This window comes from Pezoporus occidentalis, unplaced genomic scaffold, assembly GCF_034315485.1.
Source record: "Pezoporus occidentalis ecotype Australia unplaced genomic scaffold, CSIRO_AGI_Poc_V1 ctg20, whole genome shotgun sequence".
Taxonomy (NCBI): Eukaryota; Metazoa; Chordata; class Aves; order Psittaciformes; family Psittacidae; genus Pezoporus; species Pezoporus occidentalis.
The window spans coordinates 5,269,029-5,390,924 of NW_026913856.1; the positions used below are offsets into that span (position 1 = coordinate 5,269,029).

The 121,896-nt window shown below is 40.8% G+C and overlaps 6 protein-coding genes and 1 long non-coding RNA gene across 9 annotated transcripts in view; 4 read left to right on the plus strand and 3 right to left on the minus strand.

The window, feature by feature from the left end:
• The window catches only part of CMC2 (C-X9-C motif containing 2), a 15,308-nt gene extending 1,175 nt beyond the window's left edge, over nucleotides 1–14,133 (minus strand). Inside the window, exons 1-4 of one of the 2 annotated variants that reach the window (XM_062618297.1) lie at nucleotides 13,297–13,319; nucleotides 10,157–10,203; nucleotides 7,155–7,292; nucleotides 1,138–1,209 (exon numbers count right to left, since the gene is read on the minus strand). In XM_062618297.1, the coding sequence (XP_062474281.1) occupies nucleotides 1,138–1,209; nucleotides 7,155–7,235 (153 nt within the window). In that variant the 5' untranslated portion in view covers nucleotides 7,236–7,292; nucleotides 10,157–10,203; nucleotides 13,297–13,319. Of the gene's footprint in view, nucleotides 1–1,137; nucleotides 1,210–7,154; nucleotides 7,293–10,156; nucleotides 10,204–13,296; nucleotides 13,320–14,030 lie in introns of those variants that run through there. The other variant, XM_062618298.1, reaches the window with a different exon arrangement.
• A 281-nt stretch (nucleotides 14,134–14,414) lies between these two features.
• Nucleotides 14,415–23,002, plus strand: CENPN (centromere protein N). Its single transcript, XM_062618299.1, has 11 exons — nucleotides 14,415–14,487; nucleotides 14,682–14,871; nucleotides 15,988–16,033; nucleotides 16,607–16,663; nucleotides 17,070–17,149; nucleotides 18,628–18,804; nucleotides 19,576–19,677; nucleotides 21,866–21,923; nucleotides 22,181–22,290; nucleotides 22,391–22,514; nucleotides 22,806–23,002. The coding sequence occupies exons 1-11, from the start codon at nucleotides 14,483–14,485 to the stop codon at nucleotides 22,919–22,921; spliced, it is 1,065 nt and encodes a 354-aa protein (XP_062474283.1). The 5' UTR covers nucleotides 14,415–14,482; the 3' UTR covers nucleotides 22,922–23,002.
• A 2,447-nt stretch (nucleotides 23,003–25,449) lies between these two features.
• On the plus strand, nucleotides 25,450–35,265 carry ATMIN (ATM interactor). Of its 2 annotated transcripts, XM_062618301.1 has the most exons (5): nucleotides 25,450–25,708; nucleotides 30,818–30,943; nucleotides 31,913–32,112; nucleotides 33,078–33,420; nucleotides 33,679–35,265. In XM_062618301.1, exons 1-5 carry the CDS (start codon nucleotides 25,475–25,477, stop codon nucleotides 34,903–34,905), a joined length of 2,130 nt encoding a protein of 709 aa, XP_062474285.1. In that variant the 5' UTR covers nucleotides 25,450–25,474; the 3' UTR covers nucleotides 34,906–35,265. The 2 variants fall into 2 exon arrangements, with proteins under 2 accessions (XP_062474285.1, XP_062474284.1); XM_062618300.1 differs by having other exon boundaries at nucleotides 33,078–35,265.
• Nucleotides 35,266–36,121: 856 nt separating this feature from the next.
• LOC134163455 (uncharacterized) lies at nucleotides 36,122–40,565 on the plus strand. Its single transcript, XR_009964741.1, has 2 exons — nucleotides 36,122–37,429; nucleotides 38,841–40,565. It is a non-coding gene; the product is annotated as an uncharacterized LOC134163455 (long non-coding RNA).
• An 11,117-nt stretch (nucleotides 40,566–51,682) lies between these two features.
• Nucleotides 51,683–60,557, plus strand: PPP1R3E (protein phosphatase 1 regulatory subunit 3E). Its single transcript, XM_062618302.1, has one exon. The coding sequence runs from the start codon at nucleotides 52,890–52,892 to the stop codon at nucleotides 53,844–53,846; it is 957 nt and encodes a 318-aa protein (XP_062474286.1). The 5' UTR covers nucleotides 51,683–52,889; the 3' UTR covers nucleotides 53,847–60,557.
• Nucleotides 60,558–69,830: 9,273 nt separating this feature from the next.
• GCSH (glycine cleavage system protein H) lies at nucleotides 69,831–77,029 on the minus strand. The gene is made up of 5 exons (XM_062618306.1): nucleotides 76,874–77,029; nucleotides 73,401–73,480; nucleotides 72,178–72,241; nucleotides 70,522–70,653; nucleotides 69,831–69,960 (listed from the first exon to the last, which is right to left on the minus strand). The coding sequence occupies exons 1-5, from the start codon at nucleotides 76,995–76,997 to the stop codon at nucleotides 69,863–69,865; spliced, it is 498 nt and encodes a 165-aa protein (XP_062474290.1). The 5' UTR covers nucleotides 76,998–77,029; the 3' UTR covers nucleotides 69,831–69,862.
• Nucleotides 77,030–77,163: 134 nt separating this feature from the next.
• Nucleotides 77,164–119,414, minus strand: PKD1L3 (polycystin 1 like 3, transient receptor potential channel interacting). Its single transcript, XM_062618218.1, has 44 exons — nucleotides 119,348–119,414; nucleotides 117,738–118,148; nucleotides 117,019–117,183; nucleotides 113,933–114,118; nucleotides 113,054–113,164; nucleotides 112,486–112,633; nucleotides 110,601–110,830; nucleotides 109,557–109,961; nucleotides 108,395–108,493; nucleotides 107,629–107,678; nucleotides 106,389–106,506; nucleotides 105,577–105,784; nucleotides 104,740–104,860; nucleotides 104,349–104,490; nucleotides 103,432–103,632; nucleotides 103,033–103,178; nucleotides 102,345–102,539; nucleotides 101,372–101,497; nucleotides 99,825–100,007; nucleotides 98,630–98,754; nucleotides 97,639–97,765; nucleotides 96,362–96,496; nucleotides 95,455–95,680; nucleotides 94,844–95,037; nucleotides 94,180–94,410; nucleotides 93,855–93,956; nucleotides 93,502–93,680; nucleotides 93,009–93,155; nucleotides 92,302–92,501; nucleotides 91,955–92,181; nucleotides 91,211–91,424; nucleotides 89,743–89,971; nucleotides 89,012–89,243; nucleotides 88,481–88,577; nucleotides 86,899–87,039; nucleotides 86,063–86,248; nucleotides 84,897–85,224; nucleotides 84,304–84,437; nucleotides 83,296–83,423; nucleotides 82,774–82,934; nucleotides 81,011–81,221; nucleotides 79,611–79,712; nucleotides 78,400–78,531; nucleotides 77,164–77,519 (listed from the first exon to the last, which is right to left on the minus strand). Exons 1-44 carry the CDS (start codon nucleotides 119,412–119,414, stop codon nucleotides 77,394–77,396), a joined length of 7,626 nt encoding a protein of 2,541 aa, XP_062474202.1. The 3' UTR covers nucleotides 77,164–77,393.
• Nucleotides 119,415–121,896: the final 2,482 nt, after the last annotated feature.

The following is a 121,896-nucleotide window of genomic DNA, read 5'->3' on the forward strand; positions in this document are numbered from 1 at the left end:
AGGAGATTAACTCTGGAAATGATTTGCAATTTTTCACCCATTATATTGATTGGTTTTTAACTGAAATAATGGCTTGAAACATTACTTAACATTAAAACAATGGTTAACTTTTTCCCATGCCAATACTTAATTTTTTAATAACCCATCCATGTTTTTTACATAGAATGAGAACAATGCATATTTAAAAGCTACAGCTGTACCTATTCTAAACTTATAAACAGCCTTTCAGGCACTTCCTACTAATTGCAAATCAATTTATATTTTAAGAAGATAGACAAATATAGGCGACATCAAGAACTCCTTTTAATGTGAAGACTTCAATGGAACAATGAAAAATAAGATTACATGGAAAGAAACTTATTTTCCAGATCTGTACTACAGGGGAAATAAAAAGGTAATTTCATCTGCTTGTGCCAAATAAGTCCTGTAGACTGACAGAGGGAAAAGAGGGGCCCAAACTGTTCTGGCTGTCATGTACTTGAAGTTTCCCTTTTTAGATACAATTGTGAAATTTATGTCAAAATCAGTTGAAGTTACAATTTGAAGTTAAAAGGTGTGTGAAAAGTTAATTTATGTGTTTTGTCACGTAGGCAGGACAACCATGAATACAAAAACCAGTTGATAATCTTCTGAAAATGTGCCCATTAGCCAGTGAATCTGCTTAAACTCATAAAGTCTTCCATTCCTTTGTATCTGTAGACGTAGTACAGCAATAAGTAGGTATTAAGCAGCAATATTTTCATTTAGAGCCCAACTCAGCAACTCATCAGGTAGTTTCAGTCAGTATAACTGACTTCAGTAACAAGTGTTATTTATGCAGAAGGGACCACTATTGCTTTATATTCTGTTCTGTGCAAATACTACTACTAAAAAAATAAAATTCAGAAGCAGCCTGTAAAGTGCCAGTTAAAATGCGTGTTTGCCTATTTTTGCATATGCAAAACCAGACCATGCCATTTGTTAAAGCCAGATTTTACCTGACAAATTTATCAGAGACAGTTTAAATTTAGTCTCTGATGCCCACTCCAGTATGCGCTTACATTTATTGATTGTACTACTTAGTAAAAATCAACTCTACGTCTACACCATGGATTTTGGTTTTTTATTAAGCATTTAACTGGTAGATGTGTTTCTTACCTCTTTCTTTAAGCACTTCCGCATCTCACGGTCGATATCATTGCAGTGGCCAAAAAATTTCAAAATGTTGTGCTGGTAAGTTAGGGAGAGAAAAAAAAGACCCAAACATTTACAATTCAATGTAAATGAAGAGATGAAATGTAAATGAAGAGTTTAGAGCTCTGAAGCTCTAAATTTCTTAGAAATCACATTTTCTCCTTTTGTAAAAAGTGATGCTTTGTCACTTCAGTAACTAGAAGTTGGAGGTACTCCTGAACCTCATGTGAGTCACCCCCACACTGCTGAAAGTTGAAGGTACCATGCTGTACAATCAGACTAAAACAGGATACCTAAGCTGAAGCTAGGAAGCCTAAATGTTGAACATACATTTTATTGATCTAGGAATCAGTCTTAGAACTTTTGCTCACACTAACTTGAGTAATATAAAAAAGAAATATTCTGAACTCCAGTCTGTGATACAGAAACATCTGTATCTACAGGCATCCTGGAGGCAGTGTCCTCTGTGCTTTAGTTTTCATTATTTCTTCATGACCTAAAGAAGCAAGGGACTTGATGCTCCATCATCCCAACCACACAGAGAATGTAGTGTTGGTCCAGAAGATGCAGGTACTAGGCTTAAATGACTGAAATGTTAAAACTAGTATTAAAAATGGGGGATTAAATTTCTCCAAATCTTAAGGTTAATAAATAAGATGCATTGACCATCTTTCTGACACAGTTCAACTGTAGGCCTTATGCATACTTAAGTGTTACTTAGTTTCTGAAAAACTGCAGGCATATCCTCATGAAGATATTCCACCCTAACTTGATATCCACCATAAAAATCTGTCCTCTTCGCCAGGATTTCCTGGAGCAATTTTGTATTACCAGCCATCAAATCACCCTCAGAATGCAGTCTTCCAAAAGGAATACTTTCTCAGAGTGATGCTTGCTACCATGCCACAGTGTGTCATAGCAGAATCTGGTAGCAGAGCCATTCATCCAAGCAATTCAGAAGACCTGACGGAGTGGAGGTTTTAGTAGGTATTTGCAGCTACACAATCAATAGAGAATCAGCCAATCTTTTAGAGAGCTAATGAATCTGGGGGAGTGGGAGGAAAGGCCATGAAGAACAAAACAGATGAGAATGAAGTTGCTTCGGTATTTAGGAGGGAAACATATGCACATCTAGATGGATTTACACAAGCAATACAGGAACACTCTTAAGAATTCAAACAGTGGACAAGATTTCATCAAATAGAACACGATTGAAAGTAGGATCTGGTTAGTAAAGATTATGACAAACACTTAACTGTAGCAGTGCTATAATTAGCTTGTTTATACCTCTCTGCTGTATAAATGGCATCAGATGACACTCTGAAGCAGTTGCGTGTGATAAATGGTTGCTTTACTGCAAGCTGATCTTGCTTTTACAGCATTTTCATTTTATCTAATATAGATTTCATTTTGTATTCTGTTGCCCTACCTGCACATTACATTTTAAGGTGAATGTCTGTATTTCAAATTAACTCCTCTCTTATTAGTGCATACAGTGAGTGGAATATATGTTCTGGAATATATGTTTTGGAATCTGTGTTTTGGAGTTTGAGATCCTCAGGACTGTGAGAAGGGCATGCAGCAAGTTCACTGCCCTGGACTTCGAGAGAGCAGAGAACCTGCTGGATAAAGTTCCATGAGATAAAGCCCTAGAGGCAAGGGGGCCTAAGACTGTTGGTTGATGTTCAAGGATCACCTGCTCCAACCTCAGGACTGTTGCATCCTGAGTAGAAGGGAATGCAGCAGGAGGGCCAGGAGGCCTCCATGGATAGATAAGGAACTGCTAAGAAAACTCAGAAGGAAAAAAGCTTATAGAAGGTGGAAGGGAGGACAGGCAGCCTGGGAAGAATATAGGGACATTGTCTGAGAAGCTAGGGACCAGGTCAGAAAAGCTCAGTTAGAATTGAGTCTGGCCAGGGATGTCACAGATAACAGGAAAGGCTTCTATAGGTATGTAGCAAACAAAAGACAGACTAGGAATAACGTGGGTTCTCTCCACAAGGAAAACGGAGAACTGCCTATCCTAGATTTGGAGAAGCCTGAGGTTCTCAATGACTTCTTTGCCTCAGTCTTCACTGGCAAATGCTCTGACCACACCACCCAAGTCCTGGAAGGCAGATGCAGACACTACGAGAATGAAGACCATAGATCCACTGTAGGAGAGAATCAGGTTCGAGACCATCTTAGGAACCTGAACGTACACAAGTCCATGGGACCTGATGAAATCCATCCGTGGGTCCTGAAGGAGCTGGCGAATGAAGTTGCTAAGCCACTGGCCATCATATTTGAAAAATCATGGCGGTCAGGTGAAGTTTCCAACTTCACTCACAAACTTGAGCCAAAGGTTATGATAATGGGGATCTCTGTAGTATCGCTTCTGTTCATTGAGAGCTTTCACTGCCCTTTCCAGTATTGCTGCCAGATTACTCTCCACCCTGGGGGAAGGTTTGCTCTGTCCACCTGACATACCTACAGATGGGATATATAAATAGGAAGTCAGTTCTGAGTAAGATCCCAATGACTGGAAAAAGGGAAATATAACCCCCATTTTCAAGAAGGGGAAAATGGATGACCTAGGGAACTACAGACCAGTCAGTCTCACCTCTGTGCATGGCAAAATCTTGGAGCAGATTCTCCTGGAAGGCATGCTAAGGAACATGAAAAACAACAAGATGGTTGGTGTCAGCCAGCATGGCTTCACTAAGGGGAAATCATAGAATAGTTACGGTTGGAAAGGACCTTAAGATCATCCAGTTCCAACCCCCCTGCCATGGGCAGGGACACCTCACACTAAACCATGCCACCCAAGGCTTCTTCCAACCTGGCCTTGAACACTGCCAGGGATGGAGCATTCACAACCTCCCTGGGCAACCCATTCCAGTGCCTCACCACCCTTAGAAGTAAAGAACTTCCTCCTTATATCCAATCTAAACTTCCCCTCTTGAAGTTTGAACCCATTAAATCCTGCCTGACCAATTTGGTGACCTTCTATGATGGGGCTACAGAACTGATGGACAGGGGCAGAGCAGCTGATATCATCTACCTGGACTTGTGCAAAGCATTCAACACTGTCCCACACAACATCCTTGCCTCTAAATTGGAGAGACATCAATTTGATAGGTGGACTACTCGGTGGACTACAGACCAGGGAACTACAGACCAGCCAGTATCACCTCTGTGCCTGGCAAAATCTTGGAGCATTCTCTTGAAAAGCAAGCTAATGCACATGAAAAACAGCGAGGTGGTTTGTGACAGCCAGCATGGCTTCACTAAGGGGAAATCCTGCCAGACCAATTTGGTGGCCTTCAGAATGGAGCCCCAGTGGGGCTACAGAACTGATAGATGGGGTAGAGCAGTTGACATCATCTACCTGGACTTGTGCAAAGCGACTTGTCCCGCATGACATCCTTGTCTCTAAATTGGTGAGACATCAATTTGATGGATGGACCACTCGGTGGATAAAGAACTGGCTGGATGGCCGCACACAAAGAGTTGTGGTCAATGGCTCAATGTCCAGCTGGAGACCAGTAACGAGTGGTGTCCCTCAGGGATCGGGGTTGGGACTGGTCTTGTTCAACATCTTTGTCACTGACATGGACAGTGGGATTGAGTGTGCCCTCAGCAAGTTTGCCAATGACACCAAGCTGTGTGGTTTGGTTGATACCCTGGAGGGAAGGAATGCCATGCAGAGGGACCTTGACACGCTTGTGAGGTGGGCTGATGCCAACCTCATGAAGTTTAACCATGCCAAGTGCAAGGTCCTGACCCTGGGTCAAAGCAAGTCCAGGCACAGCTACAGGTTGAGCGGAGAAGTGATTCAGAGCAGCCCTGCAAAGAAGGACTTGGGGGTGTTGAGGTGAGCTACAAGGAAGAAGTTCTTTACTGTGAGGGTGGTGAGGCACTGGTACAGGTTGCCCAAGTAAGTTGTGAATGCTCCATCCCTGGCAGTGTTCAAGGCCTGGTTGGATGGGGCTTGGAGTAACCTGGTCTAGTGTAAGGTATTCCTGCTTATGGCAGGGTGGGTGGAACTAGATGATCATAAGGTCCTTTCCAACCCAAACCATTCTATGATTCTATGCTTATTTAGCCATATTCCTAAACTGTCAACTTTTTGGCTGAGATTACAAGGAAAAAAGAATAAGTTTCTCAAAAATAATTATTATGCCAATACAGTGATATGATTGCAAGACAATAAGTATTTCTTTCACTATCCACCTATACAAATAAGTCTCTTTAAAGCATGCACTTCATACAAGAGAGAATTATTAAACCAAACAAAGAAATCAAAATAAGGACATCAAATAGGAATCCCATCAACCTGTCCTCAGTAGATGCAAAACTTGATATAATGGGCAGGTTCTAGATTAGAAATAAATCAAACTGACTGTTATGAAAATGCACACACAGGACACCCAATTAAAATAATAAAGCTTTTTGTCTCTCAGGAATATTAATTTAAATTGCAGATGAAACTTTTTAGGACATGCTGGCATTATAACAGAATAGGTTGCAGTCACTGAACTAATTACGTTCACTGACTTCAGATTTCAGTGACTTCAATTTTAAAAGAATATTTCAGTACATTCCCCTTGAATTTTAAACAAAAAGGTATCGCTTCCTTTCTAGTGAGTGTGAAAGAAGCCATTTTCACTCTTTCTGTTCTGAGACTGCTAGCACAAAGACCCTCTTATAGTTGAGCATAAGACTGACAAATGTAATTCCTCTTCATGTAAAGATTAACCTCAAACAAGACCAAAAGAATACAATCCTGCGTATGACTCTGTTATTGCTGGTCCTAGTCCAGCAATTTGACTTCAGAAGTTAAATTAGCAGTAGATGCCTTTGAATCACTTGCTGCCAAGGAATTCAGATACACCATTTAGTTCTAGTGCCCTGTCAAACTCAAGGCAGACTAATAAGCTACATTATATAAAACACCTATACTTGCATATTAGCATTCCTTGTTAAAAAACAAACAAACAACAGTCATCATTAGTATATGAATATTTCTAGATTTTCTAGTCAAAACATAGCAAGGCCAGCTATGTATGTACCAAAAAGCAAGACAAATCTGAGTGTATTTTCTTTCCTGATTGGGTTTGTTTCACAATTATGAAAAATTAATGACAATATTTTAATTTTATATTCCCTATAGAGGTTTTAGTTTCCTTGTAACTGATAGTCATTTTAGTTGGCAATCCTTTTAATCTACAGTAGTTAATGCAAAAAAAAAAACAAAAAGAGGAAAAAAGATAGTCTGTGCAGTCTCTCAAATTACGTAAACCATTTTCAGGCAAATTGAAATTTTAGAACTCAGAGGAAAAGTTAACTCATACACTTAATACAGCTGGCTTTGCTACATCTAGAGGTTTACTACAGAGCAAATTAGAAAAAAGGCTTTTAAATAAGTGAAATGAAGATTCCATCTTTGTCTTCTTGAAGCAATAAGGAGCCTTGAGAAGCCTGAAGACAATTTGGCATTTTACATCCTTGGGTAGGTGCTTATTACGAAGATGTAAGTCAAACAGTAATTCTCATTTAGCTCTCCAAGCACTGAATATAAGGCATTGCTGCATGTCCAGATCCCCATTAATGTATCTGCTTATAAACAGATTGAAGCATCTGCCCAGTGGACAGCTGAAATACGGAAATATTGCAGCATACAAAATGAGGCCATTTCAAGTTGGTGTATTATTGTTTTCTGAGAGGCACAGAGAACTGAAAGGTGCAGAAGTGATTTCATTTCTTAAGATAGACTTGTCAAGCTGTAGCACAGGGAATTTTAAGGCATGTTTTATTTCCCACAGAAATCACTACCAAAATTTTACACACAGTTGTCAGTGAAAACATACTAGCTATACTTCATGGCTGTTCTGCCTAGAGGAGGTTTTTCTGTCTATGATCATATAATATTCTCACTAATTTATCTGACACTCATTTCCCCAACCCACCCACTCTTCGCTCTGCTTAAAACTCCTTACCTCCTTATGACACTTCTTGAGCAGACTGATAACTAGGTTACATTCCTCAGTGTGCAGATGAGGAGACAGGTCTGGATGCATCTTTAGTGAGGGATAATTTTAGTAGCACAAAGACAAGAGTCTGAGGAAAACTTCCACCTGCCAACATTAAAATATGAAGTATAACCAGAAAGTCTGAGTTAACTGCTTAGAGTATTGTCACACAGCTATTTTAACAAAATATATTTTAGATCAAGACGCAGCTTAATACGTATGATTTCTACTACACAGTTTAAAGTAATTAAAACCAGCACATGCCTGCTCTTCTACACAGCCCAAATGTTAGCAGTTAACTGGAAGATTACATTCCTTGCTATTATGAACATAAGCATGCATTTGGGATTTCAATTTTTAAGGGACTGCCTAGTATCATTAATCTTTCTTGAGCTTCCTTTTCACTTTCCTGAGTTGTCTTCTTTATAGTTTAAAAAAGAAAAAAAGCTAAACTTAGGTAATTTTCTTTCTCCCTTCTGCAAGGGTGGATCAGGACAGGAAGCACAATAGCATGTCATTGCAGCACTCTAAGAACTGGCATCTTTTTAATTATCTATGAACTTTTTGAAAATCCTGACACAAAGCTTTGAAGATGCTTTTAAAAACAGCACTTAATCACTCAGTCAAAACAGTAATGATTTGTTAAAAGTTATGCCCATCTGGAATGTCCCTTCTTGCAGCTTCACACTGTTCCCTCTTGCCCTTTCACCATGTTCCTCTGGAAAACATCTGGATCTGCCTTCTGCATGAACTCCCTACACCTTCAGGCTGTGGAAGACAGCATTTAGGTTTGCCCTGAGTCTTCTCATTTGAACACTAAAGAAGCCTACCTCCCATAACCTTGCTGCATAGGCCAGCTCTTCCACCCTCCTGAGCCTCTTCGTTTCCTCTTTGCTAGACTCGGCTTTTTACCACTTCTGTCAGACTGTGGGACCAAAATGTGAACAAAGTATTTCAGATGTATCTTCAAGACTACCAAGGAGAAGGAATAATAGTAACTCCCTGCCGGCTACAGTTCTAACACAGCCCAGTGTGCCGTTAGCCTTTGTTGCCACAAGGGTGCACTGCTAAACCGTGTTCTAAATTCATGTCAACCACAACCCTTTTCTGCAGTCCTCTGCAGGGTTCCGTGGGTTTGAGCAAACTTCATTCTAGAAGTACATTTTTATGTTACCTCGCATGTGAACAAAACGAAAACCCAAGTAATTTTAATTTCGAAGATCTTCTGTTGAAACGGATGAAAGCATTGTATAAAAGTGGCTGAAATGACACTTTTGTTGTGGAAGATCACCAGAGAGGGAAGAAGAAAATGCCAGTTCATACCAGAACAAATGGACTCATCCTGACAAAATTCTACTTGTATTATCCATATGGCCACTGAATTAAAAAGATGCCTTTTGTTTACTTAACAATTTTTTACTATCTTCCCCACCCCCTCCCCGGAGATCACCTTTCTAGCTACAGTACATCAGGCAAACACCACTACAAATTACACTAAGCAGCCACCACTGGTTTAACATTCCAGCTAGATGTAGCTAGTGGTCAGATTTTACAGTTGCAGAATCCCAATACTGAGCTGCAGTGCTGGCAGCTCTGCTCTACACTGTTATTCCTTAATATTAATTAATTAATTAATATAAATTAACTTAAATACTTAGAGTATTTAAGTAGCCTATTTGGCTTGAGGAGGTATGTTCCCTAATTTACCCAGTGTTTCCTATCGTGTTCAGCTTAACAAGAGTTACATTCCCACAAGCAAACTAAATTTTAAAAACCCAAACAGATTTAAAAGCCTCTTGACACCCATGAGAATATGTTCCACATGGTGCTGCAAAAACATGTAGTAAATTCTTTCAATCCTCCCCCTTATTATCTGGGAGTCTAATATTACACTACATATACTCTTAGTACAGATGAAGTTGGAAACAAGTACAAGTTGCTTAAGCATTCTGTCCAACAAATTAGCAAATGAACCTCTAGAAGTATGACAGCAGGAGCACGATAGTAACAGGAAAGTGATTAAGAACCCTACTGTGTTATTGCCACCAGCTTTTGATTGCATGCCACACAAAGTCAATGTGTTTTAAATTTATCAGTGGATTTTTTTGATAGCAGTAGTGTTAGCATTTCCTTGAGAGGGTGACCTGCTCAGGGACTGTGCATTACTTTAACGTGTATGAACCCGGATGATTATTAAATCTCTCCATCATTAAGCCTCCAACTGCTGTTCTAACACTGTCATCTGAGCTGGCTATCTCGGAAGGAGAAAACAAGACCAGTGCCATAGTGAAATAGGTAGCATGCACATCAGCAGAGGCCAGAAAGTCAGAGGGAGCATTTCAATGAAAGATTTACTATTTCTAAACTAAGATTAGTAATCACTGCCATTATTTACAGAATTACTCTCACATAGAGTGCATGAAAGCTATCAATGCCACAAATAGACAGGTGACAGTGCATTTCATCAATTAAGAGCCTTCTAACAATTCAAATTAGTTTTTCCAATGGCACATCTTGCAGGACAGATGCTACAAATCAGAGGTGCTGTCACACTAGTTCTTAGATCAGTACTCCTGAAATTAAGTTTCAGATAGCATTCAATATTAAACTCTTTCAGCCACCAGATATGGCACTCAGTTCATGTAGGCACCAAAGGAGTAAAGTAACAAAAGATCTTACAGTGGTCATGGAAGGTTTAACTGAAGCCTCTTAAGTACTTTGAAGTTCATGACTGAACAGTGTTATCAGTGCTCAGTATTATATTTACGTTTAGGAGTTTCATATTGGTGATCAATGAATGATCAGAAAAGGCTAAAATATTTTTGCTGGAGGGGACTGACTCTGACAGATGAATGAGTTTCAAGAGTAACAAAAACATGTATGAAAACAAGATGGCATAAGCTATTGTTTCCTTAATTTCTTTTCAACAGTGTTCTAGTCTAAAATGAAGACAGCAGTTGCCATCTTACCAGAATTTAAGTCCACATGGATGGAATTTTGGTAGCTCATAAAGAGCCTAAGTATGAAAAAGCTTGGGGGGAAAGAGATGTGACACACACCCCCCCCCCCAAAAAAAAAACAAACAAACAAAACACTAGGAATAAGCAATACGTATTACTCTGATAAAACTACTAACAGAAATTCTGGATAAAGAACTCCATTACAGTATCACAGTATCACAGTATGCTAGAGATTGGAAGGGACCTCGAAAGATCATCTAGTCCAATCCCCCTGCCGGAGCAGGAACACCTAGATAATGTTACACAGGAATGTGTCCAGGCGGGTTTTGAATGTCTCCAGGGAAGGAGACTCCACAACCTCCCTGGGCAGCCTGTTCCAGTGTTCCGTCACCCTCACTGAGAAGAAGTTTCTTCTCCAGTTTAAGTGGAACCTCTTGTGTTCCAGTTTGTACCCATTACCCCTTGTCCTATCGTTGTTTGCCACTGAGTAGAGCCTGGCTCCATCCTCGTGACACTCCCCCTTTATATATTTATAGACACTTATAAGGTCACCCCTCAGTCTCGTCTTCTAAAAACTACAGAGAACCAGCTCCCTCAGTCTTTCCTCATAAGGGAGATGCTCCACTCCCTTAATCATCTTAGTTGCCCTGTGCTGGACTCTCTCCAGCAGCTCCCCGTCCTTCTTGAACTGAGGGGCCCAGAACTGGACACAATATTCCAGATGGGGTCTCACCAGGGCAGAGTAGAGGGGAAGGAGGACCTCTCTCGACCTACTAACCACCGCCCTTCTAATACACCCCAGGATGCCATTGGCCTTCTTAGCCACAAGGGCACAGTGTTGGCTCATGGTCATCCTGTCGTCCACTAGGACCCCCAGGTCCCTCTCCCCTACACTGCTCTCTAGCAGGTCGTTCCCCAACCTATACTGGAACCCGGGGTTGTTCCTGCCCAGATGCAGGACTCTACGCTTTCCCTTGTTATATTTCATCAAGTTACTCCCTGCCCAACTCTCCAGCCTGTCCAGGTCTCGCTGGATGGCAGCACAGCCTTCTGGCGTGTCAGCCACTCCTCCCAGCTTAGTGTCATCAGCAAACTTGCTGATAGTACACTCAATTCCCTCATCTAAATCGTTGATGAATATATTAAATAATACCGGTCCCAGTACTGACCCTTGAGGCACTCCACTAGTTACAGGCCTCCAACTAGACTCAGCCCCATAGACTACAACTCTCTGGCTTCTCTCCTTCAGCCAGTTCGCAGTCCACCTCACTACCTGATCATCCAGTCCACACTTCCTCAATTTAGCCGTGAGGATGCTGTGGGAGACTGTGTCAAATGCTTTGCTGAAGTCAAGGTAGACCACATCCACCGCTCTGCCATCATCCATCCACCGTGTTATTTCCTCATAAAAGGCTAAGAGATTGGTCAAACATGATTTCCCCCTGGTGAAGCCATGTTGACTGCCCCTCATAACCCTCTTATCCTTGATATGCCTTAAGATGGCACCAAGGACAAGGTGTTCCATCACTTTCCCAGGGATGGAGGTGAGGCTGACCGGTCTATAGTTACCCGGGTCCTCCTTCTTGCCCTTTTTGAAGACTGGAGTGACATTTGCTTTCCTCCAGTCCTCAGGCACCTCTCCCGTTTCCCAAGACTTGGTAAAGATGATGGCGAGTGGTTGCTTTAGTCTCACTGATCAACCTCATGCTTAATATTTCCATGTCTGGGGGACAACAATGAAAGAAAGGTTTAAATATAGATAACTGCTTTTCTAAGATGCTTTTTCCATATGGCATTACAGGAGACTTTAAAAAAAAAATAAAAAAAATATTTTTTAACAAAGTTTTGCTAAATTTCCCATTTTAAAAGCTGCCCATAAAACTCTGGGTTGCTGGTTTGGGTTTTTTTTTCCCTAAGTTTCAAATGTCCATGGTAAAAAAAAAAAAAAAAAACAAAAAAAAAACCCATCAGATGAATTCACATATTGCTTAGGAAAAAAATGACTTCTTAAACCAAAATGAAAATCTTTGTTTACTAACCCTGAAGATCAAAAAATTGCATCAGAGCATGTCCATTGCTAGTAACGAAGCTTCTCACCCAAAATCAGAGCTTCCTTTGCACATCATTACAGAACACACACATTTGCTTCAACCACTCAAGTAATAGCAGGAGGTGGCAGCATCATCACCCAAAGGAGACCACGTCTAGCTCTCCACATTAGTAGCCACTCTACTAACAATGTGTAACATTTACTTTCACACTTCACTGTCCAACCTGAGTAACACGAGGTATTTGAAGTTTTAAGCTCTTATTTACATAGTATGTTCCGTCTGGCTTTGGAGAAAAATACTTTTGATCTAAACAGCTCTTTGTTTATTCAAATCATTAGTGGTTTCTGTAGGATTATACAAAGTTTTGGCATAAAAAAGGATTCAGCTCCACCCCTAAGTTGGTTGGTGTCACCTAAAGGTAACATCACTTCAGCAGAATTATCTTTCATATGCAGTTTATAAATATTCTTGATAGTAACATCTTAGAATGCTCAGATCATTTCAGTGAAATGAGAAGTCACAGCTGAGGAACGCAATTTCAAAAAACTAGGGAACTCTAAAGTAAAGACTCTGCTTCTAGCTTTCAGTAACATGGATAATGTCTCCCCGACCAGGATATTAATGCATGCAGCTGTCCTTAAGGTTGTGATTAGGCACATCAAGAAAGACCCTCAACTTTCCACCGCTTTCAAGAAACTTAGAAATTCACCTTAATAAACCAAGTTTAGCTAAATCTTTTAAAAATTTTTCATAACCCCTTGAGTATCAGTCTACAAAACTGTGCAGTAGTTTTTCAATATTACATATGACAATGGAAAACAATTTAGATAAATGTATGTGTGTTATGAAGACTTGTAAACAGTAATGATATGCAAAAGGGGGTAAATTATGCCCACTTTAAAATGTTTTCTATTAGTAGATTGCATTTACTTTCCCTGAACCTAAAGAATAATTAAAAAAACAAAACCCAGAACTTTAATACGATTCATATCAATTTTAATTTTGTACATGACCACTTTCTGCCAACAATTCAACATCCCTTACAGGAGCTGAATGAGTGCTTACCTGCTACTTGTAGCTCATAAAACTACATCATACCTGATTTTACACTTTGCAAAGCAAGTCAAGAAGGTGTTATGACTAAAGCAAGCTGAAGGGCAACTTGAATATCAAGTAAGTTCTATTTCTGGCTAAAATAAATGATCAAGGGAAGTACAGTAAGCCATTTTTGCCTCCTGGCAGTTATTTAAGGTTGTATTCGTACAACAACCATCTGCATAGAGATCAAAAGGATCATGCTCCCCAGTTGGAAAAGCCAGTGTCTCCTTCCTTGAGCAGACCCTGGAGGAAGGCACATGGCACTTTGGCAGAAGCCAGTGTACTGCTAGCGTAACACAGCTCTGCTATCAAGTGAAAGGAGCTGCTGCACCTACAGTGTTCTCAACAGTTATGGCAGAAGCAGAGATGCCCGCTTAAGAGCCCTCACTGTCTTCAGTCTGTAGTTTCTCACTGTGATGGGATATGCACACACAGAGGGAAAAGCAAGCTTATGACGGCTGCAATACAGCCTCATGTTCCCACTTAGAACGGCCCTCTTGAAAGCCCTGCTCGAGCCCTAAAGGAGGACGGGAGCAGAGGGTCCCAGAAGCCGGCCCCAAGCTGAAGCAGGGCACGTCACGGTTCCCCACAGCCGGGTGCGTGGACGGCGGGGAGGTGAGTGGGGATGGAGCTTCCCCACATACTCATTCCTCTTTTCCTTTAGGCCTCGAAAAGAACAACACTGCCCGATCGGGTCCGGCCAAAGCCTCCCTCTCAGCCACCCTCACACTTACTCCAGTCCTCAGCGGACGAGCGCACCCAGGCACCGCCACAGACGCGCCGTCCGCCCAGCGCCAGGCCGAGGCACGGCTGACAGCGACAGACCCAACCGGAAACCAGCTCACAGCACCGGGCAGACGGGAGAACAGCCCTCACAGCGCCGGCGCGGGGCGGAGCGGGGCGGAGCGGGGCGGGGCGGGGGATGAGCTGCCTTGTTATTGGTCCGCTCCGTCACCATGCGCAGTCCGATTGGGAGCTTCGAAAAGTGGGCGGTGCCCGGCAATTGGCGGGCTCCCGGCGGCCGGTTGCCTCAAGTACGGCCGCTGCCTCCGCCGCGGTACGTGGTGCTCCCCTCCGTTACGCCGGTCCTTTCGTGTCTGTGCGGGCTGCCTGAGCTATTCCGGACGGGCAGTAACGGGTGAGTGCCAGCGCCCCATCCCCCTCCAGAAGCTCACACCAGGCATCAATGAGGTAAACGTCTGAGGACGTGGGGAAAAGTTACTATAGGAAGCTGTTTAACTTGCTGTTGGCGTCTGCCGAAAGCTGGTAGTGCTGCGCCTAAGGCTGATGCCAACGTTCTGCTAGTCGTGTTAGGTACAGCTTTGTATATCTTAACTACGGGAGGGAGCCTGCCTCCGACTTGGTTCTCACCTTTCACGCTTCAGCTTTCCAGGTGGCTTTGTCATGGATGAAACTGTTGCCGAGTATATCCGAGCAACTGTACAAAAAATCCCACGAAAAGAAATCAAGACAATTCTACAGGAATGGGGCTTTCTGTCTGAGAAGCAGCTGCAAACCATAAACTTCGGTCAGATAAAGAAGCGCATCGCTTACGATATTTTTCAGCTGTGTGAGGTAATCCTCTCCTCTGGCAGCTGCTTCTCAGTAACGTACAGGACACACATTGAAGCACTGTCAGAACCAAATTCTTATGAATAAATGATTTTGTTTGGTCTTGACATAGCATCAAATTTCAGTCTGTAGTATGAAAAATGTAAAACTGAGCTGGGGATGCCATCAGTTTTGTCTGTGATAGGACTGCAGGATTAACCTTCCTGCATAGGGAAGTACATGTTATGAGCTCCAAGTTGCACGAGCTAGAGAAAAGCTCTGTGTTGTAAGCCTTTAAAAAATGAGTACGTGTCTAAATTCTAATATAAAGGCACTGATTGCTATCAAGTCATTACACAGAGCTAATTTAAATCTAGCATGGGTAATAATAGCACTAGTATATGTATTCTATAGGAACTTTGGAAACATGTTTGGCCAGAGTTATGTCTGTTCTGTGTCCTGTGAGCAAAAAAAGCTTTCTTCTATCTGACTTACCTACTCCTGATTTTGGTGTACCAGGAATCTTTGTATGTGTCTTCATATATAGAATCATAACCTAGATAGATATAGTTATTGTTGTTATCTTGCATTCTGTACCTTTTTGTATCATTTGCTCTGAATTTCATACGCAAAGGTTAGTCATGTGGAGTTGAGCTCAAATGGCAGGCAAGAAATTGTTGACTTGTTCTTGTAAGATAGCAAATGTAATATTTTAAAATGGCATTTGTTTCGGACACTGACCTGTAATAAGTGGTTAAGTTTCTTAAGAAACTGTAAAGGTTACATAAGGAGAAACAAATCATGTTAGAATACCAGACAGTGGAATACTAATCAGTGTTGTATCATGTCATGAAGACCTGCTCTTTTTAGTTTCTAAGAGCTTGTTCATTATAGCATAAGGGCAACATTGTTGCTGCCTCTGCAGAGGAACACTTGAACCTTGATGAAATAGCTTTCTTTATTGATTTCTCGAGAATGTTGTGTTCATATTGGGACCGGCTGTGGTGTCTTTGAGCAGAATGTACATGCCAAGGACATCAGTGCAGTGTCATTTGAATTTCCAGTACTGAGAATTTTCACTTACTAAACATTATGATGGAATGTTCTGGACCTGCAGTTGACTATTACTCTTCTTTCTAGGAAATACCTGGAAGCATAAAGGAAGCAGCTGTCCTAGACATGATCTGTAAGTTAAAAACACAAAAAAAAGATTGAAAATACCATCTTTGTATTTTTTCTGAATAAGTTGGTAACACCCTTAATTGTGTAGCAATTGCCCCAGAGAGGTACAGATTAATTTGCTGCAGATCGCATTTTAGATGTATCTTACTGGATCTGACCTTTTCTAGAAAGAATAATAAAATCTAAAACTGAAAATCAACAAAAGGACATTTGCTTCTTCTGAGGTATAAATAGATGTAGACTGTGGTAAGCCACATATCAGTCTATACTTCTTAGTTTGAGTTTTGACTGAGTTTTGGTAGTTATAGGTAAGATTTTTCTTTAAACACTGAACCTCAGGGATACCTTTTATTAGTCACTTAACTGAATTACAACAGATCTCCCCATCTTGTTTAATAAAAAAAATTTTGCATTTATATTTGCTATGCGTAGTAATTTTAAGAATGCTGAATAAATTATATTGCATTATCTGAACTATTTTTTTTAACAACCTGGTCATAAGTACTGTAAAATTATTGTTCCTTTAATTACCATTTGGTAATACACTATGTTATTGAACAATTCCCATTTTTCTTAGACACCCATGCCTATGCACATAAGAGAACATGGAAAGTATACAAGCTTCTCACAACAGGTAAGATGTCTTTCCGTGCTGTAATCTCACAGTTCTTGGCAACTTACTGCACTGCTACCCCATACCATACATTTTAAACCCAAGTATAGTCCACTGGGTTTTTTCAGTAGATATCTTCAACATTTAACTATAGTCTAGCGTGGATTTTTCAATTGACATGTATTCTAAAAATATTAAATATATATTCTATTAAATTCTCAAGCAATTATTAGAAGTTAGGATCTACTAATTATATAATAAACTTTATAGAGCAATACAGGGGCTCAAATTTAATACACAGATTTTTGTATAAGGCTATGCAACTTAAGCTTTTTCTGCTTATTTTATATCAGGAAAGCTAAAGACATGTCTGACCTAGCTCTTGTAAACACAAGTCTTGTTTCTTTTTTTCCTTTTTCTTGTGTAGTAGAGAAAGAAACGATGTATTTTGACAGAAGAGATTTCGAAAAGAAATTTAAAAGAAAACTTCGTTCAGCCTTGGGAAAGGTAAGAATAAATTCATTCTAAATGTGTTACACAGCTCTATTGTCAATAGATTGTTTTCATAACTTTAGCAAAGTATTTTGTGGGTTGGTTTGGGGGTATTTTTCTTCGTCTGCATCAAGAATTAATTGAACTAATCATTTAGGAATGGTAGGAACTGCATGTGAAATAGACAGTAGTTTCTTATCTTTATCTAAAGTTCCTGCAACTCTACAATTATGCTGGAGTGAAATAAAATGTAAAATTGTTTTAAAATATGACTGGCCTTGGGAAAGGTGGCACGTTTACGTTTTCCATCAAATCTTTGCCCTGAGTGTACATGTTGCCTAGGTGAGCTAATATTGCTTTGTCCCATTACCCAGTAACAACAATTGTAGCACAGTTATATGTTTCTTTTTAGTTCTTGTTTTGAAATAATTTTTGATGGCTATGAGAACTAGGCCCTGGCATTTAATTACATTATAATGGCTGGAAGGTCACTGTCAATAACAAGGAGCAATTTCTAGACTACAGAAATGAGTCGAAAGCAGATACTATCACTTCACTTTTTTACTAAGCAATGCGCAGAAGCGTTTTCTTGCTTTAGCTCACCAACTTCACTTAAGTAAGGTAACAGAAATTGCCTCTGGCTAGTTGCTGTGTCACTGCTTGACACACGAAGGATTCCCACTCTCACCAGTAGAGGGCAACAAATACAATTCAGAGTAACATATAAGCAGCAGTTCATACAGCTGTAGTACAATCAAGTTTTGCAATATTTTATGTTAAACGTTAAATATTTAAAATGCACAAAAACTTTGAGAAGTTATTTTGGTTCAGTAATATGAGCAGTTTATGAATTAGCTGGACTAAAAGCTTGGCTACATGTATCTCAGTCAAAGGGAGAGTTAGTTGATCGGGCATTTTAAGGATATTTTCCCACTCTTTTAACTCGCTGAGATTGAGTCAAGGTAAGAAGTAACCAAGGAGTGAATCTACAAAAACAGGAAAGGGAATCTTATTCAAATTCCTGATTGTGCACTCTTAAGCAGTGATAAACATTACATACAGGTCTAAAAATTACAAGCTGATCAAAAGTTTGGTTTCTCAAGAATTAGACATAATGAAAATACTGCCATTAGCCCTCCATCTAAATAGACACCTTTTTCTTGTGATGTCATTTTCCCTACAGAAATCAAGGTTTTTATAATAAGCTATTTCTATTTTTTCCCTTCAGAAGAAAGTGTGTATCAACAGGAAGGAAAGTCATATTAAGAGTCTGAAATAGCTCTTTTTTGTTCTGTATTTTTTCCTCCCTGTTTTGTGAGGTAATTGTTCTTTGGTAATTTGATTAAGTACAATCCTCACCACACTAGTGTGATTTGTTTCTTATTCAAGCAATGGTGTACTAAATTATGATTGGGTCGTGTGAATACAGGGTTAAATCTTTACAGACTGTACCTGACTGTACTGGTAAATCAAAGCTTTTCTTTCTGTGTTAGGTGACCATCAACTTTAGAGAGTATGAGGATAATGCAATCTGGATTAGGATTGCCTGGGGATCACCGCGTCGGGAGCCAAACCAATACAGAGCCAGCTATGTTGTATACCATTCACACGCTCCTTATGTCTTTATTTCTTTCTCGCAATATAGGAGCAACTTCCCTCTGCTCTGTCAGGTATGAAATAAAACTGTGTAGACCCTGACTTTACCACTGTCAAAGTAGAGCTGTAACTGTGTTAGCTTGTAAGAGAATGCATAAAGATTTGTCACGTAATGTAATTATTTACTCGTTTACATAGTTGGGGTTTTTTTTTCCTCCCTTAGCTCATGGTAAAAATGGGGCAAAAATGAATCTTTGCAACCTTTGGAATGCTGCATCATGAATAAAGTCATTTTAATGGGATTTTTGCTGACCTTGAATTGTTCTAATTTCTTAACCAAGTGTTAGACAGCATTCAGTTAAATTGTTTCATGAAATTGAAGACTATCACATTAACAGTTTACTTTAACAGTTTACTTCAAGAATTGAATATATGAGCTCATTGGGGACTGCTATTAAGTAGTTTTAAAAGACATTTTCTGTCAATGTAGAGTGAACAGCACTGGCAGTCTTTTTTTTTTTTTACTTTTGTTTTTTTTTTTCCCTTGTTTAGCAGACTTCCATCCTAGTAATGTAATTATTTATTTCTTTGTTTTTTCAGGTTGATAAAGCTCTAGGGGCTTATCTTGTTAATCCTGTGAATGCTTTTAAATATTAACCTAAGCTTAATAACAGTCTGTTCAACGCTTCTTCAGACATGAGAATTTTGGTAGTTACACACAGCTGCTTACCTTGTAACAAAACCACCACCAAGTCCAGAAACACTGTATTTTTTATTTCTTTTTGTATTATAGACATAGTGATAATTAAGGCTGATGTTAAAACAATTTAAATTTTTATCTGAAGGCCCTGGTTGCTGCTTCCTATTCCCATGACATCTGTTCAATGGAGCTTCAAGGTCGTTATTTAAACTCCCTTAAAGACTGTGTGTTTAAAAGATATAACCAGGTGAGTCACTTTACAAATACATCCCAAGATAAATCTTACTTTTTGTTTCGGGCCTATTTCTCAACCCTAAGCAAGGGGGGGAATTCACCTTTTACAAGCTGCCATCAAGTTAAAATAACATTGAACTACTGAGGTGGACAAGCCCTTTTTATTAAGGTAACATTACAGTAGGGATGTAATTACTTGGCATCCCACCTATGCTTTATTGTTGTTATTCCTGATGGTCAAACATCTAAAATTTGTATGAACAACCCAGTCCTAGAATTTCTTGGCATTTAACTAGGCTTCCAAGAGCAGTAAGTTGAAGCCTATTGGAATAGGCGCTTAACCCTGCTCATCCATGTAAAATTTGCTCGTGGAATCACAGAGTAGTTAGGGTTGGAAAGGACCTTAAGATCATCAAGTTCCAATCCCCCTGCCATGAGCAGGGACATCTCACACTAAACTGTGCCACCCAAGGCTTTGTCCAGCCTGGCCTTGAACACCACCAGGGATGGAGCATTCACAACTTGCCTGGGCAACCCATTTCAGTGCCTCACCACCCTCACAGTAGAACTTCTTCCTTATATCCAATCTAAACTTCCCTTGTTGTGTTTTCACCCATTACCCCTTGTCCTGTCACTACAGTCCCTAATGAAGAGTCCATTCCCAGCAACCCTATAGCCCCCCCTTCAAGTACTGGAAGGCTGCTATGGGGTCTCCATGCAGCCTTCTCTTCTCCAGGCTGAACAGCCCCAACTTTCTCAGCCTGTCTTCATATGGGAGGTGCTCCAGTCCCCTGATCACCCTCGTGGCCTCCTCTGGACTTGTTCCAACAGTTCCATGTCCTTTTTATGTTGAGGACACCAGAACTGCACACAATGCTCCAGGTGAGGTCTCACAAGAGCAGAGTAGAGGGGCAGGATCACCTCCTTCGACCTGCTGGTCACGCTCCTTTTGATGCAGCCCAGGATACGGTTGCTTTCTGGGCTGTGAGCGCACACTGTAGCCGGCTCATGTTCATTTTCTCATCAACCAACACCTCCAAGTCCTTCTCTGCAGGGCTGCTCTGAATCTCTTCTCTGCCCCCAACCTGTAGCTGTGCCTGGGATTGCTCTGACCCAGCTGTAGGACCTTGCACTTGGCATGGTTAAACTTCATGAGGTTGGCATCAGCCCACTTCACAAGCGTGTCGAGTTCCCTCTGGATGGCATTCCTTCCCTCCAGCGTATCAACCGAACCACACAGCTCGGTGTCATCGGCAAACTTGCTGAGGGTGCACTCAATCCCATGTCCATGTCAGCGACAAAGATGTTGAACAAGGCCGGTCCCAACACCGATCCCTGAGGGACACCACTCGTTACTGGTCTCCAGCCGGACATTGAGCCATTGACCACAACCCTTTGTGTGCGGCCATCCAGCCAGTTCTTCATCCACCACGTAGTCCACCTATCAGATGGATGTCTCTCCAATTTAGAGATAAGGATGTCATACGGGACATTCTCAAATGCTTTGCACAAGTCCAGGTAGATGACGTCAACTGCTCTACCCCTGTCCATCAGTTCCGTAGCCCCATCATAGAAGGCCACCAAATTGGTCAAGCAGGATTTCCCCTTAGTGAAGCCATGCTGGCTGTCACCAAGCACCTTGTTGATTTTCATGTGCCTTAGCATGCCTTCCAGGAGAATCTGCTCCAAGATGTTGCCAGGCACAGAGGTGAGACTGACTGGTCTGTAGTTCCCTGGGTCATCCATTTTCCCCTTCTTGAAAATGGGGGTTATATTTCCCTTTTTCCAGTCGTCAGGAACTTCACCTGACTGCCATGATTTTTCAAATATGGTGGACAGTGGCTTAGCAACTTCATTCGTCAGCTCCTTCAGGACCCATGGATGGATTTCATCAGGTCCCATGGACTTGTGCACATTCGGATTCTTAAGATGGTCTTGAACCAGATCCTCTCCTCCAGTCTTCATTCCCACAGTCCCTGTGTCTGCCTTCCAAGACTTGGGTGGTGTGGAAAATGTTCACAAGTATCACAGGACGGGTGTTCTTGTCTCAGACTAAAGCTGGGCTTTCTGACTTGTAATTACTGTCAAGAATTGGAAAGATGCTCACTTTCAGAATGAAGCAAAACGTGGAAATCTTTTCAGCTACAGCCTCTAAAAGCGGAAATGAACTAAACCTTTTTTTTTTTCCTTTTTATGTTTAGAACATCCAGACTTTTTATTCTGAACCTCTACAGGAACAGAGTGTAGAACCAGAGAGTGGTATGTATATTTAAAACTAAACAGTAGTTTCAATGCTATTTCTGCTGGCTTATGAAATGAGATTCATTAGTTTGGGTTTTTCTTTTGGCTAGGAATGAAAACATAAATGATGGAGACAGAATTTATCACTGTCATTTTTTGCTAAGCTAGTTAAAATTATTTTCAGATTTTCTCTAATCTGGTGAGAAAAGCAGCATTGTATCAGCTGACAAAGTTGTCTTTCTGTTTTTTACCTTCCATACTCTTTTCCCCTGCAGATTCAAGGTTAGTTTACGAAAACAGAAAAACTAAAGAAAAAATACGGAGAATGAATCAGCAGATTTTTGGTAATGATCCCCTACCGAAACTTGAATATGTACAATATGAGGTAAAAAATGCAAAAACTTTGGTTTTTTTTTATCATTTAATTGTAATAATATGTAAAATATTTCTGGCTTATACTCCCTGGTTAAATTTTGTATTAACAGCTTCAGACGATGTTTAAAAGTTATCCTGAACAGAATGTTTTGCATCGAAAAGAACCGTTCAGATGTCTGGTGAAGTTTTCTAGTCCACATCTCTTAGAATCATTGAAATCCCTGGCGGCAACGAGTAAGTGTTCTAATTCTATAAAATGGAGGAAAAATCCACATTTAAATATTCGTCATCTTACATTCTGCTTCTGTATTGTGTACAGGAGAACCTTTGCAGTTTGTTCAGAAATACATAGAAATCTAGTAGAATAAAAATATTACCAGTCTGAAAACTTTCTAAACACATACCAGTTTGTTCTTAGACTTACTAGTTTGTACATACATATTCAAGCTGTGGTTTAGTTTTAGAACAGTTATGAAAGGTAAATATTCTTTGGGTTAAGCTCTAATTATCTGCCTTTCTCTCCAGGTATGGTTGATGCACCGCTTTCACCACTGCTTATCTCTCTATTACGCAGACCTAGGACCTATTTTAGAATTAAAGAGAAAACTGCTCAATTTCCAGAAGGCTTTCTAAGTCCCTAACTTAAGACCAATTCACAGAGGAATATACAATTCATTTATTACTGGTATTAATCTAAACCACTGTAAATGTTAAAGAACATCTTTAAAAATAACTTGTATTTTTTCCAAACTATTGCTTCTCTGAATCAGTTTTCCATATTTGTCTTTCAGCAGAAGGGTGAGCCCTTTCCTTAAATAACCAGGAAAAAAAAAAAATAGCTGTGAAATTTAAACAGATTGCAGGCTCTTGGCATATAGGTGGCAGTAAGAGGTTTCCGTTCATCTTGAGTTGATGTTAATGCAGAGGTTTTGCTCACTGAGGGCAACAGCCTGTAACAAGTACTGGAAATAAGATATTCATACAAATAGGTAGATTTTTTATCAAATTTCCTCCTAGAGGAATACAGTGAAATAAGCAGTAATTTCATTTTTGTGGAAGTCCACTGTTTAGTGTATTCCCATTAAGTTTTGATCTTTCTGCAATCCTTGCACATTACCAGCTTGTGGTGCTTGGAGACATGAAGACTGCAAACTTGAGACGGAAACATTTACCACTGCAAACAGCAGCATTGCACTGGAATTCGATAGGGTTGGTATATTTCAACTAGTAATTAGCTATTTCCATGTAATTTGCTGCATCATTTGTAATTTGATGTGAATGTGATCTGAAGAGGCAGGTTTTCAGTAAGTGTTACTTTTAATTCTGTTACCTGGAAAGTTCATGCATCTACTTTGTGTGCAGGGAATTTCTGGTACACTTCAGATACCTCAATGTGCAGAGAGTCTTTCGTAACTTCACAGCACAGCGTAAATATTTTCAGAGGCTGTATGGAATGTCTTTCTTCTGAAACTGTAAATAAATGTGTAAATTAAGTCTTCTCAATAGAAGCTTGTTTTGCCTGACTCAGAAACATGACTTAACCTATACTGATTTTTGGCCTGTTCTCATTTTCATCAGCATTTCTGTCTATCTTGCCCATAGAAAGAAGTTAGTTGAGGACTATGGGCTACTACTGTATTTCTCAGACTTCCCTCTCTGGACTTAAATGTTAGTTTGTGAAAAAACATAATGGTATGATTAATCATAGACTCATACAGTAGTTAGGGTTGGAAAGGACCTTAAGATCACCTGGTTCCAACCCCCCTGCCACAGGCAGGGAAACCTCACAACAGACCCTGTCACCCAAGACTTAATCCAACCTGGATGAAACAATGGCAGGTTTTCTAATACACAGACCATACAGGACACATACAGTTGTCTCTTGCCAACTTACACCCTTAGAGAGCCTTTCAGGACCCAGACCATTAACATTCCCCTATGCACCTGCCTCTGTGCAACTGCTTCCAAATGCTTACTCCTAAATGACTTACTTCAGGCATTTAATTAACTACCGCAAAGTTCCAAAATACCCCTTAGAACAGTGTGGGTTACCTAGCCTATGGCCTGTATCTGACTCGTGCTTCTGGGAAAGGCAGCCTCCATCTCCCCTATAACAACTGCAAAGTAGGTGTCTCTGATGTACCTTTGTCCCTCTAACTTCCTGTAATGAAGGTTACAGAACAGCGCAAGTGAACGTGAGGCAGGCCTACTTACCCCCACCACGGGAGGGTGACGGGGCTGAGGCTGGCACAAGCGTTCTCCCTGTGGAAGAAGCCCCAGCTCCAGTATTCTCACATCCCCGCCATTACCTTCTCCTTTTCGTTTGCTTCCGTTGTACAGCCGCCTGCCCAGCGCTCGCTGCACGGCCACCCTAATGGCTCCTCCTCCTCCCCTCAGCACCCATCACAGTAACGGCTCCTCTTCCCTCCAGCGCCCCGCCGCAGTAATGGCTCCTCCTCGTCCTCCCCTCAGCACCCATCACAGTAACGGCTCCTCCTCCTCCCCTCAGCACCCATCACAGTAACGGCTCCTCCTCCTCCCTCAGCACCCATCACAGTAACGGCTCCTCCTCCTCCCTCAGCACCCATCGCAGTAACGGCTCCTCCTCCTCCTCCCCTCAGCACCCATCACAGTAACGGCTCCTCCTCCTCCCTCAGCACCCATCGCAGTAACGCCTCCTCCTCCTCCTCCCCTCAGCACCCATCACAGTAACGGCTCCTCCTCCTCCCTCAGCACCCATCACAGTAACGGCTCCTCCTCCTCCCTCAGCACCCATCGCAGTAACGGCTCCTCCTCCTCCTCCCCTCAGCACCCATCGCAGTAACGGCTCCTCCTCCTCCCTCAGCACCCATCACAGTAACGGCTCCTCCTCCTCCCTCAGCACCCATCACAGTAACGGCTCCTCCTCCCCTCAGCACCCATCACAGTAACGGCTCCTCCTCCTCCCTCAGCACCCATCGCAGTAACGGCTCCTCCTCGTCCTCCCCTCAGCACCCATCACAGTAACGGCCCCTCGCCCCTCCAGCGCCCCGCCGCAGTAATGGCTCCTCCTCCTCCTCCTCCTCTTCGTCCTCCCCTCCGCCGCCCGGTGACGCAGAAGGCGGGCCCGCCGCACGCTCCTGCTGAATATTCGCTCACCGCAGCGGGTATTGGCGGCCGCGCCCGGAAGCGGGGAGCGAGCAGCTGACAGCAAAATGGCGGCGGCGGCGGCCGGGCGGCGTGGCGGGGCGCTGGGTCGGCCACCGGCGCCTGTGTCCGTGTCCTTGCCGGTGGGGGACCTGCCGCCCGCCGGCGAGCTGGTGCGGCCCTCGGTGACAGAGCTGTCCCAAGTGAGGACCAACATCCTGTGCACCGTGCCCGGCTGCGGCAAGGTCCTGCCCAACAGCCCGGCTCTCAACATGCACCTCAGCAAGGCCCACCCGGTCCAGGTACCGTCACCGCCCTGAGTCGGGCCCGCCAGGCGCTTCCGTCTTGCTGAGCCCCGAGGGGGTCTCACCTCCTCTCGGTCTGGGTCCGTGGGGCTCTTCAATGGTGCGGCGGCTTCTTCCGCTCTGGGCCGTATTCCGGGGACCGCTGCTGACCCCGCTGGGTTCCGGAACCACCGTGCCGCGGATGAAGGGATTCGCTTCTCCGGTCTGTACGGGAGTTCTGTGGGGTTGGTCTTGTGGAGCGTAGTGGAGTGGGTGGGGTGGTCCAGAGAGGATGAGGGAGTGTTTCTCGTCTGCTTCAGTGCCTCCACGTGAAAAGTATGCGCGTGTACGTGTGAAATACACGAGTGTGTGTGCGCAGTCTGGCCCATCGTAGTGCGAATACCGGCGAAACTACCTATAGGGAAAAAAAGCCAGTTTTGTACTGGCATTAAACATAACGAAGGCAGTGAAAAGTTCCTTCGGGATCAGTTGCTGGTATTTCACTTGCCTGTCGCTTCTCTTTCTGCAGTAAGTTACAGCCCCACTCGAGAGGTGCTGTGCAAACACACAGTTTCCTACCCTTGGCAGTTGGCAAGGCACCAACATCCAAACGCCGAGTGCTGTTATGCTGGGGGCAGGGGGAGTTGTGTTTTAAAACGTCTGTGAGCCAAAACCAAAAACCGCTAGCTGGATACCGTTTTGGAAACAAGCTCTCATTGCCATAGTACTCCTGAGAAAACAGCACACACTGGGGGGAGGAGGGCCGCAGTTCTGCAAGCATGTCAGTGCTGTGTGGGCCTTTCAGAAGCATATCCTGTACTGTTCTCAAAACCATAACACTGGCTGTGTGAAGACAAACCTGATTCCTGTAAAACTTGAAGCACAGCATTCATAGCTGCGTTCTGAAAATGCAGCCCCGGTGGGCAGACCGTAAAGATACTTGTTTTGTGAAATGACTAATTCCAGGATCTGATCTGTGTTACAGATGGTCACGGGTGACAAGCACAAGGAAGTACTCTCAAGTATACTTGATATCTCCTGTTTCTGTTTTATTTCATTTCCTAATACGCGCTAACAGCTTTAGTGCGTGTGCTGTATTATCTCTCAGGTGTGTGGGAGTGGAGGTACAGCAGGAGTTGAAAACGCTCATTCAGGTTCAGCAGACAGTCATCTTGGATCATGCTCTGAATGCATGCAGCAGCCAGCGACGAGCAGAGTTGTGGGTTACAGCTCATGGGTGAGGAAGCACGGCTTGCTCACTAGTCTCCTGCGTAGCTACTAACTGTCGGTGCTTTGTCGAATTGTAACATGTCATACACCTCATTACCAGACCTTGTGACAGCTGGGATGAATACTGGAACATGGATGGATGCAGGTTTTCAGGAACATCGTGCTTATTCCAAGGATGTTGTAATTGAGAGTAAGATGTTGAGACTTAAGGGAGGCTAGGTTTTCTGTGATGTGCATTATGCATGGCTTGAGAATGCACCTTGGACGAAAGGCTAAAGATATGAAGTTAAACAGATACAAACCTAGGTGTGTGTTACTCTGTTTCTGCAGAAGGAGATGAACTTGCACTAATATTTTAGTTTTAGTATTTCATTTAAGAGATAACTGTCTCCCAAGAGAAAAAAAAGTTTAGTAGTTTGCATTTGTTAGTGAAAAATGGGGAATTAGTGACGAAGCAGCTTTGCAAATGGGATGGTAAGAAGTCTTTGGGGAAGGGGAGAACTTAAGAGTGCTGAAGAGAAGGGAGGTTGACTTGGTTAATTTTCACTATAAAAGTAGCACCAGTAGGATCTTTTGATGCCAAAACCAGAGGTATTGTTGCAGAGGAAGGACATTTACATAGGAAAGCAAAACTACCTTGTAAAAACTGAGTCAAGTCAATACAAGGTTATAGTCTTGTGGAGTGATGCCAAAAATTTGATCAGTCCTGGTTTCAGTCCTGGTTTGTAACAGAAAACTGAGATGGCAAATGCTTGCAAAAGCTGTTTGGTCATACAGTGTGCAGTTAGGATAATGCTGCTGTGAGAGGGGCAAACCTAAAATATGTCAGGAGGGTATTCTTGGTCACTGGTTTAGGGTAGGAACCCCATTCAAATGAGCTAAAATGAACCCAGAAGAGGTGTAGAAAAGGGCTGCTGAGGATGATGAACAGCAATCGTGTCTGACAAAGAGAAACGAGAAGAATTTGGCTTGATTGGTCTAACAGAAGAAGACATGACAAAGTGCTAATAATAGCAATGTCTGTCTTCTAGCTGTCTCCTTAGCTTAACTAGGCCACAGGGCTTGTAGCAACAATGTGGAAAACAGCAAGTAACAATCCTTGCTGCTGTTGGTCAAGGTGAATGTGGTAACGTCTTGCCTTTCTGCAATAGAAAGGCTTACTCCAAAGAATTAATTTAAAACGGTAAGTTAGACTAGGCTGTAGCCAGTTATTAAACCAAATTCTTTTTCAGCAGCAGATCATGCATTTCTTTACGAAATAGCATGAAAAGAAGTGTATTTTTCTTATTATAAAAGCTATTGCGATAATGTGGTACTTGGATTTGGGTAAACCATGCCAAGGGTAAGCTCCCCTTTCCAGTTCAGCACTGACTACAGCCTCCCTGCTATCACAGGAATACACAGAATCGTCCCCTTCATATTTTCCATGTTGTTGCCATAAGCCCTGTCTGCACATTAGTATTCCTTACAAATACAGGGGTCTGGTTGTGAGAAGTTATTGAACAAATACCTACCAGTAATAGCGGTGAGTGGATATTGTAGAAATGTGGGAAGTGAAATCAGCTGCACAAGGACAGGACTTGTGAGAAGGTCTGACATTTGAGCAGCCAGATGGGGTTTTGAGAAGGTGTAAGATTAACCATTTAGAGCCAGAAGGGCTTTGAAGGTGGTCAAAACAGTATTATTGTCTGGATAGAGCTACTGATATGCGTAGAGTATCTCTCAGCTTGCATCAGCAAATTTATGGTGGTCTGTGCCTCAAAACTCTGTGTTCAGCTGTTGAAAGAACCTCTTGCTCATCTCATGTTTATGTTACTTTTAAACACTTGGTGTTATTCTATACCAGTGCATAAGTAGTTTTAAATACCCTGACTGTGGTTTACCTGTTAAGTGCCTGAACATACTGCCATGACGTTTGTTGGGTTGTGACATTGAAGATAACACACTTGGAATAACTTCTCATTTAAGAATAAATAACTCCAATTGCCACTTACTAAACATATTTACTTCATCTGCAGTGTGAGAGACCAAGCATAGTATTGACTTGAAAGCAGATCTTTTCTCCTGAAGGCTTTGAGACTGGCATCCAAGTGTTTCTGGGTAAACTTAGGGTTAAAAAGTGTAATTGGGGTAGTGGGGCTGGAACAACTGGATTCTTTTGAGTCATGTTCCTGGTTTGGGCAGTGGCTCTAGGAAGTGCAAAAGCAATCACAGTGATTATTCAGCAGAGATGAAGCAGGCCTGTTCACGAATGGTTTGTCCATGGCAAGAACTGCTGTACATGAAGGTGCTTAGAAGGTTAAAACTTTACATAAAAACTCCCTTTTGAAAGATTTATTCCAGGTTTTCTTGATGAAATGGCAGCAGATCACTTTGGTTGAGAGGCTTTGCTTCTTTGGGTATGGGATGTCATTAACAAAAATGAGCTTGCTGTGGTGTCAGCAAGTAGCAGTGTTGAGCTTGTGGAAATGTAACCAAAATGTTGCTTTAAGGAATTACCTTTTGCACAGATTATTTTAGATTGAGAGATGGTTTGAAGAAAACCAAAGTCATTGAAGTGCCCCACTCATCTGCTTCATAGTGTTCCTGAAGTGCAAATGAAAGCACTTCACAAGGAAGGCAGGAGTAGCTCAGCACACAGAATTGTTGGGTTGTGACTAGCAGCAGCTAGGGAAGAAACAGGGAAACCCTCTGTATTCTGGCAGCTGTGGCGCATACTTTCTTTGCTTCACATGGGATGACTATTGTGCTTTGTGGATTCTTTGTCTGGTGTAACCTGTGTAAACATGAAGCAGCTGGATATCTGCCTGAAGATGATACTTAGAGAGTGACTGGTGTAAAATCAACACTCTGCTGCTACTGTCACTGGAAAGTTGGGAGCAGAGCTGAGACAAGGCATGCTCCAGAAATTTTCTGAATAACCACCTTGGGGATGCCGTTGTGGATGACTGTAACTGGCTCTGGGGGTTTGGTTGGCGCTCTACTCCGTCCCAGGATGCAGAGACTCACAAATACTCTGAGCATCAGGTTTTCAATAGTTCACTTTTTTTTTCTTTTCTTTTTTTTTTTTTTTTTGCTTAGACATTAATGCATGATGTTTCCATTGAGACACTTTCAGGTAGGATATGATTACAGGGGTACGGCTTCTCTGGTTTCTGTGGCTGTGTCAGTAGTAGCAGGTTCTATGTGGTTGAACAATCCAGACAATCTCCCTAATTTTCAGTGTGCATTTTTGAGGTCCTCTTTCAGCAAGTTATGCTGCTTTCTTCTACCGTGTACGTGTGATGGTCAGTGAGGCAGATCACACAGCAAGCCTGGATATAGGAGCCACTAAACATTTGGAGGTTCAGAGTTAACAGTGACTTCAGCGAGATTTTGTTTGTGCTTGGAATTAAGTGGCAGAGTGTACTTGGCATTTTTCATTTTATTACCAGTAAACTCCAAATAGTGCCAACAGAATTCTAATGTCAGGGGAGAGTTGGGTCACACTGTGTGTGACTAATTTTAATGGAGCTTCAAGTAGACTGTGCTACTAACAAGTTAAAACCACATTGAATCGGCAGTGTAGTATCCATAGGGAAAGCTTTTTGGCTCAGATAACACAAAAGGCAGTTATAATTTGTGTGGGGCAGCAAGCATCTTGGTAGAAGTAAATAGTACAGTGCCACTACTCTGTAGAAGTTGCGATTTCACTTCACAATTTGATGGTACATTTGCAAAGTAGCATTAACCTTGGTGAAAACTCCATTTGAGCTTTCAAATTACTTAGGAAAGTGCCTTTAGCTCGTTGATGAGGGGTATAAATGCAGTGAGTAAAAGTTGATGTGTATTCTGAATGTTGTGACTTTCATACACAAATTTGTAAAATTGTCAACTTCTCTACTGCTTCTTTTTCAGGATGGAAAACTTAATGCGCCAATAAGGAAGAGTTTGAAAACACCTCAGAAATTCTACTGCTGTCCTATTGAAGGCTGCCCTAGAGGACCAAACAGACCATTTTCCCAATTTTCTCTGGTCAAACAGGTATTCCTGTTTCCTAAACTATTATTTTAATACTGATTTAGTCCTGACTGTGTCTCCTACAGAGTGTACACTTGTGCCTTCAGATGTGAGCAAAGCCTCTGAGCGTTATGTCCTCAAGTTGGAGAATTGTGTTTAGAAACTCAGTGTGGGCATATGGTTAAGGAATTTGCATGTTGATATTAGAAGGCTTGAACCTTTTGATGAGGCAGAATGCCAGTATGTTCTGCTAAACTAGAAGACAGTACCTCTTAGCCAGTTAAAAATACAGAGAAAGATAAACGGCAGGGAGAGGGAGAATCACAGCAGCAACTAATAATGGTTTAAAATTACCATTTTAAGTAGTTAAACTGCTCTTTTTAAGTGGTCAAGAGATAGGAGTTTTTCTCTGTTTTAGTGTCAAAATGCAATTGTTTACTAGTTACCTGCTTAAGAAAATATGTAAGACTTGTTTCTCAGTGAATGAGTGAAAAAAGCTCTTCTGTTGGTTACCCTGGATAACCTGGGCAGACTGTAGGAGGTGGAGTGGCTGGAACTTGGTGCTGTGAGTGAAAAGGAAATTCTGGTGTTTGCTCTGAAGTTGACCTGTTTGACTTGAGAGTATTTGCTCAGTTGTAAGATCTTCAGGAACGTGCAAGTGTTGCAACATATACTTAACTACGTTCTTTAATGAATGTATAGATGAACCTTGTTAATGTCCATAGGAAACCTCCAATAGCATTAGGACATATATCTTTTATCTGTGTTTTAAGATGTACATAGCACAAGCAGACTTGCATGCTTTAAATCCTTTCTGTTGATTTATTAAAGCTTGTAACTTATTCCTAATGAGACTTTTTAAAAACAAATTAATTCTACAATTTGATGCTATTTAACAATTAAAAAAATGCAAATACTGTCTCCCCTAAACATGATTTTCCTTTTTCTTAGCTTAGCTGGAAGCTAATGTTTGCTTCTCATTGTGTATTCTAGCACTTTATGAAAATGCATGCTGAAAAGAAGCACAAATGTGATAAATGTAGTAACTCCTATGGTACAGAGTGGTATTTGAAACGACATATAGAGGTCTGTGGCAAGACTTTCCAGTGTACTTGTGGGTGCCCTTATGCCAGCAGAACAGCATTACTGTCGCATATTTACAGAACTGGCCATGAAATTCCTGCAGAACACAGGTAAAAGTGAAGAAGTTAAGTAACGATACTCATGTTCATCACCAAGTTCTCTGGCTTTTTATCTCTTTCTGTTGATTACATTGTAACTAGGCTCACATTGTTTTAGCTGTACAGCAGTTTGCAGTTTCTTTGTTCTGTTGCTTTTGGTAGTTTCTGTTTTGTTGAAAGCAAGGACAATTGTCTAATCAATGAGATGAGGTGTCACCACGTATAGTCCAAAAAGTACTGATGACACTGCACTGCATGGTGTAAATGCTGGTAGTTGTTGTTCTGTCTGCTTTTACAATTCTGTAAAAGTAGATTATATGGAAATGTTTATGGCTGGTAAATGGTGTGGAATGCAGTTTAGCTTTTCTTGTATAGTCTAGTCTGTTTTGCAAGTTTTGGTGGGGGAGGTTTCTTTTCTTTTTAATGGCTGTATATGCGTGTGTAGACTTAAATTTGTCTTAATATGTACATATGTTTTATAAAGGGTGGAATGTTTCCTGAGGCCTAACCTGACTGATTTGGAGATACAACTGCTGCAAAATCAAGTTTTATGTGAAGGAATGCTAACTGTATCTTTGGTTTCCATGGGAGACCTTTGCCTATACACTCATTTTAGAAGCTCTGTTTCTTCAATGCTCAGTCTGAGTTAGCATCAAAGTTAGAAATTAAACTTGTCTTTAATTGTATTAGTTAATGTACAAGGGGGAAGAAACCATCTAAACTTCCACTTCCATTTAGAAGTAGGTCTCCACAGAAGGGGTAGTCTTTTTTCTTTTTGAAATGGGAGAGTGAGGAATGAAACCTTACACAACTGAAGTTCATGGAGTCTTTTTATGTTTAATCAGGGTTAGATGCTTTCTGTATACTCAACCGCATCGGCAACTTCAGTTTATGTTTTCAATGCAGTGACTCAAAAGAATGGCAAGCAGATGTTTTGTGCTTGAAAGGAGTATAAATTATTGATCTCGTGTTCACAGGGATCCTCCTAGTAAGAAAAGGAAAATGGAAACCTCTGTACATAATCAGCAGTTGGCAGAGAAAGCAAATGAAGCGTTCATCAACACACACAATAAGAATCCTGGCACTCAGGAATTGGAGTCCTCTGAAGTGAAACTAGCAGCCTCTCTTGAAGGCTCCTGCAGTTCTAACCTCATGAACCAAATGCAGCCAAAATGTACGCCGAAGATGCTCTTACCAAAGCCTAAGGTGGCTTTGGTTAAACTTCCAGTGATGCAGCTTGCTCACTTGCCTATATATGTGTCTGCAGCAGACTCTTCTGTCAAACCTGCTGTAGTGGCTGTTGATAATCAAGGTTCACTTGTAAGTACTGTTCATTTATTGCCTCAGTCAATAGGAATTCTGATTCCTGCACTGGAGGCAGAAACACTTGTGTTTAAAGACAGTATGCCTGTTTCAAAAGTGACAAATTCTGGTGATCGTGAATCCGTAAGTACCAGTTTACAAGTTGAGTTGGATAAGGTTACATTGAGTAACACAGGGCAGGAGATGGGGAATGTTTGTCACAAGAATAAAATTTCTTCAATTAATATACAGACTGACTTATCTTATACTTCACAGAACTTTGTACCAGCTGCAACCTGGACTCCCAATTCTTCTGTATCCTCTTGCTCTCAGACAGATCTGTCATTCAGTTCACAGGTTTCGCGGCCCATCAGTGTACAAACACAGACGCTGCTGCCTGCTTCCAAACTGACTTCATCCATAGCTGCCCAGACTGATGCTTTTAGTCAGGTTTGTTTTCCAACATGCGGCGTTTCTAGAGAGACTCAAACCAGTAGGACACAGGACTCTATTGATGGAAGGGTACAGATGGACCAGGCTGTGATGTGCAGTGACATTTTTGACAATGTTGATTCATCATATGTTTCTACTCACATTGAACTTCCAGAAAACAACTTAATGACTGCAAATATAGATCAAACCTTGCTGCAAAGAAGTAATTGCAAGAGCCTGAATCAAGATACGGTGAAGTCTGAATCCCTTATCAACTTCAGTACACAGCCTAATATACTTCCACCTCAAAATACAATGGATAATCAAACCCAGACAATGGACTTGCTAAGTGATCTGGAAAACATCTTTTCAGGAAACATGCCTGGCCAGACACTGGATAATCGTAGCCTTTTGTCTGAGACGAGTTCTAATGCTGACACGCATCTGCCATCTGGTCCATCACAGAGCACAGGAATAGACTTTGACATTGAAGAGTTCTTTTCAGCATCCAATATTCAAACTCAGACTGAAGAGAGTGATCTTGGTACTCTGAACCCTGAGCCAGTTTTGGAGTCACTGGACATAGAAACTCAGACTGATTTTTTATTTTCAGATAGTGCAACTCAATCATACAGCTGTCGAGGAAATTCTAACTTCTTAGGTTTGGAGATGTTTGATACACAGACACAGACAGACTTGAATTTCTTCTTGGACAGTAATACCCATCTGCCTTTAGGGAGTATTCTGAAGCAGTCTAGTTTCTCCATGAGTACTGACTCATCCGATACAGAAACACAGACAGAAGTATACCAGGCTATTAAAAATACGCCTACACAGAATATTGAAAGCAAAGTCCGACTCAGTAGCACTGAAACACAGACTATGGATAGCTGCTTTGAGAATCTAGGGAGTTTATTCCTTACCAGTAATGAGACACAGACGGCAATGGATGACTTTCTTCTGGCTGACTTGGCCTGGAACACGATGGAGTCTCAGTTCAGTTCAGTAGAAACACAGACCTGTGAAGAGCTGTGCTCCTTGTTTCAGAGCTCTGACAAGCCCAGCCATTGAGTGCTACTTAATATAACCATTTCCTGTGGTTTGAAATTAAGTTATTGGGGTGGGAGAAGTGGCTTGACCAAGTCATTCACTTTGGATTATTGAATGTAGTTATCGTGAGCAGTTGACCTAAGGCTTCTCGTGCTGAAGGTACTCTATCAAATATGTATAACTTGACATAAACTGTGTGTGTGAATGGAGGGCAAGGGGAAGCTGTAACATATTAATGTACATTTGAACCTTAGAAAAGAATTCATGGTGCCTGTGTTTTTTCCTGAAACTCCTTTACGGAGGTGATACTGCTTTCATTTAAACAGAACAACTTTTGAAGTTGCTCTGTATATGTATGTATCTCTCTCTACTCCTGGCTTACATATAAGGTTCCAATATGCTGGACCAAAACCCTGAGCTGTCTAGTTCAGATGCTTCCCTGAACTTATGGGGGAGGATTCTATTATTGTAAGCTACTTCTATTTACTCTTTTTAGTAGCTTGTATTTTAAATCTGGCATGAACATAATAAGCCGTATTGTCGTCTTTTACTTTATGCCTTCACAGCTTGTTCTCCTGCATAAGATGGTATTTTCCAAACACTAGACACATAGAGACTCCTGGATTGTTGAATATATTTATTACGAAACGTGTAGAAAGCAGTAATTTTTTTATATTTTTCCCTAAGTGGCACAGATGTCCTTTGAAGTATAGGAAAAGAACTTTGAATTCGCAACTGTAGGAGAAGTTAGTGTGTTGTCCTTTTAGGTAGTGTGATAACTAACATTTCTAGAGTCTTCAGGAGGGATTTGCTTAAATTATTTCTGTCTCTAAGATGCAAATGTTACAATGTGTGTGCCTCAAAGACTGGGATAATTTGGTTTTGTTTTAATTCTCCTAGCTTTATTAAGATACAAGTTGAGAAGTGTTACAGCGGTTTATGCCTCTATTACCTTAACAGAATCTTCACAAATGGGAAATTAAATTCTCTAAATTACTTATCTAGATTTCCGGTTTTGGACTTCCCACTTGTAAAACCAACTGGAATCCTTACAGCAGAGCTGGGAGATCACCTCACAGAAGCCCTTTCAGAACAGCTGTATCTTGCTTTTACACATCTATCTGCAGCCCTCAGTTCCTGCAGCTTATAGAGAATTTTTCTGAGTATAGTCAAATTCAAACAAACTGATATTTATTTTTTTTCTTTTTTGCCAGAGAAGAAAAATGTGACCTTTTGGATTTTTTTTTTTTAATATTCATCTTGCCCCTTATATCATTTTCAGTACTTTTAATGTGCATGAAAAAAAAAATGAAGCTGTGAATGTATGTTTGAATTCAGCCTTAACTAATTTTTGTATCTTACTATAATACATACAAAATGTAGGCCTCTAGTTTTGTCCTGGACAGGCTTTAGTTTCTGTTACCTTAAGTGAAAAGAGAAACCTCTTCATGTCAAGTTCCTGGGCCTCTGACAGACTTTCCTCCTCCCTTGTGAGAGGAGCGGTGTTGGCTATGTGTTTAGTGGGCAGCCCACCAGTAAACATATGCCCAAGCCTTAGTTTTTGAAGGCTCACTATGCTTTGTGCTTCCTATCCTCAGCTTAGGGGTGTGGGAGTTATGTTACTCATCTGCTGCAGCTAGCTTGTTTTGTTGGAAATGAGCAATACCTTTCTTTTTGTCTCTTCCTGACACCCTTTGAATTGCCATGGTTCACACTATGCTAATATGGTAAGTGTATACTTTTACTGGAAGTAATACCTTTATATTAACCCTGAAGCTCATGTTTTCCTTCTGAAAAAATGAAAACGCAGCTGTGTTGCCTCTTTTAATTTTTCAGCATTTCTGGTGCAACTTCGGAGTCTTCCAGTTTTTGGCTGAAGAAACTGCTAAAAGGAATCTTGCAGTTCCCCCCAGGAGTACAGTAATTCTGCCTTGAGGAAAGGCCCCCCTCCCAGGCTTCCCAGTGCCTAAAGTTCTCATCTTAAAGGTGATATATATATTAAAAACAGGCAGGGATTGCTTGTTGCTCTGTCTTCTGAAAATGTGACTGATTCATATTTATTTGCCTGGTTTGAAATTGGAGAGATAAGATAACAAAGTTAGGTTAGTTTATTCTGTTGCAGTATTTTTCTGGTAATGTGGTGTTTTCACGTTTTAAGTGGTTTTCCTTCTCCTTTTTTCCCCCTGACTGGAATACTAGAGAATGTTTCTTCATACATAGGCTTCTGTTCTCCATGTGCAAGTTGCACGGACACATGGAAGAGAAGCAGCTACTATAAATCTGGTTGGAGAAAACAGCATTTTCCACATCTGTAGAAGGCAGAAGGCCCATGACCTTTGAATTTAGAAAGCCAGTCTTTTTTCTATGAGAGAAAGGATCTCAGGTGATGAGGAGCAGAATGGTGAAAGGCTTTGAACTGAGCCACCTGAGAGACCAGCTAGAGTTTAAAGAGCTTTGAAACTATCAAATCAGAATGAGAATTGCCACGTTCTTATGGTGGAAGCCAAAGCTCTTAACTGGAGTGACTATCGGAAAAATAACTAAGGTTTGTGTGGATGCAGTCTTGCAATGTAATCGTTACTCATATGTTGTACTTCGTAATTAAATGTGTTGATAAGCTTTGTGTATTTTTTGGAACATGCAAATACCATTCCCTTCCCTCATCCTATGGATTTAAAATAGCTTGAACTTAATTAGGTGAACACTGTACCACAACATGAAATTATTTATTAAAACTTAAAACTATTAAATTATTTCATGTGTCTGTATGGTCTAAGGGACGTGGCTCATTCTGACCAAAATTAACTTCTTTCTTCACAAATTTGGTTCTCCATAAATTATTCATAAAAGTCAGAAACTGGTTTAGATCCTGTGTCACTGGCATATGTTGCTCAGTTTGCATTTATTAAGTATTTTGTGAAGGCTGCAACCAGACTTCACAGTTTGCTGAATCCCACAGTAAGTCTTATGAAACCTTATCTGCAATACTGTTGCTGAATATTTTTCACATTTGAACAAGTCCTTAAAGCAGCTAATTTCCTATTTTGGCCATTGTTTTAAAAGTAAACTTCAGTTAAAACTATTACTTGGTAGTCCTAAATGATATTTGTCTCCCTTTTTCTGCAGTTTGTCTCTGATTTGATTTTTCAAGGCACTGTGTTGCAAGTATTGGTCAGCAGTAACTTACTACTTCGCTTATTCTCTTTTGTATCCTCTATTGCCATTTGAACTGCTATGCAGGAAGTAGCATCAGATTCTCCATAGCCTTTTAGCACAAATTTTTGCCTGGAAGAGATACTAATGCTACTTTTACCTACTGTTTGGATTCCCTGCTTAATTCTGCTAGGCTGTGATTACTGGATCTTGATCTGGATGCCTGTGTAATGCTATTCTAAAATTGAATTGGTAGTTTTGTAGTTTCACGTGAGCTTTTCTTAAGCGTGTAGGAAAAATCAAACAAATGAAAACCAGCAAATTTGGGACATGCGTTCTATGAGAACATAAGTGCAAAACAGCTGAAAAATGAGAGGTGTGGTTTGTTGCCTTCCATGTTTATTTGTCACAGTGCTAAAGGTTTGTAAGACAGTAAATCTATGCTTCTTCTGCTTTTGGATTTATTTGCCTCTATTTCTTCTAATACACTTGTAAATACTTATTTCTGCTTTCAGTAAGGAAGGAATCCTCTCCCCACTCTTCATGTCAGCCTAGAGAAATCAGTAGTTTAAAGTCAGAGTTTGCTAATGCTACGTATTCTTAGCTGTGCAGAGCTGCTTGTGTCTAGAAAATTTTAACTTCCAAAGGATATGAAATCTTTATGTATATACTTGCAGCTGTAACTGAAGCAGCTGTAACTGAAACAGCTGTAATACAAGCCTTGTGAGACCTCATCCAGTTATGAATTCAATGTCTGTAACTCCGTTTACGTACCTAACACTCCTCACAAATTTTTATTCCAGGGCGTACACACAGTCATTTTTTTCTGTTGAAAACAAAAGGCTGAATTTCACTGATAAGTTATATGTACCTTGATTGTGCACAGGCAACCGAAGAGGCAACAGAAGAAAGAAAGGTGACTGCCTTCCTCTGTTGTAAATCTTTCGCCTTCTGGTACCTGCTCACATGCTTAGTCAGATCTGAATTGATTTTATTTTTTGGTGAGGCTGCGTAGAGGTGTAAGTGTTGGCAGGAATGGGATCTTAAGGCATTAGCGTGTTTTTTTAAATAACCTTTCAAATACAGGCTGAGTAGAACTAACACATACTGAATCAACATAGGGTGCTCAACTTGGAAAAGAATATGCTGCTGAAATGACAGCTCAGAGATGAACCAAATGTGCTTGCCTTTATTATTAAGGGTGTATGGCTTCCTGTGCTTTAATATATTTCTGATGTGTTAGGGTTTTTTTTATACATGATCTTAATGTACAGTTTACTGTTCCAAATACATTCACACCAAAATGTTGTTAATGTTCTGGGCCTTGCAAGGTTTTTCATTCACATCGGGTTTAAGGTGTTGTTATGAGCGTGTTCCTGGTAGAACAGGCCTACTGTAAACGGACTTCTATTAATCCCTTGACGTGAACACTGAGGAGAGGGCTGTTTAATCAAAGCAAGCTTTAATTCGTGGTGTGAACATGCATCTCCTCTTTCTTTTGTTGCTGTTTTTAACAGTTGATATGAACCTAAACGTGTGCTAGAAGGATTTGCTGCTTAGGTCATGACTGAATTTTCTTGTTTCAAATGCCATTGCTATGCAATTGACAGAATCGAGGAACAACATGGTTCAACTCTGTCTTGCAGTCAGGTTGAGGGTATGTTTGTATTTGTGCGTGTGACTCTTCCACTTCACCAAAAATGGAACTGGACAGCCTGAAACCGCAGAAACTCCTGAAGGAACTGCCGAGTTAAATAACCCAAGTCCTTTGCTTCTGATTCTTTTTCATATACTGGCTTTACAGCAACATCTGCAACATAACTAGCAATGGAGTATAATAGATGACTCGTGATGATGTAAACTGTACGTTTCACAACACCTAATGCATTACATTCATGCTTGAAGCACTTGCATGCAGAGCAAGATTGTCAGTACATCTGTCTACAAGTATTTGCAAGTGCATCTATGATAAAGCTAGATATGAAAGACAGCCATATTTTTTTTTTCCAGTTACAGAATTCAACACCTGATTATGATCTAATTTTAACTTGTAACTATTCGGAATGGATGAGTAGTAAATCCCATGGGTGAGTCTTTCCCAAAGAATGTGTGTGTTAATCTCAACAAGGCTGAGAACTGTCCTTAAAATGTTTCTCTTCTCTTCACTAGTGGGATTTTGATCTAGTGGACAAACTTAGTTTTCAAAGGATGTCCCCATTTAATTCTTCCTGTTTAAGCCAGAAAAATTCCACTGAACAAAAGCAAACCTTCATTTCTTAGGCCTATTTTACAAGTGACAATCCCAAAGAAGGAATGTTGTCCTAGTAATTGTGAAACTTTTGAGTATATTAATGCATGCAGAGAAAACCTTGTGCCAAAATACTGTTTCATTTTTCCCTCTGTTGGAAACTGAAGTGTTACACAAAGCTACTAGTAAGTTATTCACAAGTATCGAAACGTTTTGTTCACAAATGAAGCACTTAGTCCTGTAAGTTATACATATTTTGGAATAAAGTTAACTTGAATCAGTTTTTTGGCTTTGTTTTAATGGCTGCAGTCTGCCTACAGAGGCATTGGGTGAGGTATTCAGTGCCTGTTGGTAAGTACCACCCATTGCTCCTTAACATCTTACCTTTTGAAAGCCAAGTGTCTTTGGAATTGGTAGAGATTTTGTAAATTAAAACATTATGGTTTTTAAATTAAAAAATTATAGTGTCAGTTGTTGATCTGCAGAGGTGAAAAAAGTTTTCCTGTGTAGTCCTCCATGAATCTTAGGAAGGTCAAACTCACAACACAAATGTAATCATAATGTCAAGATGCTGCATTTCATAAACTGGAAATAAATTATTTGAGAGGTTCTCTGCTGTAGGTGAACCTAGGCATAGTCTTGTGTGGGATGTTATGCATACAGGCAGGGCTAGATTCTTCAGAGCCAGCATCATCCACATTGCCTGCAGTAGTGCTCCCTCTCAGACCTCTTGGTAGTGAGTGCAAAATTAAGTCTTAAATTAATTTGTATGCACAGTGGAATTCCTTTCCAGTTTCAGCTCACTGACAGATAAAGGTGTTTCTTCTGCAACAGATCTCAAGACAGAAGGGTTATTTTGCATTCTTCTACCTTGTCATCCACCCCCCCCTGTAGTTTCAAGATCTCTAGAATTATAAGTAGCATCAAGTACAAATTCAGCTGCATTATGAGTGGTTTTCAAAGTGTCCTACTAGAAAAGTACAATCCTTTTTAACAGCTTATATTATTTTGCAATGTATTTTATATAACTGAGAAAATAACGGTCACTACAAGTATTTTAGAAAAGCAGGAAGCTAGAGTAGGTTGGTTTGGTGTACGGATCATACTTTGTCCCTTTTCTTCTTGTACAGTTCCCATCTTTAGTAGTGGTCCCACCATTTTCTGTTAATCGGAGGATATTAAATGGTGGTTTCTACTGTTACCTGTGTATCTTACAGATGTAATTCAGAGTAGGTGAACTAAAATTTCATCTGTACCATTACATCAGCTGCAGTCATGAGTGAGGCATTCTCTGATGTGTAGTGGGCTGCAGGTTTTGGTCCCAGTGTACACTGAGGTGAGCATTTGCACAAGGCTGTGTTCAGCCCTAGTAGTAGCAAAATAGGGAAGGTATTTCCAGAGGGGAGTATGTCTTAAGTGTCTAGAAACCAAATTCCTGTTTAATTAAAAAGTACTTGAAAATGTGAGAGTCAAACATATAAGATGCTGACTCTCCATTTAGGAATAACAGCCCTATTCCTATCATAAAGACGATTCAACTTAGTTTAGGCTGTTATTTCAGGCTTTTCGTTACTCAGAACAGATCTGGCTCATGGGCAAAAGTCAGATACTGTGACAGACTGGTCCTCATGACACTTGCAGAAATGGCAGGCAGTGTAAAAGGCAGGACAAGCTTTAACTCTTGATTGAAGACAGATTGAGATGAAAATGGCTCCTTAGAGACCAGGGAAGCCTTCTGCAGTTTTGAACTACTTTCTTGTTTGCTGTTGTTGAAAAGACTTACTTCTTCCTCTAGCAGTGAAAGCATCACTGACCAGTTTGTGTTTAGTTCCTGAATTTCCTTCACTTCAAGAAATTGCATGCCCACAAGCTGATTGTTTTCTGTCAAAACAATGGAACTGGAAATTATTTGCTTTCTGGCTCCAGGATTTGTCAAGGAGGCCTCTGGAAGCAGCCCTTTTGAAGCTTGGACCTGAAACAAAAGGGAAAAATGTTGATTTAACTTTCAGGTGTTCTGTCATTGTATTTTTACATTGTTGCCAACAATTCCCTTTTGGCTTGTTTTATTTTGGCACCTAGAACACAGGAAGCACTTCTAGCTGATTGAGCGCTAAAGTTTATTTCCTTTCTTTGACGGGGAATGGCTTTATTCTTGAGAAAATTTGCACATAAACAAGAAGCGGCGGTTTCCTGTGCTAGAGGAATACAATGTATTTAAGGAGGCAACTTAATGAACCTAACCATGGCTTAAGTGCTGTGTTACCGTTTCTTTATGTTCTAGGCCTTTCGTTAGTAGCTTTTGTGGTCTGGTGTTACAGCAATAATCTGCAAGTGTGGTCCTTAGAATATTATCTTGTATCAGGTTGAACCAACTGATTTGACAGTTTGGGAAACCTCAGTAAATATCTGGCATGAAACACTGGAAAAATGTGGAAATAAAGTTTATGGCTTTCCCTGCAACTTTAAACACTGTTTCTGTGATGCTGAAGAATTTATTACCTGTCTGCAGTGGCTGAATCTTCTGATTATTATAAGAAATATGTTTGCCTTTACTTTTAATTGGCAAAGCAGTTGTTCAGTTTTATCACTGAAGCAGCACTATTTTCAGTTGTCTGAATGGGAGAGACTATCTTCTTTCCTTCTGGGCTATGGAAAATGTTACTTGCTTCACATATGCATGTATGTTTGAATTTTCTATTTAGCAAAAAATGGGACTGAAGCAAGTATATATGGATGTATTTATCCTGGGGCTGTTTGTGAAGGATGCTTCTTTTGTAGAGCTTGCATTTTGCATCTAAACTGATTCGGAGAAAACTCCAGGAACAAACTTGCCGGCAGAGTTTCAAGTTGACAAGCAGGTATTCTTTATTGCGGCGCTGGGAGACACAGGGGATAGCTCCTCCTAACGTGTGTCCCCGAATTGCTATACGGGTCATCCTTATATGGTCACTGAGCATATTAATCATTTTCCAAAACGTTTCCTGCATGCATACAAAAATGTGGTGGTCTTTAAGGGTCGTTTACTTTTCCCAACAAGCTTAATTAACATTACAGACATAGCAATCATCCTGGCCTTCTACTTACCAGTTAGTTTAACTTCTCTCATCCTGGACATCTGCTAGTCCCAGATACTCCCCATCCCAGGTCCTCTCCTTCTATTCTGCTTTTCTCACACCTTTTGTACTGAGGTCCTGAGGGCCTGAAACTATGTCAATTACCTTCAAGCACCGCAGTTATTTTCCATTACAAAGCCATCAAACTTAACATTACTTAGAACCGATTACATTTTGTACTTTTGTGCCTCCTTGTTTCAAAACAGGATTAGAAAATACATCAGGGGAAGGGAATGGAGGAAGAAAATGGTGTGTGTTAGAGGATGTGTCCTGGCAGAATGATGCTGCACTTGTATAACTGGCACCATAATTGAGTGTCATCTGGAACAAGTTACGGCAACAAAAACCCTGTGTTTCGTGGAAATTAATAACCAGGACAGAGCTTTATTCCAGATAATCACTGGCTGAAGTTTTCAGATATCCGGGTATTGAAAGAGGTAAAAGATGCATACAGATCACCATAGACCTATTTTTCAACAGGTCTGTGCAGCTTCTGATGTGGGTGCTGGTGTGTTTGCCGCTTAGTAGGTGGTACAACTCCCTCGGGAGCAGAGGTGTCTTTGCTTGGAAAGTCCCATTTGCTGCCAGGAAACCACTGGCCCTGTTCCCACCTCCAGTGCACAACTCTCATGGTGTGCACCTCAAGCTGATACACCACTTCACATACTCTTCTTAAGGAATTGTAGCATACTTTCTATAAAAATTAGTGTTCTACAAGATTTCCAGATTTCCCTAAGCAATTCTCAGGCAAATTTGTGTTAGGTGACAAAGCAGACTGCTTGGAATGTTAACACTAGCACTCAGCTCCTGCTTTCTTCTGCAGAGGTCGTTGTGTATTGGGTGAAGAGATTAAGACATGTCATCCTTCTATTTTTTAAAGGAATAAACACATAATACTTTAGGTACATAGATTACAAATCACCTGTTTTACTGAAATTGTGCCTCTAAAGGTGATAATTCTTTAGCTCTGGTGTTAACATACCTGAAGATGAACATAATTAGCGAATTGATGCCAGAAAACTAAAAACTGTTTATAAATGTTTATTAGTAAAAAATAAAAATGAATCTAAAAGGACATTGAATTCCTCCCTCTCCTTAAAAATGGAAACCATTTGCTACTGGGGGCTTTGCCCTGATATTATCTTTCCCTATTCCAAATTTTTATCAAAGCATCAAAGAGGGGAAGGGTAAGTTGCAGTGAATCTCTGTCCTGAATGCTGAATGGAATTGCAGTTACCTATGTATCTATGATAAGGTTGCTATTTTGCTTTGGGTTGTTTGGGTTTTTTGATTAACACAAAACCAAAAGAAAACTTGACCAGAAATTCCCTCATTTAGTATGAGATGAAACAAGAATAAGTGAATATTAGAATGCATAGAATACATATGAAACAGACACAAGACCACATTAATAAAAATGAGTCTACTTACAATGAGTAAGAAAAAAAATAATAGGAGGTAACTCTCAGTCCCACCACTGTCTGTTTTCCAGGTTATTTTCCATTTCTTTTGGGTGCCAAATTAGCAAGGGATGTATGCAAATGTTTGTGAGGCTCAATAGGATTTAGCACTGTTTAAATTAGAATATTGTTAAATTCCCTGCAGAGTAGGCATGGATTTAAGAATGTTCCTGAAGTCAGGCATTGCTTCAATACTCAGCAGCATCAAATGCCGAATTATTGTGCTAGGCTACCATAGTCATTCAGAGAGAATCTAAATGAAAAGACTCTGCTCCATCCCCAGAATAAGTTATTTATAGCTGTAATGAATCTATCAGGAAGAAGCTAAACCTACATGAAAGTAATCAGCATTCATTAGCTTGTAATTCTATTAATAGTGTCTACAAATATCCATGTTGCTCACAAAGAAATTTTTTTTTTTCCTCACAGTCTAACAAGTTCTTTAAAAAGCATGAAATTACAACATAGAAATGTTGGGTCTGCCTAGACACAGCTCCCGCAGCATGCCTGACTGTTATGGAAGGTAGTCCAGAAAGCAGTGGAATCTCCTGCTTTTGTTATTCATTTCCTGCCTTGACCTCAGCATACCTGCTCCTGACATCATAGAATCATGGAATGGTTTGGGTTGGAAAGGACCTTAAGATCATCCAGTTCCAATGCCCCCTGCCATGGGCAGGGATGTTCACACTAGACCATGTTGCCCACAGCCCTATCCAGCCTGGCCTTGAGCACTGCCAGGGGTTACCAGTGGGAGCCCTGGATGTCATCATGTTTTGTGTATTTTGTTTTGTATATATTGGTTTCTATGTGGTATCTGCATACAGGCATGACAGCTGCTCTTTCTAAAAGCGATAGGATCAGAAGCAGTTGCAATGCTTTGATGCAAGAGCAGCACCAGTGTAATTGCTCAGGACTGAAACCTTTATATGGCATGAGATAAACAACAATTCGTGGATTCCTATTTTTTGTCCTCTGGCCTCCTGATTACAGGAAGTGTAATCAGCCAAAGTGCCAGTGAGCATCTTCGAAGAGATAATGGCTTTTATAGTCTTCCAAGAAGGGTTTGCAGTATCCTCAGCAGTGGCATCTTTCACGGGTGGAAGTACTTGTGAAGACCTAAAGCCAAAGAGCTGTTTGGACTAAGCACATTAATCTATTTCTGCCTTACAGCTTCAGGATTTTTCTCATCTTCCAGGCTTCATATATATGTTCTTTTTATTGGCAGGTTCTTCATTTCACCTTGGAGTGTCTGAATAGTGTAACTTGTTAAGTATTTCCATTTTAATGCTGTATGTTGTAGGGCAACAGACTTACTAGAAGGGGTTAAAATCTCTTCTGAAACTGCATCAGCTGTGGCACCTACATTTAACTAGTCTTCTTGTTTGGGTTAATTTCTTGTAGTTTCAGCTTCTTCTTGTCATGATCACAACATGTCTAACCAAAATGGCAACTGTGGGAAGTTCATTTGCCTTGCATTTCTTGGCTACTTCTTGCAGGTGGAAGCAGGCAAGCAGGTCAGTTCTACCCCAGCCTTGCACCTGGAAATAGGGAAAATGTGTTAAATCTAAGGCAAGCTAAATCATTGTAAGAAGCAATAGTCTTTGCTGATGCATCTGAACACTCTGGCATGGCTCTTTGTGTTTTCTTCTAAGTAAAAACTAATAAGTAACTAATTCCTCACCGGTCCTGTTTGGGAACCTTGCATAGCCTCCTGAACTGAAAGGAGGACCTGAGGCGTTCGTGGTCCCTCAGTTTTAGCCCGGGAGGTAACAGGTTCATCAACCCTCTGACGCGGGCATTTGTGACAGGTGAGCAATGCTCCCTCCCTCAGTATCTCAGAGGGCGGTTGTCTTCACCCCTTTCCTTCACCATGGATGTAAAAGGCAGGACGTAGAAAGCCCCCGAATGTCTCTTCAGAAGTGATTTGAAGCCCGGGGGCGCCGCTCCGCTCCCTGCCTGAGGCCGCGGGGGGCGCCCTCCCGCGCCCAGCCGTTACCCCGGCAACGCGGCGGGCTGTGCGGAAATGGCGGGCCCGCCCTGAGGCCTCCTGTGGCAGGGAGTGCCGCCATGGCGCGCTGGAGGTGTCCGGTCAGTGGGGGCCGCGGGGCAGCTCCTCAGCGCCCTCCCGAGCTCGCATTCGTTACCCTGGGGGCCCTGCGGTTTGCATGGAAGTGACACAGCTTCGTTTCCAGCCGCGGTCCTGAGGTGCAAAGTGGAGAAGGACTGTGAAGGTTAATGACAGGCGTTCGGGAACCACCAGCCCCAGAATGGCAAGTGGGAGAAACGACAGAATCGGGAAGTTTGGGGCAAAAAAAAAAACCGGGAATAGTGCTGGAAAGAGCAGAAGGAAAGAGAGAGCCTGTACAGAGGCTGAAAATGTGACTAGGAAGAGAGGAATGCATATGAGAAAAATGGATGTGAAATGACCAAATGTGGGGGAAAGGGGAAGACAAACCCTGAGGAAGCTGAAGAAAAGAACAAATAAAATATGAGGAGATAAAATTATCTTACAATAAAAGGAATAGTAGAATCATAGAATAGTTAGGGTTGGAAGGATCTTAAGATCATCTAGTTCCAAGCCCCTAATCTAAATAATCAGTGAATCACTACCTGACCAGTAGATCTTTAAATATGAAAAAAAAAAAAAAAAAGGAAATGAAAATCAGGCATACAATGAGCATGTTTTCATGCCTGAAATCATTAACTAGCACTACTGAGGTCATCTGCAGTTGCTAGGGATTCCTGTGGGTATTTTACAACATGGCATGAAGACTGAGTCACACGTGCTCTTACCAGATGGGATCTGAGGAGATCCTGAAGTGCGTTTACTCAATTATTTGCATGAAAATCTGTTAAAAGTTCTAGGACTGAAAGAGTCCCCGTCCTGCTGGTTGTTGCTTAATCCTTGTTAAAAACATTCCTTCCTTTTAAAGACAGCGGAACTATTTATATGAGAAAAATACTTTAAATTCCCTTCATAATTTTCTCCACATAACGAGATACGTCTGTTCGGTTGTTCTTTTTAGTTTTCTACTGTAGTCTTAACTAGGGCTTTTTTTAGCTTATGGTCTCTCCAGAAGTCTTAAGCCAATCACTTAGCATCAACAGACATGGTTAATGCTTAACTAATAAAATTGTGTGAGCTTCCTCATACAGTAAGGCAGATTCACAAGGTCATGAACTGAGGTAAACTCTTACAGTTCTATTTTCTTGTAAATATTGCATCTTCACTTGGATCCCTATATTTAAAACAAACCAAAAAACCCACAAGCCAAAACACAACCACAAAGCACCCTCCCAAATGTCACATCTCTGTTCAGCAGAACTCGCAGCCCTTTGGAAATTATTCACTCATCTTTAACATCAAATGTCCTTGATACAAGTCTGTGAATCATGCAACTTTCATCTTGCTAAAGACTGTGCATCCTGGTTAGGTGAAGATGGTATTTGGTAGAGAAGATCGATACCGTTGTTCTTTAACAGAATACTTAATTTTTATTTTTTTTTCTTATATGCATTAGGCATATTACCTAGTTCTAATGTGGCACTTCTCTGAGATGTGACTAAGATATTTTTCTGAGGAAATAAATGAAGTCTGAGTTAATTGTTAATGTGAAACAGTGTGGGAAGGTATGTTAAAGTGTAAGCACGCAGAATGAGTGTCTCACGCAAGGCTTACAAACTGTCAGTGTAAATACAATTGTCAGATTCACGGAGTCATGTAGGATTATTAAACTCACGGATGAAACTCCAGTGTAACACCTACATAGTTCATGAGCTTTGGGAAAGCTGTGCACATACAAATGAGAGTAGGAGCTGACCTTTCCAATTTGCACACTGAGTCACAACTGCATCTCGAGAGCTGACATAATTGTAATGCACTTCGCCTTTACATCCATTTTATCTTCCTACAATTCTCATTACTAAAAATAAACCTGTTCTGGAAAGTTAAAGTGGACATGTGACAATGGCCACTTTGGATAAGCCCCAGCACTCAGACAAGCCTCCCTATTAATGGTTCCATTGTCGTTCTGCTTAATGCTCCCCAGCACTAGCATCTGCTTTCTCTTAAGAGTACCTGGAATCAAGACAATTGATGAATTCCACAGAAGAAAGCTCCCAGTTCATTGCCTGCATTTGTGAATCTTTTAAATCTTAAAAAAAAAGAGGGAACCATACATCTCTGTTCAACTAGCTGGAAATTCTCAGGTATCAGATGGACTTCAAATGCAGTTTGGCACAGCAGAAATGTCAGGGTCATTCAGTGCTACATGTGCAGAACAAGAGGCTGTCTCTAAAATTCTTGATGTCAGCGGCAAGATTCAAACAGGTCAACAAAATGTTGTTAGGACAATGTTATTACGACAAACTTTTATCCTATGACTATGGTATTTAAATCTGCAAAGGAGAGGAATCTGAAGGAATGAAAACAATGCCTGAGTGCCAGTTCTGATGTCTGTTGACACTAATTGTGATGTAAGACCTCCTGCTTTTCTTACCCTCTAACACAGCAACACTGTATAGCTCTAGAATTTACATTACCGCTGCTCTATTCCTCCTGGAATTATCCTGTCATAAAAATATTATTTCCCAGTGGAAAGACAGCAGGTGTTTCTTTAAAGGTGCTAGCTAGGTCAGTACTAGCAATTTCTTTGTCAGCTTGGATATTTACAGTATTCTTTAGAAAAGAACCTTGGATAATTATCTTAGTAGAGCATGATAAATGAACAGATAGATTAAATTTTTAAACTTACATGTCCCAAATTTTGTGAACTAAATTAAGCCGGTGTGTGTGTGTGCGCGCTGTGGATGGATGCATATTGCTGCATATATTAAGCTGTGGTTTCTGTATGTGTGGTAGTCCTTCCTTGCTTCCAAGGGTTTAAACATTTTCTGTGTACAAACATTTACAGTAGGCAAAACCAAAAGAACTTCCTTTTACAAATGGTGTCAAATGCTTCCCGTTTTGAACTTGTAGACAGCTTTCACATCACAGGATGAACAAGGCTGCAGGCTATTTGAGAGAATGTCTGTGTGTATGTTTGTTACATTTCAGTGCTAGAAACTTGCATTTACTATATCTATCTTAAATTCAACAGAGGCAGAGGTAGAAGACCAGCCTAGTAATAAGGACACCCTCATTAGTGGCAGGTGTGGGGAAGAGTTCCCACAGCTCTACCCTTGGCAAGTAAGCAAGAGAGTAAAAGAAAGCAGATTCAGTGAGATAAGCTGGGAATGTTCAGATCAAGAGAAAAAAAAAAAAAAGAGAGAAATGCTTTCACTATGGATTCTGGTGGAGTTTACACGGGGACAATGCTCCACAGAGACAAGGCTGAGGTGCCCCTGTGTGCCAGAACTTGAGGTGTCACAGGGAAAATGCAGGTGGAATTTTGAGCTCCTGCATGATTAGCTGGTGAATTGATGTTTGAATTTAAGTAGTATTTCATTCTGATCTTTTGAAAGCTTGTAAGTGGCTTTCTTCCACTCTACTCCACAAGGATTGCCAGTGGAATTATGTACAGTGGGCATGCATTTATATCAAGTCTCTTTCTGTCCTTTTCTCTACTATCCACATGCCCACTGAGTATTTTCATTCTCTTGCAAAGCCAAAGAACCATCAGGTTTTGCCTGAAGATGACAAGAGCTGAACTTAATTGAAATTTCTGACTTCTCATCAAGTCAATCAGTTTATATGGGTGTTCATCTGCATCTCATTTTGCCTTGACCTGGCTGGTCCAAAGCTAAGTGTGTTGGTTTATTTAGTTTTACTTATCACAGGATTTTCTCAATTTTTTTTTATTCCACTTTTTGGGTAACTAACTTTGGGGAATCTGCATTTCCAACTGAATTATGAGGTACATCACCTACAATCACCAGTGAAGAAAGGAGCTGCTTTTTCTTTTTTTTTTTCCATTAAATATTACCCAGATTTTGAGAGAAAAGAGAAGGTCTGGAAAAGACAAAAAGCAGGAGTATTACACAAGTTTATGATACGGAGAAGTTGGGCAACTGAAATTACCAGAAGGGAAGTCAGCCTCTGCAAAGGCACCCCAATTGTGTAAAGTATAACTGTAACATGTTAAACTACTCCAAATTCATGTTCCTCATATGCACGTATTCAAAACTGACTGAATGTGTAATCAAATTTAAGCTGATTTATCTTGTTAGTTCAGTTAGTTTCACAACAGTTTAAAAATGCAAAGCCTTCACATTTTCTTACTGTTTCCTGGTTTTAAAATGAAATTAGCATCAGCAAAACCAAGTGTTAATTCCTTAGAAAGTTTTCATTATGACAGATGGAAATTACTAAAAAATAGCTCAAAATACGTAGCATTAAAGCCTGTTCGAACAATTCTCTGGGTCTGTTCTTTTTCTCCCCCAGATCAGTATGAGTAGACAAAACACCATCATGTTTTTTTTCCTGAAAGGGAAGCATAGGAAGGAGGACTAACGAATCTTTCCTGTAGTGTGCATTAAAAGACGAGTGAGACAATTTTAAGATCCTGAGCTAACAAATTCAGATGTAATTCTTTATGTCATTCCTACCTGATTTTTCAAAACCTATGATCATCCCATGAATGTGACAAAATGACATGACAAATCACTGGGAAACGTAATGATGTCAAGTTTACCACTGCGGGGCATCATTTTTCATTCGCTGCTTAGGAACTGTCTGTCATTAAAAAGATTTGGAACCCAGCAGCAATAACCTAGGAATTGTTTTCTACTTTTTAATAAGGGAATTGAAGCTGATAGTTCTAGTATGAGCCAGTAGGGAGATTTTCCTTGTGTTCTAGTGACTCTTTCTTTAACTCTTGGGGTTTACTTGTTCCATACTTAATTTCATCAGCTTCATTTCCTCTGCCTAGACTTTCAAAGGAACACCAAGTGCTGCAGATAAAATGAAGGTGTAAAAGCTCCTGCCCAGAAGCTAAATCAGAATCAGACGTCAACACAGGTCAGGCTCAGTCTCTGGCAGGATGGTAGGATCATTGTTTTTAATGCAATTTACTAATTAAAAATGAGTACCAGATTATGGGAAGTCTGGAATGAAGCGGCTTACTAAAATAGTGTTTAGCTCCTTGAACTGGCTGCATCAGATTCTGCTTTTCATTAAGCTTTAATTCACTTGACTCGCTTGGCAATTATCAAATAGTCTTTTGAAAAGAGCAGAGGCGGTTCTGGTGCAGAACCATCTTCCGTGTTTAGGCTGCAGCCACTTCGACTGCAGATGTAAATCTACAGGAGGGCTGCGGCAGGCATGTTTTATTCAGCAGATGTACTGTAAACGCATTACAGCAGATTAGCTGGATTTCTTCCTTTAAATGTACACTGCGAGGTCCAGCTTGCGAGCCAGCTCTTTCTTACTGGCCCATGTAACCTTCCAGAGCCCGGCTCGGCGTCCTCCTTCAGCGGCTATTTCTGTAACGGATCGGACGAGCGACAGCGCCGTGATGAATTTTAATGCTTCCACGGGGAAATCCCTCCCGCCTCCGCTTTCTGTATGAGTTCCTCGAGGAAAGACCCAGAACACAGCTAGGAGGAGGAGGAGGAGGAGGAGGGGGACGGTGTAGCCGCGGTACTGGGGAGAGCGGGCAGTGAGAGCCGCCGTGAGAGAGGAGCCTGCCGCCGGCGGAGTGCAATTAGGGAAGGTGGCGAGGACGATCCCCGGGCGGGCAGAGGGGCGGCTGGGGAGAGCGGCGCGATGGGGGAGGAAGAGGGATGACTCGGGGCGTATTTCGCTGCCTGACCCCTGCACGTCAGCAGCGGCAGCCGCCGGAGCGCCGCGGTCCCGCCGCCTCCAGCGGACACATGCACCCTCCGGCAGTCCCCGGGGCCGGCAGCGACGGGGACAACGCCGAGGTCATCCCACTGACACCGGGTCTAGGCGAGAGGCAAAGCCCGCGGCCCGGGCTCTAGACCGCCTCGCCATCCGCAAGCAGCGGCCCGAGAGGAGGAGCCCCGGTCGGGCAGTGGGCCCCGGGTCCTACGCCAGCCGCCGGCACAGCCGCCGCTCCCACCGGCTCCCCCATGGATAAGGCGGGCTCGCTGCACACCTCGGTGCCCACACCTCCTCCTCGGCTCTACCTGCCTCGCAACTTCAGCTGCAGCGCCTGCCTCTATGGCAGCCTGGCCGAGCAGTGCAGGGCGGGCTGCAGCCCCGACGGCGACGCTGTGCCCCCGCCCGTGGTGCGGGAAGCGGCGGACGAGAAGCCGAAGCCACAGCCCCGCGGCCGAGAGCCCGCGCTCCCCGCCGTGCCGCCCAGCCCCACGCAGCGCCGCCGCGCCAAGTCATTGCCCACGCCCGGCGACCGCAGCCTGCGCCCGGCGCTGCAGCAGAGTCCGTCCCGCCGCAAGACTGTGCGGTTCGCCGACTCCCTCGGCCTGGAGCTCACCTCCGTGCGCCACTTCTGCGAGGCCGACCTGCCGCAGGTGCCGCTGCCCGCTCCGCCGCGCACCGCAGACCTCTTCAAGACCAGAAAGCCACCGGCGCTGGGCGACTTGGAGCCGGTGCTGTTCGGCCCGCCGCCGCCGCTGCTGGAACCGCTCTTCCCGCCGCAGCCCGGCTCCAGCCCCGGCTTCACGGAGCGGGTGCGGCAGCACAAGGTGAGGTTGGAGTGGGTGCGGGCCGAGCCGGCGGGGCTGCGCGGAGCCGTGCGCGTCCTCAACCTCGCCTACGAGAAGGCCGTAACGGTGCGCTACACGCTCAACAGCTGGGCCAGCTGCGCCGAGGTGCCCGCTGCCTACCAGGCACCCGGCCCGGCGGACGGCATCACCGACCGCTTCACCTTCCTCCTGACCCTGGGCGCTGCCGCCGCCGCCGCCGAGGCCGTGCTGGAGTTCGCCGTCCGCTACCGAGTCGCCGGCGCCGAGTACTGGGACAACAACGAGGGCAAGAACTACCGGCTGCGGGGCCGGCAGCGCGGCCCCCCCGCCACCGGCCCGCTGCAGGACCCCGACAGCTCCGCCTGGATCCACTTCATCTGAGGCGCGGAGGGAGCGCGCAGCCCCGGGGCCGGCTGGCCGGTCTCGCGGAAGGCTGAGGCACGGCGGGTTCCCGTCACGGGAGCGCTCGGCGCCTCTCCGGCCTGGCCGGCTCTCTGCCCACCCGGGGTCCGCGGCCCAGCGCAGGCGCCGCTTCTCTGTTAGTCACCGGGAGGTACCTTCCTGAATTCTGTTTACAGACGGGTAATTTATATCCTCTATCCCGCCAGCAATGCCGAGGGGATGAATGCCCGAGGGGATGCCCTCCGGGCTGCCGCAGCGGCTCCAGGGGGGAGCCGGTTTCCTCCCTGGTCTCCCGGTGCACCGCGGCTCTCTCCAGAGAGGGGAGGAAGGGCAGTGAGGGCCGCAGGGCACTGACAGAATTCCCTGGTGAGGACCAGGATCCGCGGGTACAGGCGCACGCTGCCGGTCAGCACCCGTTGCAGCCCCCTCAGCAGGGTCAGGCTGTGTAACGCGCAGGGCAGTGTCGGAGGGCATCGCCCAGCCGCTTTCCTTCCCTAATCCTGCTTAAGCAAAGCCCGGCTCCGGCGGGCGGCTGGATCCGTGTTCCACTCCGTGACCCACTCGTGTGGGGTGGGCCTGATAGGGCAGGGTTAAGGGTCAGATTGCAGTTTTGAACCCAAAGACACATGAGTACGGATGCCCCCAGGTCTAGCTATGTTACATCATGCTGTGAAGGTGATTGATGGGATTAATTATAGTTTTACTTTTTTTCTTATTTTGAACCCCGTTTCATGCATTTAAACTTATTTAGAAAAGCAAAATAACGTCACACACTAACTGAAATGCAACACACTGAGGGATTTTAAAAAGCAAGTGTTCTGTTTTAAAATTCATATGGTATGTTGTCATAAAGGTTTGTCAGGATCTGCTTGTTTCAGTAAGATCGATTCCATGAAGGTGCTTGATCTTGGGACAGTGGGAAGGGTGTGGAATTGCACCAAAGGAACTAGAGATTGCAAGAGCTGAAGTCATAATTCCAGTCTACATCCCAAGACTTTCCATTCTATTCCTGTTAACAGTTTAGTTGAATTTCTAGTGCCACGGCATCAGTGCAGTAGCCTACTTTCTGAAAAACAAATGCTTGAAATGTTTCATAATAATTGTAGTAAGTTGCAGATTTCACAAAACTGCCTAAATTTAGTCATTCAAATGGAGGAAAGCCATAGCTTGCCATATAAAAAATATGTCAATAAAAATTACAGAGCATGTTGACTTCTGCCTTCAAAGGTATATTTTAAATTAGCATTTCATTAGCAGTAAATAGTATTTTCCCTTTTAAACTTGTTTTTTCAGGAGTTTAGCTGAACACAGGTTGTGCTGCTGCCAAATCTGAGTGCATGTTTTTGCAGGAGAGGGACCTCTACAAATACGATATCTGAGAGTGGTAAAACCAATGTCAGAGTGATCTTCTGATTATGAAGGGCTGTCAGATCAGGCCTTTAAAGTCTTGGATCTTTTGTAGATTGTTTAGGAATTAAATGTGGTTTTTAACTGCATTTTTGTGTTCTGCAAAAGGGTTATGTGTCCCAGACATCTTGAGTAATGTCACGTTCTCATAGAACCTTTTGACTTCAGTGGGAATTGAGAAGCACTTTTGTCTCCTGAGGGTCTGATTTAGTCAGGATAATTACCCTAATAAATTCTGGGGGGAAAAAAGGTCTGGAAACTTGATGGGAAAAGAGTGTTTCATTTAATGTTTCTAAGTTCTGATTTAATAGAAATAATAGCAAAACTACTTTCTGTGGTATTATTAACTTGGTTTAAAATCCCTAGTCAGTTTTCTAATCCCAGCTTTTTTAATAGAGAATATAAACCAAATGTGTGGTAAGCATCTACTGAGTATTTAATAGTTTAGAATATTAAGGCCCCTCTCTCATAATAAAGTAATCCTCTATGTTGCTGGTACACATTTATAAAGCTAAAACTGCAGAATTAGGGTTTCAAAACGTTCATGATTAAAGCATATTAAGTGGTGTATTTGATGAAGAAAGCCAAGTGTCTTTTAGTTAAACCTATTTTTTTTACAAGAGCCTTAATACTGGAGAGAAGGAAAAAGACTTGTCTCCATTTGAAAGCACTTTGAAATCTGGTGGAAATAGAGCATAGCGTCTTTTTATTTAGTGTTGTAGCTTTCCAAAACATGTTTTGCTTGGCTATTCTACCCCAAAAGTTTTACCCCAACACCCATAGCTGTTATGCAAATTGATGAAAACACTTGGAGAAATAAAGAGTTTCTATGCATTTTAGATTAAGATTTAACAAGATGTCTTTTCTACTGTTTTAATGGCTTTAGAAATACAAGTGGTGCTAAAACCATTTTTAACAGTAACTCTAATTCTAGAACTTCAAAATTATCTTCCAGTGGATGGCAGTTGTCATTGTCAGTTTGATTTGTGCAGCATCTGCAGGTATGTAAGCATTTAAAAATCTCCTTATAGCAACTGTGGCTTAAACTCTTTGAATCTGGAGTACCTACATGGATGTACGTGCATCAAGTACACTAGCAAGTTGTTGAGTTACCCTGCTTTTTATCATGGCTTAGGTGAAATTAATCTTGGTCTCTGTTGAAATGTTCGAGGCAGAATTGAGCTATGGCTTTGTAATTCTGTTCAGGGATTGTTGCTCTATAATTTATTCCCCCTTTTGTTATACACGGGTCTGAATATTAACCATTTTGAGGATGCAGAGTACCAGAGCAGCATTTTGCAAAACAGAGTCTCAAGCAGTTAAGCCTGTCCTCATCACTAAATTTTGTGAGTAACAATATGGGTTTGAACATGATCACAGGTTATCGATATGTGCAAGTCCAGTAAAAGACATGGCCTCCTGGAAGCATTTCTAAACACCTGCTTTTTAAAGTCTGGAAAGGTAAGGTGGTGCCTGGTCAGCTTTGACTGGAGAAGGTTGTTAATGAAGTCTGTGGAAGAAGTTTGCAGTGTTTTAATAGAAATTTATCAGGTATGTGTCAAAGCTGCCCTGCTTTGAGTACATATTTTTCACTTCTATCATATTAATCTATTTCCATTTGAGATTTATTCAGATTTCCAAACACTTATTCAGTGTTCAGTTGCAATGACTGTGATTGTTTTCCCCCCAGCAGAATGCATGTACAGTTTCCAGTCCTTTAGACTTCAACCTGATGTTATCTATGTGTGGCTTGCTGGAAGTATTACGATCAGTGGAGATGAAATAAGAATTCAAAAGAATAATTATATAATATTTACATAACTGGTGACTCTGAGGAGGAAAACCTGGAGAGGATAGTGTTCAAGTTTATGAGACAGCAATCATTTTAACAGGAGCTGGAGCAAACCAACTTTTTAATATCACATTTCTAAAGAATATAGTTCCACAAAATGCACTGTCACAGGCAAAGCAAAATATGTGAAAATTTTCAAGCCAACCTTTTTCTGGAGAATATGTCAGCTCTTTTTATATGCATGAATAGAGCCTGTGCCACCTTCCTTTCCAAGTGATACTAGAATGGTTTAGGCAAGGAAATAATCCTTAGGTTGTGTACTTCACTTTTAAGTGAGTTATTCATTGCTAATGTCTCTGTGGATGTAAAAATGTGTCTGTCATTAATTGTGCAAAGTTGTAGCTCTATGAGATGTGCCACGGTGTTTTATGTCCACTATAAAGATACTTTATACAGTGGGTCAAATTGTACTGTATGTCTGATATACATTGATGTTTGCTGCTTCACACCAAAATTGGTAGATATTTTGCATGGGATTCTATGCCTTTCATGGCAGTATTTTTGAATTTTACCTATATTGTTAGAAATCCTAAAAGGAATCAGAACAATTAAGTGACTGCAAATGGAATTTCAGCTAGCTAAACATATTATTATTTACTAGCATAAAATCAGTAATTGAAACTGTTGCACTCATTTTTAATAAATGCACATACTTTCAGGTAAAATATATTTTTGTCATTTTACCATTAGCAGGTAACATTTTGATGCAGATATGTGTGCAAGAAAATCAGTGCACACTTTTTGTTGTTTCAGCATATGTGAAGGAAAAATGTATCACTTGAATGAACAAATGCCTGTTCATGCGTACACATGATCTCTTTACAGAGACATGAAATGCTTTTCCATAGCATCAACAGGCAATCTTCTAATCGTATATTTTAATGTAACCTACAGAAATACTTAGAACCTGCTTTTTAACATAATATCAAATATAGATTGAAATTTTTATGTGCCTTTCAACATTTCCTAGGAAGAAATCTCATGGGTTCCCTAGTTCTCCAAAAGTCCAATAATGTTTTTGTCATTAAAATGAAATTTGTACTAAAAATATAATAATTCTAATTCATGATACATTTTCAGCTGTGCCAGAAATCCTGTATCTGTAACAGCCAGAAGGATTTGCTAATATTTTCCTATCTTACAGTGAAATAAATTACAGTCAGAAATCTGTCTTCCTGGTACACCTCTACAGTTAATGTAGTTAAGTAAAAAAAACCCAAAACTGTGACTATAGTTAATATAACAAAATATATTTATTGTATATATTAACCTCTTACACAGATATTATGAATATATATTCTATCTGAAATCAGAAGTTCTAGTTTTTTATGAACTCTGTTTGTGGAGACATGGACTGTTCAGCTTTTACTGCTATGTATCTGATGCTGCATAATGCATACCATGAAAACTTTTGGATGGATTTAATCTGTCTGCACGGTTTATAACATGAGATGAAAGTGCTCACTGTAAGGAATATCTGAAGAAAATGGCTTTTACCTTCCAGTTATACTGCATGGCTTTTTTGGCAAATCTCCATAAACTAATTCTGTTTCCTGTATGCACTTCACATGTACCTATTCTGAATGCAAGAAGGGATTACTTACTGAAATGAAAATATTTTTGAGCACTGAAATTAAGGTTTTTCGAACAAGTAGTTTAAGGTAGGGAGTAAATACAGACGTTTGTGCTGTAAAATACAGAACCCTAGCCTTACGCAGAACTGATCAGTGTTTTTCTAAAATGGAAGATGGTGACATCTCTAAAATGAAACATGTTCAGGGAAACATACCTGTGTCAATAGGAAGGTTTTCTCAGGTTCAGCTTATATGAGAGAATTGCCCTAAAATAGTTAAGTGGTCAGAGTACTTCCTAAATCAGTGTATGGACTTGAATGTATGTCTTCCATGATCAAAATGAATACTGAGCTATAAAACCACGGGCTATTGGTTTAGCCAATTTATAAATACATCTGTTAAATTATTCTACAGAGAGGATTTTTGACCCTGGATTTCATACATATTGTATATGAATATCCACCTCATTCAGCTATCCTGGGTTTTGTTTGGGCTTTCTGTTACTGAAAAAGGTCTGATTTTATTTTTATGTGACATAGGAAGATTATTTTACATTACATTTTTAAGGGGATAAGACAGGAAGACCATTTTCCTTTCAATTTTAGTTTTTTAATAACAACAGCATGCAGAATAAAAATGTGCTTGAAATAATATACACTAGCGATTCCAAAGAATATAGCTAAGACAAATGGCAAATGTGAGATATGCTTTAATAAAACATATGTGCTTTGATTTAGTAAGGCAGGGAGAAAATCCTGGTCTTCAGTGCAAGTGTATTAATGCTGGGGATTTCTTTCTATGCAATATTATGGTGCACCTGGTTTTTTAGAAATTAACTTGATTGGTGTAGTTGATGTATTGGTGTGTTGTCTATAAAATATTATGTTTAAAGTGTCAGTAAGGAAACTGTATGTCTCAAATAGTGTTATATTGTTAGGCTCTTTCTTGTCCGATCTGACTTCACTAGATCATAATCATAGTCCTCTGAATGACAGTAAGAAGACAATATTTCATAAAATTGGGTAATGAAGTCTCACATGTTATACTTCACTCTTTATCACTTCTAGGACAAAAAGTTGTGTTACTGTTGTGAGTTATAATTTTTTTTGTATTTGTGTCTTTAAAATAAGCCAAATTGTATTATGCTTTTAAACTCAAAAAGCTAAGATTTGTTTATAAAGCTGATGAAAAATATTAAAACTAAAGTCAGTTGGGGTTACTTCAAGTCCAGTTTCTAAGCTCTGGTATAGCAAGCATACATGTACATCTTGCAATTGGCTTCATGGAAGTGCACCCTGATGTGAACTTAATGCATTTTAAGGCTGATACAAAATGATCTCTACCTGGGTGCAAAACCTGCCTACATCTGGACATGAATCCGTGTTGTAATGGGGAAAAATGACTGCTGTGACAGAAAGTTACTGTTCTTGGAAGGATTTAAAGAAACCCATCCCCTCCTTTATGGTGTTACACAAGCTACTTCTCTCTGTAAGGGAGATGCTGTCTGTTGAAGACGGTTTTTATTACTGTTTCTTTGATTTACCTTGACTTTGTTTAAAAATGAAAATTGTTTCTAACTGTGTATTTAACTGGTAAATTACTTTTGGTTGTAGTTTCTTCTGCAATGTTTGTATTTCACCAAGTAATGTTTGTTTCTAATGTTTGTAAAAGTAATATCACCAAAAATTCAACATCAGTGTTTTATAATATTGCCTTGTAATTTACCTAGCCTTACAGTATTTCAGATGATTTTCCACCAAAACCGCATCTAGTCACTGGTTGTCACAATTATGAAAATATATATTTATAAGCCTGTAGATTTGAGCTGTCATTAAAGATTAATGATAAAAATTGTGAGCATGTGGTGAATATAAACCTTTTTTTTTAACTGACAAACCATGAGACCATTTTTGAGAATCTGAAACAATTGTGTTCTATTCATCCATAGTGGATGTGTGAATACATGTACTGTATCCATATTTCTGTGAAAAAATATCCAATATTTGGGCCTGATTTTCCAGCCAGCTGATTTGAGGCAGTCTCCATTGAAGAGTGTTCTCTGTGGAAGGTGCAGTGTGATGAGTTATGGTGGTAATCTGGTCTTTGAACAGTAACCATCTTTCAAGAAGATGGAATGAGATTATCAGTGAGTGTAGGTGCATGGAGCTGTCTTTATAGTGGTGTATCCTTAACGCCTTTTCAGGCATGGTTTAGCAGTCTGTAGTTCAGGAAGGGGTGACTTTACTTCAGCTGGTTGTGACTTTACTCCTTACCAGCTTTGTGTCCTGATGGTCACTAGTAACAGCTGAAACGTCTTCAAGAGCAATTCAACATCTAGCTGCCAAAAGCCTGTGCTAGGTGCTAGAATGCACAGGAACATCAGAGGAGGGAGTGATAGGTGTGAGAGAAGACGTGGGATATGTGAAAATGACTGTGATTTGTATATTTAAAAAATAACGTTTTTTCATAGAATTATAGAATCATGGAATATTTAGGGTTGGAAAGGACCTTAAGATCATCTAGTTCCAACCCCCTGCCATGGGCAGGGACACCTCACACTAAACCATATCACCCAAGGCCTCGTCCAACCTGGCCTTGAACACTGCCAGGGATGGAGCATTCACAACCTCCCTGGGCAACCCATTCCAGTGCCTCACCACCCTCCCAGTAAAGAACTTCCTCCTTATATCCAATCTAAACTTCCCCTGTTTAAGTTTTAACCCCTTACCCCTTGTCCTATCACGACAGTCCCTAACAAAGAGTCCCTCCCCAGCATCCCTATAGGCCCCCTTCAGATACTGGAAGGCTGCTATGAGGTCTCCACGCAGCCTTCTCTTCTCCAGGCTGAACAGCCCCAACTTTCTCAGCCTCTCTTCATACGGGAGGTGCTCCAGTCCCCTGATCATCCTCGTGGCCTCCTCTGGACTTGTTCCAACAGTTCCATGTCCTTTTTATGTTGAGGACACCAGAACTGCACACAATGCTCCAGGTGAGGTCTCACAAGAGCAGAGTAGAGGGGCAGGATCACCTCCTTTGACCTGCTGGTCACGCTCCTTTTGATGCAGCCCAGGATACGGTTGCTTTCTGGGCTGTGAGCGCACACTGAAGCCGGCTCATGTTCATTTTCTCATCAACCAACACCCCCGAGTCCTTCTCCGCAGGGCTGCTCTGAATCTCTTCTCTGCCCCCAACCTGTGGCTGTGCCTGGGATTGCTCCGACCCAGGTGTAGGACCTTGCACTTGGCATGGTTAAACTCCATGAGGTTGGCATCAGCCCACCTCACAAGCGTGTCAAGGTCCCTCTGGATGGCATTCCTTCCCTCCAGGGTATCAACCGAACCACACAGCTCGGTGTCATCGGCAAACTTGCTAAGGGTGCACTCAATCCCACTGTCCATGTCAGCGACAAAGATGTTGAACAAGACCGATCCCAACACCCATCCCTGAGGGACACCACTCGTTACTGGTCTCCAGCCGGACATTGAGCCATTGACCACAGCTCTTTGTGTGTGGCCATCCATCCAGTTCTTTATCCACCGAGTGGTCCATCCATCAGATTGATGTCTCTCCAATTTAGAGACAAGGATGTCATACGAGACATTCTCAAATGCTTTGCACAAGTCCAGGTAGATGACATCAACTGCTCTACCCCTGTCCATCAGTTCCGTAGCCCCATCATAGAAGGCCACCAAATTGGTCAGGCAGGATTTCCCCTTAGTGAAGCCATGCTGGCTGTAACCAAGCACCTTGTTGTTTTTCATGTGCCTTAGCATGCCTTCCAGGAGAATCTGCTCCAAGATTTTGCCAGGCACAGAAGTGAGACTGACTGGTCTGTAATTCCCTCGGTCATCCATTTTCCCCTTCTTGAAAATGGGGGTTATATTTCCCTTTTTCCAGTCATCAGGAACTTCACCTGACTGCCAGGATTTTTCATATACGATGGACAGTGGCTTAGCAACTTCATTCGCCAGCTCCTTCAGGACCCATGGATGGATTTCATCAGGTCCCATGGACTTGTGCACCTTCAGGTTCTTAAGATGGTCTTGAACCAGATCCTCTCCTACAGTGGGCCCAAGATCTTCATTCTCACAGTCCCCGCGCCTGCCTTCCAAGAGTTGGGTGGTGTGGTCAGAGCCTTTGCCGGTGAAGACTGAGGCAAAGTCATTGAGAACCTCAGCCTTCTCCAGCCTTCAGTCCTTTTCAGTGCTGAAGGACTAGGAGAAAGGTTTCTAAGCCCCATGTGTATGCAGCAGTTTCTTTAATGAGCTTGTCTTCCTCCAGTGGTGAGGCAGAACAGGATCTATCTAGGTATTGGCTGAATGAACTGTAAATACTCTTCCAAATGTTCTTTCTCTGCTAATCGTTGAGTTCAAAGTATTTGCTTCTCGCATTGTTACAATGTGCTAGTTTTCATAGTCTTTCACTGTAGACAGCATCTTACCTTAAAATGGCCAGAACAGTTTCCAGCTTTTCTTGAACAACACTTTTAAAGCCTTTTTTGGAATACAGATAAAAGCCATATAGCCACAAGGAGAAGGAATATTCCATATTTGTTCTTATGTAATTAGTACAACTTTTTTTTCTATACTTTTTCAGAAACGTCTGCTTAGGTTTCTCATTGTTATTATTAATAGTAATAATATTTTCATGTGTTTCTTTAGAAGGACAAAGTAATTAAAATGTAGCCTCAGGTTTAATTCCCCCCCCCCCCCCCCCCCCAAGGGAATATTTCCTGATTTAACATCTAATCTTTTTATTCAAGTAAAAATGAACTCTTAACTCACATAAACTACAGAATCCAGAACTGTTTTATGGAGGAGCCATTAATATTATACTGCATTATTTGTATAATACAATGTAATTTCACTTTTCTTTTTGGTGAGGCATATGCTTTGAATTTAGAACCGCTGCTATGCTTGAGTGATCCTGAAATAAAGAGATTACAGTTCTGGGTGAAGATCATAACAAAGTCATGGAGCTCTAAAATAAAAAAAAAACAGGAATAGTTTTAAATTGTTGTTTCATCTTGGATTAATTTTTCTTTACTTTTTTACTCACACACAGGGTAAAATATTGCTACAGTAATTCATCTGACTACTAACCAGAATTACAGTAGATGAAAGAACCTTACTAATAACAAGTGTTAAAATGTATGAAGTATTCATATAGTAGTGCTACTGACAATGATAATAATAGTCCCTGTTTCTTAATGTCCCACTCTGGGTGCTTTCTACCAACACCTTTTGGTCTGAATGATGAGTTGAATTGGCTGAGGGGCTGGGCCATGGCTGAATGCCATGGCCACCTCATGGATGGGGAGCCCTGTGATGGGCAGAGGCAGCAGGAGTGAGGAGGGTCAGGTACAGAGAGAAGGGAGAGGGCAAAGAGGAAGGGGAGAGAGCAAGAGCCTGGTCTTTCCACAGCAGGGACTGTGAGATCGTAGAATCAAAAATGGTTTGGGTTGGGAAGGAACTTATGATCATCCAGTTCCATCCCCCTGCCATGGGCAGCTCAGGTTCTCTTGCAACCTCATTGCAGGAGCTAGAGTTGTTGTCATGGTCTAGAGCCATGGTCCCCAACCTTTTTCTTTGGCCTGAAGATGACAGCCTCTTCTTCCTTGCATCCCTCCATGTATACAGGGGCCGGTTGAAAGGAGAAATAGGGGGGTTCTGTGCTTCCTCTAAAGAGTAACCTGTTGCAAAACTGTGTTAGATTCCCAATTAGAAATACTACTTTAGATCACATAGAAGCAGAGGCATGCATTAAAGGACCACAATGTCCTTCAGTTGCTTGTTACACCTATGGAAGGCATGGGAAATAGACAAAACCATGCTTCAGTTGTAAATGAGGATGATAACATTGCGGAAAGAGAAGAGCTGTGCAATGGTGGTCCTGCACAGCTTTATCACTGGCATTGCCTTGCCAATTGTGGCACACGTGGGGGTTGTCAGAACAGACAGGAGTGGCCAAGAATACTTAAGCAGTGAAGAGGAGGGAGGCATGATGGCTGAAAACCAGAAGTGCTCTTGAATCCTGAGAAGTGCAGACTCATCCTATCCTGTGGATTGATTTTAATGGTTAGAGAAAGGTACAAGTACCTCCATTAAAATACATCTCTTCAGAAAAATACATTCAATAGCATAAATAATTTAACATTATAAACAAATGACAAATAAAACATCCTAATAGCAGAGGATGTAGGATGCTTGTACTGCATTAAAATAGATCAAGTGGCTCAATTATGCTACGTCAGGAAGAGAGGGATATCAATATCGTGGGACACACTCTAGCCAATCCAGATACCACAGATTAAATTCTCCTGCCAAGGACTGCTCCTCTAAGACTGTGTCTCAAGTAGTGTGGGGAAAGTGGAGCAGGTTACATTGAGGATACTCTCAAAGCCTGCCTGGGCCATCTGCATGCAGTGTGCGGATAATTTATGCTGATGGACATTGCTCAGGAGTCTCCTAATATTGTTTTAAAGCCATGAGGTCATATTCCCTGGAAATGGCTTACCCAGAGGTGTTCAGTGTCCAATTAGTCCAGTCCCATTTCACCACACTAAAATACATTTGTCTGCAGAAATGGCACTGTGTCACGTAGGTGGTTTTTGTTGTCTCCCTATGCTTGATGCAGCTTCATTAATGTTAAAGCAGTTTCCCCTTTGACTTTGATGGAAAATTGGTTTTCCCCTAAGTTCTCAGTCAATCTCTGCTCTATTATTGAAAGGGTCCTACTGATTTAATGGCTGGCATCAAGTTTGGAACTTGGTAACATTTTAGCCTGCTATGGACACCCCTTCTGCGCCAGGCCAGGTTTTAGATGTGCTGCAAGAAGGAGTAAGAGCAGCCTGAGGGAGGAGAGAGATGCTAACGTGATAGGTACAATAAAATGAGGTTCGAGATAATTCCTGTGTGACATCTAGTGCAGTGAGGCGAGCATTTTAAGCATTTTCAGTGAAGCAAGATGTGGTCAATTCTGTTTCTGATCCTGAAGCTGACGCACGGAGCTGTCTGCACGGAGCTGAGCTGTCGTTGATGGGCGACCGAGCGGTGAACCAGATAACCCGCCCTTCCCTGCCGCTCCCATCCTCAACGTTCCGAGTGCCACCGCGTGGACGAATTGTGCAATAACGCCTTTTTAACACGAATTGATAAATCCGCCCGTCGCTGTTTGACAACCGCAGCTTCCACCCACGGGTGAACTCTGTTGTTACGGGATCGTGCGCTGTTCTTAGCTTTCCGTTTTATTCTCCAGCACACACAGTGCAGGCGGTGCGACTTCTTTGCCTCTCTCTGGGTGATGTCTCCCAGCGTCACACCAGAAAAGCCTCACGTGTGCCGGTGAGGAGCTGAGGATCATTATTGATCTATTTATCGGCACAGTTTTGTTTATTCACATGACTAGGCTGATGCAAAGATAGACATCATGTTCCTTATGTGTCTGTTTGGTGTCTGAGAACACTGTGATGGAAACCATTACTACAGTAAGATTGTGAATTCCCAGTCTATCAGTGGGAAGAGGATCCTCATCCATAGGACATCAAGTGTCTGGAGACACCTGAATAGGAGCAGTAGAAACTGAGATCTGCTGCACTTCTAAACCAATCACCAGAGCTGCTGAGGTAATTGTCTTACTGCTAATTTCATAAGTGAAGTTGTCATTGCCCTTATTTTGTGCTCATCAAAACATCACCAAGTATTATTTATGAACTTCGGCTGCTCCAGTTTTATCCCATTGATTCTTTCCCCTCTGGTGAGAAGTAACAATTACATGATATGTATTTATATACATGACGGGTGAAGATTCACAAGGAGAGGCAGAACTTCACTGACTGAAAACCAGACCAAATCTTAGGTATGCAATCTTTTCCAGGACCGATGTTGATAAAAGTCTTAGAAAACTAAATACAGATAAAATAGAATATACAAAAAAAATTAATTACAAGTTTAGTTTATATTACTCAGCTAGATATATGGAGAGATAAAGGGGTTGGTAATTGTTGTACAGAAAGGAAGTGTTGGCAAGAAGAAAGGTGATGATATAATTAACCCATAGGGGATATAGAGACATAATTATTGGTTGTAGGAAAAGTAAGTAAAACATAATTTCCCACAAACCCAATCCACTGAGTCTGCAACATTTAGCATCCAATAGTTGTGAGTTCAGGATGAAGACTTAAGAGGTCACAGATAAAAGGTTACTTTGTAAAACTCATCTCCTTTATTAATTTTCTGTAGGAGCACATACTGGTGAACAACTTTGATTTTCTCCCCTATGATTTATAGAAAAGCATTTCAAATTGTGTCACAGACCAAAGCTAACGCACATTCACTCCATCTTTTCACTCTGAGGAAAGGCATTCACTACGGATTCACGCTGGCAAGTTTGCATTCATGCCCTTGCAGAGTCTGGCTCCATGCAGTGGATGGTAGCCTACCTGAGGCTTCCTGCTGCTGCTCAGTGTGGTGAGGCTATGGGATTGTTTGATAGCTAGGAGCTCTGCTTGAGTAGCATACATCAAACAAGAACAAACACATTTTTTGGCAGCATAACTCAGCTTGAGTGAATTGTAGAAAGATACAAATATTTGCTCCAATAGACATCCTTCAGCCTAAATAACTGCAGAACACCCGAGCTCTCGGCCTAAACCACACAAGAAAAGCACCTATGTATTATTGTTCCCATTTTAAGAGGAACTGGGAAATTTAATAAATCACTTTAAGGTCATATAAAAACCCTGAAAGTAGTAGTAGGGATAGAGAGGCTCCTGGTCCTTCTCTTTAAGCAAGTGAATGTCCATTCTCCAACTGTGCACCAGGAAGGAAAGGCTGAATTAATGGTTTCAGGTCGTTTCTCTGGGAAGTTGTCATTTAGCCACATTGGTGTGTAGCTCAACCTGACCCTCAGATGCCACATCAACTTTGGGTGCACATTTGTGGATTCATTAAGTCTAATGGGATCAGCTGCTTCTGTTTAATGGTTTGCCAAGTGAAAGTTTCGGTTTCATTGCTGTGATGTCCTTACAGCAGTGTGCCTGCTGGATCTGACAGACACATGGGTACGTTACATGTCAGACTGTGACTGATCACGATTCTCATAACCACTGCTAATACACAGATGAGGACAAAGCCTGAGGAAGAGATCACATTTGCAAGGTTTTACTATTTCCCAGGTTCTTTAGGGAAGTACAGAAATTATTCCACATTTAATTCATCAAAAGGAAATACAAACACTTTTAAGGGAAAAAAAATGTATTAAAATGTATTAGAATGCTCTAGACTAACCTTTAAAGTAAGATGCACAAGTCTCATACATTACATGGCAATGACTGAAGGGCCTATTTCTTTAGTGAAGTTGGAAACAGTAAGGTAGAAGAAACAGTATCAAACAGAAACATTTTTATGCATTCCTACCTCCATCTGCCTGCACTCAGCCTAATTAGAAACAAACTTTGCCTTTCCCTCTGGAAAGCGCACAGGGAGGTCGAAGATCCAAGTTTACACAGGGAGCTTGTAAAGAGGCCAGGATCAAGCTCCCAGCTCTCTCAGCCCGTTACAGTAAATAGTGCATGATGCTGTGAATAATGGATAAGTACTGGCAGTTTTTAAAGCATTTACACCAGGTTTACTGGGGCCTTTTGCTTATCCAACACTGCCAAGCCAGGACTCCTGTGACACAGCTAAACCCACTCTCTCCTTTCAGGTACTTTGCAGTTTAACTCCTATGGAGAAGATAGTTTGATCTTAAATATGCAGTGGAGCATCTCTTGGCAGGGCTTTTATCTGTGACTTCAGTAGGAAAAGTCAGCCCCTCAGATGTCAAAAAAACACCAATCACTTTGACATTCCCTCAGATCATAATAAAGCCCTACATTTTTACATATTATAAAGGTTTCTGTATAACCTGCAGTGTATTTCTGCCCTTTAGAAGAGCTGTGCTTTTGAAAGGAACTTCCAAAGGAATGTGAATTTTGCCTTTGTCATCTTATATGGCTTAAACATTCCCCTCCTTCCTCTTAGATTAACTTACAGATACTTGCCTTTCATCCCCATTTTGTGCTTCGCTTCCAATCATTACTTTAAAATTGTGGAACAAAAATTTTAGACCAAAACTTTGCTGTACTATTATGTTTCCCTGGAGTGCAGGTCTGTACAACTCAACCTTAGCCTTAGATGTCACAGCAACTTTGAATGCACATTGGCAGATTCATTAACTATTACATCTAATGGGATCAGCTGCTTCAGTTAATGGCTTGCCAAGTGAAAATTTTAGTTGCATGCCCGTAATGTCCTTACAGCAGTGTGACGACTGGATCTGACAGACACATTACATGTGTCTGCCATTACATGCCAAACTATGACTGATCACACAATTCCCACAAATATCTACCCTTCTGAAATCACCAGTTGCTAGGAAAAAAAAATGCAGAATTCCTTAATTACTTGTGACATAGGTAGTGTTTACTATTCACTAGACAAAAAAGATACAGCCTGAACAATCCCCTTTAAAATGCTGATAAACTATCATCACATGAGTTTTGTGTATTAAGAAAGCATATAAATCAGAAGACAAGGACCACATCTTCTGCCTCTAAGGCAGAACTATTTGACTACACAGTACAGTGAAAAAGGAAAACAAAGGATTAATAAATTCTGTAAAGAAGTAAAAGTCATGCAAAGAGGTAGCTGATATGGCTTCTTTTTTTGGTATTATCTCTGCGACTATAATTAGGAAAAATATTAGGAGGTTAGGCAGACACCCCTTTTCAGTATCTTGGGAGCATTAGAAAAGTATTTCAACGAAAGCTCTAGTCCAGGTTAAGAGAACAATCATGCATCCACTTGTTAGCATATTAAGGCTGTTGTTAATAAACTTGATTGTCAAATAATTCTTGGAAAGTATGTATTTTAGCAAATAAATTTTGTTTCCCAATATATTACAGAGAACATCCTGAAGTTACATAAATCAGACAGAATAAAACACCCTTGCAGCTATACAGATGTTAAACATTTTCATCACTGTAATTATTTATGGCACTGTATACATGTGGGATCATAAGTCGGATTTTTCAGGTTGCCAAAACAGGATATTCTGTACTTCACTGATTGATGACAAACTATATTGAAATATTTTATATGGATTTATTTAATTATTCCAGCTCAGTCCTCAATGGATTTTATGTACTTCTCATAGGCGTCTTCATTCATCAGTTCATCAAGTTCAGCAGGGTTTTCCACAGTCATCTTGATAAGCCAACCTGAAGTTAGGAAATGAAAAACAGTTGCTAATATCCTACAAGATTCATTCACGTCTTAGAAAAGTGCCCCCAGTAGGCTACAAGCCCTCTAACACTGGTACAATCAACAGGATTTCTTGTGCAGGCAAAACAATGTTTTAATACTTTTTTTTATAAAATGAACAAACAGCCTGTCATAAGAAATCGCCTTTGAGCCAGACCAGCTATCTAATTTAGTACTGTCTGATAGTGGCATCAAGGAGACACTGTCTAGAAAGACAGCCTGACCTCTTGGTATCATAAGCTGCTACAAGAGGGGAAGAGAAATGTGATGAAGGGAAACAGATTTAAATGCAACCACAGTCTATGTCTGAAGAGAACATGGTGTAAAAAACAGGTGCCAGCAAAGACCAGACTACACTAATGCTTTCATGTTAAATTCTACTGCGCTTGAACTGTATTCAATATATTCCATTTAAATCTTCACACCATTGAACGGAAAGAACTAGGAACTGAAGAGCCATTTTTGCTAGCAAGAACCCAGGTGGTATTCATTATCCAAAGATAAAAATGACATCTTACCATCTTGATAACAGGATTTATTGACAAGCCCTGGATTATCTGCAAGGGCATCATTAACTGCAGTCACTTCTCCCGAGAGAGGAGAGTAGAGTTCACTAGCAGCTTTCACACTTTCCAAAGCTCCAAACTCATCTGAAACATAGAATATGGTGGAACATTTTTTAGAGGAAAATACAAAGCACTTTAGGTTTTTTTAGTCAGATGTTCTGGTGATGACCTAGCCATTGAACAATGCCTGGATCTTGAGCAAGGAAAACTGTCAGATACTGAATTCACCAACTTTATGACAACAATTAGTATTAAATTTGATAATTCACGCTAGTAGCTAGCTGGCTACTACAGAACGGATGGAAATTTCTTACACGTAGTCTGATCCTTTGGCTAAAGCCCTGTAACATATGGTTTGATATCAGGTTAGAAGAAACCACCTCCAGCCCTTGGGGCAAGAGACCTAAATAAACCCTCTAACTACAATTCAAACCTTTTTATATGTAATTCGGTTACAAAATAGACACAGCCACTATTTGAGAAATGTCAGTTTTGTTTCAGAAACACTACTGAGTGCTACGTTTGCACTCAGAAAGCACACATTAGTATTCACAAGCACCATGATAGAGTCACCCAGCTGCTGTTCCCCTTTTTTCTGTTTTGTAGTCAGTTATGGAAACAATGCTTGGAGCAGTGTAACTCCAAGCCACAAGCAAACAAGACAGAGGTGGAGGAACACAGAGCTGTCACAAGAGTAGATAGGCATGAGCAAGAGGAATCAGGGAACAACATGTTCTGAGAAAGCCTGGAATTAGACTAAAGCCAGAATAAGTAGAAAAGAACTAAATGGAAATGAAATTCCTTCAGATAAAACTACAGGTTGGTTAATTAAAGCCCTAAACAAAAAGACCTTTTGTTTAGGATTTCACCATTCAATGTGATGTACTAGGTTTGGCCAAAACAGTTCCATATGAAGCTATTTCACAAGTAGGATGGCAAAAGAGAGGCCTGCTACTTTACCACTATACTTTCTTTTTCTGCAATGTCTAAAGCTAATGACCACCTTTTCTTCATATACTAGCAAAAGAGCTCTCTGTAAATACAGGAATAGGCTTTTATTTTCTACCTGTTAGTGCCCACCCTTTTCTAACGTAGAAAACTACCCAACTGAATGATTTAAAATGTAACAATTTGTACATTGCTAATGAGCAAAAACCTATGATTACAGATGATACCCCAAAATTACTGAGTCTGTATGTTCACAGAAAAATTAGAGCTTGATATCAATTAGATGCTTCACACTGTAGAACTCATGAAGTGCCTAAATGCAGAATCACAAATAAGCCAGCCTGAACACTAGCAAGTCCAAATTAAAGCATAAATATTTTAAAAACAGAGCATAGGTAAAATCATTACCAAAAAACCTCAAATATTTTTAAAATAATTTCTTCACAGTTTAATAAGCAGGTATTTTCTGCTACCACAAATGGTCTGACAGTGAGAATTTGAAATAAAGCTCTTTGGTAGAAATAACCTGGATTTGTTTTGCATCCAGATGATTTGTAATGGTATTAATGAACATAAAGATTACTTCATAAAATTAATCTCTGCAAAGAGTGAGTGGGGACTAGAATACTTACTTCATTAGAAATTAGAGCCAAAACTTACCATGTTTACTCAATTTTGTCCCAATTTCTGGAAGACTACAGTAAACAACATCTCCTAATGCCTCCTTAAAAGAAAAACAAAAGCACAAAGCATACATTAAAGAAACTATAGGTAGGAGAGACCTGATACAGTAACTGTAGAATGTGTATATATGTAATCTCTGGCTCTAAATTTAGTTCTCATTCTTTTAGGCATATGTATTTTTTCCACTTCTTTTTAAACATTTAACTTGGAAAATAATGCTTTAAATGCCCAATTACTGTTCATGTATTACAGTGTTAATAACCCACAGGCTGAGTTACAAGGCATGTATATATCAGCTCATCTTCACATCAGCTAGAGTAACCACTGTTTTAAAGGACAATGATCCCAGTGATTGGAGGAATACCCTTTTTGTTACTTCCGGTGCAGTTTGAAAGAAAATCCAGTGTTTCCTCTCTAGACATGGACAGCTGGACAGTTTGTCCTCACAGACTTAATGAGGAGCCTTATCACCACAAGAATCAGCTCAACCAGAACAGGCGCCTGCCTCTTCACTGACAAATGTACCCTATCTCACAAAAGACTAGAGATCTTACAGTGTATTCGTGTTACTTAGGAAAAACAGAGATCATGGGAAATGCTGCTTGTCCTACAAAGCATTAATTCCACTTCACTGATAGCTTCTCATGTAACAGTTTCTCAAGTTTCACATACAGTGAATCTTAACCTGAATTTGCCTGTGACCATTCCAAATCAAGTACTTGCATGAGTACAAAACAACCCAGAGGAATTCCTAACCTAGAGTAATAAATATATGCCATGTTGTACCAGTAGTCACAATTGTTCTTTAACCAGAGGGAGTGCACCATATTCCTGTTCAAGGGAAATTTGACATAAAAAGTGCACAATATCCTCTATGTAGCCACAAACTCCTCAGGCCTTTACGAACTCGGGTAATAGAGGAGGTTTTGAATTCTGCTGAACCACTGAGTTTCTCATCAAGTTCAGCTCTCCATAGGCTCAATCTGAAATGATTAAGAATTTATCAGGATGCTGAAGCAACATTCACAAAAAATGTGATAGATCCAAGTCCAAAAATCATGCCTAGCAGACAGCATATGCAGTTAGAACAGTAAAAAACAGTAAAAAAAAAAAAAAAACACCTGTCCATGGAGCAAGGACAAGAACAGGTATGCATAAATAAATATTGCAGACTTGGGTAAAGGGGGAGGGATTGATACCTGTGCAAAATTGCTGATTCCTACTGTTCCAATGCCATTTTCAACAGATATCCATTCATGCTTGTCTGTGAATTTGCGGGCTAAAATGAAACAAACTTGGTATTTCAGAAATAAGTGACATTGTTCACTTAGATACAGTAACATATTTACACTGTCAAACTGTGCTTGCTTTTTTAGTGAGGTCTGTTTTGTTAGTTTTTCTTGGAAAACAGGATATAAAATTTACAGAAGCATTTTGTTCTGCTCGTGACATTCTTAGTGATGCAGTAGAAGCTCACTAGGTGTTCTGCTGAGAGTATTTTATGACATGCAATCATCTAGAGACTGATAAAACACAGGAGCGAAAGGAGTAATTCTACTTCAAACAAAAGTCTAAGTCTGAAGCATATGTGTACTCATTCCTATGATGTCATCGTGGCTTTTCAAGCATATTTACTGCTTGTTTCTGACAACCACTTTATTATTCCAGGGAAGGCCAGTGTTAATGACGCATTAGAAACTGTCAGCACTACAGCATCTTATTCAAAGTACTTACACAGCCATGAAGTAAAAAAGTTGCAGCCTAGCAAAAGGGGCTGATTCCCTTCCCTCCCCTGATATTTCCTATAGAGTCTATTTCTCCCAGCTTAATGTTGTCACAGATCTGTGGAAAACTGAGGCAAATTGATACAGACCAAATTAACAAAGCTACCCATCCAGACAACTTACTTAAGAAAATGCGCTTGCTGTTACCACTGTTACTGTAAGAACACCATGATTATTCTGTATAGTTTTAAAATCAGCATAATTAAGACCCTGTTCAGTCTTTTCACAGCAATCTGGCAATTCTACATATATTTTAGATCTATAACATTTGGGGCAGCTTGTACCAGCTTTTATTTCTTCCTATAAAGTCATACGGAGAGACTTCAGAAGAATTAATTGAAATAGGTAACATTTTTCTCACTCACATTTTACCTGGAACTTTTCTTACTCGGAGTATTTTCAGCCTGGTTTGTCTGCTTTCTCAGTTCCATGGTTTCCACATGGAACTTTCCCCCCTTTTTATTAACTTATTTTTAATTTTCACTTGTAGCACCTATCCAATCAGGCAAGGGATGTGCTAGAAGCTGGAGAATACAACTTCTTAAACAGAGCTCCCTGTGTGACAAGCACCAGAATAGCACAGCTGGACCTTCTCTTGAGTTCCAAATTCTCCTCTCAGGCTCCTCCTCTAGGCTGGACTCCTTATGCTGGATGGAGAAACTACACTTGCACAAATCCTTCTGCACTGTCTACATGTGAAGGAAAACAGAAGTTCTCACCGTAGACCTGCTACAATCTTTCCTCTCTAAGTCAGTCATATTTTGAGCTGTTTCAGTTGTAGTGATCTTCTCATTTATGTCTGAATATGTTTAAGAGAAGTAAGTCTCAGGTAAAATGGTTTATCTTTGAAGACAATCCAAGTCTTACAGACCTCAGTAGAGCAATACATGTTTTTGCAAGTATAGTACACAAAAAATTTAGAGTAAAATGCAAATATTAAGTATTTTCTAAATTTTCCAAAACCCCAGAGAATTTCAGGTAGCACTATTTCTACCTACGAAAATCCCTCAGGACACATTCTAATAAAAGAAATCAAAAGTCTTAAATCATTTTAGGTCATGACATTAAATCCACAGGAATTTCTTTGGAAATGAGTAACGAACCATAAGAATGGACAATGATGCAATCTCAAACCCAAGGTGAACATCTGTGACACTACATGTCACAACGAAGCCAACCTCTGTCTTTTTTTTTATGCAGGATAACAATATAGCATATGATTAGTTTATAAGTCAAGGTTAAAAAAAGATAATAAAAAGAAATCCAGAAGACTTCCACAATCAGTCAGAACAGAGCAATAAAATGTTCTCAACAGTTGGAAGAGCACTGAAGTTTGTTGAAGGACAAATTAAAAAATTAGACTTGAACAATTCTAAGCACGCAACAAAACCACTGTAAATAAAGGTCAAATTAAAGAGTTAATAAGTAATCTCAAAATCTGACCTTCGATCTTATGTAATCAGCTCACTAAATAAATCAAACTAAACAAATATGAACTGTCAAAGCACACCATGTCCCTTCTGTGAGCATTCTTTTCCAGGAAAGCAGCAAAATTTACTCTAGTTTCATTCATTTCAACAGGACCTTGTTATCAGCTTAACCAGCACATTCTGAATTCAGACCGTCATTTAACTTAGCCTGCATCTATTAAGTATTTCATAAATATATATCTGAAGAGTGAAGGAAAACTCACACCTCCACAAAGAGGCATACAACATTTTTCCTCTCTGCCTAAAACAAAATCATAGTTTATGGTTTTGCTTCAATTTATAGCTACAGAAAAACAACGGGTATATTAAACAATTAGAATAGTAAAAAAAAAGCTGATTTTGAGTCAAATTGCAACTAATGACTAATAATTTCTCTCACTTAGTGCAGAGGACATTTAAAAAGGTAAGTCTTCCAACCTATCTGGAAGGACGTTTATGACCTTTTCTTAGTGGCAATCATTTCTTTTATAGCATATTGTCCTCTTTACCTTTTCAAAATTTGTTTGCTGGGGTATCACTATTTTTCAGGCCTTCATTCACAGGGAGCTTTGACAGCAGAAGCCACCTTCAGAATTAACTACTTCAAGTGCAAAATCACACCACCAATGTGCAACCCCATCTCTTGCCTTACCCTTTCTGTATCTGTGCTGCACAGGAGCTGCTGAGGCAGCGCCAAACTTTTGCTCAAACAGCCCCAAGGCCCTAAAACCCTAGTTTAGGTTTCCTGTCAGCACACCTAAACTAATTGCTGCCGGCTTGCCTCCTCCCGGCTGTGCCCCTTTCTGGTCCTGCTACTGATGCTCCTCAGACAAGGATCCTGCCTCCCGCTTGACAAGATACCCACTTCCTTTGTCAAGCTCACGTTCTCCATGCTCGCCCCGCTCTGCACCCTGGCTGAGGCTGGAAAGGGACAGGGCCACTTGGCCTTTTGCTGCAGCATGGATAGGAGGTTAAAAGTTTCCTGCCATCTAACGGAGGCGGGCCTGCTCCTCAGGGGAGGAGGCACCGGGAAGGTGTCAGCACCAGGGGCAGGTGAAACCGCGCTCTCATTGCCCCTTGCGGCTACAAGCCCTCGCCGGCCTTCAGCCATCTTGCGGGGCCCTCCCGGTCCCCACACGGGCACCCGGGATGGAGATGTCCGGCGGCAGCCCCAGGGAGATGCAGCACCCCGCAGGCCCTGTGCGCGCCGCACACGGAGTACCCGCGCTCGCCGGGGCCGCCAGGCGGAGAGCGACCGCTGGCGCCGCTCCGCGCACCGAGCAGGGGGCTCACCTCAGCCCCGGGCGGCGGCGGCACCGCTCCCCACAAGGCCGGCCCGGCCGCGGCCGCAGCCGCAGCCCACCCTCCCCTCCTGGCAGCTCTGTCAGAGCGGGACCGACGGCTCCCCAGGCAGCTCACCAGACAGCACCAGCGAGCTGGTGGCCAGCCTCCTGGCCGCGAGCACCCGCGGCGGCGGCGGCGAGAGGCGCGGGCAGCGCGGCGCCAGGCCCGGCCCGACCCGCCGGAGCGCTCGCAACGCCATCTTGCAGCGGCGAGCGGGCGGAGCCGCGCAGAGCGCCCGCCCCACGGGAGCGCGTCGGGGGCGGCCGTGGCGGGGCCCCTCAGCGCAACGGCCCCGAGACCGGGGTCGGCGTCTGGCGCTTGCTCGGTGGAAAGAGTGTTTTTTAACCCAAACCGTGCAATAAACGCTCATTGTTTATTACATACACATCCACAGTACGCGCATGCACGACGCTTTGTTTTAGGTTTAGCGCTGTTTCTTAGCTAATGCTCCTAAATAACATGTCGACTATGGTTTATTGGTTGAATACCACAACGTTTCAGTCAGAAGCTATGGTAACCTAAGTCAAGTGACTGCAGCTGGTAGTTAAAAAGTAAATCTTCCACCCCCAAGGGGACTTTTCGATGTGATTATTATTCAGTCGTTGGCAGGTTGTTCCAGTTGGTCGTTAGTGACTGGTGTCTCTTCCTTCTTGCATTTAATCCCAAAGAAACTGAAAAGTTTCAGTAGCATCAGGTCAACAATCTCCTCTTCTTCTGAAGCCTGAAATAACAGTTAAGAAGTAAGTTACCTGGATGCACAGACCGGAAGTGGATACAGCCTCTGCCATAAGAGGGGATCACAATTTGAGGTGAGATAAACTAACTTTCACTCCAGCAAAGCATGAGTTAAACCACAACTGTGAGTAACTGCCAGAGCAGAACATCATGCCAGTATTTTTATCAAGACAAAAGTCCCAGATGGACCAGATGAGCCTTGAGGTCCTTTCCAACCTCGTGTTGCGGGATTCTATGAACCTGGGTGAGGAAGTCTGGGCTCTGCCAAATCCCATGGAAATCTGGTTACGGGAGCCTGGAGTTCCTTTGGTGGCTACCCTGCAGCTGGTGGTGTATACATACAGTGAGCCACCCAACATTTCTACATGAAGCAAATGAGAAAAAATAAAAAACCCTTGTTTTCTGTTGGCCGTGTACTTTGTTTTCATCTTGCTTGACTTTATTTAAAACACGGAATTTTGGACAGTACCGGAGTACTAACCTGGATTTTGCTCTGTGCTGTCAATAGCTTAAATGGGTCAGACACAGTGACACTTCTAAAAGGAGCTGTAAAGTCCTCATGGACTTTGATGTCTGTTTTGGCACTGATTTCAATGGAGCCAGGCACAAGTCTAAGACTTTTGCTGGATTTAATGAGTGAACAGAAGGCTACAAATCAGATCTTGTGCTGAATCTGAGTAGGGATTTGTCTGAACAGGAATGGACAGTGTAAATCTGGAAAATCTGAAGTGTGATTTGTAAGTAAATGAGTAACTTCTTAACAGTTGGACTGAGTTTACAAGGGTTTCATCCAATGGTGGAATACCTAAATCATGAGTAAGCACTGCGCAATAAATGTTAAAGACAGAGAGCATACATGAGCATACCTGGTGGTGCTTCTGCTCATCACTGAAAGCAACCAGAATCACTGAGATGAACAGATTCAGTACCACAAATGTCATGAAAATTATGCAGGATCCAATCAAGAAGGAGCCTAAAATTGGATTGTAGTCCAAGACCTGTAGTATTCATAACGTAAGACATTGTATATTGATTGTAAAAGCAAAAAAGCATACATACAAGCAGTTAAGACACAGTAAGGAGTTTGTCTCTTTGAAAATCCTTGTGGCTAATAAATTATACTACATATATTATGTATATGCATTTTCTTCTCTAATCACTTTCCTATGCTGATAGAATATTTTATATCTATGATATATGAATATGGATAATCTTTGGGTTTTTTTAAGTATTTGCATTTGTCTGTGTTAGTATGAAAGTTTCATGTGAAGGGTTGACAAGCCTGGAGGCATGTTTATGCACAGAACAGCTCCATCATGCTTCAGCTTTCAAAGTAGAGGTGAAATCTCTATGTTCTTATTTTATTTTATTGTATGCTTTACAAAGAAGCCCAGTCAGATTGTCACAGACATAAACTAAGTGTTGTGTAAAAGTAAAAACCTATAATTTGCATGTAAGCTATATCCTAGGAATATGTTTTGATTATTAACAACATCAGTGGGATGAACATGTGAAAAACTTTGTGTCCAATCACTGATCTTCAAAGCTACCCATACCCTGTTTTATCTGTGGTAGGAGATCTGCCAAGGAGGACTTCAGTCAGAGATGTCTGTGAACTGGCTTAATCCACAAAGAGCTGTTCAAAAGACAATGTAATATTTGAAAGAACTTCATGGAAAGTTCAAGAGTAATAAAATCAAATGTAAAGTTCCCTTGTGGAAGGCCTTGCCTTTCTCAGGAAGCTGATGAGTGTGTGTTCATTTCTGTCTGTAGCTTTCTAAGGAAATTACTGAAAAATTTCTGTAATCAATAAGTAACAAATCTAGTTAAAATGTGAGCACTTCTGTCAATGCAAGGTTCATTCTGCATCTGAGACTGATGCTCAAAATGGGATGTGAGATACATTTTGCCTGGGGTCTATTTCTTTATGAGAAAAGCTTTAGGAAGCTGTGGAGCTTCCAAAATTTGATTAATTTCTAGCACTAACTGAAAGTCTTTCTATTTGCTGGGTCAAAGCACATTTGATAGCTGAGATGCCAATTATACAGTGATAAACATTGAAAATTAGAGGTGATACCTCCTCATAGTTGAAGATTCCCAGCTGAAGACTGACCATGGTCTCTGCTGAATTAAAGAGAGTTTTGTAAGAGGAGAGCTTCCAGCCGAATATCAGGTTTGTCTGCAGAGGGAAGAAGACATACCTTGTGTCACAATCTGAGTCCTTGCTGCAAAATCAGCTAATGACTGCTTTATGCAGAGGAAGCTCTCCCACCTTGTTACCAGAGCCATGAAGCTTTTTCTGCAGTTTGGGGTTTTTTTTTTGTTTGTTTACAAGCAGGGGAAACACTAGATAAGGTCACAGAAGACTAGCTTAGAACTGAGAACTGGGTTTACACTTCCTGAACTGTGTTTAGCTGTAAGACCTTTTATCATGGCTATGGGAATGTCTTATATCTGCTCACTCACTATATATGTAAAAAATATGGAAATACATGACAAAACATGTCATATTTTAGCCTACCTTCATGAAGCAGATTTATCCCTGCATAATTAACCAAATTAATCACAGTCACAAACACATACCTTTCAGTGCATAGATCCTTCCAAATAGGCAACCCTCTTGTTTGCCCTCAGTGACCAAGATGCTATTTTCTTAATTTGTGGGCCTACTGTGTCTGATTTTAAATAGGGGCTGCTGCAATCTCAACTTTTCTCCATCCCTCTGCTGCTTTCTTTTACAGCTTCATCATTTGCATGATGTGACAACAGGCTTTGCTGTGGAACTGATCTGATCACTTACTTTGCCTGTGGCTACTCCAGTGCCTAAAGCTACTCAGTTGCTAAAGTGTCAATGCTGGAGGAAGAGATGAGGAATGTGAAGTCAGGCAGTGTGAGGGCACAGCAGGTCCCATTTGTCACAGGACTGCCCTTTGTAGGACAGTTTGGATTTGGCTCAGATGATTTCCCCATTTACAGAGATTTTGCAATTGAGATGTGCCGAATTTCCTCCATCAGTCTGCCAGAACATTTACATGAAACATTTCAGCTAAATCAGTAAATACACATAAACAGTTGCAGTCCAATAATTCTTTAATCTTGTTAGAATTAAAATACCATTTTATTTGCATAAGTATTCCTGAAACAGGCAGAAGAATAATTATTTCCCACTTAAAAACTAGCCAAATAGAAAATGACACTTGCTGCAGTCTCCCGAATTTAGGCTTTATCCAGAAAATTTTTCTATACTTTCTTTTTTTGTCACGCCTGTTACACTGAGATAATCCAGTTTTTCATCTCCGTGTTTGGTTTTCATACTAAAGAATTGGGCTCCAAGCTGCTAACCTAAGATGTAGGTAGGCAGCTTTATTCAGTTTTAAATTTCAAAACTATGTTGCTTTCACCATTCAGAAATAATTAATTTAACTTGACAGTATGTGGATACAGACTGCATACAACAGAAACCACAGTGATACTCACAGCAATGGAATAAGCGAGGAACATGATTGCAATAACAGTGATGAATCCAGAGATATCACCCCACGCCCTTCTTAGGGTTGAAGTAATCATGTTTATTTTAGGATTGAGCCTCAGGAGATGCCACAGTTTCACTGTGGAGAGAAGCACTAGGAATGCAATCAAGTAGCCAAGAACTGCATCGGCTCTTGCTGTTTCATTAAAGCTTATGCAACTGGTAAGAAAAAAGAAAAGACGTAGTAGACCCTGCATACAGAAGCTGTTAAGTGCATGAATGAGTATGCTGGAAAACCCAATCGTGCTGTCCTTGTTCCCAGTGGCAAGCTAACTTGAGTTCCTACTTCAATGTTCCCATCTGTACTTCCTGCTGTGAGCACACAAAAATTTCAGTTACATACAGCAGAGCTTTTTATCAATGTTAGCTAGAGCTGAGAAAGGGTTTAGGCTGTAGCCCAAGTGCTGCTCAGTTTCAGCAAGTCACAGCTTAAAGCCAGCTAATGCAAACTTACTATCAAAATTCTGACTTTTAGAAAGATAGATTCTTCTGTGCATGTGTAGTTGAGAGGATGGTGCAGTGCAGCTAGCAGGATGCACTAGGTGTGACAGGATTAGCCAAATTCCAACCAGTTGTGTGAGAAGCTACTGTAAGGTAAGTAAAAGACTGAAGGTCAGAACTGTGATCTGTGACTGAATTTGTTAGCTGAAAAAAAACCTTGGTAATACTTACTTGCCCTTTATAAAGGTAGCACATTGTGCTTATGATTTTGTTTACAACAGAGGTGACCACAAATAGATTTTATAAATCTTGTATGCTAATACAGGACATGACCTATAACCTAGATGATCTATGCATGCTGCACTGGCAAGAATACAGCTGTCAGGTTAAGGGAAGTGTTTGTTCTTTCATTCAGCACTTATGAGGTGGCATATAGAATATTGAGTCCAGTTTTGGGCTCCCCAGTGCAAGGAGGACATAGAGTCCAGTAAAGTGGCACTGGCATGGTTGGGAGTCAGGGTACAGGACAAGAGAAGGATGTCAGAGCTGGGTCTGTTCAGCATGGAGAAAAGAAAGCTAAGTAAGGCCTCTAATTACAGTCTGTAAATACCTAGTCAGTGTTTACAGAGAGGATGCACAATGAAAGGATGCAAGACAACAGCCACAAACTACAGCAAGAGGAATTCCATCTGGACATGAAAAAAAACATGTTCTTTTATTTCCCCCAGTGAGAGTGGTTCAGCACTGGAACAGGGGTCCGGGGAGGCTGTGGAACCTCTGTACTTGGAGATACTGAAAATTCAACCAAAGCAAGCCCTGAGCAACTTGATCTAATTCCACAGGAGGGGGTTGGAGCAGGCACCCCCAGAGGTCTTTTCCTTCCTAAATTATCCTGCGATTCTGTCATCTATTTCCTGAGTTGAACATTTTTTAACAGATGTTACCATTTTCCACTCTGTATTTAATAGTCCATTACTGTCTTATAAGCAATTGTTGACTGAGAGGAGCGTGATGCAGATAGATGGGAAACCAGCAGCTAAGATAGGGACTTGGTGCTCAAGTCTGCTGGATTTTATTAGAGCAGTATCAGAAGAAAATCCTGTTGCTGACACACATCTAAGCCCAGAAATACTTACATGCTTCATGAGCATAGCCATATGGGGTAGCATTATCTAGCACAGACAAGCTGCTGTCTGGGAAGATGAAAAACAGAATTGTTTCTGCATAAGTAGCACCAACAAATATTGCACTAAATAGCACTAGTACTTACTCCTCTTTGTGTTCCTGGTAGTAGCTGATGTCTCTGGTCCCAAGGATTGTCCGCTTCACAAACACTGACAGAGCACTCCAGCTAATCAGTATGATGGTCATCTCCAGGAGATTCCACTTACTCTGGTAGTATCTCCATCTCTGAGTCTTCATCAGTTTTCCCTGTGAAAAGAACAGCTTTGCTATTTCAGTCTTGTGTCTGTATATCATACAAGACATCTCTGCAGGTCTGTCCTCTGTGCAATAAAGCAGACTGCTGCACATCAATAAAGCTACATTTTACACTATCTTTTCATTATCTTTCTCAAAAGAAGCATTCTGTCCAAATAAAGTGTTGCCTTCCTGTTATTTAATACAGATATAGTATCTGATTCAGTCTTCCATTGAAGTCAAGACTTCACCTCCACTGAAACAGGTCAACAGCAGCACTCCTGAAATCAAGTACAGTCTTAAAGTTTCTGTAAGTAAAATCAAAACCAGACATGAGATGCTGCTGTCAACTGACCTTTCTATTGGGCCTCACCTGTATGATCATGTAGTACACAATAAAGAGGAAATAAATTACTTCTGCTGCAACCACAAAGATGTGGAGACTGTTGGTGTATGGGTAAAGCTGGACACTTTGCAGCTCTGCGCTTGTGAAGAAGGCCCCTAAAAAACAAGCAACATTCACCTTGGTGCTCTGTTAATTACATCTTCTTGTTTTCATTCAAACAACTAAGTTCATCAGTAAGACTTCAATACTCACATTCATATCAGTGTGAGACTGAATCCAATTACTAAACTTAGATTCATACTTGATTATGTGAGTAGCCTTATAAGTGTTCTTTAAAATTTTCCTTGAATAACAATTTCAGTCGATGGCTGTTAGAGTGCTAGTCTGTCTTGTATGACAGCAGTCTCAGCAGGGCTGAATTTGGATTGGATTACAAATGCAGAAGTGAGGAGAAGCTGGATATGTAAATCTGAATCTCATCCTCGAAAGAAACTGGGCTCAGTTTTGAGGCCTGGTTTGGGCATTTTGCAATACTGGAAGAGGCTACCGCTCAGATTAAATGCTTTTCTATGCCTTCAAACCAGAATCTAGTTTCACTATTTCCTTTGTTGTATCCAGGTTATGTATTATATGGTTACACAGCTATATATTAGAAGTCTTCTGGAACAAAAAAGACAGACTGTTATTTGTACTTTTTTGTCTTAATTTTGTATTGATTAGCTGAGATATTGGTAAACATAATTTTTCTTGTTCCTGTTGTGTAAATTCTGGAAATAAGTTTCAGTATGTTTTCTTCCTCAGCAGATGACCACAGCATAAGCAAACATAAGATATTCCATTATGGTCTGTATTAATGTGATACTACATTTTCCTAAGTGGCTTATAAATTTTGTATTGATTCTGTTATGAGTAGACTTATTAAAACACTTCTGTTTACTGAATAAAGTAGGTAAACATTGAGAACATGTAAATCTACCCTCTGTAGGTGCATTGCTTGCTGTGTTCAGAAATGTGTAACTTACAAAAGGTTCTCACCTAAAGCATTGGTTTCAAACATCAGGCATACAATGCAGAACAGGTTCACATTGGCATTGTAGACTGTGAATTCAACAAACACTGCTCTTGTGAAGGTGTCTAGCCAGACATTGTTGAAAAGGTACTGGAGAATTCTGCATAAAAATGTACAGCATCAAATGGAGGATAGGGGTTTTTGGATATACTCACAGAGAAAAACAGAGGTAAGATTTTCAAGAGGACATCTGGTCTGTCAAGTCTGGGTATAGAGGATATTTTTACTATTAATGTAGGTTTCTTTTTGGCTCTTCTGGAGAAACAGGTACCAGATATTGGCCAGTGCTAAACCTGAGATGCATCAGGTATCCAACCATTTACCTCATACAGGTTAGGCGGAAAAGGTTCTGATTTGGGGCTCTGGTTGTTACCTAACATGGAGCAAGATGACAGGATCATAAACTACAATGATGGCACCACAATAGTATCTACAATATTCAGCACAATGCATAGCAGAAAAACTCAGGATGCAATCTGAAATGAATCTTAACTAGGGTAAAGAGCATCACTGACACCACAGCAAATACACCAATAATTTACAAGACCACAAGTGGTACCTGGAGGCATTCTTAGGATCAGTTCCCAGGTGAATCACGTATCCCCCTCCTCTGTAGATGGCAAGTTTGCCCCAGGTGGGCTGCCCTCTCAGTTTGGACTGACTCTGATACTGCCATGCTGAGCTCAAGTCAGAGGAGTTATCAACAACTGAAGTGTTCCAGCGCTCCCCATACACTGATGTATCTTCTGTTTTTGTGGAATATGGAGCATGGCATTCCTGAATTACATGCTGGAGTTCGGGAGAAACAGGGCAGGTGTCTCCTTTCACTCTTACTTGGCGAATTCGAGCGCTACCCACCAGCTTGGAATTGCCATCTGTAATGAATCCTAAACAGGAGATGGAAAAGAGCAGCACTGGCAATATGACAGAATTACTAATATTTCTTAATTTCATTCAGAATTTGCTGACACATTAATATTTTGCTATAGATTCTTTACTGAGAAACACTGTAAGTAAAATAGTTATGAAAATTAAGCCCTTGTGTTGATTTGAACTGAATTCTTAGATTACATCCGTATGTAACAGAGGCCAGTATCACTACCTGTGTTTTATACAGAAGGAAAGTGAGGTCTGGAGAGGAAAGGGACTTGCTTTGAATCACACAGCAGAGTAGCTGTATGCAGTGTTCATTTGGCCACAACTGGTCAGTGCCTGTCATGTCCAATAAACAGCTCTGCTAATGTATTTCAGTATTTACTCGTAAGCAGGAAAATGGGCCATATTTGTTACTGGATATGCCTAAGGAAACACAGGGATATTGCATAATTAGCTTTCACAGTGACCTAAGGCATGATGCAAACAGAGCTCTCCTAGGAAAAGCTTTATAGGGCCACCTGTCTGCCATTATTTTTTTGAATTACAGGAAGAAACTCATGTAAAATTGAGGCATATATATGAATATCTGAAAAAAAGTATGTAAAAACGTTACAGTGCAGAACTTTTGGTTTATATTAAATATAAGGAAAATATCAGAGCACATTAAACTTGGCATCAAGCTGTAGGGTTTTTGTAATTCATGAATATTCATATTATAAGAATCCATACTAGCCTTATACACTCCCAGTCTCCTTCTCCAGTCAAATATGCATGTGCAAGTAAGGGGTATGTATAAAAGATAATGTTTCAGAATCTGGCAAGCTGAAGTGAAACAATGTGACTCTGCACCTTTATATGATCCATAAAGATTTTTGACCAAGGTAGTGTTTGCCCATGTGAAAAAATCCTGATAACTGTAGACACTGTGGAATCCATCTGTAAAGCTGTTCTCAATGTGTTTGTTTAGGTAGTAGGAATTGGGATCTCTCTGCCCATAGGCAACGAGTAACAGCATCCATAAAAAACCCAGATAGGCTGGAAAACAAGAAGAGACAATGCATGTGAGCTCAGATTTAATACTGCTGTTCAGAAGAGATTGCATGGATGGTTACTGCTTATTATCATAACTTACTAGGTTAAGGAGATGCTTTGCTAGACTCTGACTGACGAGTACTAATAAATTTACACAAGCTACAAGCATATCACATTTGGAATGGCAACTGTAAATAAAATGAGAAGTCTAACTTTGTTCCAAGTAAAGTTGAGGTAATCTTTTTCCATTGTTTTTAGAGGAAGTAAAACTGGGATTTAAATCATTATCTGTAGATACTCTCTGCTTTTAGAAAGATGGCCTCCATCTGTTTATTTATTTATTTTTTTTATTTCAACTTCTTATCACTGACCTCCTCATTCTCCACTTTCTAATTCTTCATAACCTCACATGTAATCTGTTTCTTTACCATAAAATCAAGTCTTAGCCACACTTTTATCTCCAGCTACCCAGCTAATATTCCCACCTCCCTTCAGCTCCAGCTACCACTGAACAGCTGTCTCTATGCTGTAATGGCTGGAAGAAAGCTCAAGATACGCCAAAACTTTTTCACCCAAGAGAGCAATATTTTCACTGATAAAAGTACCGATGAATACTACTGAATACATCGAGATAATCTACATATGGATAATACCTAGGATTTCTCTGATGAGGGCAAATGCTTTCTGCTCCTTCATGCAGCTGATTTTCATTTTCTCCACATCAGCCGCAGGAGGTGGCAGGTAAATATTACTTTTACTGTCCCGTCGGGCTCCAAAGAGAGGGTGTGAATCCCCTGTGGGTGAGAGCAGTAACCCTGGAATTACTCAACAGATTGTCTATGTATGTCCTGCTTTTTGTTTCTTTTAACATTTTAAGTAACATTTCTCTTTAATGCTTTCCCTTATGAAGACAGGGAATGTGATTTAAACAGTTAGTATAGTAAGGCAAACAGGAGGAAAGGAGCTCACAAACACAGTGTGTTAGGTTTAGGAGCAGGTGTAGTCCAGTCCGTCTCTAGGCTGAGCATCTCAGAAGATGATGTATCCAGAGCCTGAGGCTGATCAGGGAGGAAGCTATATATCAGGATTCTTTGCTGTGCCCTAGGACTCCTGTCTGCTGGTGTCGGCTTTTCTTTTAGACATGATTGTGATTGCAGAATCCACTGATTAAATGGAATAATACAGATAATTGTGCTTGTGGGAAAGTATGTGAACTGAGAACTTTCATGAAAAACTTAAAGGAGGTGGTAAATTTCCCTGAGAGGAAGTTCTAGATATGCTTGCAAGATAAAGATCTACCAGTCTAGTTGAAGAGTGTATTTTGTGCTGCATCACATGTCTATTTTCACTAGGTTGTGGAATAGTTACAGACATGAATGCTGAGATGTCTGTACAGAACTAAACCAAGCCTCCTTGTATATCTGTTTTTTCTTACATCTGATGTGAGAGTAAAATATTTAAGCATGGTTACTGCATACTAATAGCACTGATTCATTCATTTTACTATAGTGGCTTCAGTCAGTTTGTCACATTTTATTATTTTCTTTTCTAGGTGTTACTTGAACATTGACAGACTGAAAAGTGATTTACAATTCTTGCAAGTGATTCTTGTGCAAGAATTTACAGTTCTTGTAAGTTCTGAAAAGTGATTTGCAGCTTTTTTACAATTCTTGCTCTAGTATGAATCAATATAGGAGAATATTTTTTCCTGACATAGGCAAGCCAGGGATGTAGGGGAGGAAGGAGCTGGGTATCCTAGCAGCAAGTATGTCCTCTAGTAACAGGAAAAATCTCACAAAAGGGCTTGGGGAGATTGTGCATGTCTATGTGCATTTGCAGCAGTAAAAGGATAAACAACAAGATATTATTCTTTTGATCCAGAACTTCTTTTCATAAATCTTTTTCACCTTTTGATCACTTCCATTAAGTGTTCTGCAAGATTTATCCAGCGTACAATGGTATGGATATGTTCTTTGTATGTTCTTCAACTGGCACAAAACTAGTTATTTAGGTTTGTTTCCACTTCCATGTTGATCTTGGGAATGCTGATAGGTAGGCACATAAAAAACACAACTCTTGTGGCTTTAGTGATTTCTGCTAACCTTACTAGCCAAGATTCAGGTATATAAAGACAAACAGTGAAGTTCTCAGTTGAACTGAGTCACGTATTTGTGCATAAAGTACCCCAAAAGCTTGCAGAACACTCTAATAATTTCTCACTTTATAGGCAGTTACCTGGTGCAGCTAAAGGCCCATCAACAGCTGTGTTTTCTTCATCCTCATGTTCCACCTTCTTCAGAACCAGAGCAAAGAAAGCAGCAAATCCCAGCACCTGGAAAGAATTAGCTATAGATTCACCATATGTCCATTTCATATGAAGAAGCTCAGTCTTTGACCTGGATCTCTTTGGATCCAGGCACTGCAGGAGAGCATGTGTACTTTGGCTTTGTTGAACTCATGCAGTTGAAGCTGATAAACCAGAGAACAAGTGCACAGTGCACATCCAGCTAAATTGACTTTGCTGTATTATACATCGTCCCTGATCAGAAACATTATCACCTTTTAAACTCTGACAAAACAAGGGAGATGAAACTAATGGAGTGAATATCAGCAAAAGACAACAGACCCCTCTAAACCCCCTGCTAGCTCTTGTTTTAAGGGCAAAGACTTTTCATTTTACATGTTAAATCCTGTGGTTCTTTAGAATACTTGTCTTCCTGAAATGATAAATAGAATGGCCAATGGCTGTATTTCTGAGGAACTCACCTTTAAGGGCTGTGTGATGAAAAGACTTTCCAAGAAGGAGATGGCCATGGAGATCAGCCATTTGATGGAGTTCTCCTTGCCGTAATGCAGCCCATAGAGCATGGTAAAGAACCCAGATACACCACTGGTGGCTGCAACCAGGAACCAAGCAATGAACACAAACCACCAGGGCAGCCCTTTGAAAGAAGAACTTTTCTTGCCATCACTGGAGGAGCTTGGAGTAAGGGAGAGCCTTGAGAGTCAACCAGAAGAGGAAAAGTCAGTTTGTAGTGGAACAGAAGCAAAGATCTCTTGTGATCACCATATAAAGGCCAGAGAGAGATAATTAGTGCTATTGTTTTCAATACTTCCAGCTTAATTATTGTATTTCACTGAAATACTTCAGTCTACTTATTAATTTGTCTTTATCCAGACCTTTTAAGAGAGTACAGAGACTTTGGAGCCAGTGATTATCCCAGCCCTTTAGTAGCATTTTATTGTAACATTCCATTTTGGTGGCAAAATGACAAAGAGTGATGATGTGTCATTATTGCTTTTGCGTGCAGTACACAGTGCATTGACATTTCTTTGTTGCTCCTACAATAGTATAATAGTAAAATATGTTTCTACAGCTATAAAAACCGTTTTCTAGCACATATTAAGCAGTAATTGTTTGGGCTCCGTCATCCTGACCACTTTGGAATTTACGACCTGAATTCACTTATTCTGAGAACGAGAAGAGAACTAGTTACCTCTCACTGATGGATGCTGATGAGCAGATCCTGTTCTCCAGGAGATTCTTCAAGTGCTGAACCTGACAAACAGCTTGTGCGTAACTCTGAGGCATCTGAAATTTATGGGGCCCCAGTAATTCTAGCTCCAGCTCTACATGCTGGAGTTGCATGTACAAGCAGCGATTGTAATCACTAGATTTCAGTCGCTCACACATTCCCTTCTCTGGAGTTGGGCTTCTTGTTTTTTCTGCAGGCCAAAAATTATTTCTTTATATTAAAAGAAAATCAGCATAGCTATTACTAGATTAAAATAACTGTTCAGTACAAAGAGGAGCAGAACTGGATCTTAAGATTATGAATGTGACAAAGTGAAGAGCAACATTTGAAGGGATATGTAAAAGCAGCTTTAGTAGTAGAGCTTAATTCTTTTCTGCTGGAATGAGCTGGAAGCATTGCCAGGAGGCAACTTGGTTAGACAGAGATCCTAAACCTCAACAGAGAAGTCAGGTAAGATCAATGTTAATTTGTTCATAGTTTACCTGTTCAATTAGTAGCTTGTTATGCTCATTGGAAAAGCCAAACGTGAGTCTTAATCAAATCAGTGGGATTGTTTACTCATATATTGTTGTTTAGTTGAAAATAAATGAATGCCTAACTTAAAAGTCAGACGGAAAGGAACAACAGCACAAGGCCAAGAAGAAAATAAAGGATAGAACAAAAGGACTGTGAAAAAACTGATATTTGTGAGTCTTTTTGCTATTGGATACTGATCCTGCTCCCAAGACTGGATGGTGGCTAACATTTAATTCTATAGCATAGGAATGGAGATTTCAGTGTCTACTCAGTTGGGCACTCAATGGTGCAGCAAAAGGACAAGAGGCAATGGGCACAACTTAAGACATGGGAAATTCTGTCTAAACTTAAGGAAAAACTTCCAATATTGTGAGGGCTGTTGGACAGTGGAGTCGGTTGCTCAGAGAATTGGTGAAGTCTTCATCTGTGCAGATCTTAAACATCTGACTGGGTAATCTACTCCAGCTGACCCTGCTCTGAGCAGGATTATGGACTAGACAATCTCCAGAGATCCCTTCCAACCTCAACTACTCTGTGATTCCATATTTGTCTTTGAGTCAGAATGTAAGAAGAACTTGGGTCATGACATCCAGTGATAGCACAAGGGGTAACAGGTTAAAACTTAAACAAGGGGAAGTTTAGATTGGATATAAGGAAGAAGTTCTACGCTATGAGGGTGGTGAGGCACTGGAATGGGTTGACCCAGGGAAGTTGTGAATGCTCCATCCCTGGTGGTGTTCAAGGCCAGGTTGGACAGAGCCTTGGGTGGCATGCTTTAGTGTGAGGTGTCCCTGCCCATGGCAGGGGGTTGCAACTGAATGATCTTAAAGTCCTTTCCAACCCTAACTATTCTATGATGACCATCATTTTCACTACAAAAGTTTCAGTAAGCATGTCACATTGTGTTGATTACCTTGTATATCCATAGCACCTAATGTGACAATTATAGGGTCATCCTTCTTGCTCTCATCATAAAGCTCTTGCCCAGCTCTGTTCTGCTGGCAGATGATGTCTTCAACCAATGCCAGAAGTGTGTTGATGTTAGTTGATTTTCCAAGATCTGATACTGAAGTGAGAGATGGAGCCTTCAGGGCTTTACAGAGTGAGTTGGCAATTCTTCTTATGTCCTAGAAAAGACAGCAGCAACACAGCAGTAACTCTGGCTGCAGTGACTTAAGCTAATGTGATCTGAAGGCACCACTGGCTGGGAGTTGCACTAATTGCTCAAATCTCCAGAACAGATAGGGATAGCACATCCTACAGAGCTGGATGTGACAGGCAGATTTCAATGAGTTCAGCAGGACAGCATTCAAAAGTACAGCTTGAGGACCTAAGATGAGAAACATGAAGTCTCTGGTACCTTTTATCTCCACTGTCTTGCTTAATGTTTGCTTTAACCCCTGAATGCAATGATGTTGATTGCATACAATAATTGTGCCAGGGCTGGAATGTAAATAGGCAGATCTTAACAAAGCCGGTGATTCCATGTAGATGGGTAAATGAGTGCTTTGCACCACCAGTGTATAATTGGCTTTTCGCTTCAGACAAACTGAAGATATCTGATGGAAGATTTCTGCTGTTAAACTGGGGATATAGGGTAGTGCATGGCAGCAGAGGGCAGTGCAGGACTCAGTAGGGAGCAGCTACAGTGACTTGCCTTCGTCACGGTCTCTGGAGTGAGTAAGACAGCCTGGGTGACCTGTGGGGTGGAAGGTAGGTTTGGGGACACTCGTCCGTTCTTTCCCGGCTTCTTCTCTCTCCCCTGTGTGGCTGGCCGGGATCGTACGTTCCTGAAGATCTGCACAATGATCAGGTTGATGGGGAACATGAGGAGGGAGCTCTCAAAGCCAATCATCACTTCCTGCCATGTGAACTCGATCTTTCCTGTCAAGATCAAATGGAGGGGATAAGTAAAAATAACCCCAGGACCAGTTTGTTCAACTATTCTGCCTCTGAATTCTGCTGCGTCTATTTTCCTGCCCAAGCAATGGTGAGGAGTGTTACCCAAATCCATTTTCTGCTCAGCTGGATCCTTTGGCACTCCCCAGAACATGATGCTGGTCAGCATGGTGCAGAGAAGCAGTGAGAAGCAACATGACACACGTTGGGCTCTTGTGAAGGAGCTGCGTGGGGAGCGGCTGAAAATGGAGTACCAGATGTGTCCGTCTTGGAAACCCTTGGAGGTCTTCATGAAAAACAGGTTGCTGGGAAGGAGGAGAGGGAAATGGATACTTAGAAAAGAGGGGGAAGAATAATGCAGTAGTTCAGGGTCCTGACCTGTCCATGCTTCTAGACATTATTAGATGAAATAATAACTCGGAAATTACCAAATATCATGACTGAATTTGTGTTGAATGGTCATAGCTACTTATGTCATTTCCTTCTGGCCTCAGCATGGAGGGTGAGCTAATTGTGAACAGTTTCTATATAAATTGTTAGGGAAATTACACAGAAGAGAGGATGTTTAGGTTTTTATAGGTCTTGTCAGACTATCCTTTAACATCAACATTTCCAGTGTGGTATTACTGTTAGGGTTACTATTAGACTTACTTAAACATACTTCCTCTTTTCCGTGTCCAGAGCAATTTGAGGGCAATGGAAAGACCTCCCTTGTTTTCATTTTTGTCTAGAGTGTGACCTTTTTTGCATACTTGCTTTTCTGGACTGATTGCTATCAAGAGTAAAAAAAATGTACATAAAATAGAAGGTACCTGAACTGCTTCATGTCCTGTTCTGTAGCTACCGGGAACACTTTATCTAGGACACATTCACCAATATCAACAGCTAGCCAAGAGTTACAGAGGAAGTACCATTTCTGATCCCATGCCAGATCATGGACCAACACTCGATTCACATACCTGTTGGAAAAAACATACAGGGCACACTTATCTGTAACTGAGTTGCGTGAAATTCAGAACTCAACAGGACTATGGAGGACAAATTCTGGCCTTTGGCTTCTCAGGCTGTGTCTAAACTGTAAGGCACAGAAAGCATTCCATCCTGTTTGGATGCAGGATATGGAAAGCACTCCTGGTCCTGCAGTTAAGCTTATGACTTGACCTGCAAAAATGAGAAACTAACACTTCTTTCCTTTCTAGAACTGTAGAAAGTATAATTATCAAGTGCTAGAGAAGGAAAACTGTTATCATTATAAAAAAATACTTGTGGATCTTTATTTCCCAAGATCTCCAGATCTCCACTTACCAGGATGGACTGTCCCCTGAATTATCATGCCACAATCTAATACTCTGTAGTTCCCCAAGAGGGAAGAAGGTACAGAGTAGGAAAACATCCACTCCTCCACGTTCAAAGACTGGTGTATCAGGATCAGTTAGATGGTGTGGCTCACTCTCTCCTTCCAGTCCATAGAGGGTAAGAGTCACCTGGAGAATAAGATGGCAAAGTGAGGACTTGCACATCTGGATCCTATGTATGATTATTCCTCTGTCATGCTCTTCCTGTTTTCATCAAATCTAAGGATTTTGTGGATTAGACATTCCATTTAAGCTGTCCTAAATGAGTGCCTAAACTGTCTTTCCGCACAATGCCATTGATACCTTAGAGGTTGTGGCTGCCCCACGGCGGTGTCCTGTAAAAACCGTCACAAGATAACGATACTGAGCAAAGGGGTCATTGTCTTCCAGTACTGTGATTTTCACCTGCAGAGTGACACAATACAAGTGGTGTGTTAGGTGTTCTGTAAGTATGAATTCCTTAAAGCTGTGGATAGGAGTTTGTCCTCTCATGATCAATACATATACTTACTAGTAAACAGAATTATAGGGAAGGGAATAGGACTGGTTGAAGACTTCCTATTAAAACAGGCTAGGCAAAGTAGGAATTGGCCTAAATACATTCAGTCTTTATTAGCTGAAGACTTACTTTGGCATCATCCTGGATGTCTTTCCTTCTAGCCCAAATAACCACAAGCACATATATCAGAAAGATGCATCCCACGGTTGTCACCACAACAGGGTTGTCCACAAATGTACCAAAAAGCTGTGCAGTTTTGCTAATGTCTATAGCATTGGGTATGACAAAGAAGGAACTCCCGAAGAAGGTCAGATGGTTGCAGAGGCACTGTGTGCTTCTAGGAGTTGTTTTTGGTCCTACCTAAAAAACAGAAAAAAAAATCCTGATAAAGTAGTTGACTTCCAAGTAGTACATAACTTACCAAGCAAATGAAAAGACAGTGCTGAGATTGGTAAGTTACTGTGAAGAACTACTACACAGAAAAGAATTGCTTGAGTTCCAATGAGGAATATTAGTTCTAATGTCAGCCAGAAGCAGGCATTATAATATAATACAACCTTGTCAGAATGGTCCTATTTCTTCTTATATAAGAGCCCATTCCAAGAAATTGAAATAGAAATGTCATTTGGAGCTTAGCCCAGTATGACTAAACTTCTTCAGTTTATTTAAACACCTCAGAATTATCTTTTTTTATGGTGTGATTTCAGTGCTATCATTTTACTACAAGATGGTGGTTATAATAGCTGGCTTTGAAGAGTATAATATAAACACTGTTTTATATGGGTCTACTTACATGACATCCATAGCTGTTCCAGTCCAACTGGTGCTCGTCCCAAAACACACAGCGGGATGCAAAACAAGTGACAGCTATAGTTAGCCTGTCATAGGCTGTGGAATCCATTCCCATATCTTGTAAAACCATGAAATAGTAGGTTCCCTCTCCAAAAATGAGTTCTTCTGGGCTAAGAACCCAGGTGTTTGTCTCACCTTGAACATAAATATTTTAGTTTCAATGTATATATAGAAATGCTAAGAAGTAGTATGCAGCTGTATTGCATATAATCAAATAAACAAACTGAAGAAACAGGGATGAAATAATTCTTAGCAACTCATTGTTCAAAGCATCCCACCCTTTGCTTCTGTTAGTGAACACTAATAGAACATAATACTAGAGACTGGAACCCTGAAGCATGACAGATTGAAACTCCTTTGAGAGGTTTCTTTCCAGTCAGATGCCTGAACTCATGGTCAAGGTTCATTCTGCAAATATATGCATGTGGTGTTAAGTTGTGGATGAGCACTCCCCATACTGACTGTACCTGGCTTGCTATGGGTGGTGAATGCCTTTTGTTTGTATGAGCTCAGACTGCACAGTGTCCATGGGTCACTAACAAGTTATCTTACCTCCAGCAGTTTTCTTACAGAACAGATGATTTTTCAAAACGTAGTTAGTTTCATTTGGATGATAAGCATACCCTAAGTAGAGTATTAGTGGAATGTCACGTTCCGATTCCAGGTGGATGACTATAGATGTGTTTTCTGAGGTAACATTGACTTGGAAAGTGCTAAAATTGCCGAGATTTAACAGAATCTTATCTTCCTGAGTTGCTGAAAGCCTTGGTAACATTATCTATTTTAAAACAGAAAGACATAGCTTTAAATACAGCAAAGCATCTTGCTTCTATTATCTGTGAGCACAATAAAGCCGTATGCTAGATTATCTTTTTTCATAATATAGGGACAGCATGGCCAGCAGGAATACTGGCTTCAAAGCAATTTTCTCAATACTCTCAGCTAACCTCTGAAAAGTTCATTTGAAACCTGTGTAGACTCATCCCAAAGGCTATAACCCGTGGTGCATTTCTCAGCTAAAAGCTGAGGTTATGACTGAAACACTGACTACATGAAGTGCATATACAAATGATTTGGATGTCAGCTTATACATCAGCTAAGACGTCCAAACAGTAGTAATACAAACACATAGTTGCTGGGTAATGAAATAAGGTATTACATTGTGTTTTGGAATGACTGTAATCTGGACTCTTTTTCTACAACCATTAGCATTCTCATATCCATTTAAATGAAGAATAAGATACCTCCTCTCTAAGACATAGATACCTATTATTTCATTTGTCACATCACACACATCCACTATCACAAATACAGAGACCAACATCCTGTTATGTGATGTAATGAACACTACCACCATTTGCAGTCATCTCACAGAAGATGATAACACAAATGGGTGTTCATTAACAGAAAAAGGAAAAAATGAAAAAAGAGGGAGAGGAATAGGAAATAGTGCATTTACCTCAATGTTCTCTTTGAGATTGCTGACTGGTATCATCAAGCCATCCAGACTGGTTAGACTTAGACCTCCCACTGTTCCACTAATGTCAAAACTGGTGTCACTGGAGAAAAATGGGTTCATGGCAAAGCTCACCATCTGTTAGTAAGACATTGACAGTCAGTTGAGCTGTTGCCCATATTTCTTATATTCACACCTTAAATTGCTGAATAGTGAAAGCTTGAGTTCAGATCCAAACACAACCTAAAAGAGGCCTGCATCCAGATTTAAGTAAGAAGTGGCCTTATCTCTAAGGTAGGTTAAATACAAACCTTGAAAGTGATTTTGGTTGTGAAATGTGCTATGTGTACAGCAATGTTTATTGTTGTCCATTCCTTGTCACCCTTTTGCCTTTTAGACACCAGATATCAAAACACAATTGCGTAAGCCTTTCTGAATTAACTGCACCAAAGCTAGGCTGTGGCACCCCTCTTGGAATTAGGAACAGAAGTCTGCATCTGCTGTGATAGCAATACGTGGAAGAGTATGTTGAAGTCATTGGTCCAACAATTCAGGAGCCTCTTCTAGTGCTCAGGTGAGTCAATGGATATGTTTTTCCATTAGTTTCAGTGGGCTCTGGGCATTTTCTAGCACAGCTGAAAAACTTGCAGTGAAAAATATTTTTTTTTTGCATGTATTTCCTGAGAGTGTCAGATCAACCAGAGAGGTCTTTAAAAATGTATTATAAAAATATGACAATAATATAAAGTCTATTGCTCTGAGGGGGAAAACACCATCTCCTAATTCAGATGGGGGATGTGTTATTAGCAGGATATTTGCAGAACTTTTGTCTTCTGTAGGATCTGAGTTCCTTAGACTCACCTATTTCTAGCTGGGATGAGACAGGATTGCTGCAGGTTAGTGTTAATGGTGACATGGATTCTGAGCTGTTGTGTCCTCCACAGAGCATGAGATGTAAACAAACAGCAAATAGGTTTATAGGTGTTGATTCATTCCATTGCCTCGTCTAGCCATGCAAGTATGAATCATGGGTGTATGTGAGGGGCTGATGGAATGGGGAATTTAAGCTTTTCTCCTTAGATTGCTGAACCAACCTCATGCAATTAAGCTAAATGAAGTCTTCTTTGACCAAAATTATTTCAAATTACTTTCTTGGCATGACAGGAGGGATGACTTGTGTGTTTGTGTATTTACTGTAAAAGGAGAAAAGATTCTAAAACTGCTAGATTACAAATGTAAGTTGCGTATCATATTGATTCAGACAAAAGCTGTTTACTTGCCCTTATATCCACTGTTTCATCATCAACTCCTGGAACACTGAGAGAGGAAGCAGATGGGAGAGTAAAGCTAGCAGAGCTGGAGTCGGAGATACTAATGGATGTGCGATCCATGTTTTCTGTTTGTAATCTGTACAGTTAGGGTTGGAGGCAAGCAAAACAGTAAAAGAAAGAGGAGGCAGAGGGAAGGAAAAAACAACAGAAAAGAACGTCAATAGCATGGACTTCATATCTGGAGGAAAAGCTTTCTAACTCCATGAGTATTACTTAGTTGCAGAACTATTTCTAACTCTGCCAGTAAATGCTTTGTACATTAATCTGTATTCCACACAATGCTACCACAGAAGCATAAGAAAAAAAGATGGAATTGGTTTATCTGGATAGGAGCTTGTACCCAGCGATGTGTACTTATGTGAAAGACGTACCTGGTTTCTCTGTGAACGTGCCCTTGATTTAAATATACAGTTAAATGTAGATGGCTGAAACCCAGGCTCTAGGGAAACAATTTAGGGATGATTCCAGGGAATGGCAAATGCTTGTCAGGATGCTTTTTTTTTTATTTTTTTTAATTAATTTCTTTTATTTGTTTCTGCCAAGCTGGTTGCAATTGTGTATAGCATGTCATTGGAAACTTGGAAAGAAAGAAAGCTTAACTGACATGACATGAATTTTCCACGTAATTTCAAAGGTAAGCGACTACTGCCTCATCCAGGAAATAGTAGTAAATTCTCTACTGGTCAAAGAAGACACAGCTTGAGCATTTTTCTAAGTTGCTGTTATTGAAGCTAATCAGAGTCCAAGCTGTTATTAGTATCAGTAATGACAGCCTCTTTGCACTTTTGTCAAATAAACTACAAAAACATGCTGTTGTCATATAAGTTGTCATTATGCCACATATTTAGTTGGGTAGTTCCATTTAAGGGCAACATAATGAATACTTGGGCAAATTTGATTAACTGGGAGGAGCCTGGGTGGGAGACCCTGTTACTGTTACCTGTGTGTATACATTGTGGCAGAGGGAGTGGTAAGGACTGTTGGTTCACCATCTGGTTCTTTACCGAGCAGAAGGGCACTCTGTAGATTTTCAACTGTGTTCAGGAGCTGGTAGGACACTGAAGTCTGGAACAGGATTAGAGGATAAAACTTGCAACAGAGCTCTTCAGAATCATCAAAAGGCACATTACATCCTTTAAGGAATAAATACTGATGTTCAGTGTCCTACAAAGCTGGCAAACTTGGTGATGTGCTACTTTAACTCAGAGAAAGTTATTCCAATCAATCAGCAGTTCAATTTCTGTAATTCTTATTAAAACATTGCAGACAGGAAAAAAATATTTTACAGCTTTTACTTTTATGTTCTATTATTTATACCTCTATGCAATGAAATTTGAAGCACTACAAACATGACATCAATTTAATTCAATATATTCTTGTACTTCTGAACACTAATGCCCTTTAGCAGCAAACTTTAGGGTTTAGTTACTTGCAGAAGCAAGAATGCATTGTGTGTTATTAGTGTGTTATCCCAGGGGAGTCTGAACAGTTCCTAACCTTTTCTCTCAGGTTAGATTTATTTCATGCCCTACTCCCTTGCAGTGATGATAATTAACAAACTGAAAATTAATAAACTGGACATACCCTAAAGTATGTGCAGTCACACAAAGGAAACTGTGACAATTCATGTTTTGATAGGAAAGGATAGGACAAAACAAACATTGCATAATTCTGAGTAGAAAAACAGAGTGGGCTTTCTGGAAAAGTGTAAGCAGCAACCAGAGCTGATTCCAGCTTTGAAGCAGTGGGGCCACTCAGGAATATTGAATACCCTTGGCGTCCCTGAATTATGAGGGGAAAGGAGGGTATAGAAGGAGATCTGAATAACGTCTGTGTGTGCTTGTCATCCATTAGAGATCCTACACTGCTGCTGTGTTCCCTGGTACTCTGTCTTGTTCAGCCTCAAATGTAACAAATCTTAAGAGGCTTCTATCATCTTTGTTAGCAGACCTCGTCTAACAGGTCTAACTAACTGTGGAGTTTTGGCTGTTCCAAGTCCATCATGGTGTGACACCATGAACCCTACCCAGTGCCAATTTAAAAATATGAGAGCCAGCAGACCTCTTACAGACCCTCCAGAGGAAGCGAATGTTCACCCAAACAATCCACTACAACCTGAACCAAAGCAAAATTACCTGTTCTGCCTCTGGCACTGAAGTGTTGAGAGCTCTGGTTCCTACAGAAGCTTTAAGAACATTGCTCACTGCATTAAATAGGTAATCAGCTGCATCTTTTAGCTTCTGATCATCTCTACTGTCCTCTGTGTTTACAGTGAGCAAGGAAGTACTGACAGCTTTTAGGATGTTGCTCGCCTCCACCTGCATGGGAAACAAGGGGAAAAGTTTTATATATGTTGGTGCTGTAAATGACAAAAGTGACACGTGTCATTTACTGAACATTGCAACATAGGTAATCACATTATATTTGTGGCTAATGCTGTTTTTACTATAATTATTTGTGCTGGGGTAATATTCAAACACCAATAAAGATGATATACTAGATGGTACACTAAAACATAACACAGGTGTGAAAAATGCAGCCTGCTTCTACAAGTTTATTCCATAATCAAAATTAATAACATCTGAATGAAGCTTGTGTGTCAAACACTGGGCAAGGATACAGTTTAGATATACAGTAATGTTGTAAACTAGGTTATATTCTTGAGTGGTGTGTCCAAAAAATACCACTATAATGTCAAGTGACTGTGTATTTCAATCTCAGTTTTCACAAACCCTATTGGATTAACAGCAAGTAGTACCTTTGGCCTTATGCTGTGCTGAGTGCCAAGGGAGAATAAGTCTTACAGTTTGTATTTGGTGCCTGAATGCAGCCAGTGATTGCTTGGTGATTGTGAAAGCACTGGCCAGCTTTCAGCCCAGGATGGTGAGGGAGCCAAGCAAATTCATTGCTAGCCTGAACATAGCCATTCCCACAGTCTGCAAACATTTAGCAGCCTTACTGTAGGGTGAGTGCTGAATCTGAGCTATGCTCTTGTCTTGCCAAAGTTAACCACATACTGCTGAAATGCTCCCAAGCCATTGTCTGGCTGCAACTGTATAATACATCAGAAATCAGGACAGCTCCTCTTATTGCCAGCGTATTTGTGAAACTTCCCCAGTAACAGTTTGTTCTGTCCTCCCATGTGCTCACTCACTCCTTATGCATAAATAGCATAATCTACTGATAGTGCCATGTTGCCATGACATTCAAGAAATACTTTCATGAGGCTAATCTGAGCATTTGTGCCCAGTTCCCCTGAGTACTGACAAGTCCCTGTCTCAGTCAGAGCTTGCTACATTCATTTCGTGACAGCACATGGATCAGGGACAAATGGATCTGGAAAACTGTAGATAAACACTGCTGGACAGTTTTTCTTCAAGATAAAACATACATCCTAACAAGCCTCTGACTAAGTGAAGATTTCTCTCTTAAAAATGTATCCTAAAATGTAAGATGCTTATGCCCTGAATTGTAGAATAAATATCTGAGTAAATATCTGACTAAATTCACTTACTCTATACAGCAAAAATATATTTCCTTCTGGTCAAAATACACATGCTGGTGCAGTTGAAAAAATGGGTAAGAACAGATAATCGTAAGGCACTGAAACTCTTCCAAGGTCAGCGGGGTGCGATAGTCTATACTGTTAGTGTGAGAAGGTATAATACAGATTGCTTCTTACTTGTGCTGAGACAGACAGCTCTTCACTCCTGTAAGTGATTTCTTTCAATACTTCTGACATCTTAAGAGCAGTCTTCATTGATGTCACATTAACAGCAGAGAGAGTTGTCAGCATCAGCCCTCGGAGCTTGGGATGAAAAGACATAATTAGGCAAAAGAATAAGGTGCTTATTAGGACTGTACAAATAGTGCTGTACATTGACAGCTAGGCTTGCTGTAAATTATGTGGTAGAGTAAGACTCTACAACAAGGATCATTTGAACTGATACTAGGTCTACTGACAAGATGCCACTTGCCTTAGTAACTGTGTAATCATGAGATTTATGTTACCTTCCAGTACAGAGAATTTATATATTTAACAACCATTAATAGCAAGGAGATTTACTTGTGAGAATTTGTACTAATGTATGTGAATTACTTTATAAATGCCACTTCCAGAGAAACCAGAGCTATGATTGATGTTACTCCAGTAATGAATCATAACTGAAGGGTACATTGCATTTCCCTAGATCTTTTAATCTGAAGGACTCAAAGCACTGTACAAATAATAACTGAAGCATAAGCTGGTAGCTTAAATGAACAAACTAAAATTACCTGTCATTTAGTACTTTTGGGGAAAATTAGATAAGATATTTATCCCACAGAAGAGGCCATTTTATTAATATTTAAATTGTTTGTTGAAAATCAAGTTGATTTTAAGTTTTCAAACACCATCCAAATTAGTTTACATTAATGAAATAAGAATTGAGAATAAATTATTTTACTGATGGATGATAAGCCAAATTATTTATGGGGGGAAATAGTGAAAAATAGCTGAAACCTGTCCCAAACATTGAGACAGATGCTGGAAACTTGAAACCTCCATTGATTTCAGGTGGTGATATATGAGTTTTTTTATTACTTAAGAGCTGTCAAAGAATATGAACAGCCCATTATATCGCACGGTACTGCAAGAAAACAAGTGGCTGGCTGACCTCTTTTCGTGTGTTTGTCTGTAAAGATACGTTAAAGCTTTCCTCTTGGCTCTCCTGGTTAAGGATGGAGGTCACTGACTTATATAGCTGGAAAAGACTCATGCTGTTGTTGCTGTCTTTCAGGATGGTGTTTGCCTTCTCAGATACAATAGCCTGCAGGGTCATGTTCCCATCAATCATATCTGCATGTCTAACCTGTGAAGAAATCGGATACACTTTTAACATTGCCAGCGCTGTTATAATTATCTTTGAACTCCTTTCATGGTCATCTTACTGACAGCCTTGCTGGAGTGGAACAGAAAACTTTGTGTTCCCCAGTTTTTAATGGTTTAGTTTTAGTGGTCTGATGAGGATCTCCTTACTTGAGCACTGGGGAAGAAGCAATTTTCTGGGGTCTACATAGAATAACTCCAGTCTCACTAAATGCAGCTTATGCTGCCCAATGTCCAAAGAGATCATCTTTTAAACTTTATTCTAGAAAATAAACTTTATTCTAGAAAAAGGACAGTGGGAGGTTCTTTTGACTACCTTGAGTCCGTAGGGAATACTCTCTGTTAGATAGGAAAATGGTCATTACGGCACATTAAGAAGGAAGTGATATGTATAAAATAGGAATAAGCTCCAAAAGTGAATTGTGGGTTAGGTATCTACTTGAGAGGTCTTGAAATTAAGTTATTCTACTGTGTACCTTCACTGAAGCATTAGTTTGAACTGTATCTCCAAAGACGTTGCTAACAGTAATTGTCAGATGTAAAATGAAATCATTTTCCTCTTCTCCAAGTGGAAGATAAACTGGGAAGAGTTCAGGATCCGGACCACAGTCCAGGAGAGAATCTGAAACAAGAAAGAGGGAGTCACCTACCAGATACCACATGTGTTGGTATATTTTTAAACAATATTTCCTGTTTAAAACCAATGTGTCTTTAAACATTGGACTCCCGACATGCTCTATACAGGCCCAACTGAATCATTGTTTGTCTCCCTGGGAGCAGAGCAGCTTGTGCCTTTGCTCTTGTTTGCATCAGTTAACAGAGCTCGCTAGGAACAGGGAGAAGCAGTTAGTCAAACAGTTCACCTCAGGACTTACTTGGTTTCAGGTAGAAGCAGTATGTGAGCTGCCTGTTGTGACTAGATTGGCATGAACCTGCCAAGCAAGGAGCACTGCAGGAGACTGTGAACATGGTGAGCACTGATCCCTGCTTGGGAGACACGGTACAAGTGGGGATCTGGGGCGGAGGCACGGTGCTGACAAGGTATGTTTCCTCCCCGTAGCCACGCTGAGTCATTGCTGGGAGTGGAAGGAGCAGAGCGTCAGCAATTGATCTTGCCTCAGCAGCACCGATCTTCAGACATTAATCTAGCCTGCTTAGCAGTGATGCTGTTTGTGCAGGCACCAGGAACATCAGGTGGGACTAATCAGAAATGAAAACCTGCTACCGAATAAGCCGTAAGAGGAAAAGTACTATTAACAGCATAGAGTCACAGGATGGTTTGGGTTGGAAAGGACCTTAAGATCATCAAATTCCAACCCCCTACCATGTGCAGGGATATCTCACCCTAGACCATGTCACCCAAGGCTCTGTCCAGCCTGGCCTTGAACACTGCCAAGGATGGAGCATTTACCATTTCTTTGGGCAACCTGTGCCAGTACCTCACTACCTCACAGTAAAGAACTTTCTGCTTATAAACATAGTAGTGTTTGCATTATGAAGCAAAGCTGTATTATTTGTTCAAGCATTTAGCATAGCTTCATTACCACATGGGCCTTAACGAAGTTATTAACAGCTTGGAGTAAGAAAACTGAATTTGTCCTGCTGTGCAATAGCCCTGAACAAACTTAGCTCAATTATTTTAAAGAACCCACATATAAAGTAACATCTTTCAACTTGTGGACTAATTTAACTTCATATTCATCAGCAAGGCTCTGCGTGTGTAACATCAGTGTGATGTCACAACAGCAGAGACTATCTCAAAGATAGTCTGAAAAACCCTGCTCGCCCTTACCTGTTACTTTAATCTGAAAAGCTTCTCCCTGTGTCTGCAAGAAGGAGCAGTTTATTCTCAACAAGGATGTGTTGCTTTGAAGCAAATTCAAAGAGTTCTGCCAGAAACCAGTCAGGCCACAGGCTGGAGGGAGGGTCATAGGCTGGAAAATCAGAGAGGAAAGAAAATATGACACTAGAGACACTTGCTCTGATTTCTGTTGTGATGTATCAGGAGCAGGGTGGTAGGTGCCCACCGTTATAACCCCTCCCGAACCAGAAACCATCTTGCCTTGGTCTTCACTGTTATTTGCAGAGAATCCATCTGACAATATAACACTCTTATGGCTTTCCCTCAGGATAGATGTTTGTTTTAATGTGCGCAGTATTTCTGGTGAATGGGGTGCTCTCACCTTAGTTTGGAATGTGTTATCTAAATACCAGTTATAATGTATGGCCTGGGAGTCCTTCTGTCCAGAGACACTCAAAACAACGTCCTCACTAACATTCACTGGCTTGCAGTTTGCCTCACACCTGTAAGGAAGTAAGATGGTATTACACAGGGTAACTGTGTGGGATGTGTGTCTTTGATGCTGATTGGTTTTATGCAAAAGCCCTGCAATACAAGACAAATGACATATGGCTAGCAAATGGTAAAATACTTGATTTTAAAGCAAGAGTTTTAGGAACCTTCATCTCCATTTTCAACATGACTGTGGCCCAGAACCCGCAAACTATTTCACAAAACTGATTCGGGCTCTCAAATGAACCCTGCTTCTGTTTAAGCCTTACATGATTGTTTGAGTAGATCATTGAACTGCCACTGTTCTTAAGCCACTAGACTCTTGAAAAACAGGCTTGAAGAACAGATATTTTTAAGGCAGTAATGTGTATCTGGGTGTCCAGTACAAACATCAGACATACCTTATGGCATTTATTCCCATTATTTCATTGCGATTTGCATATGGAAATATTCAACATTGAAAGGATATAGTGGGGTCAAAAACCCTAAATGGTTTTGGGAAGAATATTATTCAGTTTATAAAAAGATTTTGTTGAGAGATATGGACTGGAAGATGCAGCAAGACCCATGTTGTCTGTAATTCATATGATGATAATCCCTAAAATATGTCTACAACAATAACTACATTATCACTTTATTATTATTGTAATTATTGGTAACAGTGACCTTGCACTACTTTTGTGCAGTAATAATATTAAGCAGTGAATACTTGGGTTTTAAAACAAACCTGATTTCCAGTTGCAGTCCTTGTTTTGCAGTCACATAGAGACATTGCTCATCCTGCCACTCTTCATTGCCATGGTTTTGGACTGTAACTGTGACAGTCACTGCTGATTTTGGAGTAGGGAGGCAGGAAGGTGGGATTTTCACCTCACTTTGATTGGTTAGGATTATCTGTTGCTGCACACATTTGTTCCACGCAGCCCAGCAAGCTCCTGCACAAACATTTCCTTTATAATTAGAATAGGCATAACATCCCAGGTCCCCTATAAAGGACTTCCCTGCCATAGGTTTCAAAGAGATTTATGGAGCAAACAAGTTTCCGAGACGCAGTTTAAAGAGTGGGTAATCAGAGTTCAGAGTACAGACTGACTTCTTCAAAGTAATACATGAGGTCAGGGATAAATATGGGGGTGGAACACAGATGTCCTGAATCTCAATCAGTTTTCAGCCAGAAAAGTTTTTGTATCATGTTTAATGCTAATTTTTGCTGGTTTATTGAGACACATGTACCTTGGAAATGCCTAACTATGTAAGTCATTTGGGATTAGTTCTTGGCTATGAGGGTGAAGGCTTAGCTCTTGAAAAATGAAACCTTTGGAAAAAAACAATGAGTATTAATCCATATTATATAGAATATAGTTAGTTCAGTGTTAAAACCAGGGTAAAGTAGAAGGACATTCATGTACAGTGAGTGGCAAACATTAAGGTCAGAGAGTAAACTATCCTCTAGTCAGATTTTCACATGATCTGACATGATAGTGAGCTTGTTACTCATCAAATAGAAGATGATTTGTAAAGTTTAGGAAAAGCACATACCACAGGACCAAAGAAAACTGGAATTACTGTTGTTGTCTGGCCAGCCAAGTGTAACAGTTGTGAAAGGATCCACATGGCGACTTGGTTTAATATATATTTTGCTTTTTCTTTTGTGATCCTAAATAATAAGCAAATATCAGTTAGAACAGGAGCATGTATAAACACGTATCTTACTTCTTTATCATGAAAAAGTCTTCAAGTTTAAACTCCAAATCAATGCATGCAGATCTGCAGTTTAAATGATATCTCCCTGTATGTGGAACGGGAGTAACAGCTATGGGAATAAAAGCAGATGACACAGAGAATTTCTGTGGCAAAATACTCCCAAATGAAAAGTGGCTCAGGAGCCCAGCTCAATTTTCAAAACTAATGCAGGTATTTAGGAAACAAATTCCTCTCAGTTTTCCACTTCCGGATGAAGACTTTTAACCCCTGGCTAATCACTTGACTTCTAGTACCTCTTCTAGAACATTCCTTTTTTGCCTGAATTGGGTACATTACAGCTATAAAGAAAAGAAGGAGGTGGCTGAATTTGTCTTTCTGTGCAACAAACTGTGATAACCTTAGTTCTGAGTTAGATTTATATCTCTCTGATCCAATATATTATTACAGGCAATCTGTAAAGCATCATGCCATCTTGTGAAGCAGCACGTCTTCTGTAGCAGACATTTGTCTGCTAGTGTTATACTTAAAAACTGGACCTTTATGAGAAAAAAATATTCTATTTAGTAACTTTATTAAAGTTTTGCAGCTGCTAGCAATTGGTGTATCATTAGTTACTCAGCTTGCCATAAATTGGAAATGTCTTCTTTGCAAAGTAACTTAAACATTCCAACACAGAAGCAGAAAACACTTAGAAACAATATGTTAATATATTAAACTCTGCTTGAAGTATAGCCCCTCTAAGACAGCTTTGCTTTAGTCAAGTAGATAATTAAAGAAATTCATCTAAGCACATTGCAACTTCTAAAACTGAATCATTGTGAAGAGTTCATTTTCTCTAATCTTGTAATTGTTACTTGCAGTCTGCTATGAATTGTAGATTGAATGCCTGTAAACACATTTGTCTCAGAGGCTTTTATTGTAGATTTTATGTTAAACCATATGGGGCACAGAAAATCTAGTTCATAATTGAGCATACTACAGATAGTTCTTTTCATTGTCTTATGCAGCACTTCTACTGATAGGAAAAATTTCTAAGCATTCCAATCTTAAAGAAAGATCTGTAAATAATGCTTACAGTTGTCCTTTGGGTATTTGTTTCAGAGATGCCTTTTTCCTTAACAGAATCTGTTTAATACAAAAAAGAGCCAAATATTTTAGTGGTACCCATGAGGCTTTCAGACATATTAAGTGAATGTGACTTAAATACACAGGGTTTGATGACCTGCAGTCTGAAAGATGTGCTGTAAGAATCAGACTCTAGAACTGCGATAAGCAGCTTAGTTACAATAGGCAAAATTGCAACAACAAGCTAGTCACATACTATAAAAAAGATGATCCTGATTCTTCAAACATAATGGTGCAAATCAAAATAAATTCATATGATGGGGTTTCATATACATCCAAAGAAAAAATGAGGGAAAGCACAGGAAAAGTATCAGCGAGGTTAGTACTAAAGTCACCATATTACTGGTATAATCTGCTTTTGCAAACGTAAGGATGAGCCATCTAGAAGCATTTACCGACAGTAATTTATGAGACTGCTGTGATGCAAATATTCCCTGGTTTCAGAGCTATGTCCCAAGCTGTAAATTTCACTAATTATTTCTAGGACAACCAGCAAATGTGCGATGTGTAATATATTCAGGCTGATTATAATTTATGACTACTTCAAAGCCAGAGAATCTGCCTTCATCAGAAAGAAGCCGCCACATATGTTTTCAGCACTGTTACTGGAAGGAAAGCAATTACTAGATGCAAACCATAAACACTCCATGAAATGTTCTGATTGCAAAAAGACATGTATGTGGTCAAACCCAGCCCTGTCAGATTAATGCAATTACCTTTTTTATGAGAACTGTTTGCCAGCACATTGATGAACCCAAGATCCACACTCATGTTTGAGAAGGCATTCATGGCCACCACTTTCACTAAGAAAGTACCTAGAGAAGACAAACAGCCAGTTAAGAATAGCAGTGGGACCAGTCCATCATGTTTGGGATATAAAATCCAATTCATGAAGAAAATCCTATTCTTTTCTGTTAATAGCTTTGAGAGTTTTGTGGTGAGTTTCCACTGCTGAACGGCTTTTTGAGGAATGTTATTCCTTTTTATCTCAGCTCTTTAATAACTCAGCTGCCTTTGTCCTAGGACTTGCAATGCTATTCTTTGTCAGCTGCCTATGATATTACCACACAGGAGACTAGGGATGTGCAAATAACTGCAGTCCAAATGAGTTTAGGCATCTTGAGAGAGCAGCTGTCTTGTTTGAAAATTTCTGGCTGAAGGGAAGGGATGTTCAGATGGGTATAGGGAGACCCAGTAACACTTTCAATATTGAATAATTTTAAAACATAAAATGAAATGATGATTCACTTTACTGTTCCAGCTTTGGCATGGGATTTTAATAGTTCATTAGAGGAGGAAACTTTTTTATCGTCTGCCACTGAGTTAACTCTTAAGTACAATCTCCTTAATCTCACATTTTAAAGACTCTGATTTCTTAATAATGGAAAGAAAAAATTAGTAAAAAGCTTATTCATACATCCAACAAAACCTAAGTGTTGGAGATTGACACAGTGAAAAGCTCCCCTTTTCTTTACTGAGATCTCCCAGATTATTGTTTACTGTGGTGTAAAATGCAGAGGTGTGTAGACTCAAAAAGTTACACAGATGGACAAACAGGAGGAAAAGGTCATCATTTGTACTTAAATTAGCTTGTGTCATGAAAAAAGAAACCCTGGTGCACCATGCATTTTTACTGCAAAAATCGGGTGAATCCTTGATTTCGGTCTCTGTGTGGAGAGCCATTTGCCAGTTTAGTTTATTTGCTCACAAGTGGGTAAGATTGTGCTGTTCACACTGCTCTGCAGACCAAGTCTGAGCAGTTAGAAAAGCTACCAAATTCATCTGTACTGTAATTCCCTTCCCTGGGATGCTGTTTCGAGAACTCCCCTCCTCAGCTGTGAGTGTCTTGGAAACACAGAAGATGTCAGCATGCTGTACCTTCAGAGTGTATGGGGATGACGTACACCCGAGGTTCCCCGTGAGGGCCATCTTCTTTGTGAGAGTGAGTTTCATTAGATCCAATCACCTCAAACTTCAGCTTATCTGGGGCACCATGAGCCACAGAGACGTTCACCTCCAAATCCTCCCCCAGCTGCAGAGTGTGAGAAACTAGTGCAGCATGGAGACCAGACACTGGCTCAATCAGGTGAATAGCAATGCTCTCAGAGATCGCTGATGCGGTTGTGTTGCTGGATGCTTGGATTTCCAGCTGATGTATCCCTGGGCCTAGCAGCTCTTGAGAGGTGCTGTCAAGTGTCAGATTGTGAGGGACAATTCCTTCCTTTGCACTGGATTTAGTGAGCGTCATGTTATCTGACAGTATGATGTAGGTCACTCCATTGCCTGCAAAAAGACAGTTCAGATTTCTCACAGTTTGCATAGTAGGCTGTTGGATTGTGCAGTGTTCAGGTATTGTAAAGGACTTCCAAGAGCACTGCAGCAGTGCAGTCACTTTTAATAAAGTCACTTCAAGTGCTTTTGTGCCCCTTTAGACTCCCCATTGAATTCTGTCATGTTTTCTGCTGGGAGTGTTAGGGCAGTCAAAAGAATTGAAGCACACACTGCTGAATTTTAATTTTTAAGCATATATATGTGGATTCCAAGAATTAAATGTACACCAGAAAATGTGATCAGCTCAGTGTGGAATCCTCATACCCCCAAGAGAAGCAATTCTATGGATTCCTATCTTGAAACATGAAAATATTCTTAATTGCTTCATGTGTGTGACTAAAGTTATGCTCATGCTTTGTCATTTCTGTGTAGAGGGAAAAAAGGTCTTATACTTATGGTTGAGGTGGTGTAATAGCCCTGAGAAAGAACCCCTCCAATGGAGCTGAGCATGCAGTTGCAGGAATATAACAATTAGAGGGAAAGCATTCACTAAAAGGAAGCATTGTTCTGCATAATGAAAATCCTGCTTCTATCCCATGGGTGGTGTAATGTTTATCCTGGCATTTACATCATGCAGATAATTACTCTCACCTCCATTGAGTTCAACTTGAATCCACAACAACTCCCCATACAGTGTACGGCAGTGAGAGCTGTTCCCAGTTTCATACTGGCTATAGCACCCAGTAATGCTCAGTCGATCCATCTTATCTTGAACAGTCACCTGCTTCTGTGCCACTACGTGCCATTCACTGGTGGTGCATTCCGCAAAGACAGTGAACTCCCCAGGAGATGAGTATCTGTATGTGACATTGCTGACCAGTCTAGAATAGAAAGAGAACAGCTGCTTGTGAAATACTGTCCTGGGAGGCCCTTAGCCTTAAGTGGTAGCAGTGGTCACAGTTCCCAAGCTTCTGACTCAGCACTCTCTCTGTAATCCCTCATCTATTTATGTAGAATTTTTAGGGCTGAAGAATGTTGCTTTGTTCCAGCTACAGAGTCATTAAAGTTGTGTACTGGGGTGGTCATTCTCAAAGCATATCTTATAAGGGTAGGTAGATTGTGCTGTAAAGTAGGTAGATTACAGTTCAGTAACGCGCAACATGAGATCTGGGTTGTGATTTTGGCTCTGAGCACAGACATGTGACTATGTACATTAGGACATGTAACAGTGCTCTTAATTCTCTATTCTTTATTTTACTCGCTATTTATGGTCTCTTAGATAAATCAGTGGAAGCTGCTCAGCACATTGTCAGAGAACTCCCTTGGGTTTTTATTTATGTGCAGCTACTTCTACACTTGCCTATGAAGAGGCAGCAAAAACGTCTTTTCACTCCTGGGTCTTGCGCAGCTCCAGTCATGATATCAATAGGAGATGAATGGGTATGAAGTCTGTGGTAGCTGCTATTATTACTAACAAGCTTAGGGAGATAGTCAGTGGACCTAAGAATGTCCTTCTTGAATGACATACACCATGGAAGGCAAATAAATACTATTCTTGCCACTATTCTCTCTGAACCTTTTATCATCTTATCATGGTACCACCTAGCAAATGCAAAAAAGATCAGGGCATATCATCCTTGATAAAGCATACTTTTCATTATCTGTTTGTTTGAATGAAGAAAAAAGTTTCATTTTAGAGCATGCCAATGACAAGATCAGGCCAGAAAAGACAATTTAAGAGCGAGTTTCAGACTGGACACAGAAAACAGATAAGCATGACTGTGAGTAACTTAGTAGGTGAGGTAAAAGATCTTCCCATAAGAACAAGAAGCCTCTGCTTACAGCTAGTAAATGTATTTTTTGTAAAGGCTCACTATCAAAGATTTTTTTCAGGTTCTTTGCAGCTACAAGCCCTTGTCTGTGGCTTGACAGAACATTTATTTTACCTGTTTCCAGTATGTTACTACCTTTTGGTTTTCATTCTACTCTTACCTTTTTAATTGACTCAACTAGGATGTCATTAGTAGACAAATTAATTTCTAGAGCCATTCTCTGTTATTCCTAGTACCAGGACAAAATCTGACTTTTAAATCCAGCAGAAAAATGTTTGATCATCTAAAGATACAATTTTTATGCAATTAGAACCAAAAAAAACCTCCAGAATGCCATTGTATTATTTTAAATATTACACAAAAAATACCCTTTTAATTTAAGAAATCGATGATTTCTTGTTTCTTTGGCAATTACATGTTTTCAGTTGGTTTTTGTCTTAGGATCTGGAATAAATTCTCTAAGTAAGAAACACAAAATCACTTGTCAAAATAAAAGCAGAAGAAAGATTGTGGTTGGCAGCTTGACATATAATTCTGTGTTGATTTCAAAACAAGTTTCTGTAGAATCCAGATGTCTTGTATGTATGGTCTATTATCTATCTACTTGATTTTTGACATCTTATTTAAGAAACTTGGAATGTTCAATAAAATGCAAGCAGCAAAATTTACTGGTTGGTTGATGATACAGGAAGGATATATCTTACGTTAGAGGGTAGTAAGGATCAATGGTGTGTCCATCTCCTGTGCTAATGATGCAGGAAATGTTGCCAGAGTATGGAGAGAGCAGCCAGGTCAAACTGACTGTGATATCTTCAAAGACAAAGCACGTATCTGTTACAACCAGTTGCAGACCTGTAACACATAAGGCAAAAATTCAATGCCATTGTTTGTCTACATTTCTTACAGAATTAATCCATTTTCATTTTTTGAGAGCAGGCCGTCTTCAAAACAGAGCTGATACTGCTGCTAATTCGAGTGTATTAGTGGTGTGACAAGGAGCTGACTCTTTTCCATACTTACTGATCGAGATTCTTCTTTCTGAACATAATTTCATTTAAGTGTGTTTTATGTGACTGAATTTCCTGTCTTTGCACCCTGTCACAACCCCTCAGTTAGGACGGGGAAGCTACATTTTTGTGCCTATTTTTAGTGGTCACTGCTTCTCCAGGTTCTTCCTTGAGGATGGAGCAGTCATTTTTAAGTACCATTGGTCACACTGTTACAGCAAAGAGCAGAACAGGCTTTTGGGGTTGATAGCCCCCTCCCACTTACCTTCCCTGCAGTGGTATTGAATGGACAAATAGCTTCTGGAAGCTGGACAAGGATCTCCAAAGAATGCACCATCTGCTGCCACCTGGCAGGCCTGAAGACCATGACACTGGCCTGGAAAGAAGGACCATTTTATATGAACTACTGGGTTTTGTCTTTGTCAAAACAACTCGGGTGAGAGATGATTACAGAAACAAAAAGGGGCAGGGGAGCAATACCATGGCACTGATTTCTAGACAAGCTCCCAGTATCACTTTGACTTTTGTGTGTTCCTGATTCCCTGGTATTTCTCAGCACCATCCCACTTTATTGGATTAGGAGAGGGTAAAAGAAGTTACATGTTTTGTTTAATTTTGGCTGAAAGCCCAAAGAATCACCATAGGGACAGGCCATAGTCACACTGACAGGAGCCTTGTAGCTGCAGTGTGCTGTGTACTCAGCACATGGTAGCAGCATCAGATCCCTCCTGCCCCCATGTCTCTGTGGGTGCCAGCATTTTCACCCCTCCTGGTCTGGAGTTAGGTTTGTGTGAATAAATTCTCTTCCATCTCTGTCAAACCTAGGGTCTCCCACTGAGTTCATTGGGGAATTGGTGTGACCACATACTTTCTTCACACAGTGAGCAGAACCAGGTCCACCCTTGTTCTCTATTTGCTCCCCTTCTCCTTCCCTCTACCTTTGCTCCTCACAAAGTTCCTCCTTTCTATCCAGCCTCCTGTGAGAACCTCCTCTATGTCAGAAGTCTCTGTGATTCCCTTCATTTTAGGAATAATCCACTTTCCCATTCACTAACTCTACTGAAATACAAGATAAAGTATTATATGGACCAGGAACTTTGGCACTCACTCTATGCTTCTGGCAAGCAATACCATAACATACTACCTGCTACTTCATCTTTGACACTGATCCAACTACAGTCTTCATCTGTATCATATTGGAGAGGAGTCTCCGATACACAGTAGTGGGGGGTCTTCCGTCCATAGAAGCTCTCTCTAATTTGAATAACTTCTCCTGACCCACACTGTACAGTGGCATTGTAATTATCACAAGCAATGCTCTGTCCAGATTCTAATAAGAGAAAAAAAAATCAGATTTAACCTTTTCAATTTCTGAAAAATCCTGCTACAATTCTCCTGCAAATGTTATTTTTTTTGTTTGTTTCCCTGTTTTCCCTTTTCTCCCTTTAAGCTAAACAATTAAGAAAATTATAAAAAGAAAAGAACAGAGAATAAGATTTTTTTTTTTTAAATCCAGCATAATAGATCTATTTTTTTTTACTGCTTTTAATGAAAAAGACAACATTTTTAATAAAAATATTTAACCAAAAAGTATACCTATTTTTGTGGAAAACATTTATCATTTTTTTACCTGCAGTACCTGCAGTAAGGAAGGTTTAGTTATTCCTTACTTCCAAAAGAGTCTTGTGGCAATTCAGGGAATTGCTCTGGAGAACAGTTTGCATATTAAGTATGGGACGTGATCCCATTTCTGCTACAGAGACATCTTTGTTCCTGTGTGATATTTGACTGACTTCATTCAGCACACCTGCTCGAAAGAGTAAGGTCATATTTCTAAATGCATACACCTCATTCTCTGATTAACCTGGGACAGTTAATTGTCTTTCAGAATTCTTAGTTTCCTGTAGTAATCAGGATACTTATTACCCTGTAGAGGAGGATGCGAAAAGCTGCTCTCATATGAGGGTGTTGAAAAAGAATGTTTTTGTTTCAGCTGTCTCAGGTTTAAACATTGTCCTGCAGTTGCTGTTGTGATCATTCCTCTTAAGAATCTTGATTACCAGCGCGGGATGTGTGCACACTGCAGTAATTATGTGCTATTGTTATTTAAAGGCTAAATCTAAGCCTGGCTGTAACTATAGCAACATGATCATTTTACAGATTAGAGCTTTCTAAATAAGCTTGAAAAGTAATTTTCTGTTCAATTCTCATACAGACTATCATCTCAAGCATTTTTTTGTTCTTTGCTTTGTGTAGTGTTCTCACAGTATTTGCTGTCTTAACAGCTTTTATATGGAAAAATGCATAGAACAGTCTGTGTTCTTAAGTACAAAACCTAGTTCAATATGTACATTTTTATTACAACAAATTGCTAACCTACACAGCACCAAATGGAAGAAAAGAAATAGTAAGAAATAATAATAAGGGAAGTTTTTATTTGCATTGAGAAGCACAAATAGTCCTAGGATAGATGATCAAGGAAAAGATGAAGACAGAACACTGGCTGGCTGGTTGCACCCATACCTAGGTCAGATGATCAAGTCAATAAGTTATCAGGAATCAGAGAAATTAAATTCAAACAGTGATATCACTTGGAGCTACCTGTACATTTCATTTGATGTTTCAATGTTAATGTGAACCGAGCTGCACAGTAGCTGTGAATGAAGGTGTTAAGGATCGCTATGTCTGCAGAACTTCCATACGTTCAGCACCTAGGGAAACTAATAGAAAGATTGTCCCTGTTTCTTTGGGATATTTGATCTAATTCTTTGCATGCAGAGCTGGTGAAAGAGGAGTCTACCCTGTTATTAAATTCTGTAAGTGTATGAATGGCCATGGGCTGTAGATACTGAAAACAAGGCTATAATTGCCTCACTCTGTTCTCAGTTTCCTGGGTAATGGAATGATGGATGTAGTGTAGGACACGGTTGCTCAATAATGCAAACGCTCTTTGAATTTTATGGGCTCGAAGTCAGATCCTATGGTAACAGATGACAGTTTCCTTACAAACAGATAGTTGTCTACCATGGATGTAATGGAAAAACAATTGTAGTCTGTTTTTCCAAGGAAAATAAGCTTCAGGAATTGTGCTGTCTGCCAGTTTCTTCTCCCCCATTATTTTTAATGTTAGTCATCTTCAACCAAGTTTGACTTACAGATACAAACCTCAAAACACCCCAAAATTTCATAAAAATCAATAGCTAGGTAGAAGAGAAAGACTCACATCAGTGCTTCTAATAGGAGTAGGGATTATAGCCCCTTGTCTATTGAATCCACAATGTGGGATTCAACTGCCAGCACATATAGCTGGAGCTCTGGAGCAGCCACAGAACTGGAGTGGAGGGAACTGAGGGAGTGAGAAGTGTTTGTAGAGGTAGGACATGCTGGGAATATGGGAATGACCTAGAAGTGCTGAAGGAGAAGGGGAGGGTGAGGATGTAGAACAGAAAGTCAGGACAGGAAACCAAACATTATTAATTTTGCTGATTGTGGAAAGACTTGTTAATTGCGCCAGAAGCAGTACAGTACTGGACAAGAGCAGCAGCAATTCTAGGGCTTATGGAAACCTGTATTTGCATATGAGATTTGAAGGCTTTTTATATGGGGTAACCTAGAGCCAGACTATCCTTCCAGTGCTTATTACCTTAGTTCTAGTTACAGTTTAAAACACTTGGCTTATAAGCAAAGTGTGAGGAACACTGATTTTCCTTGTATCTACATGTTGAATGGGATGATGCTGATGGCATGCCTTTCCAGGTCTGCAGATTTTCTGCCTGAGCACTAAAATGCCACCAGGAAGTACAGGTTCCTCTCTGCTTCCTTACCCTGGGAAAGCCCTTAGAATTCACCTGGTGGAAGGCTCTGAGAAGAAACAAGAAAAGCTTGCTCTCAAACTGACTTTAAACTAGCAGGCTTAAGTCCACTGCAGACACGGACTGCTACACATTCAGATTCACTCTCAAACCAGTTTCTACTCTACTAGCCTCTGTTGGAAACCTGGGCCTTAATGGCTAGCTGTCAAGCACCTACATCTCCCGGTTCTTCCTTGCTTTGTATCAGATCTTACATCAGAACACTGGAAAAAGAGTGGTTATATGGCTTTTTGCCTGTTCACTTTTGATAAGCCTGATTTTAGTTATTGAGCAGCCACTTTCAAAGCAACAAGGCAATTTATGCATAGATGGGAACACAGCATGTTCACTCCTCAGATCCAGCTGCTGTGTATCTTACCAAACTCGCAAATGAAGTTGAATTCCTGGCTGCAATTTTCAGTCACACCCCACTGATACTTGGCATTCTTCAGTATGTACCCACATGTGGATGAGAAGGGAGATGGCTGATCCTTGTACCAATTACTGTAGCTTATAACTGAAGTGTCCAGCCAAATCATTGACCCTGTGAACAAAGTAAGCATGTCCTGAATATACATTTTCCACATTTAATGCGATTACAGAGTCTGTAGCCCTCCTTCTGCTGAAGCAGAGGCAGTTTAGTATATGTAGGGATCTTCAACTAGATGTTAATCGGATATAATCATTACAGGAGCCACCACCACTTCTCCCTGTGCTCCCAGCCTCAAGATCCCATCATTTCCCTTGAATCAGATCTTGCAGCACTTCCCGATGTGATAAATTGGCTCAGCTTGTTCTTCCCCTAGAGACCTAACACAGCACATTTTTTTCATTAAGTCAGCAAACTGATCTAATTCACCATGTGTTCATACAGCCACAAGACCCAATGGAAAGGCTGACAACATGCAACTGGGAAGTGAAACAGGCAATTAAAAACATCTTAATGTAAATCTGAAGTTACAAAAACAAGAGACAGTGGCTTTTCAGCAGGTGCCTATGGAGGGACTAATTTTTTGCATTTGTTACCATTGCATTTGTTACCATGCGAAGCAAGCACTCATACATTTTTAAAGCAGACATGATGTCCAAACCACCCACCGTCAGAAGTTTCATTCAGCAAGGAGTCTGAGGTCAGTCCTATCCACCATTCCTGATCCTCGGCAATATGTTTTTGCAAGAACTCTTGGGTTTCCTCATTTTCAATAAAGACCAAGTGCCCTCCTCTTCTCTCACACCAGCTCTGGGCACTTGCGAAGGTACGCTGGAGTCTAACAAACTCATAGCATGAACGGTTGAAAGCTAGCTGGTACTTTGAGCAAGGGATTCCTTCATCAGCAGTTGCTTCCTCCACAGCCAAACATAGAGCAAGGGAAATAAGAACTGAGATCCCAAGCCACATTCTCAGCACAGTGCCTTGCATGGCACTCGTCTCGCTTATCACATCACCTCTCTTTTTGCTGCTGCCTTCAAAAGCTTGAGATGTCACGTCATCAGCGTTTCTCTTTGCTGCTTGGAACAACAGGAGAATACAACATCAAACAGATTGCTTCTAACACATAACGGTGATTGTGTCTGAGGGTACACACAGGTGTTGATGATAAGTCATTGTAATGGCCATTGTGAGGTCTATTGTATAAATGTCTCGTTCCATGTGAAGTAAGTTTGAAAAGAAGACATTAATTAGAGTATCGCTTTTCTCATGAGCCGAGAAGATAAAGTTGATATATGCTGCTGTTGGACATATGGGAAAGTGAGATAAAGCTCCTACATCAAAGGCATCATTGTGTGACCATTAAAACTGGGTATCTTTACAACAGCAAAGAAACAAAATAGTAAGAATGAGAGGAGAATGAGCAAAAGGAGAAACACAAGGAATTACGAGATGGGAAAAAGCAGTGGTCCTCTAGATACGTTTAATAGTTTTGGATTGCTTTATTTTCAATAATTATAATTTGAGGTGCTTCTTTTGGATGCTAATGCAAAGTCTATAATTATTGTGTCATGTCCTGTCCACCTGTTTACACATGCACAGGTTAATCTCTACTGTCCCAGGTAAGCATTGTTTTGAAGTGGTGTGTCTGTTTAGAATTCCACACCCCAAATGAAATACCTTAAAAGCATTCTATTAAAAGCTAAGCTGTCAACTATATAGAGCTACAGTATTTATACCTGCTGGAAGGTAGAAGCAAAGGCCAGAAGTTAAAACAGTGATTTAGAAAAGATTCTTCAATCATCACAACTACTTGGGAGCCCTATGCGCACATTCCAAAGGCTGCTGATGGACTTTGGGAAGCCGGCCCAGCAACACTTAGGAGCTGAAATCCCTAAGTGCTTCTGAACCTCCTTACAAAAGATAACCCATCAGGTTTACAAGGCCACTGGGTGACCAGAAATACAGTCCAAATAAGGGTCTTTAGCTATTGCAAACCTCCTGTGCTTGGCATCAACTCCACTGAATTCGATGCAATTATTATTAATTTATACCACCATAACCTGACACTGAAAGAACATGCACTTATATTTAGACATGGATGAGTGAGCCAGCTACTGAACCACAGGCAGGCAGGGAGTAGAGATGTTTGGTTGAATTCCCGCAATGCAGAAATGCCACCTGCACTGCACTGTTGAGCTGAAGGTAATGCACATATTGGACAGCATGCCAGGCAGCTCTAGCTCTAAAGCTTTCTTGCAAATTAAAGTATGTGTACTGCATCCAGTAAGCATTTGAGAGTGTTTTTCAATCCCAAATCCTTTCTGGACTTTCAGTTCACTCATCTTGCTCACAATTAAAGCAGAACTGAGGTCAGGGTTTTCAAGATAAAGTTCATAAGTGTTTAATGTGTAGGACAGTTGTAGGGAGGAGAGGAAAGGGGGAGAAAATGCACTGTGGTGGAGGGATGTCTCTTTTCCTACTGGACTTGAAAATCAAGACTTAACTTAGCTATGGAACCATGGAACCCTTGGAGCGGATCCCCCATTACTTCTGACTGATTAATAGGGAGGGTATATGGCACAGCTGAGATATGAATATTCGGACTGGATTTCCCAGCTCTGGAGAAGCCAATCCATACTCTAATTAGCTGATGGATATGGCCCAGTCAGTGCCCAGACACGTGTCCCCTTCCTGGAAGAGACCATATAACTGTGATTATCAGCTGGGGGTTCTGCTGAGGATGTCCACAAATGAGTTCCGTTTGGCCTGCATGCAAAACTTCATTGGCTGCAGTTTGGGAACTCCCAACACAACTGTTTTATATTGAAGCTATTGCAAAAGCCAGGGTAAGGGCGGCTGCTGTTCAGTTTGTTGGCCACTGTATGTTTTCATGATACCTCCTTCAGCCTCCTTGCTTCTTCGTGGGCCATGCTGACTTGCCAGGCTTTGCAGAAGCTGGCAGCCAGCCCTCCCATTTTGTCCTTTTAGATATGAGAAACAGCCTGCTTCTGAAAATATAGGTGTGATGAAGGAGACTGTACTCAGTGGTGCAGACTAGGCATCACTATCCAGTAGGTGCTGTTGGCTCACATTTGTGATGAATGCATTCTGTAGCATCTTCCAGTTCTCTCTCTGCAACTGGAAATCTGACTGCATAAACATAGTCCTAAAAATGCCGGAGCTGGAGGTGCCACGGGCTATCCTATGTGAATCTGCTCCAAAGCCATTGAAATTAAAGGAAGTCTTGTCTCTGGCTTTCATGGATTTTGAAACAGGCCCTAAAAAAGAACAAATAATGTTTGGAAATGTCTACAAATAAAGCCAAGTTCTCCAAGTGAGTCTACTGTTGGCAGTTTCTACAGCAATATGATTTTTCTTCCTAATCTATGGTTGCTATAAGCAACTCTTCAGCTGTCTGCAGCAGATGGGGAATGGAAGAAAGACAGTTTCCCTCTTTTGCAGTTTGTTGACTTCATGTATTTTAGTGCCAGTAAAGCAGTCAGTTTATTTTGATTACCACAAGGAAAAGAAAAGCATTTACAGAAGACAAAATGCTGCTTTAAAAGTATCAAAAGTAGCAACTGGGGTCCTCAAGAAGAAAGAAAATTCCTGAAAGCCTTTTTCACCGCTAAGTGAAAAATGGCTTGATTACAAATAAACAGTGCTCCTTGAATTTACCATTTTCTAGGAAACATGCCTTTTGCATTCTTCCTCGGCAGAAAGACACTTTTAAGACACGATTTTCTTATGCCATAAATATGCATGGAAGCTCCACAGTATAATGTGGCAGAGGTGGTGGTGGCGGTGTTTTTTCCCCCTGCTATTTGCTTTTGTATAGCTTGCTAAACTTAAATAATTTAAATAGTTAAGAAGTTACTTTATTAGTCATCTATATGCAAGAGACAAATTGGTGCACCCTGTTGTATAACCTCATTTTTCATGTGTGGAAAGGCAGTCCTGGACGTGCAAAATCCATACTCTCTCATTGTCTCGAGTGGCTGGCAATTACACCAAGTTCTCCTCTTGTGGCTGCCCATGGGAGTGTAACTGATTCCTAACTGGCATTTTAAAGCCACTGCAGAAACTTCAGGCACGTGTCAGGCATAATGTCAGCTACAGATTTTGGATACACCAAAACTATTCATCTGCTGTTTTTTGTTTGCCTTTTGCATAGTTCTGAAGAACTGGAGCAGACTCACGTAAGAGAAATCTGTATGCAAGCATTGTGAGCCTTTTGCAAGACCTGTTAATCCTTGTTCAGTTACAGCTGTCCACCTGAAAGGCTGGTGTAGCAACCACCCTACAGCACGTGTTACATACTAATGACTTAAACTAAAACATATTACCAGCTAAAATAAGGCTTGAAAAGCAATTGCAAGCTTTAACTAGAAATCAGTGACAAAGCTCTCTCAATATTTTCACACCCTCACTCCAAGCTGCAATGAAGCTATGAATAACTCCTTTGTTGTGAGCTCTCTTGGAATAAGTCTTTCATTTTTCTCAGAATTGTTTTAGGGGCCCCTGCAGATCTCTTACAGAGTCCTAACTTGCCCTTAGGAGTAACAACAGATGGTGGCCATTGAGAGAAATTTTCTTCAGAGAAGCTATGTAAAACATCAAAAAGACAGCAATGAATGATTTATTCCTGTTTTTCAAATAGATCCTTCAAGTTTTATTATTTTTTTTGTTGTCATTTTGTAAGTTGAAGCTGTTGAGGTGAAAGGATTCTGAAGCATATTTTGTTTATAATGCTGAAAAAGTTAATAGGTGTTAAAAAAATTATCATGGCCTACCCTGAGATTCTATAAGGAAACCTTTCAGGTG

Excerpts from the sequence above, each read along its gene's own strand:
- GCSH (XM_062618306.1), bottom strand. The coding sequence starts at position 76,997 with ATGGCGTTGCGAGCGCTCCGGCGGGTCGGGCCGGGCCTGGCGCCGCGC. Across the intron at positions 73,481-76,873 it reads CAGCTCGCTGGTGCTGTCTG|CCCGCAAATTCACAGACAAG; the intron begins GTGAGCTGCCTG and ends GTTTCATTTTAG. Across the intron at positions 72,242-73,400 it reads GAATCAGCAATTTTGCACAG|GAGGCATTAGGAGATGTTGT; the intron begins GTATCAATCCCT and ends TTTTCTTTTAAG.
- PKD1L3 (XM_062618218.1), bottom strand. The coding sequence starts at position 119,414 with ATGAGTGAACTGAAAGTCCAGAAAGGATTTGGGATTGAAAAACACTCT. Across the intron at positions 94,411-94,843 it reads GGAACAGCTATGGATGTCAT|GTAGGACCAAAAACAACTCC; the intron begins GTAAGTAGACCC and ends TCTGTTTTTTAG. Across the intron at positions 84,438-84,896 it reads GATCCTAAGAATGCCTCCAG|AATTCTCCAGTACCTTTTCA; the intron begins GTACCACTTGTG and ends ATTTTTATGCAG.
- CENPN (XM_062618299.1), top strand. Across the intron at positions 14,872-15,987 it reads ATATTTTTCAGCTGTGTGAG|GAAATACCTGGAAGCATAAA; the intron begins GTAATCCTCTCC and ends TCTTCTTTCTAG. Across the intron at positions 16,664-17,069 it reads ATACAAGCTTCTCACAACAG|TAGAGAAAGAAACGATGTAT; the intron begins GTAAGATGTCTT and ends TTTCTTGTGTAG.
- ATMIN (XM_062618300.1), top strand. The coding sequence starts at position 25,475 with ATGGCGGCGGCGGCGGCCGGGCGGCGTGGCGGGGCGCTGGGTCGGCCA. Across the intron at positions 25,709-30,817 it reads GCAAGGCCCACCCGGTCCAG|GATGGAAAACTTAATGCGCC; the intron begins GTACCGTCACCG and ends CTTCTTTTTCAG. Across the intron at positions 32,113-33,077 it reads GAAATTCCTGCAGAACACAG|GGATCCTCCTAGTAAGAAAA; the intron begins GTAAAAGTGAAG and ends TCGTGTTCACAG.
- PPP1R3E (XM_062618302.1), top strand. The coding sequence starts at position 52,890 with ATGGATAAGGCGGGCTCGCTGCACACCTCGGTGCCCACACCTCCTCCT.